The sequence below is a fragment of the Citrus sinensis genome, chromosome 1 (assembly GCF_022201045.2).
Source record: "Citrus sinensis cultivar Valencia sweet orange chromosome 1, DVS_A1.0, whole genome shotgun sequence".
Lineage (NCBI taxonomy): Eukaryota > Viridiplantae > Streptophyta > Magnoliopsida > Sapindales > Rutaceae > Citrus > Citrus sinensis.
In genome coordinates, this window is record NC_068556.1 from 13479050 (window position 1) to 13605013 (window position 125964).

General features: G+C 34.1%; 2 protein-coding genes and 1 non-coding gene across 15 annotated transcripts; all 3 read left to right on the forward strand.

Annotated features, from left to right (window-relative positions):
• The first annotated feature begins 15590 nt into the window (after window positions 1-15590).
• On the forward strand, window positions 15591-15694 carry LOC127903834 (small nucleolar RNA R71). The gene has a single exon (XR_008056711.1). It is a non-coding gene; the product is annotated as a small nucleolar RNA R71 (small nucleolar RNA).
• A 10891-nt stretch (window positions 15695-26585) lies between these two features.
• Window positions 26586-84515, forward strand: LOC102621925 (uncharacterized). Of its 12 annotated transcripts, none has more exons than XM_052437566.1 (42): window positions 26588-26803; window positions 27640-27715; window positions 29850-29930; window positions 30011-30091; window positions 33339-33415; window positions 33521-33575; window positions 33692-33740; window positions 42387-42524; window positions 44950-45028; window positions 46522-46600; window positions 46719-46765; window positions 46990-47184; window positions 48298-48373; window positions 49289-49369; window positions 49442-49522; window positions 54028-54104; window positions 54184-54238; window positions 54326-54374; window positions 54466-54603; window positions 62706-62787; window positions 62890-62968; window positions 64257-64303; window positions 64697-64908; window positions 65126-65213; window positions 65349-65468; window positions 65567-65685; window positions 65796-65868; window positions 65974-66093; window positions 67415-67483; window positions 67591-67761; window positions 72195-72242; window positions 72442-72583; window positions 72864-72961; window positions 73453-73597; window positions 73680-73768; window positions 73841-73951; window positions 81816-81890; window positions 82478-82543; window positions 82688-82876; window positions 82963-83073; window positions 83805-83885; window positions 84073-84515. In XM_052437566.1, the coding sequence occupies exons 1-42, from the start codon at window positions 26708-26710 to the stop codon at window positions 84250-84252; spliced, it is 4125 nt and encodes a 1374-aa protein (XP_052293526.1). In that variant the 5' UTR covers window positions 26588-26707; the 3' UTR covers window positions 84253-84515. The 12 variants fall into 12 exon arrangements, 10 of the variants coding, with proteins under 10 accessions (XP_052293564.1, XP_052293526.1, XP_052293527.1 ...); XM_052437567.1 differs by having other exon boundaries at window positions 65349-65436; window positions 65567-65594; XM_052437577.1 differs by having other exon boundaries at window positions 26773-26803; window positions 27640-27740.
• Window positions 84516-120366: 35851 nt separating this feature from the next.
• LOC102626660 (uncharacterized) lies at window positions 120367-123180 on the forward strand. 2 transcript variants are annotated; one of them, XM_006490724.3, is made up of 5 exons: window positions 120367-120619; window positions 120738-120787; window positions 121017-121143; window positions 122212-122316; window positions 122432-123180. In XM_006490724.3, the coding sequence occupies exons 1-5, from the start codon at window positions 120505-120507 to the stop codon at window positions 123055-123057; spliced, it is 1023 nt and encodes a 340-aa protein (XP_006490787.1). In that variant the 5' UTR covers window positions 120367-120504; the 3' UTR covers window positions 123058-123180. The 2 variants fall into 2 exon arrangements, with proteins under 2 accessions (XP_006490787.1, XP_024948189.1); XM_025092421.2 differs by lacking the exon at window positions 122212-122316.
• The last annotated feature ends 2784 nt before the right edge of the window (window positions 123181-125964 follow it).

Genomic DNA, 125964 nt, shown 5'->3' on the forward strand with positions numbered 1-125964 from the left:
CCTTGCAGCAAACTAATCTACAAGATTACAAGCTGGCTAGAGATAGGGAAAGAAGGCAAACCAGAGCACCAGACAGACTTGGTTATGCTGACTTAATTGCTTTTTCATTAGTAAGTGCTGATGAAATAGCAATTGAGGAACCATGAAGCTACTCTAAAGCCATTAGTGGTAAGGATTGTGATAAGTGGCTTGCAGCCATGCAAGAAAAGATGGATTCCCTACAGAGAAATACAACCTGGACACTTGTGTCAAATCCAGGAAATAGGAAGCTGATCAGTTGTAAATGGATCTTTAAGAAGAAGGAAGGTATTCTAGAGGTTGAGCCCTCTAGGTACAAAGCAAGACTTGTGGCTAGGGGGTATACACAGAGGGAGGGCATAGATTTCACTGAAATTTTCTCCCCTGTGGTCAAACACAGCTCTATAAGAATCATCTTAGCTATGGTAGCTTTGCTGGCTATGGAGCTGGAGCAAATGGATGTTAAGACAGCCTTCCTCCATGGAAATCTTAAAAGAACAGCTACTGATGAAGCAACCTGAAGGTTTTGAACACAAGGGGAAGGAAGACCATGTTTGTTTACTGCATAAGCCATTATATGGACTCAATCAATCACCTAGACAGTGGTATAGGAGATTTGATGAGTTCATGTTAAATAATGGCTATCAAAGAAGCAAGTTTGATAATTGTGTTTATTATGGTGGCTTAGATGAAGGTAGAGCTATATACTTGCTTCTTTATGTAGATGATATGCTGATTGTAAGCAAACAAAAATCTGAAGTAGAAAAGCTAAAGAATCTGCTGAAAGGTGAGTTTGAAATGAAGGATCTGGGGAGTGCAAAAAGGATTCTTGGAATAGAGATATTCAGAAATAGGGCTGCTGGAACTTTATTTCTAAGTCAAGAAAAATATATTAAGAAGGTTTTAGAAAAGTTTGATATGCATAATAGTAAACCTGTTCTGCCACCTTTTGGTTCTCAGTTTAAGTTGTCAGCTGCTCAACTCACTGAAGCTGAAAGGGCTCAAATGGATGGGATACCATATGCTCAGGCTGTGGGAAGCCTAATGTATGCAATGGTCTGCACCAGACCATATATAGCCTTTGCAGTAAGTGTGGTTAGTAGGTTTCTGAGTTATTCTAATAAAACTCATTGGGGTGTTGTTAAGTGGATTATGAGGTATCTCAGGGGCTCTTCTACATGTGGTCTGCTGTATGGGAAGTCAAGAAGTGGTGTAAGTGAAATCGTGGGGTATGTAGACTCTGATTTTGCTGGTGATTTAGACAAAAGAAAGTCCATTTCAGGGTACATGTTTATGTTGAACATGTGCATAGTAAGCTGGAAAGCAACCTTGCAGCCAATCGTAGCTTTGTCATCAATTGAGGCTGAATTTGTTGCAGCCACAGAGGCAGTAAAGGAAGCTATGTGGCTTAAGGGGATACTCAATGAACTTTGGATGGATCATAAAACAGTTGAAGTTTTCTGTGCTAATCAAAGTGCTCTGCAGTTAATTAAGAATCCAGTCTTCCATGAGAGGACTAAGCATATAGACGTAAAGCTGCAGTTCATTAGAGAGGAAGCTGCCAAATGAACTGTATCAATGTCTAAAATTTATACTGATATGAATCCAGCAGATGCACTTACCAAAGTGCTTCCCACTGCAAAGTTTGAGTTCTCTGTGAACTTAATGGGTGTCTTGCCCAACTCAAACTAAATTCAAGAGTGAATTACAGGTTGTTGAAGGTTTTTTCGATGTTGCTTTGATGATTGTTCAAACTGAATCTGATCTGCAAGGTAGAGATTGTAAAGAATTGAGTTGTGAATTTAGGGACTAAATTGTAAACGAAAGAGAGTTACTAGGCCATAGTGCAGATAGCATTCAATGTGGGGTTTTATTTGCAAATACTTTGCTGACATGGCAAAGTCTGCTATGGTCGTTGGGAGTGATTCTGGAAAATTGCCAGAAATCTCAGTATAAAAAAGGCTGACGAACTGCCTCTGGTGTGTGTGTAATTACTCTTTGTCTTCTCATCCAATTTCTGATTGGAAGCTTGTAATCTCCTTTTGGATGTATGATTGTTTGTAATCAGTTTGAGTAATAAGAGCGTGTGAGTTTTTCCTTCAAACAGTGTCGTTTTGGTTAAAGCTCGTTAACTGGTTAATTTTCTTTCTTTGTTTTTTGATCCATTTGACTCGAATCTTTTCTGGTAATTGGTTCACAAAATTAACATTATGGATAATCTTCTCGAAATAATGCTAGCTATCCATTTTGTTATTAACACCATCATATCTTTGGCCTCATAAATTTTTAATCATAAGATTATAATAAGTAAGGACATTAGATATTTCCTTTTTAAAGTTATGATGCATTAATTTCTTTCACATTCACCAAAAAATCTATTACAATCAACATATCTCAAAATAATAGCCATTTGTTCTTTTTAAACTTCATCTTATGCTTCATCAACAAGAATACAAAGTTTTATATCTCCAATTTCTTCATGAATCTTTTGCCACTCTTTGTTGGCAATATTGTTTAATCTTTTTGAATATCAGATGAAGTGTATTTTGATTGCCTGAATTTTCCAACAAAATTTTAGCAATATCTTTATTTATCCTTGTCGAATGCTTTATTATTTCAATAAAATTTCTAGGACCAGAAGATTACTCATCATGACCTCTAAAACCACATGTTTCCTTTACAAGCCATTTAATAGCTTCTATTAAGGTATAAAGTCGCAATCTATTTTGCAAAATCTATTGTGATGGTTGTATATTAATGATTTTAGCTATATATTGAGCTGGATTCTTTAAACCGCCTTAATTTAGTATAACCTTAGTATGGTGTGTTAAACACCTTCATGATGCAAAAAAGAACAGCTCTCTCCATTTTTAATCCTCTTCTAACTCATTAACCTTTCAGTTATAAACTTGAGATATTTTTTCCTTTTTTAATAAAAAAGAAATCAAGCAAAATAATATATGCATCAACCCAAGGAAATCATGCATACAAATTGTCTTGAAATCAACGAAATTGTTGCCCATCAAATGAAAGTGAAAACACTTCTAACTTCATTTTCTATGGACCCATGTTGATATGCATTCTCCGAACATCATCTTGTTGATTAATGGGGTATGTCCAAATTGGTTTATGTAACTTTGGATCACGTTCTAATGAACCAATGTTGTCACTTTGAGGTTCAACGCTTTAAGACTTAGATGCGGGTTGCTCATCTAGTTTAGGATCATCAACATAATATGGAATCTCACTTGATACTGACCACTATCATTTTTTTCCTTAAAAAATGCAAGAAGAGTTTCTCTAAGCTTTAATGGTTGATTGTTTGACATTAACAACTGAAAAATAAAGAAGGAAAAACATAAAAGAAGTTAAAAAAGAAATCACATATTTACTAACAAAAGTCATACAACCCTTAGTCTGTCATTATAACACATTGACATTATTCAAGAACCAAACAATAAGTATAACTAAGAAATTATCATCATATATAATTTATTGGATTGAATCTATGATCTATCTCTATCAATAATCATTTTCAAATGATCCATCTCTAATCTATCAATGCTCAATTTAAAAATTAAACGCTAAAATTCAATGGTTGAATTATCTTCATTTGATCTAATAGTAATTTAATCTTACACAATGAAATAAGAACAAGAATTAAGCATACAAACATTAGTCTTTACTACCTTACAATTAATAAATATATTGTAAATGATTGAGTAATAAATAAATTTATAATCTATACTTATTAAGAAGAAGACAAAGAACTGAAAAAGCTAAGAAAGAAAGTTTGGAATCTTAAATGAAGTAAATGCTCCATTTTTTTTTATAATTTATATGATGGCAAAATTGTAAATTAGTAGAAATTTACTTTATAAATTTTATATAATGGCATTTTTATAAATTTCCCAAACTTTTAGATGAACTTTAGCCTGCCATAATCAACAAGTAGTCTCGCTATTACCATGATTAGACATTGTAAGGATAAAACAAAAGATAGAATTGATTAGGGGTGGGTGTTCAGATCGGGTTAACCGAACCGAACCGAACCCGAAATTTGGGTTAGCCGAATGGGTTGAAAAGCTCAATCCGATTGGTTTAAATTTTGGTTCGGGGAAATTTATACCCAATCGGGTTGAGCTTTTAAAATAATAAAAAAAAATCTCTTTCACACTCACAAAACCAATTTCTGAATCCCTAATCACAGCAGCACCGACGGCAGGCAGTCACAACTGTTCACCTCAGCACATGCTCGCAGTCGTAGTCGCAGCCCACAACCGTTCACCTCACGCTCGCGACTGACTCACTCCCACACGTCCACACAATAAGCCACACTCCCATACATCGACATTACCGCCGCTCGCAGCCCATAGCTGTTCACTTCGTGTTGTTCGCTTCTAAACTAGCTGTTGTGTCTTGACTCACTTCCATCTCTGGCTAGCTTCCAATCCATATGATCCATCAATTCATCAACATCAAGGTCAGTAATTATTTGATCTTAAGTTCTCTTGCATGCTAATTTCATAATAGAATTCTACCAATTGCCAAATTTTTAAGCTCTCAATCAACTATCAAAGCAATTAGTCAATAAGCTCTCAATCAACTATCAAAGCAATCAGTCAATCACCATTGAGTTGTAAATAATGCCATATTGTAAGTAGTTTTTAGTAAATGTGAATAACCCTAGGCATGCCTATACAGTTCAATTGAAACTATTTTTTTTACATTATTATTATTATTATTAGCAAATCAGTCATAATTATGCTATTTGTTTTAGTATTTATAGGTTTGTGTGATGAACAGAATAGTTAATTTCGACATTAATTAGTTCGCATGCAAACAACAATTAACTTAATTGGTTAATTTAACTCAATGCCTTTAATAAACAAGTGACACATATCTAATATAACTAAAAAACATTATTCTTTATGTTAGTTTAAGTTTTCTAATTTTGTGTCAAGTAACTTAATTGGATTTATAATTTCAGATGTCTAAACACAAATGGTTCATGAGTTCGTGACAACATCCAATCCACTAAATCTAATGAAGTTAATGATATGTCACCAGCGACTATTGAAGCCCAATCATGATAAAAGGAAGAGGTCATCGAGGACAACATCGAAACCAGCTAAGCCAAGAAAAGTGATGGCTCCAAGATCAAAGATGTGGAAGGATTTCACTAGACTGCCAGAAGATTATAATCAGTGCAAGTGCAACTATTGTGGCCAAGAATATTCATGTAAAACTACTGAGAGGATTAGCAGTTATTCAAATCACTTGAAAAGATGCTTTGAATATGAATGTTATCTACAAAATCAAGCAGCTTTAACTAAAAAACCTATTGGTGTTAGGAATAAAGAGGTTGGTCAAGTTGTTGTTGGGGGATTTAATCAGGAGGCTGTTAGAAAGGCAATTACTAAAATGATTATTCTTAATAAGTTGCCATTTTCGCATGTGGAGAATTCTGGATTCAGACATTTTTGCTGTGTTGCATATCCTTAGTTTGTTGTCCTATCTCGTAGAACCATTACTAAGGATATCCTTGATAACCATTTTTATAGTGTTTCATGTCCTTGGTTCATTGTCCCATCTCATAGAACCATTGTTGTGCAGATTTTATTCAACTCGCAAGTGCACGAATCTAGTGTAATATAGATCAATGGTGACGAGTGTCGATCCCACGAGGAGGTGGATTTTAATTGTGTGTAGAATTAATTTTGTAAATGAGTGATTGGATTTGTGGTGGAAATGATATTGAATGTGTTAAAACTTAAATTAAAATGGCGAGAATAAATTCTAAAATTGGAATTGAAATGGTGAGAATAAATTGAAGAGAATTCTATTGAAATGAAGCACTTGGGTATCCGGATCCGTATCAACATGCATCATGGGCTAAATAATCATTATTAATGCCAATTAAATCATGAGGGGGAATCCACACCTCATGAACCACGCTCTAATCAATATGGTGCTAATGGCTTATCGTGCCAAATAATAATAACCTTGTACTAGGGGGCCGGTGAAACCAAGGCGGTACTAGACAAGATTAATATTATTTGTCGATGAGAAGTCAAAACATCCACAAAAATTAGAGGGGAAGAGAAAGTAAATTTACCAAATAAAGCCCATGACACGTGTTGAGACTTCACCTTCAACCCAAGCTTGAAAGAAAATTAGTCACTCATAATTGAACTAGGGGCAAAATGGAAATTTATTAAAATTCAAAGAAAATACAAGATGGAGAGGGAATTACAGAAAATGGATGCTAAAAATGGATTCAGAGATATCAAATTAGGCGGGAGAGGCCTCCTTTTTATAGATACATGGAGTAAATCATGGCTATCGGATTAAAAACAGTTTGGACGCTCAGGATTGCGCTACGTTATCAGTCAACAGTACGCGGTTTGTCCACGCGGGTGAACAGTAACACGGTTTGACCCGGCTTTGAACAGTAACGCGGTTTGGTTGAAAATAATCCTGTATAATGCATGTACCGTACGCGTAAATTTTGGTCCACTAATATGCTGCCACGTCACCATCAACAGTTCATAAGAATTTTAGACCAATAGGATCATGACACCTCATTAGTCAATGCCACATCATCGGTCAATGCCACGTCATCGATCCGTCTATGTGAACAGTGTCGTGAACAGTAACGTAGACAGTACCGTACATGTGAACAGTGCCATTTTTCCTTTTATGCTCCTCCGAAGGTTTTCGACTGTCCTGAGTTCAAAAGTGATGTCCGTTTTGTCATTTGATCTCTCGTTTATTGTGAAATGACTATGATGCCCCTAAAATACACAAAATACTTAATTAAAATAAAACACACATAATTAAATTACAAGAACCTGAAATACATAAAAGTAAGGGTTGTTAGTAAGACTTGAAATGTAAAATGACGATTTTCTCCTTTATAAATATACATTTTCTAACACTCAAACACAATTTTTTTTTTTAACAATCTTGTTTATTCAATCAGACTAATGATAGCAATCAAATAAAAGTATAAGCATTATCTCCAATCTAAAGCAACATCACACCCACATCAACCATCCACATGAATCAGCCTAGTAGATTGTCATAGCTACTTTCAAGAATGATATGTCAAACCCCAAAACCTCACTGGAAGTAGTGACACTCGCACAAATAAATTAAACCTAATAAAAATAGTCACTCCAATGAATGGTACTTGAGAGAGAAACTAATAAAGAAGTGATATCACATGCTCTCACCAAGATGAAAGAAAGATGCCCTCAACTTAGAAATAATATGATCTCAAGTCAAACAAAAATGCTAGTCAACCCATTTTATTTATTTATTTATTTTTATTATTATGCACCACTACATCTTTTTAGCCCATATAACTAGCTTCTACTTCAAACTATAGTTCCCTAAAATCAAGAAGGACTTTTATTAGGACGTAACGTAAGCTAGGGACATGGCTAACAAAAAAGGAAAATAGGGAAAACAAAGTGTATGTTTGAGAAAAATGCAGAGAATTTTTTTTTTAAAGTTGCAAGGTGGATTTCACCTATTATTGTTATTTTTATTCTTTTGAAACAACAACCTTTGTTTTGTTTTGTTTTGTTTTTTTTGCATAACTTCACTGAATAAAATAATTATTTACATTTTCTCAAACATAAATAGGTGATGGAACTTATAAGACATTGGGTAATACTCCAAATCGGAGTGGGTCAAGATGATAAGTTGACAAAGAAAAGGTTTTTGTTTTTTTTTTAAAGGCTCAAAAGGGTTAACTATGGATATTTAATAAAATGGATGGCTAGAAAGGCTCAAACAGATCAAAGATGGCCTTTCCATCGTCTTTTAAGGCTCTAAATAATCATCCATATCTACTAGTTAGATGGACCTCCCAATGTAGCAACACACATTTTTTTTCTTTTTCTTCTTTTTTTTTTATTTTACAATTTTTTTTTAGGGTTAACTCAAAAGAAATCTAGAGATCGTATATAAAATAATAAACTGCTAAGCTGTATAAAGAATGGGCAAAGGGTTACTCTCCCAGAAAAATGATAGGCTCAAAAACTCACTTGGCACTTATTTATGACATATTCATTCCTTCAAGCAACTCATATTTGTCTCCGACATTAACATGTAAAGTAGCAAATATAGCGTAATATCACTTAAGACCAAAGATAATACAAATACTAAAATTTGAAATTAATCATGTCATCCAATGTTAAAACAAATAACACAATTTTTTTTAACAACATTCTACCCCCAACCTATTCTAAACATGAAAGAAAAATATGCATGTAGAAATGTGAAAATGATGTAGAAAAATTAATTAGAAAAAGAAATATTTTTTTTTAACTAAGAAGATGCGTTTCTAGAGGCACTACACTCCGTATTCAGCCATCTTCGACTCAAATATTTGAATATATTTATAAAGGTGAAATTAAAAAGAAGAAGAAAAATGAACATCAAAACTTAATAAATAAAAAGAAAATGTCTAAATTTTTTTTTGAATTTTTTGTTTGTTTTTTTTTTCAAACGATGAAGATGCGTTTCTAGAGTAACTACACTCCATATTCAGCCATCTTCAACACAAAAAGTAAGCTACAGTTAGTTTCTACAACAAAAAAATTAGTAAAAACTTAACCAAAATTCCACAATTGTCGACTATTCCCTCCCCCCAACCAGAATGAAACATTGTCCTCAATGTTTGAAAGGAAAGAAGTAGAGTTTAGAAGACATCACTTGGGTGGTGTAACACAGAAGAAAATATTTACAAGCGGAGAGTTAAATCTAATTTGTACTTCTTACTGCGGCTACTGTTACCATCATTATTTGGATGCTCCAACACAAAGGTCCAGAGGTCTGGCTCCGGTCTATAAGCTTGTAATAGATCAAGTAGCTCATTAGCAGTATGAGTACAAAGAAAGAGTTTTTTCGCATTAGAGGGAATAAAATAGTTTTTTATTGCATGGTTAAGAAATGCGATAAAGCCATCATAAAAGTTATTGACATTTAACAAACCGATGGGTTTCTGGTGGATGTGCAGATGGGCCCAATATGCTATTGTGATAAGTGCCTCTAGTGTTGCAAGATCTCCTGGAAGGAAAATAAAAGCATCAACATGATGAAGCATTTCAGTTATTCTTTCTTGTATACCTGAGACGACTAACTCTTCTCCAGTTGATGAGTTAGACGAACTGCCCAATGGTTTTAGGACTCTTGGGATGATGCCTAACACTTGACTTCCTCTGACAAAAGCTGCTTCAGAGACTATTTTTGATAACCCTCGGTTACCTCCTCCATACACCAAGTGTAATTTTCTCTCTGCTATACTTCAAACAAGATCGATGGTTGCCTCAATGAACTCTTTATGTTTGCCATAGGTAAATCCAGAAAGCACACAAATGTTCTTGAATTGTCTATTTGGAATAGCTGGCATTGTGATACTTCTCAAAAAAATAATTTGAGTGCTTGACAAAAAAATTCACATTTAAGAGTCTTGGTGACAGTGGGTCGCAGTTGTGTATGAGGCAACATGTCAGTGTCAAATAACGCGTAAAGCACGTGGCTCGCTAGTAAAAAAGGAAACAGTAAAAAGGAAAAAGCAAACAGTAATAAAATTATTAAAGACAATAATGCACACAATAAAACAATAGTGAAATAAAATAACAGTAAAGTGAAAGGATATTTACAGGTAGTTGCGACTGTGGCTCACATCTTCCTCTGGTTTTACGTCCAGAAACGGCTTGAACGCCCTCTATGGGTCGAGGATAGGCTTCCTATCCAGTTTTCTTATAAACTGGCAAATAGGGTCGTTTATAGTCAGATTCCAAAGACTATATCGTGCATGCTCTTTCTGGAATAATGGCCATAACTAGAGAATCGCTCCTTGCACATATCCACTGGGATGCGTTTCAAGAGACAAAAGGATATCATCCAATGACTCCTTATTCAAGCCATCCCTAATGAATTGAATCTTATCTTCCCTATTATCAGACACCATTCCTAAAGAACATGGATTTTTATCGCAACTCATTTTGGCACACTTATGACAAGCAACAGAAATTCTTCGAGCTCGTCGTTTTCTTGCATAATTTCCTTTACCACAACCAGGCATGTATGCAATAAATTTTGTAGGTAACTTACCTGCTGATCGTACTTTAGCCTCGATTAACCAACGGATGTCAGCAGGTATGTTATTCCTCATGAGTAATCGCATGCGTTCAGAACGAGCTTTATAGATCGTAAAGAGGGAATTTTGAGGAAGTGAAGGGAATCGCTTGTGAAGCTTCGCTAGAGTCTCGTTTCTGTCCATACCTTCGCTTCAGAATATCAGTTATTATGGGAAACTGAAGTAACCGACTTGATTGTCACGGAGTACCGTTATCCGCCACTTCACCGGGATAACAAACTAAAGCACACAAACAGAAAAAAATTAAAACACACAAAGAAAATTAAAATCATCCTCTTATTGAATTTACCTCAAGCTCCAACTGGATGTCGTAAACACTTCTCTCAATGTCTTTGAGTTGGCTTTCTAAACCCTCAACATAGGCTACTAACTCTGGTGGTTGTAGAGCCCAAATACGATGTGTTTTACAAAATTGAATCTGCCTTATGAGATGAGTTTTGACACGTTGAAGTGGTTTAAGAATGTTCAGGAGGAACGGTCTAAGTATGATACTCATGATTAAAAATGATAAGAGAAAACTTAATAGTTAAACAAACACACTTATGCAAAAATAATTTCAATTAGCAAAAGAATAATATAAAGAAAGAAAAAGAAAAAAAATATCAAATCACTGAAAAGAAAAAAAGGAAAAAAATCAATTCAAATCTGATGGGTCACTCAAATTTATTTCAGTGTCTTCTTCATGTGGTTGGTACTCTAGATATGGCTTTAATCTTTGACCATTAACCTTAAACGTGACACCGTTTTTTGGGTCCCTAATTTCAATTGCCCCATGTGGAAAAATAGTATGTACAATAAATGGACCAGACCAACGAGAGCGTGACTTACCTGGGAATAGGTGCAAGCGAGAATTGAATAAAAGCACTTTCTGACCTGGAGTGAAAGATTTTCTCATAATTTACTTGTCATGGAAGACTTTCATTCGTTGCTTGTAAATCTTGGCATTTTCATATGTGTCATTGCGAATTTCTTCAAGTTCTGCATGTCAAAGTTGAATTTCTTGATGGCCCAATACGCACGATGCTCGAGTTCCACAGGTACGTGGTAAGCTTTTCCATACACTAACTTGTAGGGTGACATCCCAATCGGGGTCTTGAAAGCCGTTCTATATACCCATAATGCATCATCAAGTCTTAATGACCAATCTTTTCTGTCTGGCCTCACCGTCTTTTCTAATATGTGGTTTATTTATCGATTGGAGATCTCAACTTGGCCACTGGTTTGTGGATGATATGGGGTTGCCACTTTGTGATTGATTGAATACTTTCTCAAAAGAGCTTTGAATACTTTGTTACAAAAGTAGGCACCACCATCACTGATTATTGCTCGAGGGAATCCAAAGCGTGAAACAATGTTGCTTTTCAAAAATCCTATCATCACTTTGTGATCATTGGTTCTGCATAGAATTGCTTCTACCCATTTCGATACGTAGTCAATAGCAACCAATATGTATTGATGGCCAAAAGAAGGGGGAAAGGGTCCCATGAAGTCGATACCCCATACATAAAAAATCTCAACCACTAAAATTGGATTTAGTGGCATCATGTTCCTTCGTGTAATGCTCCCCATTCGTTGACACCTATCACATGAAGAACAAAAAGTGTAAGCATCTCGAAATATAGTTGGCCAATAAAAACCACATTGTAAAACTTTAGTTACTGTTTTCTTAACACTGAAATGGCCTCCACAAGCTTGTTCATGGCAGAATGAAAGAATATTCTGAATTTCATTTTCTGGGACACATTGTCTAACAATTTGGTCTGCACAATACTTGAACAAATACGGGTCATCCCAAAAGAAATTCTTTATCTCTGCAAAGAATTTAGCCTTATCTTGCTTGGTCCAATGCTCTGGAAGTTTACCTGTAACAAGATAATTAACTATATCAGCATACCAATGTAATACTTCCACACTCATTAATTGTTCATCTGAAAATAACTCATTCAATATTAATGGCTCTGTAATTGTGTCAAAATGGAGACGAGAGAGGTGGTCCGCCACAATATTTTCTGTCCCTTTCTTATCTTTGAATTCCAAGTCAAATTCCTGCAAAAGTAACACCCAACGAATTAATCTAGCTTTTGCATCTTTCTTTGTGAGAAGATATTTAAAAGCAGCATGATCTGTGAACACGATTATTTTACAACCAATGAGATAAGATCGAAATTTCTCTAATGCAAACACTACTGCTAGCATTTCTTTTTCAGTAGTTGAATAGTTCAACTGTGCATCATTCAATGTCATACTAGCATAGTAAATAACGTGGGAAATTCGATCAACTCTTTGTCCTAATACTGCTCCTACTGCATAATCAGATGCATCACACATGAACTCAAATGGTAAGCTCCAATTTGGGGGCTGAATGATGGGTGATGATGTCAACAACTGCTTTAACTTTTCAAATGCCACAAGACATGAATCATCAAAGACAAAAGGTATATCCTTAGCAAGTAAATTACATAAGGGTCTAGAAACTTTGCTAAAATCTTTAATTAAACATCTATAGAAACCAGCATGCCCAAGGAAAGATCTTACTTCTCTAACTATTTTGGGTGGAGGAAGATTAGAAATGAGATCCACCTTGGCTTTGTCAACCTCAATACATTTGCTCGAAATGATGTGACCAAGAACAATACCTTATTTTACCATAAAATGACATTTCTCCCAATTTAAGACCAAGTTCTTCTCGATATATCTCTGCAGAACTAGTGTTAGATGATGTAAATATTGATCAAACGAATCACTAAAGACAGAAAAGTCATCCATAAAGACTTCAAGGAATCGTTCAACCATATCAGAAAAAATGCTTAACATGCATCGTTGAAATGTAGCAGGTGCATTACATAATCCAAATGGCATTATCCTATATGCAAATGTGCCAAAAGGGTAAGTGAAAGTGGTCTTCTGTTGATCTTTTGGTGCTATGGGGATCTGATTGTATCCTGGTAGCCATTTAGAAAGCAATAAAATTCATGGCCTGCTAATCTATCAAGCATTTGATCAATAAATGGTAAAGGAAAATGGTATTTACGTGTGACAGAATTCAATTTTCTATAATCAATGCATACACACCATCTTATAGTTACTCTAGTGGGTATCAATTCATTGTCAGCATTGGTAACTACTGTGACTCCTGACTTTTTGGGGACGACTTGCACGTGACTGACCTATAAACTATCAGAAATGGGGTAAATGATACATGCATCTAATAGCTTAAGGACTTCAGTTCTAACAACTTCTTTCATATTAAGATTTAACCGACGTTGCATTTCCCTAGTAGATTTAGCATTTTCATTAAGATGAATGTAACGCATGCAGTCTACTGAATTTATACCTTTTATGTTTACTATGGTCCATCCTAATGCTCCTTTGTGCTCTTTTAAAACATCCAACAACTTACTTTTTTGTTCGTCATTTAGGGATGATGAGATGATTACCGGTAGAGTACTTTCTTCTCCCAAAAATGCATATTCCAATGTGTTGGGGAATGGTTTGAGCTCGAGTTTTGGTGGTGATTCTGATGATGGGATGAGTTTCTTCTCTGATGGTGATAGTTGTTCAACTCTTGACTTTCATTTATTAGTGTCCATGGATGGTGCTGAGTCAAGTAGGGCGTTGACCTCATCGACTGATCTGTCAATATCAAAATCCAAACCAAAGTGAGTTAAACATATTTATAAAGGATCATCACTAAGGTTTGAAAGAAAAGTGTCATCAACTATTGTTTCTATTAAATCCACATCAACAATTCCATCATCTGCATTGTGAGGTTGTTTGGCAATATTGAAGATGTTCAGCTCCATAGTCATGTTGCCGAAGGACAACTGCATATTTTCAGTCCTGCATTGAATGTGAGCATCCGCAGTTGCCAAGAAAGGTCGGCCTAGAATAATGGGGATGTGCTTTCTTGAATCCTGTATTGGTTGAGTGTCAATTACAATGAAATCAACAGGAAAATAAAACTTGTCTACCTGGATAAGCACGTCCTCCGCAATACCACGAGGTATTTTCGTGGACCGATCTGCAAGCTGTAACACCACTGGAGTTGGGTGTAATTTTTCAAGTCCAAGTTTCAAAAATACTGAGTAAGGCAACAGATTTATACTAGCTCCTAAATCCAACAAAGCATTTTAAATTGTATGGTTCCCTATGCTACATGAGATAGTGGGGGAGCCTGGGTCTTTGCATTTTAGACAAATTTTATGTTGGAGTATAGAACTAACGTTTTCTGTTAAAAATGCATTCTTTTGAACATGAATGTTTCTCTTTTTAGTACAAAGGTCTTTAAGAAATTTGGCATAAGATGGAACTTGTTTAATAGCATCAAGTAAAAGGATGTTAACACTTACCTGTTTGAAGATTTCAAGAATCTCACCTGTGGATTTTCCCTTTTTTCCTTTAGCTAACCTCTGAGGAAATGGAGCTTTGGGAACGTATTCTCGTGGGGCGGTTTCTTCTTTCTCATGCGGTGATGAGTCCTCAACATTTACAGGTACAATTTGATTTTCTTTTGTCAAAGGCATCTCCACTTTATTGTCGACTTCTTTTCCTTTTCGCAAGGTCATGACTGTTTTGACCTCTCCATGCTGCTGTGGTGAACTAGTACTTGCTTCATGTACTCCTTTAGGATTAGGCACTAGTTGACTTGGAAACTTGCCTTTCTCAACAGTCATTGCCAAGGTCTGAAATGAAGAAGCAAGTTGTCCTACCATCTTCTCGAGGCTTGAAACTGATTGAGCTTGTGAATTGAAGCTTGCTCTCAACTCATTTCGTAGTTCATCAATGGTGCGGTTCTGTTGCTCAATCGTGGAGTGAGTAACATTCTTGAAATTCTGGAATGCATCCGGGTCTAGGTTGAGAGTGGTTCTGGTTCTGATTGTATGGTGTGAATGGTGGCTGAGAGGCTTGAGGAATTTGAGGAATTGGTGGACCTGGAGCTGCTGGTCCATTCTGTTGGAATCCTTGAGACCATGAAAAATTGGGGTGGTCTCTCCATCCAGGGTTATATGTGTTGGAGTATGGGTTGTAATTCGATGGTTTTCTCATTACACATATGGCATTGGCTTGATCTGAGTATGAGTCATGGTCATGTGGTTCTGTTGATTTAGCAGTCGATAACGATGCTATTTGTCGAGCAAGACTTTCAACCATCTCCTTGACTTATTTGATTCCTGAAGTTGACTCTCCAATGTGAACCTCATTCACTCCTTTAATTCTTCTAGTATTCCTGAGTGATCGACTCCGTTGTTGGGAATTATCCACTTGTCGTTGGAAGAATTCTCAAATTTCTGATGCACTTTTTGACATTAGCTCTCCTCCACTTGTTGCCATTAGCCATTCTTGCACATTTGGTAGTAATCCCTCCAAAAAGTATTAGCATTGGTGCCATTTCTCGTACCCATGATGTGGACACTTCAAGAGTAGCCCATTGAATCGCTCCCATGTTTCGAAAAATTGCTCGTCTTCTCTCTGTGTAAACTCTGAAATTTCCCTGCGAATAGCATTGGTTTTATGCATTGGGAAATATTTATTCAAAAATTTAGTTACGATTTGTTCCCATGATGCAATGCTATTAGTAGGCAATGTATTAAGCCATGAACGAGCTCTATCCTTTAAAGAAAATGGGAAAAGTCTAAGTTTTACATCATCGTCTGAAAAATTCTCATATTTAAATGTTTGACAAATAGCATGAAAATCATTCAGATGATTATATGAGTCCTCATTTTCTAAGCCATAGAATGTGGGGAGACAATTTAGCACACTAGGTTTTAGTTCAAAGCTCCTAGCAGCTACAATTGGGTATCTTATACATGATGTGCTCAAATTAGCTAAATTACTAAAATAGTCCTTAAATGGCCTCTCCTGTGGTGCTTGTAAATCCATTCAAAATTTATTTTTAACGTGCTTGTGTGTGCGAAGTGTTTTTTCTAGTTCAAGGTCTATAGGTTCAAGATTAGGTAATAATGACCTACGACCATGCATGCAAAATAAATAAAATAAAAACAAAGATGGGAACAAAACAAATAAAAATAAAGAAGAGAGAGAAATTACGATACTAACCTTATTGTGCTATTACAACCTTACTATAAAAACACACTAAAAAATACGTGAAAATAAATTAACTAAAAATAAATTAATAAAATAAACAAAAAAAATTTACAAAGAAAATAAATTGAAAATTAAATTACAGAATTTTAAAGAAGAGAAAAAGAAAAGAAATACTAACCTTTAAATGTAGATTCACCTCTTTTTTTCTTTTTTTTAAAAAAAAGACAAGAAAACAATTAAATGGAATTATTCACAAAAATTAATTCTATGAATTAAAATTACTTACCTCCCCGGCAACGGCGCCAAAAACTTATTGTGCAAATTTTATTGAACTCGCAAGTGCACGAATCTATTGTAATATAGATCAATGGTGACGAGTGTCGATCCCACGAGAAGGTGGATTTTAATTGTGTGTAGAATTAATTTTGTAAATAGGTGATTGGATTTATGGTGGAAATGATTTGGAATATGCTAAAACTTAAATTAAAATGGCGAGAATAAATTCTAAAATTGGAATTGAAATGACGAGAATAAATTGAAGAGAATTCTATTGAAATGAAGCACTTGGGTATCCGGATCCGTATCAACATGCATCATGGGCTAAATAATCCTTATTAATGCCAATTAAATCATGAGGGGGGAATCCGCACCTCATGAACCACGTTCTAATCAATATGGTGCTAATGGCTTATCGTGCCAAATAATAATAACCTTGTACTAGGGGGCCGGTGAAACCAAGGCGGTACTAAACAAGATTAGTATTATTTGTTGACGAGAAGTCAAAACATCCACAAAAATTAGAAGGGAAGAGAAAGTAAATTTACCAAATAAAGCCCATGACACATGTTGAGACTTCACCTTTAACCCAAGCTTGAAAGAAAATTAGCCACTCATAATTAAATTAGGGGCAAAATGGGAATTTATTAAAATACGTAGAAAATACAAGATGAAAATGGAATTACAGAAAATGGATCCGAAAAATGAATTCAGAGATATCAAATTAGGGGGGAGAGGCCCCCTTTTTATAGATACATGGAGTAAATCATGGCCATCGGATTAAAAACAGTTTGGACGCTCAGGATTACGCTACGTCATCAGTTAACAGTACGCGGTTTGACCACGCGGGTGAACAGTAACACGGTTTGACCCGGCTTTGAACAGTGACGCGGTTTGGTTGAAAATAATCCTGTGTAATGCATGTACCGTATGCGTAAATTTTGGTCCACTAATATGCTGCTAAGTCACCATCAACAGTTCATAAGAATTTTAGACCAATAGGATCATGACACCTTATTAGTCAATGCCACATCATCAGTCAATGCCACATCATCGATCCGTCTATGTGAACAGTGTCGTGAACAGTAACGTAGACAGTACCGTACATGTGAATAGTGTCATTTTTCCTTTTATGCTCCTCCTAAGGTTTCGACCGTCCTGAGTTTAAAAGTGATGTCCGTTTTGCCGTTTGATCTCTCGTTTATTGTGAAATGACTATGATGCCCCTAAAATACACAAAATACTTAATTAAAATAAAACATACATAATTAAATTACAAGAACCTTAAATACATAAAAGTAAGGGTTGTTAGTAAGACTTGAAATGTAAAATAACGATTTTCTCCTTTATAAATATACATTTTCTAATACTCAACAACCATCACTAAGGATATCCTTGACATTTTTTTAGCTGAAAATGCTTTGTTGAAGAGTTTATTGTGTGATAAGAAGCAAAAAGTCTCTCACACTACTGATATTTGGACTTCCATCATGACGACTAGTCATATCATGATAACAACTCACTTTATTAATAAAGATTGGCAGTTACACAAAAGGGTCATCAGTTTTAACATAGTTTCTGATCATAAGGGGGAGACGATTGGTAAGCAGCTCGAGAAATGTTTGCTTGATTTGGGTATAAAGAGGGTGTTCACAATCACCGTGGACAATGCAAGTGCAAATAAGGTTGCAATTGTTGCAATTAGTTATATGAAGAATAAATTGAAGACTTGGCGAGATGATGCATTGGTGTTGAATGGTTACTATATGCATGTACGTTGTTGAGTGCATATTATGAATTTTATTGTTAATGAGGGGTTGAAAAAATTAGACAACAGTATTGTTAGTATCCATACTTATAAAAAAAAAATGTATCCGTAATGCTGTGAAGTATGTGAAATCATCCAATGTGAGATTGAAAGCATTTCAAATTTATGTGGAGTAAGAAAAGATTATAAGGCAGAATAGTCAGCCTTCTAGAGGGAGTGTAGTTTTAGATTGTCCAACTAGGTGGAATTACACATATACCATGTTGATGATAGTATTGAAGTTTAGATTGACATTTGCTCGAATGGCAAGGAGGATAAGCTCTATGATGCGTATTTTTGTAAAACAGAAAGTATGAAGAAAAAGATAGGACCACTAGGAAGTTATGATTGAGATAATGCTCATCAGATAATTAAGGTTTTGAGGATTATTTATAATGCCACACTAGTATTTTCTTCTTCTTTGAGGGTGACATCCAGTGTTTGGCACAACGAGATATGTAAAGTAAAAAAAGCCTTGAATATAATGGCGGAAAACTTTGATATGCAAGTTAGTATGATGGTAAGTAGTATAAAGGAGAAATTTGAGTAGTATTGGGAGGGGCCCTCGAAGATAAACAAGTTGTTGATTGTTATTTCTGTATTAGATCTACAGAGGAAAATGAATTTTGCAACACTTTAGTTTGAGACTATATATGGCAAAGATAATGCAAAATGTGCTGAGATGAAAAACATGGTGAAAGATCTGTTAAACAAGCTTTTTGAAGCATACAATGCTCAACACTCAAAACCAAGTGCTAGTGCAAGTGCAAGTGCTAGTAGTGGGCTGACTTTTATGGATAAAGAAGATGAGGCATTTGAGGACCTTTTCTCCAAATACACCGAGATGGTTGCTATCTCTAGAAATCACGTAGAATTGTCAAATGAGTTAAATCTTTACTTGATGGAGTCAGTTGAATATCAAGCACTTAATGCATTGGGTGCTCCGCTTGATATTTTGCTATGGTGGAAGGTTAATAGTTTGAAATACCCAATTTTGTAGCAAATAGCAAGATATGTGCTTGTCATTCCAATATCTACCGTTGCATCTGAGTTTACCTTTAGCACGGGAGGTCGTATTTTAGATGAACATAAGAGTTCTATGACTCCTGATATGGTGCAAGCTTTGATACTAATGCAAAATTGGCTGCAGTCTTCACTTTTTGTGGATTCAACAACAAACTTTCAAGTGTTAGTTGAGGAAAACGAGTTCATGGATGTTCTTACAGAAGGTATAAATGTTATTATGTTAATAATTACTTATTTATTTTTAAGACTTGTGTTGATTTATGAAACTCTACATGAAAATAAAAGATTTTATTTACTTAAAATCGCTCTTAAAGTAAACAAGGCGACCATCTAAGTGTTCTAATATCAAAATTTTTTATTGCAACATTAGGTATGTAGCTATGCATATTTATTTAGATCAAGCATAATAATCAATTATACAATTAATGCATAGTCATATTGCAAAAATACTAGTAGAATTGAGAATACACATTATTAAGGCATATTGAGTTATTCTACTAAATATCAATTATTTTTTTTTATCTTTTTGGAGAATAGACTAATTTGCTTCATTTTCTGTCCGTTATTGCTTGATTCAATTTGGGATGGTTAATTATTGCTAATCTGGACGTGTTGTCTTGGGTGTTGATGCCTTGATAGTGTTGGAGATGGATTATTAAGGTTGTTCGTCATGTGGAGATGTGTTAATAGAGATTAAATTATTAATCATGATTGCCATTTTGTTTTTTAGATTTGTAATTTTAGTTGACTACCATGTTTTATGTCTTGTTAACTTTAAAAAGACCCGTTGAAATATTGTTAAGGATGCTTGGTAGTTGATATTTGTTGTTAAGAATGTTTGAATTTGAGATTTTTGGATTTTAGGTGGTTGCTGGCAAAAATTTTGCATTGAATTGTTTAAACTCGAAATGACCCGAACTGAAATTTTAACCCAAATTACCAACCAATCCAATCCGAATTATTAACCTGAACCAAACCAAACCGCGTTTTCAACCCGATTGGGTTCAATTCTCCAACTCAATTGGGTTGTAACCCAAATTAAAACCCGAACAATCCAAATCGAAATCCGATTTGCCTACCCCTAAATTGATAGTAATGGGTCCCAACTAAGACCCACCATTTAATACCAAAACTTATCCCACATTCTTATGGGGATAAGTTATGATAAGTTTAAGTAATTTAATTTAATAATTAAATTATTATTTAAACATTTAACTATTTTTGTTTGAACCAATTTAGGGCAAATTTGGCAATATTGTATATTTTAAAATAGTAGTAGTTGGTTCATTGGTTGTGATATAGAAATAATCAGTTGTTGAGAAAGTTAGTTAAATTTTTATAATGTGAAGAGAACTAATTAAAGTTTTTTTAATATATTGTTTTTAAAATACTATGAATTTTAAAAATAGTCTTATGTATTTAGTAAATTTTATTATTAAACTACTGTAAAAATACAAATAACTAAAATAGAAATAATGTTGAATAAATTTATTTAAACATTTATAAAAATGCATATTATATTTTTTATTCTGTATATAATAATTGATAACTAAAATAGATAATATTATTTTTATTTTTATCTCAATATAATTGGTAATAATAATTCAATATAATTTTTATTGTTATTTCCTAATTGAATAAAGATAATTTTAGTTTTTTATAATATATGTGAGAGTATATCTGGAATTTTAGTAAGTATAAAATTAATTTTAAAAATTAGATTTTAAAATGTTATTCCTTACTTGTTTTTTAAAATCTATTGTAGAAGGGTGATTTTACTAAAAGTGATATTAAAAAATAGAAAAATTATCAGTCGTCTATCTTAATGGTGTGTTTACTTATTGAGAATGAGAATGAGAATTAGAAAATGAGAATCAACAAATAAGAATGAATGATGTGTTTATTTGATTAAATAAGAGGTGAAATGAGAATCAAAGTGATGGACCCCACCTAAAATTTGGAATGATTACTAGAGTTCCCATTCCCATGGGAGGAGATGGGAATGAGATTCTTATTTCCTAAAGTGGCTATATTACCCTCTCTTAAATTTTGAAATTCTTATTTTATCGTTCCTTCTATTATTATTATTATGATAATAATTTTTTTTACTATTGATATTAATTATAATTATTAATCACTGTAAATAATACTTATTATTATTGCTACTGCTAACAACAACAACAATAATAATAAATATTATTATTGTAATAGTTTTATTATTAATATTAATTATAATGATTAACAATTATAATAGTATTCTATAATAATAATAATAATAATAATAATTATTGTTACTAATTTTACAACAACAACAACAATAATAATAATTGTTATTGTGGTTGTTATTATTATTATTAGGAATAATTATAAGTCTTAATAATAATAATAATAATAACAATAAGATTAATAATTACTATTATTAATATAATGATTATAAACAATTATTATTATTTAATTATAATAATAATGACAATAAGATTAATAATTACTATTATTAATATAATGATTATAAACAGTTATTATTATTATTATTATTATTAACAATAATAATAATTATTATGACAATAATAATTATTATTATGACAATAATAAACTAAGGTCAGTTTAGTAATTTAAAACTATTTATTTCGATTCTAAGATAAAGTAAACACATTAATGTCAATATAATTCATTCCAATTCCGATTCTCATAGCTAAAGTAAACAATTTATTCTGATTCTCATTTCTCATTCCGATTCCAACCCATTGTGATTCCACTCCATTTCGATTCCAGCCCATTCCGATTGCTGATTAATAAACACACCATAAGTTTATCCACTTATCAAAAATACTATAAAATTTTAAATTATTCAATTTTTCACCTTAAGTTTGCAATCTATATCAATCCTATACTAAAATATTTATTGATGACATCATAAGAGTAATTTAGACATTTAACATAATAAATGAAAATAAAATAATAGTTTTAAATATAAAAATTTGAACTATTTTATAACCAATATTTAATTAAATAAATTTAAAACTCTAATTTTTATTTTATATTATTTAAAAAAACCAATATAATTAATATTTTAAGGAAAATGAGAAAAAAAAAAAACGAAATCAATTCCTACTTTTTTCTTCTTCATTAATTCTTTGTCCTTTTTTTCTAACTCTTCTATTTCATCACTTCTTCATTAATTTTGAAATTATGTTATCAAATATTATTCAGAAATTCTCAACCTCTTTTAGATAATACTAATACATTGAAATCTCAAAATCATATATCTAATTCCAAATACCCCATATAAAAGCCATCATTTTTGCCGATTGAGACCACCATTGGTATTAAAAGATTTCAGTTGTCGAGTCCAGGCCTATATTACGTTGACGCCTGTAACTAACCCTTCATCATTGGAGTTGGCAAAATTTAATATAATCCGATAACCCAACATGAACATAATGCAAATAAATAGATATGAGTTATCAAATTTGACACAATTATTAAATGGGCTAGGACCAGGTCGATACAATTTTTTTTTGTTTGTGTTGGACTAGGGTAAAAAACTTTGATCCATTTGCCCATTAAGGACAGAATTTATTTTCTATTCGAAATCAATTTATAGGTTATTGTTATTGAAGTTCAAATATTAGACATAATTCGCTCTTTTTCTTCTTCTTTTTTTTTTTTGGGTAGGGTAAGAAGGATGGACATATACATGGTGTTTCATTTATAAGATTCTATATAAATTTAGAACTTCAATAGCGTAAAATATTGGTGGACATATGTAATTTATTATATCAACACACACACACACACACACACACACATATAATGGAGTGCAAAAGTTTAATGGAAATCTTGTTAAATACATAGACGTTAGTCGGATTATTGGGTACCCTATTTATTTTTGGTGTCGCGTTGAATCTCAATATTTTGACATGATTAGTAAATGGGCTGCGTTTAGGTCAGTCTAAATTTGAAAATTCGCGAACACAACTTGGTGACTCATTTTGCTAGCTCTATTCATTGCTATTGCGTGTAATAACATAAATCCCAAGGATATGCATGCAACAACCCCAAATCTCATACCACTGTGTGTAGCACCCTAAAACCTAATGTTGTAGCAAACTAGCAACCAGTTGAGCTTTGAACAGCCACAAGTTATTTTATCTTCTTCACAAGCCTAAACCTACAACAACCCTTCCTCAGGGGGGGCTCAACCCTTTAAGAGGCCTTAAACAAATTATTTTAATTAGACCTTCTTAAACAAAATACATGTACTAAGTTTATTAAAAAAATTAATCATTTAAGACTAATTCTTCCATATTTCTAATATATAAAATTATTAATTATATTTTTAAGTTATCTTTCTGAAATGATAACATAATATAGCTCTCTTAAATAAATTTTTGTCAATTAATTTTGAAAAAGTTCTTTTTACAAAATTATTATCAGTAATATTATAAACAACTTCCCATGAGCAAAGCACACAATTATTTTAGAGAAATAAAATAACACCTAATGAACACATATTTTTCAAAAAGAAATAAAGCAACTAAATAAAAAAAAACTCTAAAAGGAGAATATAAGGAAAAAACCTAAAAATTTGAGATGAAATCATAAATTAACTTTGATGGTTTTAGATTTTAAGCTTTAACCAATTACCAGGAAAAGAAGAACAACCAAACAATTGATTTTTTTCTAAAAAAGCTTATTACCAGTATTAAGCATACAATTATTATAGAAATTAAAAACAACAATCGATTAACATGATAACATTTTCATAAAGAAGTAAGGCAATTAAATAGCAAAACTAATTAAGAATAGAGTAAAAGGATAAAATCTGAAAATTTGATATGAAATCACAAATTAAGTTTCCTGATTTGGGGCTTTAACCAGTGATCAATGGATGTGGAAAGTATAAAAATAAACCGATAATTATTTTTTCTAGTAATGCATTTATTGTGTCATTATTTTAGGAGAAAATGTTGTTAACGGAAAAATTCACAAATGTAGGTTTTTTTTTTTAAATAGAGGTTTAAAAGGAATGAACAATGTTTCAATTGAAATTTATTAATTTAACATTACATAGAGACTTTAAAACTGTTAATTCTAAGAGACTTTGTAATAATTTTGACAATTTATTTGGAGAAAGTTATAAAGCAATAATAAAATAAAAATTAATAAACACATAATCATGATTGAGTTAGAACAAATTAGGAATTTATATCTTTTTAAATATAAAATAATAGATTTAAAATAAATATATGACCTTACTTTATAGTAAGGTTTTAAGCAACCGTCTAAATTGTTTAAGGGAAAAGCCACTCCTGGTCACTTCTCCAAAACCAATTTTGCTTTCAGTAATGGAGATAACAACAAAAGAGAATGTGGGTTTTAAAGACCAATTTTGCTTGTAACCACAAAATCTGCTTAGGTTTAAAGGTTAGATTTTCATATTTCCGAAATTAGGATTATGATTAGGGTTGGAAAATTACGTTAGAGATCAAAATCATTGTTGAAATTGATTTTGAAACAATGAGTTTGTTGGGTTTTGATACTTTCTTTTTGTTTTCTTTTCTTAAATTTTATTTTATTCTTTATGGTCCAAAATAAAAAAAAGCCCTCAAATTCAAGGGTAATATTATTATTTTATTCAGGTTCTGTTAAATATCCTAACAATGCTAACGTTTTGGTGAGTGGTTGATACAAATTATAAAATTAGGGTGGAGAATCAAACAAATTGAAAATTTTGTAGTATTTTTTATGACATGGTAAATTTAGGATGACTGATAATTTTTTCTAAAAAAATTTATCAAATACCAAAATTAAGTTTTGACTTTTCAAAATAAATTTTGAAAATTCTAAAAGCAATATGTTTCTATTGATTAATTTAATGACTAAATAATAGTTAATAATAATAAAAAAATAAAATTTATAATTTAGTGCATCTTTTACTACACGAAATAAAAGACGACAAAATAATAAAAATATAATCGAATTTAATCCATTCAGCTTAAATCCATTCCAAAGCTATTCTAATACAATCTTAACATAACAAACTTACTAAAAGATAATATAGTAAAATTTTTATAAAATAATATTATTAGGATGATAAAAAAATTTAGTTTAGTGAATTTTTTTTATCAATTAATGAATAATTTATTAATTAATTGGTAAATGAGTATTTGTTAATTTAAGCAAAATCTAATATTTTAATTACTTGTACAATTGGGGCGTGGCATCCAGCTGGTTAGCAGCTAAGCCCAACAACCGACAAACAAAAAGCAGAAAGAATAATAGCGTTAGAAAAATGACAGAGAGATTGGAGTTATCCTCGTCATTGCCACGTACACAGAAAGCTATGTAATGGTTTTATCTTTTAAGAAAAATGCTTGGTGTAAAGACTACTCAATGTAATTTTGTAATTTTAAAATTGAATTGGTAGGACTCCTCAGGTTCTGACCCTACTTGCAGCACTTCCAATTAAGGACCCCACGAACCTGAATTTGACAATTTGTAATTTTGCATTATATCCGAAAACTTTAAACGTAAGTTTTAACTTTTGAAAATAGAAAATAAATATATTGTTGAAGAAAATGACAAAAATGTAGAAATATTTTTGAAGGCGAATAATTATTAAATTTGTTAATGCAGTACTGTAATTACAAATTGGCAAATTTATTGTTGAAAATGGAAAAAGGAGCAAGTGTTATGGTAATAATAAAATGCAACATATTATGAATAATAATTTGCCACGACTGAAACATGGAGGTAAAAACAGCAAAATTAAAGACGTGTTAATAATAATATCAACAAAATAATAATAAGATAAAAAACATTATTATTATTATACCCAAAAAAATCAATTTCCCTCACAATAATTTTTTTTCTTTTTATATAGATTATAATATTTATATTTTTATATATTAATTAAATTAAATATGTAGAATTTATCATTTTTCTTTAAACAAGAAAATTAACAAGATCACCTATTTTATTTTTAAAATTAAAATAATCAAACTAATTAAATAATAAAAATAATTATTCATTACTTAATTTTAATTTTATGAAAATTAATTCAATAATAATTATTTAAAATATTTTTACCTAAAGTATTTTACTTTTTTTTTTCAAAATAATTTTAAAAATAATACTAATCACATTTTTAAATTTTAAAAATAATATTTTTATTCTCATTTTTGTTTCATAAAAACAATACCGAACAGAGCCGTTAAAGGTAAGCAATACCGAACAGGGCCGTTCAGATAAACATTGGCTGTGAGCGTAGCTTTGTAAAGTTGTTAATTGATAAATATCAATAACAGAAAATCTGAAACACTTCGTGCAGCAATTTCACTTTCAATTCGAAAATGGCGTCTAAAGTTGGGTTCGTGGGATTGGATGAGTACAGCGTGGACATGGCCGCTTCGCTTATTCGCTCTGGATACAAAGTCCAAGCGTTTGAGGTTTCATTTCTATTTCTCTGTTTCTGAATTAATCTCTTCGATCCTTAATTTTCAGTTGCTGCGATAAGAAAAGAAAAAAATTCTTTCTATCTTTTTAAAAAAAATTGTTGATGAATGATGAATCCACGTGTTATGTATGTGTGATGGATGTATACATTCTTGGACTCATTGGCTTTGCTTGTAATGTATTGAAGTGAAAAAGGTTGGGAGGATTGTTGATTGCATATTAGTCTAGACTAGAATCTTCTGGACTTTTTTAACTTTCTATTTTGATCAATGTTTCAAGAAATGCACCAGTTATATGAGTGTGTCTACAGGTCAGATATTGGTGGCTGTGCTTTTTGAAATTCTGATTCTTTTGTTCAGTGCATAGAGTTCACTTTTAGTTTTTGGGGAAAACTTTGAAAAAGATATTTCAACAATTACCAGAAGACGCTGTTTATTTAGTTTGTGGGAAATTGAATTTTAATTGCATTATTTGATGTTCTCTAATCTTATATCAAGTATTAGAGTCTCTTGATGCCAAGTTCTAACTCCATCCTATGGCCGAGGTCCTGGGTTAGAGCTTCAATGGGGGTGTAACAAATTCGAGTTGCTTAATAAGTATTCTCCTTCGTCATATTCTTCTTTCCGTCGATATCACGCCTCCAAACTTGAAAAAGGTCTTAGGTCAATTTTATGTTGATTGCTATTCTTCTCAAACAACTTTGTACGTGAATGTATATCCATAATTTACTACTTTTATCTGTATAACCTCTTCATGGTATGATTCATGAGACCAAGAGAATTTGTTTAAAGTGTTAATTTCATATTTAAATGCTCTTTTCCATATGCAGATATCCGATCCCTTGGTAGATAAATTTTTTATGCTAGGGGGAATCAGAAGTGCAAGCCCTATGGATGCAGGGAAAGGTATTCTCCATCTTGCTCTAATCTGGTCAGATTCTTTTCTTTTCTTTTAACTTCTGTTTTTGTGTTTTCAATACTATAATCTAGTCCTGAACCCATTTCTTTGGGTGCATAGTTACCAAATTGGTCTAATTCCCGATGAAGGTATGGAATGAGGCCATTAAGGACCTAGATGTGCTTGTGGGAATCTTGATGTGTAAAGAATCATATTTAAAACATTAATTTACCCAACGAATAAGTTTCTTGGTACTCAACTAAGACTAAAAAGAAAAAATGTTAAATCACTATGATCAGTGAATGGAAAAATGGCTAGAAGGAAGAGAGATCCCTTTCTTTTCTTGAGAGAAAAATTTAAAGGAAATCACAGTTATATTCACACAAAATTGCTCGTAGGATGATAATAGTTAATATTATTAATTCGGTCCTTGCTTAATGTTGCAAAGAAGATATAGCCAAAAGGAAAAGGGCAATACTGAAGATAGATAACGATAGATCCCATCAACGAATTTTTAGTGATTTGACTCTTAGATGATCATTGATGAAGTTAAGTTTTGAAATGTTATTAAAAGGGAAAAGTGAATATTTAATATTAATTTTGAGGTTTTGAAATGGTTTTCCCTGTTACTGCTTTCACTAGTTGGCTTTATTCTTGTGACTTTTCTTTTAAGTTTTTGTTTGCTGTTTCGGCTTCATTGTCATTTTAAGGGGTAAGGCTTGTTATATCCCTTCTGGTTGGGCGAATCGGTCTTTTCTTTAATAAATTTTTCTCGCATTGTCAAGATTACTCAAAAAAAAATAAAAAATCAATACCTGAGGTTGAGGTTATGTCTATAGTACAAGATGGCATATTTTGGAAGTAATATGATGATTTAGAACAATAACTATATGTGGCTTCATATGTAAGAGTTGAAATCCTGCCTTTACTGGGGATTATGTGTAAAGGAAAGTGTATTTCATTTCATGATTTAAATTTAATAACATTTCTTTCAATCAAATTTATAATATGAATGCTTAACTTTTACAAATATCAACGGTGGTAATATTCATATAGCTATGAAGAAGAAAGAAGTCAAAACTAATAACTCCACTCCACTTTTATCTTCCATCCAAAAATTAAATTTCTTTTTGCACGTCTTTTTTCACCTCTATTAGATAACTAATTTTTTTTTTTTGATTCCCTTATTAACTTTTTATCGTAACAAAATTTCAACTAATTATAACATCTCAAGCCCTCTTATCCTGCTTAGTGTTTCTCTACCAGTTCTATTAACTTTAAACTGGTGGAAGGAGAGTGTCAGACATGCATTTGTGGTGGTCTAATATTGGATTGAGAAGAAAAATTTTGGCAAGGAGTTAAGGAGGCTTCCACAAATTGGAAAGTGGATATGTTTAGTTTGATTTTGATGACAAATATGTGTTGGTTAGAGAAAAGATTATGATCTATTTCAAAAATTTGAATTTTGAGGGAATTATGGATATTTAGTTCTATTGGAGTACGGTTTTGGGTGAAACCGAAGGAAAATGAATTTCTCTCTGTTGTTCTATGTTTATGGCTGGTATGAAACAGTATAATTTCTCACAGCTAAGTCATGAACAGATCACAATTATTTTGTATTTCTAGAGTCATAATGTGAAAATAGGTAGAGAAAAAGTTTATGGAATAATTCTCTTTTTTTCATATCTTCATGAGACTGTACACAGTCTTAATATAGGGATACAAGAGACTAAGTAAGGAAAGAAAAAATTAAAGCAGAATATTACACACTGATTTCTAGGAAGCAATAACTCTAAATTTACACCATATATACACCTAAATATATAAGGAAAACCAAATCAATTTGATTTGGTCAACCTTTCAACACATAAAATGATATATTTATATCCTTCATGGTTAAGCTTAGAGAGTGCACAAATCATATGATAAATGAAAAAGAAACTACCTGTTTAGAGAAAAAAGAAACTACTTGTTTTCACCTATGATCAGGCCAACCTTGTGATTCACTAATGAAATGAACGCTTGTTTATTTGTTCATTTGCTTATTTGTGTTTTATATTTATACTCTTTTTTGTGCAGAAGTCGTACCTTAATAAATTTCAGAATGTTTTGTGATTCTCTTGTTTGTGATTTCATGTGCAGATGTTTCAGCTTTAGTTGTGGTAATCTCTCATGTAGATCAAATTGATGACATATTCTTTGGTCACGAGGGTGTACTTAAAGGTCTAGACTAAGCTTCTTCACTATATTGCCAATATAGATGTTCGTGACTTAACATTTTTTTAACTTTTACGGATCTGCAGGATTACAAAAAGGCGCAGTCATAATTCTTCAATCAACTATCTTGCCATCGCATATGCAAAAACTAGAGAAGACTTTCACAGGCAATTTAACGTTTTATATTTTGGAACGCATGTTTCTAATTTCATCCTCTATTGACTGCTTTACTTATTTATTTTTGGTAAAAAATGAATTTTTTATTGATAAGAAAGTAAATATAAGTGGACAGGAAATTCACTGGGGATATCTAAAAATAAACTATTTTATCCGTGTAATGACAGATGGACATTGACTAAATACAAATATAAGAGTCTAAAATAGCCTAGTGACAAGAAAGCACAAGAAAACCCCCGAAAGCTAATATCACTGCATTGACTGCACTAAATCCCTGTGAAAAAAAAATAACTTAAAACTCTTTCCCATTTAAGAACCATGAAGAGAAAGAATTCTTGAAAATTCTTTGTTATAGAGGCCAACAAGGATGCCAGAAATACATACATATATATATATACATACATATATATATATATATATATATATATATATATATATACATACATACATATATATATATATATATATATATATATGTATGTATGTATGTATGTACATTATATATATTTATACATGTATGTATGTATGTATATTATATATTTTAATCCCATTAACGATTAGAACCCTCTTTTGTATTGTCTTAAAAAGCATGATCATTTATTTACTTTCTGATTGCCCAAAAAAGTGCAATGATAATGCTCTTTCATAAAATCTTAGCTCCCTTTGCTTTTTCTTTTCCAAATGCATAAATGTTTTCCTCATCATGGAACTACAACATGGCGGAACCACCTTGATTTGTGATCCCTTGCGTAAATTAGCTATCATTTGGAAGCCATGACTCAATGAAGAAATGGCATTCATTTTGGAAGCCATGACTCGATGAAGAAAAAGATTATTGGAGTTGTCTTCACTTTTTTTGCGCATAACACACCAAAGCAAAATATTTTTGCATTTTCTATTGCTTAATCACAATGAAGGTACCATCAATCCACAATGAAAGATAGGATTTGCAATAATAATTGCCTGACTGTTCAAGCCTCCAACTTCTTTAGTCATCTAAATTGGGAGTTGAGAAAGGATATTAAAGTTGGTGTAGCCTTGTATTAGAGTGTTTGGGTATACCTTTGTATATCGTGAAAAGCTTTACCTTTTTGCTTACTTAGTGAACAACTAGTCCAATCTCTGTTTTGATTTTTCATTATTAATATATTCTTGAGTTTCCTTTAAAAAAAAAAAATCCAACTTATTTTCTTTTATCACATCTTTTTGGTAACCCCATTGTCTATGAAATCTGTCAGCTTGATGAGGAGTATGAGAAGAGAAGAAGACGACAAAGAAGTATCAATAACCTTTTATCTTCTCAAAATCACCTTACCATTTACCCATGATGAGATTACTGTGATTGGTGAAGGTTGGATATTCGTTAGAAATAGGTTTCCGACAATTTCTAAGGGACCCATGTTGGACCAATTTGGAATCCTGAGCACAAGAATGCAGACAATACTTCTAGAACTGTAAAGTTACTGTATTTCATTAATTGTGTGATTTTAGCATGAAATGGGGTACTTTTGTTAACTGTTAAAATTTGCATTATTAATCTTTATAATAATCCATCTACTACCATTTTAGTTTGACTTAATATTCCTTCTGTGCCAAAATACGTGTATAAATGGGAAATTCACTGATAACAAAAAAATAATGCAGCAATCCATCGTGGGCTTTTTCCTATTAGAATTACATGTATTGCCATGTAAAGGGTATTTTATTGTTAGCGAGAATAAACATATACTGTAATTACAAGTCAGTAGTTAGGTTAATGGTTATTGATCTAGATTTTAATAATGATTGGGTGTCTACTAGTGATTTAACGAAGATATTTAGAGTACACAAAATAAGATTTTATTTTTAAATCATTTGTCAAAATTTTACTTCATCAATCATATAAAGGATGTATAGCCTGAACTCCACAACTAAAAAGTATAACCATATTCATAGGTGTTATGTACAACCGTATTTAATTGTATATAAATTTTAATTGTCTTATGAAATTAACAAAGTGTTCACATTGTTCTGACTTTTTCTTATTTAATTTCCCTATAAATATTTCTTGGTATGCAAGCCTGCATATTTCCACAAGTTGAAACAGCACATTCTTGAAAGAATCTTGGCTTTTCTCCTTCTTCTTAAAGAAAAGTGCTCTCCATTTACAAAGAATCAATAGAGCACGAAATGGGCTAGATATTTTCTTTCCCAAATGTGAAGCAATGTTTATGCCTGCATATTTCCTACAAGTTGAAACTGCACATTCTTGGAAGAGTCTTGGCTTTTCTCCTTCTTAAAGAAAAGTGTTCTTCATTTACAAAGCATCAATAGAGCATGAAATGGGCCAGATATTTTATTTCCCAAATGTGAGGAATTGTTTATGCCTGCATATTTCCTGCAAGTTGAAACTGCGCAATCTTGAAAGAGTCTTGGCTTTTCTCCTTCTTCTTAAATAAAATTGTTCTCCATTTATAAAGAATCAATAGAACATGAACTGGGTCAGATATCTTTGCATGTTTTCTTTCCCAAATGTGAAGCAACATCCTGATGGAGAAACAAATGATCAGAAGTCTCTTCACTTTTTCTACACATCATGCGCCATGAAGGGTGGAGACACATAGTTGGATATTTTTTTTGTATCACTTATCTGGTTTTAATTGTCTTTTGAGCCAAAGCCAAAAGAAAAATAATAAAGGGGGCCTTTAGCTTTTCAAATCATTTTAAAGTAAAATAAAGGAATACGTATAATTTAGCCTTTTGAATATGCTTAAAACAAGCTTCTCAAAAAAGTGAAGTTTAAATTCTCCTAATAGACGTAAATTCTATTTTTATATTCTCTAAAAGCTTTTCTTTGGTTGAAACTGCATGACACAGCAACATAGTATATTGAAAGAGCTTTAAAGATTAGAATAATCTCTTTAACTGGTAGAGAAGCTATAGCAAGTAGCAACTAATAAGTTGCAAGGTGTTAGAAGTTAGTATTTGTATTTTCCCACAAATTGTGCTTATGAGAATAGAAATATGGATTTCACACTTTTGCAGCATTTCCTATTTTCTCTGTTCTGGTTTCTATCATTTAATAAAATGTGAAGGGTTATTTGAAAACCCAGTTCATCATGACTTGTTCATGTACACAATGAAAATTACTGTAGCAACCAATCATTAGTTTATATTCTAATGTTTTCTGTCCTTCTGGTAGATAAAAATATGGCACAAATGATTCTACTGACATCATCTTTTTTATTTATCTTGCAGAGAATGATGAGACAGCTTGTGTGGTTGATGCATATGTCTCTAGGGGAATGTCTGAGGTTTTCAATGGAAAATTTATGGTAATGGAATATACAAAATATGATATTTTCCTCTTGGATATAAATTTGTAATACTTCTTGTCATCTGCTTGTGTTTGGATGGATATTTTATACTTCTGTGTTCAGATTACAACCTCAGGAAGGTCAAATGCCATTGAGAGGGCGAGACCCTTTCTCTCTGGTAAATCCGTTTCTGCCATTTTTATTTATTTTCTATGAGGATCTGTTTTTCTGGATTTATAAATTTCAATTAATCTATGTTTCATCTAAGTCGAGGTTTTTGTATTTTGCTAACAGCAATGTGCAAAACATTATACATTTTTGAGGGTGAACTTGGTGCTGGCAGGTATGCCATTCTTTTCAGTCTAGTAAACTATTTATTTATTTATTTTTGGGTTATGGATGCAGCTGTTAGATTTTATTTTCTCAATGAAGTTCCTTTATTTATCCAATTGCTATGTCAGGCTAAGCAGATTTTCATTAAAAAGCCAGACACATGCTTGACATGCAAATTTAATATCGCTGCTGTTGATTGTGCATTACTTCAAAATAACAGATCTATTCAGATATAAAAGTATAATTGTAAATATTTAGAGTCTGAAAATACTATTTTTCTTATTTCATTCATTCTACAAGTTACACTTAAATAGAATGTAGAAAACAAACTCCTAATCGATATCCCCTAATTGTAGGATACTTATCTAAACTTGAATTTAAAAAAATGATTATCTAAAATTTTATTCCGATAAGACTTTAAAACTAAACTAATTATCTAAAACTTTATTCTAATAAAACTTTCAAACTAACTGAAAAATCCTAACTTCTTGACACTCCCTCTCAAGTTGGTGCGTAGATGTCAATCATTCCCAACTTGCTGACAGGATGTCTAAAGTTAGTTTTGAGGAGTCCCTTGGTTAGGATATTTGCTGTTTGTTGTTTTGTTGGAACAAACAATAGGCAGATAATCTTATTCTCAAGTTTCTCCTTTATGAAGTGACGGTCAATTTCAACATGCTTGGTCCTATCATGTTGCACTGGGTTATGTGCAATGCTGATTGCTGCTTTGTTGTCGCAGTATAACCTCATAAGTAGAACTATAGGTCTTCTCAAATCCTCTAGAACTTGTTTCAGCCACAATACTTCACAAAGCCCATGTGCCATAGCTCTAAATTCAGCTTCAGCAGTACTTCGTGCAACCACATTTTGTTTCTTACTCCTCCAAGTCACTAAATTACCCCATACAAAAGTGCAATAGCCAGTAGTAGACTTCCTGTCTGTAACTGAACCTGCCCAATCAGCATCAGTGTATACCTCAATATCTCTATTCTCTGTTTTTCTAAACAAAAGTCCCTTTCCTAGAGTACTTTTTAGATATCTGAGAATTCTGTAAACAGCTTCAAGATGTTCTTCTCGAGGATGATGCATGAAGCGACTTACTATACTGACTGCAAAAGCGATGTCTGGTCTAGTATGAGCCAAGTAAATAAGTTTTCCCACCAAATTCTGATATCGTCGTGCATCCACTAAGGCTTTTTCTCCTTCACCTAGTTTTAGATTGTACTCCACAGGTGTATCAATTGGCTTGCAGCCACTCATTCCAGTTTCCTTCAATAAATCAAGGATGTATTTCCTTTGTGAGACAACTATACCTTTCTTGGAACGAGCAACTTCCATTCCAAGAAAGTATTTCAAGGCACCTAAGTCCTTGATTTTAAAATCAGTGGCTAGGCTTTGCTTCAATCTGTCCATTTCAACTAAATCATCTCCAGTAAGAATAATGTCATCCACATACACTATAAGCACAGTGATTTTACCTTTAGCTGAAACTCTAGTGAACATTGTGTGATCAGCCTGACTTTGTTTGTAACCTTGTCTATTCACAGCTGTAGTAAATTTCTCAAACCAAGCCCTAAGCGATTGTTTGAGACCATATAAGGACTTTTGCAACTTGCACACATTTGACCTAAATTTTTCAGAGAAACCAGGAGGAGGATCCATGTATACTTCCTCTTTTAAATCCCCGTTGAGAAATGCATTCTTCACATCCAATTGTTGTAATGGCCAATTTAGGTTTGTAGCAATAGACAAGAGAACTCGTACAATGTTTAACTTTGCTACTAGTGCAAATGTCTCTGAATAGTCAATCCCATAGGTTTGAGTAAACCCCTTTGCCACTAGGCGAGCCTTGTATCTCTCAAGTGATCCATCTGAATTGTATTTGACAGTAAATACCCACTTGCAGCCAACTGTTGACTTCCCTTTAGGCAAATTGACCACCTTCCAAGTCTGATTCTTCTCAAGAGCATTCATCTCTTCAAGGACAGCTGCCTTCCATTCAGGTACACTTAGAGCATCCTGTACATTCTTTGGAATTTCTACACTAGAAAGTTGTGAGGTAAATACGTAGAAAAGAGGTGATAGGTTGTGATACGAAACAAAGTTAGACAATGGGTATTTGGCACAACTTCTAGTACCTTTCCTAAGAGCAATAGGTATGTCCAGATCACTAAGAACCTGAGAATTTGAATTGAACTCACAAGAATTATTAGAATTAGAATTACCTGAGGAAGAAGAAGTATGATTTGACCTTGGATTGGAATCATGGCCTTGCTGCAAAGTAGGGTTCTCTCTTCTTTGATTAGTACTCTTTCTTGAGTAAACAATAAACTCAGATTGTTTATTACCCTGTCTTGCATACAAATCTGGTTCTAATGGCACATTGGAGGGCTGTCCAGGTTGATTAGCATTTACATTATCAGATTTAGTGAGGTTTTCTTGTGGTTCGGGTGCATTAGGTTCTAATATGGGATCAAGAATGGTAGAACCAGGCATAGCAGTGTTTGGAACTTGTACAACAGTATTAGGTTCAGGTATGGCAGCCTCGAGACTTTTTTCTGGACAGAGTGAGTCTAGCACAGAAGAAATAGAAGGGGTTTCTAGGTGAATAGTGTTAAAGATAGAATCTTCACTCCTATTCTCCCCCTGAAGATGATTATCTACATAATATCTTCGTTTTTCAAAAAATGTAACATGGTAACTGTAGAAAATATGGAAAGATTAGATTAGTTGACATTCCTGATTTCTAGGATTAGTTGTCTAATTTGTCTGATTTGTACAGCTATTACTAATTTGTATATTTCCAGAAATTAGGAAGTTAAATTAGGAATGTGTAGTCCTATAAATTAACCCTATTGTAGTAATAGAAAGCAGATCTGAAAAATAAGAAAAGATATTTATTCTTCTCCTCTTTTAACATGGTATCAGAGCTATGGCAGAATTAAGCCTGGCTTAACTCCCATACGGATCTGTTCATTGTCTTGTTGTAATGGCACAAAACACCATGCCTGGGGTTACATTAACTGGTGATACCAATTCCATTGCTACATCTACTAGAATTGGCGTAGGGGAGTTTCTTCTGTCGGGATCTGGAAACTTGAACGGAAGTGAGAGTTTTCCCATGCAATTAACCAGTCACAAATTGAACGGTAAGAACTATCTAGAATGGGCGCAATCCATTAAGTTGGTGGTCGATGGCAAGGGTAGACTTGGCTACATCACCGGTGAGACGAAGGAGCCGGAAAAAACTGATCCAACATGGAAGACTTGGAAGTCAGAAAATTCCCTAGTTATGTCCTGGTTGATCAATTCCATGGAGGTTTCTATTGGGAGGACGTATTTGTTTCTTCCCACCGCAAAGGATGTATGGGATGCAGTCCGAGAAACGTACTCTGATCTAAAAAATTCATCACAGATTTTTGAATTGAAAACAAGACTATGGCAGACTAGGCAAGGTGATCGTGCTGTTTCTGAGTATTACAACGAGATGAAGGCCTTATGGCAAGAACTTGATCTCTGCTATGAAGATGATTGGGCCTGTATGACAGATAGTGTTCGTTATTTAAAACGAATTGAAGATGATCGTGTTTATGAATTTTTGGCAGGCTTGAATAAGAGCCTTGATGAAGTGAGAGGCCGGATTCTTGGCAGAATTCCTTTGCCATCAATCCGGGAAGTATTTTCAGAAGTACGACGAGAGGAAGGTCGACGCAAAGTGATGTTAGGAGAAAAAACTGTATTTGCTCCAGAAATTTCAGCCCTCATGACAGGGACTAATCACAATAATTCCCCATACTAGGCACGACAGAACAAGAAAGGAGAAAAGGTGTGGTGTCATCACTGCCACAAACCACGTCACACTAGGGAGACTTGCCGGGATTTACATGGAAAACCTCCTAATTGGAAGCCACGAAATTTTAGTCAGTCAAACCGTGACTCAAAGGCCTTCCACTCAGCCACTGAGGAGAATGGAAACACTGCAACTATAGCTACGACACCTTCATTCAGTAAGGAACAATTAGAACAACTGTATAAACTTTTTCAGTCCACACAAGTGACTAATCCAGTATCTTCTTCTTGTTCCTTAGCCCAAAAAGGTACTTATCAATCTGTTGTCTTTAATGTGTCCACTATTCCGCTTTGTCTATGGATAATAGTTTCAGGTGCCACCGATCATATGACTGGATGCTCTAAAATATTTTCTTTCTATAGTCCTTGTGCAGGCAATCAAAAAATTAAGATTGCTGATGGCTCACTCTCGGCAATTGCTGGGAAAGGGTCAATTGTTATCTCTAATACTCTCATTCTTCATAATGTCCTTCATGTTCCCAATCTCTCTTGTAATCTTTTGTCTGTAAGTAAAATAACTCGTGATTTAAAGTGCTGTGCTAAATTTCTTCCAAATTGTTGTGAATTTCAGGAACTGGATACGGGGAGGATGATTGGCAATGCTAGAGAGTATGGCGGTCTCTATTACTTTGATGATGGGAACTCTATGTGTTAGCAACAGAAAATTTCGAATCTCGGAGCATGCTTTAGTTCTACTGATGATAACATAATGTTATGGCACCGTAGGTTAGGCCATCCTAGCTTTTTATATTTAAAACATTTGTTTCCAAACTTATTTTGTAATAAACTTTTATTGTCATTTCAATGCGATATTTGTCAGTTAGCTAAACATCATCATGCATCTTTTCCTATTCAACCATATAAAGCATCCAAGCCTTTTACCCTTATTCATAGTGATGTGTGGGGTCCCTTTAGGACATTCACCAATTTTGGAAAAAGATGGTTTATAACATTTATTGATGACCATACACGCCTAAGTTGGGTCTATCTACTCAAAGAAAAATCTGAAGCAGAACATGTTTTAAAAAACTTTTATAATATGGTTGAAACACAATTTCAAACAAAAATTCAAGTTTTTCAAAGTGACAATGGGAAGGAATACTTTAATCAAATATTGGGGTCATTTTTCTTAGAAAAAGGAATTGTTCATCACAGCTCTTGTAATGACACTCCTCAACAAAACGGAATAGCAGAACGAAAAAATAAGCACCTATTAGAAGTAGCTAGGTCTTTAATGTTCACCACTAAAGTTCCTAAATACTTATGGGGGGAAGCAATTCTTACTGCTACATATCTTATTAATAGGATGCCATCAAGAGTTTTGAACTTTCAGCCACCATTGACCGTTTTTAAAAAATTCTTTCCAATGACACGTTTGACTTTAGATTTACCTTTAAAGGTCTTTGGATGTGTTGCCTTTGTACATATACACAATCATAATAGGGATAAACTAGATCCAAGGGCTGTAAAGTGTGTTTTTCTGGGCTATTCGCCTACTCAAAAAGGGTATAAATGTTTTGATCCTAACAAACAAAAATATTTTGTCACGATGGATGTTACCTTCTTTGAGTCTCAAAGTTTTTTTAATCCTCCTCTTCAGGGGGGGAAAGGAAATGAAGACTCGGTGTTTGAGCTTGACATGAATACTAATGGTGAGACAAATATTGAAACTGAAATTTTTAATCCTAATACCTTGAATAAGGAGGATAGGAGGATTACCTTAGTACCTGAACATAAAATTGACACTACGATAATAGACGAGGCACGCTTCAATGATGAGAGATTGTTTGGGAAAACTTACACTAGGGAGAAACGGATTCAAAGTAAGAAAGATGCAGTGATACTTCCTCAACGCCATGAATCTGATCCAATTCCAGATCCGAAAAACATTGATTCTGAAAATCCAGGTACAATCTCTAAATTTATAGAGTCTGAATCCTTATCTATCCCACAAGTACATTCTGACCCTCTAGATCTTCCCATTGCTCTTAGGAAAAGAATTAGGTCATGTACTCAACATCCCCTTTCCAATTGTCAAGTGTGGATATACCTAAGTCTATACAGGAAGCGCTAAAGGTTCCTGAATGGAAGAAGGCTGTTCGTGAAGAAATGGAGGCTCTAGAAAAAAACAGAACGTGGGAGATGGTTTATTTGCCTAAAGGAAAATTGATTGTTGGTTGTAAGTGGATTTTCACTGTGAAATACAACTCAGATGGATCCTTGAAACGCTATAAAGCAAGGTTAGTAGCAAAAGGATTCACACAAACCTACGGAGTTGATTATCAAGAGACATTTGCTCCCGTAGCCAAACTAAATACCATTCGAATACTACTCTCTGTAGCTGTTAATTTGGAGTGGCCATTGTTTCAATTGGATGTTAAAAATGCGTTTCTCAATGAAGAATTGGAAGAGGAAGTATATATGGGTGCGCCCCCTGGTTTTGAAGACAAGTTTGGAGGAAAGGTATGTAAATTGAAGAAATCCCTTTATGGACTGAAGCGGTCTCCTCGTGCTTGGTTCAAGAGATTTACCAGGTTTGTTAGAAAAGAAGGATATGGTCAAGGACAATCTGATCATACAATGTTCGTGAAACACACAGATGGTGGAAAGATGGCTATCTTGATTGTATACGTAGATGACATAATACTTACTGGAAGCGATGGTGATGAGATGAGTAGGCTGAAGAAGCACCTGGCATCGGAATTTGAAATTAAGGATTTGGGTCTTACGCTATTTCTTGGGTATGGAAGTTGCAAGATCTAGAATAGGAATTTCTGTGTCACAAAGAAAGTATGTTTTGGACTTGCTAGAGGAGACAGGAATGAGTGGTTGCAGACCAAGTGATATGCCCGTGGATCTTAATCAGAAGTTAGGAGAGGTTTTCGATGGAGTTCCAGTTGATAAAGGTAGATATCAACGTCTTGTAGGAAAACTCATTTATTTATCTCACACAAGACCTGATATTGCCTTTGTCGTTAGTGCTGTAAGTCAATATAGGCACTCACCCTGTGTGGAACATTTGGAGGCAGTTCACAAGATTCTCAGGTACTTAAAGAGTACACCTGGAAGAGGGTTATTATTTAAGAAGAGTGATCAAATGAGTGTAGAAGTCTTCACAGATGCAGACTGGGCAGGCTCAATTTCAGATAGAAGATCAACATCTGGTTACTGTACGTTCTTATAGGGAAATTTAATTACTTGGCGAAGCAAAAAACAAAACGTGGTTGCCAGGAGTAGTACTGAAGCTGAGTTTAGGGCCATGGCAAATGGAGTTTGCTAGGTGTTATGGATTAAAAGAGTCCTTGGAGAACTGAAATTAGATATTGAAGCACCTATGAGACTGTTCTGTGACAATAAATCAGCAATAAGCATTGCAAATAATCCTGTTCAGCATGATCGTACAAAGCACATTGAGATTGATAGGCATTTTATTAAAGAAAAGCTGGAAAATGGAGTTATATGTATGCCGTTCATCCCTTCAGAGCAACAAACAGCAGATGTTCTTACCAAGGGACACTTCAGGCCAAAGTTTGAATCTTTCATTGACAAGTTGGGCATGATTAATATCTATGCACCAACTTGAGGGGTGGTGTAGAAAATATGGAAAGATTAGATTAGTTGACATTCCTGATTTCTAGGATTAGTTGTCTAATTTGTCTGATTTGTACAGCTATTACTAATTTGTATATTTCCAGAAATTAGGAATGTGTAGTCCTATAAATTAACCCTATTGTAGTAACAGAAAGCAGATCTGAAAAATAAGAAAAGATATTTATTCTTCTCCTTTGTTAACAGTAACAAACATTTTTTTTAAAATAGGATCAAAACATTTATAACCCTTTTGTGTTGGAGAATATCCAACAAAAATGCATTTTCTAGCCTTTGGAGCAAGTTTGCCCCGATTCTGGTTGTGAATATGGACAAAAGCAACACAACCGAATATTTTGGGTGGAAGTGTGACTGAAATTCGTGAGGTAGAGAAACATTGATTAAAGAAATCAGATGGAGTTTGAAATTGTAGAACTTTTGAAGGCATTCGATTTATCAAATAGGCAGCGGTGAGTACAGCTTCCCCCCACAAATACATAGGAACTTGAGTTGTAAAAAGTAAGGATCTAGCAACTTCAATGAGATGCTTATTTTTGCGTTCAGCAATTCCATTTTGTTGGGGGGTATCCGTACATGAACTTTAATGAAACATGCCATTCTTTTCAGTCTAGTAAACTATTTATTTATTTATTTTTGGGTTATGGATGCAGCTGTTAGATTTTATTTTCTCAATGAAGTTCCTTTATTTATCCAATTGCTATGTCAGGCTAAGCAGATTTTCATTAAAAAGCCAGACACATGCTTGACATGCAAATTTAATATCGCTGCTGTTGATTGTGCATTACTTCAAAATAACAGATCTATTCAGATATAAAAGTATAATTGTAAATATTTAGAGTCTGAAAATACTATTTTTCTTATTTCATTCATTCTACAAGTTACACTTAAATAGAATGTAGAAAACAAACTCCTAATCGATATCCCCTAATTGTAGGATACTTATCTAAACTTGAATTTAAAAAAATGATTATCTAAAACTTTATTCTGATAAAACTTTAACACTAAACTAATTATCTAAAATTTATTCTGATAAGACTTTCAAACTAACTGAAAAATCCTAACTTCTTGACAATAATAAATACTTGTCTTGCTAACTTTGATGCATGTGTTTCTCAAAATGAAAGTTATTCACAAACTTCATAATGTTCCTTTTGGTATTTTCAGAATTTGGTTGATTCTAATTCCCTTCCCATTGCAGCAAAATCAAAATGGTCAATGATCTGCTCGAGGGCGTTCATCTTATTGCTTCTGTAGAGGCTATTTCTCTTGGAGTTCAATTTGGGATTCATCCATGGGTTCTCTATGATATCATTTCAAATGCTGCTGGAAATTCATGGTTTGTTGCTACCTGTCTCATTTTTCTATCCGTTTCTCCCTGATGACAGTTTCATGATGTTCAAAGTTCAAACAGAAATACAAAAGCAGAGAAAAAAATTTAGCAACTATAGATGCTCTTAATTCAGTAGCTGGTTCAGTAGTTGGATGATGTTTAGTTAATCTTTTGTCTTATTGTTGATAGTACAACAACTTGGAAACTGTTTCAAGGGTTTCGGGCGTTATTGTGGTTGACAAAATTAGAGTTCGGGGTATCATGATAATTTTAAAAATTGACATTGACGTAAATGTTTTAGTTGTCAAGTCGTCTTGGAGTTCTACTGATAGGACAAGAAACCAAAATGAAAGCTTGAAAATTATTAATTTTTCCTTTATCTCCCTCTCTCTTTTTATTAATATGTTAAGAAATGGAAAAAAAAACAAAATATAGTTTGAACTTCAGAGGGTTTTCAGAAAAGCCATTAGAAAGAAGCTGATCTAACTGTCCACCCATCTTCCACAGAAGACGATGAGAATAGAAAATGCACATCAGAAACTAGCTCTCTGATCACACTACATGCATCCCTACTATGATGACGGAAAACTGGTCTCTGAAACGCTAAAAAATGGAAAACATACTGAAATCTAATTATATCATGTAAAACTTGAACTTCCCTCTTTACTTTTAAAATTTTTTCTATTGCTGTCCAAAGAATAGCCTCAACAAGCTAGCTCTATATCTCTCTAGCTTGCCTACCTTAATTGGAAGCACAAATGATTGTCTATGAGAAATGATATGCAAGAAGTCAGAATCACCCATGCAACACGGAAACTGAGAAGAGTTTATCCCATAATTGCAAAACAATGTGATTATGAAGAAAGAGATTGTCAATACATTCTTTAAGGTTTTAATAACTGTAGTCAACCAATTTTACAGTCATTAGGAAGGAAGAAAAAGAAAAAAAGATAAGAAAAGAGAAGGTTTGTTAAAATTGAACCTTGACGCCACAAGAGATTTACAATTAATTAAACGTAGGCACACATAATTGGCAATTCAGGAAGTTTCTGGCCTCTACATAAGGAAAAGTAATTGATTGGTTAAACTTTGAATGATCTCTTGCCCTTCTTGCTCTTTGAGTTGAGGGAAAAATAAAAAGGGTAACAGAGAGAAGGTTTGTTAGAACTGAACCTTAATGCTGCATTAGATTTAATAAAATTAGACAACATATAGACAGTAATTCTGAAAAATAGTAGAACTAATCTAGCAAATTGTAATAACTCTATTTTTTTTATTTTGACAACTAATTAACTACCAAAATATGTTGCCATGCACTTGAAGGTATGTATGGATTACACTTTAAATTGCTAGATGGTGATTAGGAGAATGCATATGTGATTATGAAGAAAGAGATTGTCAATACATTCTTTAAGGTTTTAATAACTGTAGTCAACCAATTTTACAGTCATTAGGAAGGAAGAAAAAGAAAAAAAGATAAGAAAAGAGAAGGTTTGTTAAAATTGAACCTTGACGCCACAAGAGATTTACAATTAATTAAACGTAGGCACACATAATTGGCAATTCAGGAAGTTTCTGGCCTCTACATAAGGAAAAGTAATTGATTGGTTAAACTTTGAATGATCTCTTGCCCTTCTTGCTCTTTGAGTTGAGGGAAAAATAAAAAGGGTAACAGAGAGAAGGTTTGTTAGAACTGAACCTTAATGCTGCATTAGATTTAATAAAATTAGACAACATATAGACAGTAATTCTGAAAAATAGTAGAACTAATCTAGCAAATTGTAATAACTCTATTTTTTTTATTTTGACAACTAATTAACTACCAAAATATGTTGCCATGCACTTGAAGGTATGTATGGATTACACTTTAAATTGCTAGATGGTGATTAGGAGAATGCATGGCATCAATAATTAAGATTGTCTAATGACAGTTTGAGCTGTATATGTCCTAATATTATATTGTGCTTCTATCCTTCATTTTTTAACTGATTTATTCTTTCCTGATCAACATCTAATTTCTGTGATTTGTTACTGCTTTCTCATATGTTCGATTGCATAACTTTGTGGAGTATAAATGACCTGACAAGTTATTAGTTTACCTCTCTAAATGTAGGACAGGTTGTGAAGGTGACAAAGTTTGAGTCACAGTCTATGGCTGATCTGGCCCCATTAATCGTTAATTTAAGCTCAACAGTGACTAGCGATTGAATTGGTTCTTATTTTACTTTGTATTCTGTACACAATAATTAATTGATATAATGATCTAAGCTATCAGCTGAATCTTTTGTTTTTCACATTTTTTAAATGGTTTATGTGCGCTTGTTTCCCGCTGGCAAACTATTATGACTGCTTCTACAAGCACTTATGTTTTCTGCCTTTGCGTTTGCTGAAAATTTGTTTCTGAGTTTGGGAAGTGATGTTCATGCTGCAGGATTTTCAAGAATTATATTCCCAATCTGTTGAGGGGTGATGCCAAACTTCATTTCCTTAATGCGTTCATTCAGAATTTGGTAAGAAGAGATTCTTACTTTTGTTGGATGTGGTTACTTCTTAGGGATGCACTTTTTTGTATCTGTATTTAGCATTATTTTGAAGAGTTTGCTAGGAAAATTTACTGTTGCACTAATGTTTTAGAAGCTCATGTATTTCCTATAGTATTATTCTGTAACTATTTTGAGCCAAAGATTTTATGGATTACTTAATCTAAAGTTTATGTGGCAATTTTGATCCTGGATAATTCATGTAGTTTTGGCAAGAAACCAGAGTGTTGTATATTTTTTAGGAACTACACCTCTCGACTGAACCTACAAAAAGCTGATAGACTTTAGCTTAATCCTCTATGAGCTAGTTTTTGGAATGTAAATTCATTGACACTTATATACATAAATTCTCTATGCTTTTTCAATCTTATAAAATTTCACATGGTTTTGCTCTACAACCAAATTGTTCCAAATACTTCGAAGGATTTAATTCCCATGCAATGTCTAGTTTGATAAAGTTGATATACTCCTGTGTAACCTTCTGTCAAGCTAGTTTCTGGAAACCAAATTCAATGAAATCTTATGTGGCATATGTTTTTTCATGATTATTTTGATCCTTTAAAATTTCTTGTGGTGTAGTATGCTCAGTGCCTGACTAAAATCAGTGTTTGGTGTTTGGATGATTAGCATTTGTGTGGTGTGTTACTGAATTATTGGTTATTTGACAAGGGTAACTAGAACTAGTTTCACCAAGGGTCAGGTGTTTGAATCACGAAAATGCCCCATTTTATTAATTAATTATAACATCGAGTTACCAGGGCCCGTTTTCTATTCTAAGTGACAACCTGGCTAATTATATTCAGTCATGCATGTTAGGAAGTGTATTAGATTTTAAATAAGTTTTTTATGATCTTTGCTATCGTGTTAAGCTTTTAGCATTCATGGTGTTATTAACATGGTAAATTACCTGAAAGGCTTGTGAAAAATTATGAAATTTCTATGGTTAGCAGGAGATCTCTTTTTTCTTAATTTCTCTTCAGGTTGGTTCAAGTTCCATTCAGAAACTTTTATAAAGCTATCCAAAACACATTAACAAGTATAAAAAAAGAGGTTAATGTATATTTTGTTTTCCTGAATATGATGGGGAGACGACATTTGTTTAACATAAATTTTATTTTATTTTTTATTTTAAATCAGCTCTCCACTCTCTTCAGTTTTCAAAGGTAAAGCACATGTTGACGCCATGTTTTTAGAAATTCTGAAGAAACTAATAATTGAAAGTTGTTAGTCATCTCTTTATTAAGTTTAGATGGTTTTGGGGGTTATAATATCTCATATGAGTATTTTTTAATGTACTTCAATTTTTTCTTTTAATATCTTAAATTTCATAAGTTTATGTTGCAAGGAAAAACAATATTTTACTTTTTTATTATGTACTATGATTTAATTATTAGACTTTTTGACTGCTTTCATAATGTTTATATTTTCATTAAATGAGACTAATTGGAACTTTCAAATTCAAGGGCATTGCTTTGGACATGGCCAAGACGCTTGCTTTTCCCCTCCCGCTCTTGGCAGTTGCTCATCAACAACTAATTCTTGGTAGCAATAGTAATCCATTATTTAATTTGAATAAAAAAATCAGATTTAATAATTGTGTTGTTGGTAGAAGCAACCTGGTTTGTTCTTACCTGTTCTTTTAATAAATTTCCAATTTCAGGATTGTCTCATGCTCATGCCAATGATGATAATCCCCCACTGGTCAAGGTTATTTCTCTATTTTGTTTTTCCTTTTTTTCTTTATATGTATTGTTACTTTGCTTTTAGGTAAGATTCAATGGAATATGGGCTATGGTTGTGTGTTTTTTTTAAAAATAGAAATCTCACATCCCCCAAAATATGGAAAAACAAAAGCAAATTGAAAAGCGGGAAAAAAATAATCCCTTTTGGTTTAGTCATGGTGATATATTCACTGAACTATCATGGTACAGGTTTGGGAAAATGTACTGGGAGTGAATATCACAGATGCAGCCAATTTAGAAGCCTACAAACCAGAGGAACTTGCAAAACAAATTACTGCCAAGTCCAATTCAGTTACTCGAGTTGGTTTCATTGGTCTTGGAGCAATGGGATTTGGCATGGCAACGCATCTGCTGAGATCAAATTTCACTGTTATTGGTTATGATGTAATCGCTCACTTTTGTCTTTATTAATACTGCCAATTCCTTGCGATGTTTTATATAGTAGTAGTTTTCTGTCCTGGTTTTACTTGCTGAGATTGAATTTCTGTGTTTTCTGTGCTGAAATTGTCAATTCTTTGGTTAAACAGTTTGATGTAAAAATTTGTATCTCTGGCGTGGGTCAGTTTCTTCATTGGTGCTATGGGTACTATATCAAAATAAAATAGCACATTTCATCTTTTTATTGTCCTTGAAATCGCATTATATATCTCCAAAGATGGCAAATGGAAGGGGGGAAGGGGGGTGGGGTGTTCCGCAGATGATCTGATCATAGTGGATAGTAAATTTATAGACATTTATTGGTTGCGTTTCAAAAGGATTTGGTTGCTATCTTTAGTGTGATTAGCCTTTCAATTAATGAAGAAAGAAGACTTAGTAAACTGAGAGTACATAAGTTTTTCTTTGAGAGGTGTGAAGTTTTTAGTAATAATGTCTTTATAAGTTGCGATCAGATAGTCTCTTGACATTGTCAATGTGCTGTCTGCATTTTCACATGTGGATTAGTGGGTGAACTGCACTGTCATTGTTCCTCTGGCAAATATGATTCTGTCCTCCTTCGACCTTCCAGTTGGCTTGGAAACCTGTTCATGCATGTGAAATTTAAGTTTTGATCGTGCTCTGTCAATTTGTTTCGAAAATGTTGTTGGCTCACTTGATCATCAAAATTTCAGTCATAAAAAATGACCCTCCTCGTGACCATCCTTTTGATGGCCTGAAACCATGTTGGTGTGAGTATGCAGCCACAGGATCAGAATTGTTCAATTTTGTGTACTGGTTTGGCCTCTTCACCTAATATCTTGAGCTCTGGGGTTGTTTCCACTGTATGGGCCATATTTGATTAAATCTTCTGTTTGGCTTTCTTTTGAAGGTTGGTGCTAACTAATATTCAGTATGTGTGTTGGTTGTGTATGCTATTATGGGTTTATATAGTTGGATCTCTCCTACCACTCCAAGAGATGCAAGAACACGTCCATTTATGTATGCATATTGTTTGAGATGTTAAGTAAATGATTATTGCCATCGAAGATAAATATATTTTCATCTTTACATGGATGACAGGTATATAGACCAACTCTTACTAAATTTCAAAATGTTGGGGGCTTGATTGCAAACTCTCCAGCAGAAGCAGCTAAAGGTAAATGTAGGCCATGTTTAAAGGCCTGCTAATCTAAGTTCATATGTTAGTAAATAAATATAAATAAATGATTGATGTGCTGTGTGATTGCACTTTGCAATTATGTTTCTTATATAAGAGACCTCACCCCAACAGCTTATTTCGGTTCATCTGTTTATTGATAGTTTTAGAAATATTGGGAATTCATATTTTATTAACTTTAAATTTTGGCACCACTTGGATGAGACAGTTCTATAAGTTCAATCTACTTGAATTTAGTAAGCATGATCGATATATGAAGCATGAAAATTTTCCGAACTGATCATTCTACACAGAGTTATTGATTGTTGTATTTGTTATCAACTTGTACAACTGATATTTGAGATTGAGGTGCTCTGGCTTTGAAACCAACCGGTGATGTGGGACGAATTCACTTCATGTTCTGTATAATTGACTTGTAAGTTTAGATCCCCTGTAAAAGTTGGTGTTTACTAGACACTTTAATTGCCATGCTTTCAAAGTTAAATAGAAGCACAGCAGTCCCAAACATATCCTAAATTTGTTGTGACTTACCGGTATAGCAATGTGGGGTTAAATAATATTGGTAATATTTTTTTTATTATTATCATAAATATTACTGTTGTGCTTGCAAAAACATCTACAGGTAATGGGAATTCTTGAGCACTTCATCTTGGTCCCTCTGACCAGTTATATACTTATGACAACTGCAAGAGGAACATATAGATTTGTTGATATGTGGTTTGAGAATATACTCTGCATGATTTCTTCAGAAAATCCCATAATGTATTTAAATATTTTGCATCATTATTGGACAGTTGAACATTAATTGTTTGAATCTGATCATTATGTTCCACTTCAGAGAGTTTATTTACAGACCAAGCACATATTCCTTTTTGACACCTTTTTCCGTTTCAGATGTTGGTGTGCTGGTAATCATGGTCACTAATGAAGCTCAAGCTGAGTCTGTTTTATATGGAGATCTTGGTGCAGTTTCAGGTAATTGAAGCTTGTCAATTTATTGTCCGTGTATATTCAGTTTCATTAACAGTGATTTATTGTTTCTTATAGCTCTTTCATCTGGAGCTTCAATAATCCTTTCATCCACTGTCTCTCCTGGATTCGTGAGCCAATTAGAACGGCGTTTGCAATGTATGTCCTTTATTTGACATAATTATCAAAAAACTGTTATTATTATTATTATTATTATCTTTTATTTATATTCAAAATCTTGCTTCTGTGCATATATCAATGTTTTATTATTCAAATTGCAGTCCTCACACCTAAAGTTACCTTCTCTAAAAGAGTTTTAAGTTACATTGAGCGCCAAAGCTTTATAGGTTATTCATGATAATTTCATCAACAATCTTTATGGAGCAAGATGCCATGTTTTTGGTTTCTTGTTGCATATGCTCTTGTGCTAGATTTGATTCTTGAGAAATATCCAAACAAATTGATTGCTTATCACTTGTGGGTCTATTTGTTACAAAGATCCTAGAAAAACCTAGAAAGAATTTCTTAAGTCATCTCAAGCCTATGCAGTGCCTATCATTCATAGGCGCCATCTCTGGTGTATGTCTTACAAGAGCAAGGTGGTAGGAAGGTGAACTGATTGTGATCTTTAACCTTTTACCTTTTTCTTTATTCGGCCTAATTGGGAGTTAGTTTTAGGGATATAGGCGTATATCCTGTTCATTTATGTACATGGTTGGGTGGCCTTTTGGGGTTCAAATCATACGTTTGAGGATTGATACCATATTGTAAGCTTTAATTGCTCTTTTGTTGATTCCTTGTCCACTGCTTAAGTGTAATACTTCTGTTATATATCAATATAATGGACATAATTTTTTATAAAATAAATTCCATATTCCATCTTATCATGCCCCAATGTATTCTTATCATCCTTTGGTTTCCTTATATGGTACATTGTCTTATTTTATCATAGTTAGTAAGAATCTAAATGTTATGTCACCCCTCCTTATTTAATCTTTTGCAACAATTTTTAAGAATTTGTCACCTGAGGAGCGTGCTATGTGCAAAAGAATCCTCAAGAGGAACCATTTGGATGTGTGGAAGAAAGCTGAAGCTAACTCTTATCCAATCTATTCTCTCCCGCCTCCCTACTTATTTTGTGGGAACTGGGGGGTGTAGGTGGGGGTGTTTTTGTTTTGGGGTTTTTTTTTTTTTCGGGGGTTGGGGGGGGGGTGTTAAAAAAAGGTTGTCGCCTTTAGAAGTTAATTCTCTTGGGCATTGTGTTATGAAAAGAAAGCAATGGGTGCAAAAAAATGGTTGGGATGTTGCTATAATAGTTAGGGGGAGCAGTGAATGCCCTTTGGTGTTTATTTCAAAGGGGCAAATAAATTATTTTAATCAATATTATGTTGATGGTCGGTAATGGGCCGATAATTAGACTTTGGGAGGATTGTTCGATAAGGGAGGTTACTCTTTCTGATCTTCTTCTTTGATTATACAGACTCTCTCTAGGTCATAATTGTTCTATAGCTCGCATGTTAACTATTTTGCTCTACGACAGAGTTAGGATATAAGATCTTTAGGAATTTGAATGATAGAGAAACTTAGTGTGTTGAGATGCTTGGGTTTCTACAAGAGGTTTCTCTCTGTGATCTCATAGAGGATAAGAGAGTTTGGATTCGAAACAAATCAAGGTGTTTCTGAGCTAAGTCTTACTTTCTTAATCTCATTGATAAACTCAATGCCTTATCCTTTTTACCATCCTACCTGATTTGGAGAGCTAAAATCCCCACCAAAGTGAAGATAATGTATGGTTTGTCGCTCATAGAAATCAACACCTATGACATGGTTTAGAGAAAAAGACCCAATATGGCTATGTCTCTAGATTGGTGTGTTTTATGTAAAAGCTTATCACAGAATGTGATAATTTGTTTCTGTTGTTTACCCAGTAGCCCCTGCGTTTTGTTATTCCCTCTTATTGGAAAGATTTTTGGCCTTAAAATGAAGAGGAAAAGTAGTAGTATTTTGCGACTGTGCAGGCTTGGTAATTTTTTGGGTCTTGTAAAATGTAAAGAACCCGAGAATCTCTGATAACAATGTTGGGGAAGATCCTTTGCTTATATGGGAATAAGTGAAGTTCTGGGCTTCTGTTACTGCAGAACTCAAAGATCTCTCTTTCTTCTTTACTTCGCTTAATTGGGAGGCAGTTGTATCCTGAAAGGGTCTGTATACATGAGTTGTGTTGTTTTTGGGGGATTTTTCTCCATGTGGAGATTTGAGTAGATTGTTACAGTTTTTTTCTTCATGTTTGGGACTTCTCGTCCCTTTTTTTTATTGGCATTTGTAGTTGATAAACTCTTATTTATCTCTGTCATAGTTTGATAGGACTTAGGGCTAAATTAGGGTTGATTTTTATTGATTAAATCAAAAGAAAGAACAATCCTGACCTACAATTCGAGAGGTAGGTCAATCTCTTATAAACTCCTAATTACTCCTAACTCTAGACAAAACTCAACATAAACCCTAAATGACTTCTTAATCTCTTATTTATACTTGAACCCTAATTAATAATAAAATTACTAAATTGCCTGCTGCCCCTTCTTCCTCAGCTTCTTCCCCGCCTTCCTCCTCATCACACACTGTCAGGACTTGTAGTGATTTGTCCTTACGTTGATGTCGCGGAGAAAATTTCTCATCGCATCGAAAACACAACCCCTTCGTCCTTTTGTCCTGAATCTCCGTCTCTGTGAGGCGTTTGAAAGTCACCCCCGGTCATGCCCCACTAACCTGATCCCTTTGGGAATCTCTTTTTAATCCCATTATTTGCGTTTTCTGTCTTCCCGATGGTGTGCTTTGGAACTCTCGCTGAAACCCCAAGGTCTAGGTTTTTTGTCCTACCAAAGGTGTGCTGTTTTGGTATGAAAAACTGACTGAATTGCTCCTATTAACCTATTCTGCCGTGTTCTTATCCGCAATCATCTGTGCCAACTCCATTGTCTCCCCCAATCCTCTCGGCCTTAGCAAGCGTAGCGAGGCTCGAATTTCTGGCTTCAGCCTCTTCATAAAATTCCCTTCCAATACCGCCTCTAGGATTCCCCCTAGCTGCCCGATAGCAACTCAAACTTCTCTTTATACTCCATAACCGTTCTCTCCTGGGTCAGGGCTAAAAACTCTTCATGCAAATCTCCCTCTTGAGTGGCCCGCAACCTCTCCAACAGCCAGTCCTTAAATTCACCCCACGACTTCAATGGTTGTCGTTGTTCCCGCCATTGAAACCACGCAAGAGTCTTTCCCTCCAAACATAACGCCGTTGCCGTCAGTTTTTCCCTTTCTGAGAGTCCATTGATGGCGAAATAGCGCTCTACCATATACACCCATCCGTAGGCATCCTCGCCTTCGAAAATGGGCATTTTCAGTTTCCTTATCCTAGAATTTGCTCCAAATTAAGTCAGCCCCACCCAATTTCACGCCATCGAAGATCTCCAACCTCCCGAATCTACTCTAGTTTCTGCAAATCCCGAAGACCCAGCCCAAAATTCTCCTTGCCCAGCCCCATATTAGGCTGAAATTCCTTGCCCAGTTGCATTCTGGTCATAACCGCTCCCTCTCTCGCTGATAACCCCTCCTCCTAGCCATCCGCCCCCAAATTCGACCTGTCCAGACCCCAAACCGGCCTGCCCCGGCCCACAGTAGCCTTGCCCAGCCTGCCTTGGCCAAAAATGGCCTTGCCCAGCCCAAAATTCGGATTGCCCAGGCCATGCATCAACCCCAAACGCCGCCGAGTCGCCAAGCCCGGCCACCCACAACTCCCGCGCGGCCCATTCCGGTGCCGCAATGACAATTCCCAACCCTAAATTGCCGCCTCCAGCCGCGTAACCCTCAGATCCACCGCTCTCAGCCGCAACCCAGCCTCCTTCGCCATGCCCAACGCCAGGAAAGGCTCACTTAGGCCGTAATTCCCTTGGGCCGACCTCCCCACCACCAAATCTGCCGTGAATTGATGCCCCTAACTGTGTGAGACTGGTAGTTTTCGGCCCTCCGCCCTCTGTGCCGTTGCCGAGCACGAGTTCTGTGTCACCAGATCATTCTCCCGCCACGCTGCCTTGGCCTGTTGATATTGCCGGTGGTGGGTTGAGGTGGAGTTTCGTCAATTTGAGCAACATGGCTTCAAGGGATGAAAATTGTTGTTGAACGTTATTAAATCGCTCGTCAATGGTGGGCCTTGAGCGGTCCAATCTCCGCTTTCAGTTTTTCTTCAAGTGCGTCCACTTTCTTTGCTGCCATTGTCCTAGGATTCTTGCCCTGATACCATTTTGATAGGAGTTAGGGCTAAGTTAGGGCTGATTTTTATTGATTAAATCAAACGAAGGAACAATCTTGACCTATAATTCGAGAGGTAGGTCAATCTCTCCCAAACTCCTAATTACTCCTAACACTAGACAAAATTCAACATAAATCCTAAATGACTCCTTAATCTCTTATTTATACTTGAATCCTAATTAATAATAAAATTACTAAACTGCCCCTGCCCCTTTATATTTCCGCTTAACACAAATTTTCATTGGTCTAAACATAGTTTAATATATTATCTGTCATTTTTTCTGTAATTCTTGAGTTCTATAATATTTTCCTTTAGTTTACTTTCATGTTTCTGGCTAATGTTCGCTTGTCTACAATTGCAATAGTTGAAGGGAAGGATTTGAAATTGGTAGATGCTCCTGTTTCTGGTGGTGTTAAAAGGGCATCCATGGGAGAACTGACGGTGCGCAAAGACCTTTCCTTTAAGGAAAATTAATTTTGTTGACTAAAATGTAGTTTTTATTATATATTTTGTTTATTAGATAATGGCTGCTGGCACGGAAGAATCGCTTAAAAGTACGGGTTCAGTCCTCTCAGGTGAGGAGCATGCAGTATAAAATCTATTCTTGCTGGAAAGAAATCTAAATTTCCATGGGCTGATCCTTGGTGGTTTACCATTAACAGCATTAAGTGAGAAGCTTTATGTCATTAAAGGGGGCTGTGGTGCTGGAAGGTATATCTCAATTGCATTATCATTTAATTAGAATATTTGGTCTGCTGGGAATGATTTTCATTTTACATTTTTCTTGTGTAATATTCTCTAGTGGCGTAAAGATGGCTAATCAGTTGCTTGCTGGAGTCCATATTGCATCAGCTGCCGAGGCCATGGCTTTTGGAGCTCGATTAGGTCTGAATACCAGAGTTTTGTTCAACATCATCACCGACAGTGGAGGAAGTTCTTGGTATGTGTCATACACAAATAATTAAACTGAGGGAAATTATCAGCCATCCACCCAAAAATTGCCATGTTATAAAAAATGCTACAAAAGTTTGAATTTGTTCAATTTCCACCCATTATTTGCAATTTGTATCAGTTGCCACCAAAAAGATAGAATTACCCTTACAAAATAACCACCACTATAATTGTGTTTGCTTTTGTTTTGTCTTTTTGTAAGGGTAATTATGTCGTTTTAGTGAATGGTTGATACAATTTTTGTACATTGGGTGCAAAATTAAACAAATTCAAATTTCTGTAATATTTTTAATATTCTAATATTTCATTGATTCTTGAGAATACCGGAATAAAGGAGGTTTGCTGGTAGTTGGGGGCCAGATTTGTAATACCAAGTGTTTAGCTCTAATACCAAACTGATGCAGTAGAAATTTATTGTTCTAATTAGGGGTGGGCAAATTGGGTTTCGATTCGGGTTGTTCGGATTTCGGGTTGGATAAGGTTGAAAATGCAGGTCAAGATTTCGGTGTGGATTCTAATTCGGGTTACAACCTATTCCAAAATTTAATTCATATCCCACCCAGGCAACGCCTAAAATTCCAAAATCAAACACCAGCCCAACTCCAGATGCAAAAATGAAAACAAAAATGACACCAAATGACCACATATATAATACATTAATACCCATCACCATTAACACTCAATACAACAACAATTACAATGTTAAGAAACCGAATCAGGGACAAGTACAAAAACTCGTTACACAAAAGAAGATTGAACAGTTTCAGTGCCAGTAATGTCTCTTACCCATGCCCAAAAGAAGATTGATTTACAAACAACCATTCATACACCATTTGGAACTGCATACATAAACTTGTGCAGCTGATGACCGTGAATGAAGCCGGAGGCAGTGACGGCAGCAGTTGGAGCAGACGCAAACGACTCAAGATCGGCTCAAGGCGACAGTAGCTTGAAGTCTTGAATGCGGAACCAAATCGACTCAAGGGAGGGGGAAGGGCTAGAAGCTGCAAGCCTGCAATGCCGGTGCTCTGAACGGAATCAACAGCAGCAGTGGCACATGGGTATGTCGTGTGTGAGTGTCTATGCTCACTACTACGTGCTGGGTGTTCTGTTATGGAGCGCAAATGTGAAAGCGCAAAGAAGAGGAATTAGGGATTTGAGGGAAAGGAAGCAACGTTGGTGTGTGTGTGTGTATAGGCTAACCCGATCGGGTTTTGATTTCGGTTCGGGTTGAAATAAAAACCGATCAGGTTGCATTTTTCAACCCGTTCAGATTTCGTAAGCTAACCCGAACCGAATGCCCACCCCTAGTTCTAATATTCCATGATTCTTGAGAATACCGAAATAAAAAAAGGGTCTGAACTCACGTTAATTCAAAAGAATACCTGTGAATCTAGGGGGTTAAGATAAAATTCCGCAGAATGCCGAGAATTGACTAAACTCAAAAACTCACACAGAGCTTTGAAAATTGAAAATATTACTGAATTCAAGTATGCCTTCTAAGGTTAAAAGATAGGGCTATTTATACTTCTAGTAATTATCCTAAACCATAAAGAAAAAGGAAAACAAAGTCCTACACTATTTAAGAAAAAGAACAATAAACTTTACAATAAAGGAAACTGATTTAACTAGAAAAGGGATTCCTAATCTGCATCAGTTCTTCGTCATCAAAAAACAATTAGTAATGTAACAAAATATAGGAAGGAAACAGTAAACACTGCACTTTTGTATCAACTTTATTAATCAAATTACAGGATTATATATAGGCTTGAAGCTAACATAGACTAGGAGTCTTATCTTAGCAAAGTCCTTTATTCTAGGGATAAAAACAAAAAAATAAGTAGATAGAACATATCATGTAAAACAACCACCAGATAAGGATAACTCTATTTTTTTCAAATTCTGCCACACTCCCCCTCAAGCTGGACAAAAAACATTGAACATTCCCAGCTTGTCTACCAACTTTTCAAACACTGGTTTGACTAATCCTTTAGTAAGAAGATCTGCAGTTTGTTGAGATGTAGGCACATATGTCATAGAAATTACTCCTTCTTCTATCTTCTCCTTGATGAAATGCCGGTCAACCTCAACATGCTTAGTTCTATCATGATGTACTGGATTATGAGAAATATCTATGGCTGCCTTATTGTCACAATAAAGTTTCATAGGTTGAATATCTGCGATTTTTAGCTCCCCTAATAATAGTTTCAGCCATAACAACTCACAGATACCTTGAGCTACTGCTCTGAACTCTGCTTCAGCACTACTTCTTGCCACAACTGACTGTTTTTTACTTCTCCAAGTTACTAAGTTCCCCCATACAAATGTGCAATAGCCCGACGTAGATCTTCTATCCTTAATTGAACCAGCCCAATCAGCGTCTGTGAAGGCTTCAACACTTCTTGCCTCATTCTTTTTGAAGAGAAGACCTTTTCCTGGAGTTCCTTTAAGATATCTCAGGATTCGATAAACAGCTTCCATATGTTCCTCGCATGGAGCATGCATGAATTGACTTACAACACTAACCGCAAAAGCAATATCAGGTCTAGTGTGGGAAAGATAGATGAGTTTCCCAACAAGTCGCTGATATCTCCCTCTCTCAACAGGAATACTGTCCTTCAAGTCTCCTAATTTCAAATTTGCATCCATTGGTGTGTCTACAGGCTTACAACCTATCATTCCTGTTTCTTTCAAAAGGTCTATAACATATTTCCTTTGAGAAACAGATATGCCTGTGTTATTTCTTGCCACTTCCATGCCTAGAAAGTATCTTAGGGATCCAAGGTCCTTTATGTCAAATTCTGTTGCAAGAATTTTCTTCAATCTCTTTATTTCAACAATATCATTCCCAGTCAATATTATATCATCAACATAAACAATAAGAACAGTAATCTTACCATCCTTATGTCTATAAAATAACGTGTGGTCTGTCTGAGCTTGTTTGTATTCTTGCTGTCGTATAGCCCTAGAGAATCTGTCAAACCAAGCTCTAGGTGACTGTTTCAGTCCATAGAGTGATTTTTTCAATCTACACACTAGTCCTCTTCCTTCCTTATCAAATCCAGGTGGCAACTCCATGTAAACCTCCTCTGCTAAGTCTCCGTTAAGAAAAGCATTCTTAACATCTAATTGTTGAAGTGGCCAATCCAAGTTTGCAGCCAAGGATAATAGAACTCGAATTGTATTTAATTTAGCGACTGGAGCAAATGTTTCCTGGTAATCAATCCCATATGTTTGAGTGAATCCCTTTGCTACTAGTCGTGCCTTATACCTCTCTATTGATCCATCAGACCTATACTTGACAGTAAAAACCCATTTACAACCCACTGGAACCTTTCCTTCTGGTTTTTGTACCAGCTCCCATGTTCCCATCTGTTCTAGAGCACTCATCTCCTCTATAACAGCCTGTCTCCACTTCGAGTCTTCTAACGCTTCTTGAATATTCTTTGGAATTTGTACACCTGAAAGATTAGTAACAAATGCTCGAAGAGAAGGTGACAGTCGGTCATAGGTCACATAATTAGAAATAGGATATTGAGCACAAGATCTAATCCCCTTTCTTAAGGCTATAGGAACATCAAGATCAGCAATTTCAGGTTTAAGAACAGTATTTTGAGGCTGTATACCTTCATTCAGTTCGGTCTCTTGACAGTGCTGTCGGTGAACAGATTCCTCAACTCTTTGCGGATTATTCCGTCGTGAATAAACACGTAGCTCTTGTTGTTGCTGTGTTTCTCCCCCTGTCTTGAAATTTTCATCATCAGTAGACTTCATTGGCTGAGATGAATTTTGAGTTGTTTCTGATGAAGACAAATCTGATTGAGACTGACACGGCTGAACAGCAGTGAGTTTAGGTGGAGATAACAATTCTGAAGACTGGGGAAAAATTGGAGATGGTAAGGACGCTTCCCAAAAATTCCCTTCATTAGAACTCTCCCCCTGAAGGGAATTCTGGGCATAGAAAGGGTGAGTTTCAAAAAAGGTAACATCCATAGAAATGAAATATTTGTGCTGTTCAGGAGAATAACACCGATAACCTTTTTGAGTGGCTGAGTAACCTAAAAAAATACACTTATGAGCTCTAGGATCTAGCTTTGTTTGAGCCAAACTATGGATATGGACAAAGGAAGTACAACCAAAGACTTTAAGTGGCAGATCCGTACATACTCGAGTGTGTGGATAATATTGGAGAAACATGTTAAGTGGAGTTTGGTAATTAAGAACCTTAGAAGGCATGCGATTAATTAAGTACGATGCCGTAAGAATAGCATCTCCCCAGAATTGTTTAGGTACATTGGTAGTGAACATAAGAGACCGTGCTACTTCAAGTAGATGACGATTTTTTCTTTCGGAGACACCGTTTTGTTGTGGAGTATAAACACAAGAACTTTGGTGTATAATCCCATGGTGTGAAAGAAATTGACTAAGAGAAGTGTTAAAAAATTCTCTACCATTATCAGTACGTAAAATCTGGATTTTGGCTTGGAATTGTGTTTGGATCATGGAGTGAAAATTTTTAAAGGTTTGTGCTGCGTCAGATTTATCCTTTAATAGATACACCCAACAGATTCGTGTGTGATCATCAATAAAAGTAAGAAACCATTTTATACCCGTAAGGTTTGAGACACGAGAAGGTCCCCATATGTCACTATGAATCATTGCAAAAGGTCTGGAAGGTTTGTATGATTGAGAAGGAAAATAGGAACGCTGATGTTTAGCCAATTGACATACTTCACAATGAATCATAAGAGAATCTTTATTACGAAATAATTCAGGAAACAAATTTCTTAAATATGGAAAACTAGGATGACCTAACCTACGATGCCACAACATTATTTGTTGTTCCCTAGACATAGAAAGAGATCCACAGTCAGCAGTATGAGCTTGTTTATTCACGTTGAAATCCTCAAAATAGTAAAGTCCCCCATGTTCCCTAGCACTGCCAATCCTCCTCCCCGAAATTAGGTCCTGAAATTCACAAGAGGAGTGCGAAAAATGAGCAACACAATTAAGATCTTTAGTGATTTTGCTGACAGAGAGTAGATTGCAAGATAATTTAGGAACATGGAGAACTGATTTGAGAATTATGCTAGGAGTAATCTTTATAGTGCCCATCCCTGCAACAACTGAAAGTGAACCATCAGCTATCCTTACTTTAAAATGATCTGGACTAGGAGCATAAGAAGAGAAAAAATGAATGCAGCCTGTCATGTGATCTGTGGCGCCAGAATCAATGATCCAGGGATCTGGAACCTTGGCAGAAGCATGAAAAACTGTTGGGATCTGGAAAATACCTTTTTGGGCCAGCAAAGAGGACGAAGGAATAGGAGTTAAAAGTTTTTGAAGCTGTTCAAGTTGTTCTTTGGTAAATGATGGAATCACACTGCTTACACCTTCCTTTGGAACACTTTGATCAGTGTCAGTTGCAGATTGAAATCCTTTTGGACTTCGCTTATTGCCTCTATTGTCTTTCCAATTTGTTGGTTTACCATGTAGCCTCCAACAACGCTCTTTGGTGTGATTCGGTTTGTGGCAATGATCACACCACAGCTGGCCACCTTTGTTGGAATTATTAGATCCCTGAACAGCCAAAGCAGACGTTTCAGGTGCTGTAAGTGATTTTGGTTCCCCAAGCATGACCCGTTTACGACTCTCTTCTCGTCTGACTTCAGCAAAGATTTCTCGGATGGAAGGTAATGGTTTAGTGCCAAGTATACGACCACGAACATCATCAAGCTCCTTATTAAGACCAGCCAAAAAGTCATAAATTCGATCTTTATCCACCAGTTTTTTGTATCGAGCACCATCATCAATACAACTCCATTCACACTCATTGAATAGATCTAATTCCTGCCAAAGATTCTTCAGAGAGTTAAAATAATGGGTTACATCCATATCACCTTGTTTCAAGTTCCGAGCCATATTCCTCAATTCAAACAGCTGTGATGAATTTTCCAAATCCGAGTAAGTTTCTTTGACAGCTTCCCACAGTTCAGCAGCTGTTTGGTAAAATAAATATGTCTGCCCGATGTTTGGTTCCATTGAGTTAACCAGCCATGCCATAACAATAGAATTTTCAGCATCCCATGTTTGAAATGCAGGATCATTTTCATCTGGCCTTTGCTTTTGGCCAAGGAGATAGCCAAGTTTTCCACGCCCTCGAATTACCATTTGAACAGAACGAGACCATGGGAGAAAGTTCTTTCCGTTGAGTTTGTGGGATGTAATTTGAAGTGATGTATTTTCAGTAATTGCAGTGTGAACAATTGTAGGAGTTGACAGAGAAGGAATCTGAGATGTTTCAGCAGATTCGGAAGAGTCAATACTCCTACTTGTGCCAGTCATGGCTGTTTTTACCATGGTTTCCTTCAACTAATACCTATCTCTGATACCATGTAACAAAATATAGGAAGGAAACAGTAAACACTGCACTTTTGTATCAACTTTATTAATCAAATTACAGGATTATATATAGGCTTGAAGCTAACATAGACTAGGAGTCTTATCTTAGCAAAGTCCTTTATTCTAGGGATAAAAACAAAAAAATAAGTAGATAGAACATATCATGTAAAACAACCACCAGATAAGGATAACTCTATTTTTTTCAAATTCTGCCACAAGTAAAAATATGGAAAACTCTAGATCTGTCAGCTAATGTCATTGGATACTGGTCCATTGAAATTGTATTATATTTTGCATGGGCTCCAACAGGACAATTTCTGGCTATCTCTCTGATGCCATATGGTATAGATGAATTTGTCATGTTCAAGTTTATACAAAGAAACTTTAAAGACTTGATAAAACTGAAATTAATAAACCTTATGATTATATTAAATACTAGATTGGATTTTTTTAAACTAAAAACATATTTTTATATTTATTATTTTGAAATGATATCTCAAATGTATTTGTTATAGATTTTTAATTTGGAAACATATTATGTCAACACAGGTCAATACTAAGGATCCTCATGATGCAACTCAATTTTTTTTTTTTTTTTGGATCCTATTATAATTTTTTAAAATTGTTTCAGGATCATGAACCAAACCATTACAAAGATTTTCTATAGTATTATTGTATGCTTTTTTATAAGCTTAAGTTTATTTATTTATTTATTTTTTTGAGCCATTGGTTACTTAATATGATATCAAAGTCGAAATATTGTGTTTGAATTCTCCATGTGCACAAGCTAGAATCTTTAGCTGTATATGTTTTTTTTTTTTTTTTTTTTTTTGGGGCATACTCTATCTATGTGTCACCCACGTCAAATTAGGGGGATGCACTAGAGATTAAATGCTATTATTGGCACATATGACATTCATAGGATCGGGGAGGCTTTTTGTGCACTGGTGCTAGCCATCTTTTATTGAATTCAGGTGCTCAATCTTTACTTAACATACGAAACTGCTTGTACAAAAGCATGCTGGGGTTGCATGTGCCACCTTAGTAGTGATCATAGAAGCACTTGGGTATGTATGCTATTAAACAAAAAGTTATGTGCTAATATTTTACTCAAGTCCTTGAAAGTTTACTAGAATAGTAGCAATTAAAATTCAGTAAATGTATGTGCATTCTGTGATTTATTGACGGTGCCATAACCGAAATTTTCATCTGCTATCCCAATGCTGGATTCATGATGGAGTCCTGATTAGGTGTGCGCAGTCATGCACTATAATCAGAATTCTTCATAATTAAAGCATTTTAATGTTCATTATCTCTTCATAAGATTTCAACCTCTCTCTTGTGCTATACATGTGCAAACACAGAGCAAAGCATAATTGTACCCTCTGCATACCATAGATGGAGCTTTCATGTATAGTAATTGTAACTATGCATGGTCAGATGGTGCTAGTGTCACCGTAGTTCTTGTATATATGTGTATAGTTGTACAATTCTGTAGCTTGTGGTTACCATGATTTACAAATTAATAATTCAACTTCCCCTCAATAAAACGAGCTTCAAGCAGCCCTCATTTTGTTTTTTATATTTTTATTACTGTTCTTTTTTGCTTAAAAAAAATAAAACAAAATAAACTACCATGGGTATTCCAACTTTATAAATTAGTCCTTACCAAATTTACTTCTTTTGCAGGATGTTTGAGAATCGTGTTCCACATATGTTGGACAATGACTATACACCATATTCTGCCCTTGATATCTTTGTGAAGGATATGGTTAGCTAGATCACTGGCTCCCCCAATTTGTTGAATGTATAAATACTATTTCAATACTAATAGGTAGCTGCTGTCTTTCTTAACCTCGTTAAATTTCAACAGGGTATTATTGCCCGTGAATGTTTGTCACAAAGAGTTCCACTGCATATTTCTACCATTGCGCATCAACTGTTCCTTGCAGGTGCAGTGTATTCTGTTTCTGTTGTACTCATGTTTGACATTTTATGCTTCACTGAATTGACTTGCCATATAAATGTTATGTCTCTATTGTACTCATGTTTGACATTTTAATGCTATACTGAGTGGACTTGCTATATAAATGCTATATGCTTTTCAATTTTTTATTTATTTCTAATAAGAATCGGTGTAAACAGTCTAGAAATGAAGTGTTCTTTACTTGGTGCTGGCATTCAACTCTATATTAGTGGGAGTTAAATCTTTTCATGGTGAATCCATTGATATTTACTATAAGTAGAAATGAAGCTAATTAAGTGAAAAAAAAAAGTTATTATTTATTAGCTTTAATTTTAAGATGTAATGTGTTACTAAGGGGAGATTGAGGGAATATCAGACTGCTGCTTGCCTCTTTCCGTATTTTCCTTTGAGTTTACTGTCTTTTAGGTATCATCTATTAATCTCGTTTGACCAAGATTTTCATCTTCCTTTTTAGCTTAATCTAGTGAGCAACTGGAAGGCTGCTCCTTGATTATGCATTTCCGAACTAAGTTCCTGTGTCTAATAAAGTATTTTGGGAAACACTGGCCTGCTACATTGAAAAGAAGTGTATATGAGTCATGTTCCAATTTGTGTATGCAATAAGGAAAGTTTCTTGGAGTTTTCTGACATGTGGCTTAAAGTCTTCCAAAGAATGGTGGCAATTTGGGTTAGCATGTCATGTCAATTTAGGGCCAACATGGCTTTGAGCCGTTTATTAATTGTATTAAAAATTCCAAACACTAACCTGACACGATTATTAAATTTATCATAATGATGCATCGCATTTAACATACTTTTAATATATCCTAAAATTACACCCGCTTAACATGTTTTAAAAATTTTCTCTAAAATATTTTGTTGCCTACTCAAACACTCATCAACTTTTGTCCAAATACAAGCAGAACTTTGACAATTATAACATGGTTCTATTGGGGAAAAAAAAATCTACAAGATATGGTTAATTGAATATTTAATTATGTCATAACTGGGTTGACATGTTCGGAATTCTAAATCTGAACCAAACACAATTAAACAGGTGAAACAGATTTGACACGATTGATAATCGCATTCGGTTGAGGTGTTCTGTCACAAATTACCACCATTATTGAAAACCAGCAATACATCTTTAAAGTGAAATTGCATATAGGCAGGGAAGTCCTTTCCTATTCAGTATTTGTTGTATATGATGTTCTATCTGTAGCATTTGTGCTAGTTAATTGCCATTAAATTCTCATATCGTTACCATTGAGCAGGCTCCGCTGCTGGCTGGGGTCGTCAAGATGATGCTGCTGTGGTTAAGGTATGTCTTTAATGCCAGGTCATGATCTAAGGCTTATTCTTCAAATTAGGAAAACAAATTGTTTATGACCTTTTGTTCTCAATGGAAAAAGGGAAATTTGTTCATGACATTTTATATGGAGTCATCCACAATTAGTTTGAGTGTGAATATTGATTTTTGCAGTGTTGATAATTATCACACACATGGTTATGTTCATTCAAATCAAATCTGACAGAAGAGGAAGCTTCTGCTTAATGAGAGTGAACTAGATTTGGTTAATGTTTAAAATGCTAAATCCTGATAGTTTCCCTTTAGCTGTAGTTTGTAGGCTGATCCAACACGAATTGTTTCTGAATTAGAATAAATACATAAAAGAAACAGGAAGGATTTACTACTTTTTGTTAATTTCTACAGGTCTATGAAACACTATCTGGTGTTAAAGTTGAAGGAAGGTTACCCGTTCTTAAGAAAGAAGCTGTCTTGCAATCTCTTCCATCTGAGTGGCCTCTGGATCCCATTGATGATATAAAAGGACTGATTAAAAAGAATGCAAAAACCCTGATTGTTCTAGATGATGATCCAACAGGGACCCAAACTGTTCACGGTATTGAAGTTTTAACAGAATGGTGAGTCTTTTGCTCTTTTAAGTTTGTCCTTTTGTTTTGCTGATTGGTAGCTTGACTTTGTTGGAATTTATGGCTAGAATTTATATTGCATATTGTAACATTTTAGATTTTACTCTATTCGGTAACTAGAAACCAGGTAGAACATAAGATCTTTCCCAGCATTGGATCTTTCTAAAAGGTTCTGTTTAAATTTTTCTACTTGGATTATTTTCTGCAGGAGTGTTGCGTCACTTGTTGAGCAGTTTAGAAAAAAGCCTTTATGTTTTTTCATTTTGACTAACTCCAGAGCACTAAGCTCTGAAAAGGTAACGTGCTTTCTTTGTAGGTGGATTTTTTTTTTTTTAAATCCCTCCTGCTCATTTCTCATTGTCATAGTAATTTTTCTTCGTGCCAACTTTTTTCAGACTTGTGTTTCTGACTGGAGGATTAACATTTTACAGGCCAGTTCATTAATTACAGATATCTGCAGAAACTTACGTACAGCATCTAATTCAGTTGAGAATACTGAATATACAGTAGTTTTAAGAGGTGATTCAACATTACGTGGTCATTTTCCAGAGGCAAGGATTGTTATAACTAATATGACCATATAGAGGCAGTAGTATTGCAAGTTGAACTTTTAATTGCATCATGACACTCTGCTGTCATATTTCTATAGGAAGCAGATGCTGCTGTTTCAGTACTAGGTGAGATGGACGCATGGATAATTTGCCCCTTTTTTCTTCAAGGAGGCCGTTATACTATTGAGGATATACACTATGTTGGAGATCTTGATCAGTACAATTTACTTCCTTTTCTGTTCCTCATTTCGTAAGACGCACACATACTCAGAGAGTCAGAGATCGGATTTGCTGAAGTTGACATGGTTTAAATGATGTTGCTTGTAGGCTTGTTCCTGCTGGAGACACAGAATTTGCTAAAGATGCTTCTTTTGGCTTCAAGTCTTCAAACCTCCGAGAGGTACAGATAATTATATTTTCTACTTGAAAAGCACACCATTTTAAAAATAGCTGAAGTGATTTGAGGTTTGATTATCTTTTCACAATTATCTGTATCTAAATTCAGTGGGTAGAGGAGAAAACATCCGGACGCATCCCAGCCAGCAGTGTTGCTTCTATTTCCATCCAACTTCTGAGGAAAGGAGGACCAGATGCTGTGTGTGAGCGTCTTTGCAGTCTGCAGAAGGTAAAGGGTATTTATGGATGTGTCCTACTTTATGTGGATGTGTTGGTTCTTAATGCGGATGAAAATTAATGAGTTATAATGGTAATCATGGCTTCAAAACCTGGACCAACCTGGCCAGTCGAACTGGAATATCCGTGAACTGGCCTAGGCAATGCTTCAGTGAGGTATTCATCCAGTATGTAGTTAAACAACGTTGTTGGAAAATTATCAAAACAACTAAAAATAAAATAACGTATTGGGAATTTTTTGTAACTTGAAAACCACCCACAGATTTATAAATGATTCATCGCACTTAAGAAAATGAGAAAATTAGGATTCAATCTGAACGCTTACATGCTACTACTAGGTCTCAATTGCATTTCGTTTTTTTTTTTTTTTTGGAGAAATGTTTGTACAATGTCTAATTTCAATAAGAAAAGCATTTAGTACCTACAGGTGTAAAAAGAGGATGGAAGGAAAGAAGCTAAAGTTTTATGAACTGTACATCTTCAAAGACATTTTCTAACAATGCAGTGATGCTATTCAAAATTGTTTCTTCGCTAGACTAAGTTCTGCTTAACTTGGAATTGAGTTGGTTCTAATTGTTATGCACTAAATGCATGCTGGAAAAAATTACCTACTTAGTGTGTTGTTATCTCTAGTGTCTCCCCCCCCCCCCAGGTTGCCTGTGTGCATAGTTTAGCAATATCTATAAGCTCTTAGTGTTATAGAGTATGATGTTTCAATTGTTATTAACTGGATTTGTATAGATTCATTGGACTTGATATAAGGAAATAAATTATTTTTATAATTGGATTGACGAGTCATAATTAAATAATAAATTTTCAAATCGTAATCCGAGTCTTTTGTAAAATGTGGTGAGTGACAGTTTAAAAAAAAAAGTTGAAAATGATGTCTACTTGACAGCCACTAGTTGCTGACTAAACAGAAAGTAGCATGTTTAAATATTTGAATATGGTTGATTTTTCTTACATGTATTATAGAATTATAAATGTGTAGCTGAAAGGCTGCTAACAGAAATGAAAAGGGTAAATTATCTATGAAACAAAGTAAAGAAGTTGCATCATTGATCATTTGTTTTATTGCTTTGCACTGTACAATACGACATCAGGGAAAGCCGTTGTGTGAATTTATCCTGGATGCATGAAGAAAATCTCCAAGGGTTGGGAAATGTATTTTTTTATACATTTTATTTTGTGACACACATGCATTTTGCACTCTTGAAAAGTTAACACATGAAGCTTCTTTATGATATTGTGAGAAATTTAAGGATTTGGACATTGAATAATTCACCACGATTCTAATATATTTTGTGAAGTAGGGATCTACATGCATAGTAAATGCTGCTAGTGAAAGAGACATTGCTGTCTTTGCTGCTGGAATGATCCAGGCAAGATATCCAGCTGCTCTTATACTATTTCTTTTAACCTATACCTGCTTTGGGAAGCCTTGCGGAAAGCATTAATGTTCTTTTCTTATCCTATGATCAATTGACAGGCGGAATTAAAGGGAAAGTCTTTTTTGTGTCGCACTGCTGCTAGCTTTGTTTCTGCCCGCATTGGAATTGTTGCGAAAGCTCCTATTCTGCCAAAGGATCTAGGAAATAAAATAGAAAGTACCGGTGGACTCATAGTTGTGGGGTCTTATGTACCAAAAACAACAAAACAGGTTGACTACTTATTAAGAATTCCATCTTGATGTTGATTCTTCTATGTGATTTGAAAAATTCACAGATTAGAATGAATAATTTCTATGTTTAATTGATGAGAATTACTCCTCTTTAAATAGATTATAGGGGAATAAATCAAATCCCACAAAATCAGAGCTATAACAGCTAGAAATCTAATTCTAAGGAAACAAATCAGTAAACCTATTTAAGGAAATAAATCTTGCCAAATAACATAGATCCTAATATATACAATTCTAATTATGTATAATTCTGATTTCATCCACACTCCCCCTCAAGCTTGGCTATAGATGTTGATGAGACCAAGCTTGCCTTCAAGAAAGTCATGAGTCTGTTCTGAGAGTCCTTTTGTGAGGATATCAGCCAGTTGGTGAGATGTAGGCACATATTCAAGCTTGATAATGTTTCCATCAAGCTTTTCTTTAATAAAATGTCGATCAACCTCCACGTGTTTAGTCCTATCATGATGAACAGGATTGTGAGCTATACTAATTGCTGACTTATTATCACAATAGAGCAGTATAGGTTCTTCAAATCTAATCTTTAATTCCTTCAGCACCCTTCTTATCCAGATAAGCTCACACACTCCATGTGCCATAGCTCTAAACTCGGCTTCTGCACTACTTCTAGCAACCACTGACTGTTTTTTGCTACGCCAAGTCACCAGATTTCCCCATAGCAGCGTGCAATAACCAGATGTTGATTTACGATCATTAATTGATCCAGCCCAATCAGCATCTGTGAATGCTTTCACCTTTCGATCATTGGTCTTTGCAAAAAACAAGCCTTTTCCGGGTGTTCGCTTCAAGTATCTCAGGATTCTATATACTGCATTCAAATGACCTTGACATGGTGAGTGCATATGTTGACTTACTAAACTCACTGCAAAGGCAATATCCGGTCGTGTATGTGAGAGATAGATGAGCTTTCCAACTAGGCGTTGATACTGTCCTTTATCGACCAGCCCTCTTTCAAGCATTTTTCCTTTGTTTCCAAGTTCAACTGGAGTCTTACTCGGCCTGCATCCCAGCATGCCAGTTTCTTCCAACAAATCTAAAGTATATTTTCTTTGAGAGACAGAGATCCCCTTCTTACTCCTTGCAACTTCCATTCCAAGAAAATATCTTAACGCTCCAAGGTCTTTAACTTCAAATTCCTTTGCCATCATCTGCTTGACTCTTTCCACTTCTTTGTTATCATTTCCAGTGACAATGATATCATCAACATACACTATAAGAATAGTAATTTTTTCATTTTCAGCATGCTTAACAAACAACGTGTGATCAGCTTGTCCCTGGACATAGCCAAATTCCTTGATAACTTTGGAGAATCTGTCGAACCAAGCCCGTGGAGACTGCTTCAGACCATAGAGGGACTTATTGAGTTTACAAACAGTGTGACTCCCTAGGTTTTCTTCAAATCCTGGAGGTTGACACATAAAAACTTCCTCTGCAAGCTCACCATTTAGAAAGGCATTTTTTATATCAAGTTGATGTAGAGGCCAATCAGAGTTTACAGCTAAAGATAGAAGAATTCTAATAGTGTTGAGTTTGGCAACAGGAGCAAAGGTCTCAGTGTAGTCAATCCCGTACGTTTGAGTAAAGCCCTTGGCCACTAGACGTGCTTTGTGTCTTTCAATTGAACCATCAGCCTTATACTTGACAGTGAATACCCATTTACAACCCACTGTATTTTTTTCTTGTGGCAACTCTACCAGGCTCCATGTATTGTTCTGTCTAAGGGCGTGCATTTCTTCAAGAACAGCAACTTTCCACTCGGGAATAGATAGGGCCTCTTCAATGGATCTAGGAATAAAAACACTAGACAAACTCGAGGTGAAAGCATGGAGTGAAGGAGATAGATTTGAGTAAGATATGAATTTAGAAATGGGGTGATGAGTGCAAGATCTAACACCTTTTCTTAATGCTATTGGCATATCTAGATCAGGAATAGGACTGAATTTACCTGACTCGTTTGGTGAATGAGACTCTACCATCGGTTCATCCTCATGACTGTGAGTAGGATTCATGATTTCTTTATTTGCTTGAGACTTTTTCTTTCTAGAGTAGACTTGCAATTCTGGTTGTTTAGATATTGAAAGTGTTGAATCTCCTCCTATTTCCAATACTGGTGAAATTGGATCAATTACAGGAGGACTGATTTTAGTTGACTCAGGAATAGAGACGGTTGTATCCAACTTAACATCAAGTAAGGGCAGGTCATGGATATCCCAAGAACAGCAAGCTTCATCCCATTTCTCCCCCTGAAGCGAAGTTGGAGAAAAATATGGTGTATTTTCAAAGAATGTGACATCACAAGAAATATATGTTTTTTTAGTTTTTGGACAGTAACACCGATATCCTTTTTGGGTTGGAGAATAACCAATGAAAACAGTTTTGATGGCTCGAGGGTCAAGTTTACTTCTATTATGGTCATGAATATGGACAAATGCTGTGCAACCAAAAATTCTTAATGGAAGTGTATTAGACTTAGAGACATGTGGGTAGGTTTTTGAAAGAACAGACAAAGGGGTTTCAAAATTGATAGGACGACTTGGCATACGATTTATGAGGTAGGTAGCAGTGAGGATAGCATCCCCCCACAAGTACTTTGGGATATGCATGGTAAACATGAGAGCCCAAGCTACCTCTAACAAATGACGATTTTTTCTTTCCGATACTCCATTTTGTTGTGGAGTATCAACACAAGAGCTTTGATGTTGAATTCCATTTTCTAACAAATAATCACTAAGAATGGAATTGAAATATTCTTTTCCGTTGTCAGTTCTTAGAACACGAATTTGGCTTTGAAATTGAGTTTGAATCATTTTGTGAAAAACTTTGAATATGTGACTGGCTTCAGATTTGTTATGTAGGAGATAAACCCATGTAACCCGTGTGTGATCGTCTATAAATGTAAGAAACCATCTTTTCCCATGGCAAGTTGTAATTTTTGAAGGTCCCCATATGTCACTGTGGATCAAAGAGAATGGAGTGGAAGGAATGTAAACCTTTGGAGAAAAAGACATGCGAGTATGTTTAGCTAATTGACAAATTTCACACTCAAAAGAAACAGTATTTTTATTATCAAACAAAGACGGAAATAGACGTTTTAGATATAAAAAACTAGGATGGCCAAACCTATGATGCCATAACATTATTTCATTAGTACTAGAAACAGATGTAGAAGCAACACCAGACAAAAAAATTTGTTGACTCTTTGGGTGATCATCATTAAAGTAATAAAGACCATCATGAATCCTAGCACTGCCAATCGTCTTCCCCGATGATAGGTCCTGAAATTGACAAGAAGAAGACAAGAAATTAGCAACGCAATGATTGTCACGTGTGATTTTGCTGACAGAGATCAGGTTGCATTTTAGGGCAGGGACATGGAAGACAGATTTGAGGATTAAATTTGGAGATAGTTTTATGTCACCAATTCCAACTACTAGTGTAAAAGATCCATCAGCAATTTTAACAGTGATATGTTTAGAACAAGGGACATAAGAGTGAAAACAATTAGAGCTACCTGTCATATGATCAGAGGCCCCGGAATCAATTATCCAAGGGTCTGTAGATTGAATCATAGATTGGGAATTTATGACAGAGTAGAGTTTACCAGATTTGGCAACAGAACATGATCCACTGGTGGAGTTTGCATAGTTGGGTGGATGGGTCTGAGAGGCATTGACAGAAGATGAATTGAGGAGTTTGCATAGTTGGTCAATTTGTTCCTTGCTGAACGGAATAGATGCACCAGAGTGGTCTTGATTGGATTGGGTATAGTGTGCACGTCCTTCATTTTTTTTTCGAGGCTGCCAATTTGCTGGTTTCCCGTGAATCTCCCAACACTTGTCCCGAGTATGTCCAGGTCGATTACAATGATCACACCATGGTCGCTTGTTCGAACGATGATCAGGATGTTGCTGTCCATTTGAGTGAGTTTTAGTAGTCATTAAGGCAGATACTTTTGGTGCGGCTGTAATATGAAGAGATGCATCGCTTCCGGAAAGAGAAGCAATTGGGATGGAACTAGGCTCAGCCATAGATTGGCTAGATGTTGAAGATCTGGTATTGTCACCAGATGAGATGTCGACTTCTTTTCCAGCCATAAGAGACAATTAGTCCTTAGGCTCTGATACCATGAAAAATTCACAGATTAGAATGAATAATTTCTATGTTTAATTGATGAGAATTACTCCTCTTTAAATAGATTACAGGGGAATAAATCAAATCCCACAAAATCAGAGCTATAACAGCTAGAAATCTAATTCTAAGGAAACAAATCAGTAAACCTATTTAAGGAAATAAATCTTGCCAAATAACATAGATCCTAATATATACAATTCTAATTATGTATAATTCTGATTTCATCCACATGATTCATGAATGATTTTTTTAACACTCCACAGGTTGAAGAACTTATATCACAGAGTGGTCGTTTCATAAGAAGCGTTGAGGTACCCGGCATGAAATGTCTCTGTTTTATTCTGTGCTTTTACTGAAAGAATATCGAAACAATCTATCAGCTATATATATATCCTAGGTATCAGCTTGTATTCAGTTGCTTATTGTAGCCAGCCAACTACAGTTGAGCCACTTTTCGTGCCTATTATTGTTAGCACAAGGGAACTCATCTCTAACCTTTCTTATGAATAGGTTTCTGTCGATAAAGTTGCCATGAAGTCATTAGAAGAAAGGCAGGAGGAAATTATTAGAGCAGCTGAGATGGTAGATGTTTTCCTTCAGGCTCGGAAAGATACTCTATTAATCACAAGCCGAGTACTCATAACTGGAAAAAGTTAGTTTTCCTCAAAAATAATCTCAAGTGTTTATTGTTTATTGATTGCTACATGTTCATCTAATTGTACCTTGAGTATATTTACATGTGAAATATATTACTACAAATGGAATCCAGATTTAGAGGCATTTGGTATGTCAGTTATCTTTAGTATCATAAAAGACATATAATATCATTTGTTGTTTCCTGGATAGAAAAGAGCTTTTCCTTTCCTTCTTCAAGTGGCAAAGATAACTTTTTATTTTATCCAATGACATGTTATTTTTTTCATTTTTGGCAGCTCCTTCTGAGAGTTTAGAAATCAATTTGAAGGTGAGCTCTGCGATGGTGGAAATAGTTAGGCGGATAACCACAAGACCTCGTTACATTCTTGCAAAGGTATACTAAATTCTTAACTAACTGAGCAGCCCTTTGGTATGATTGAACCAGCAGCTGGCTAACTTATTGAATGCCATCTGCTTTTATTTTCGAATTCAAGACCACAGAAAATTTGTTAGATTATTTTATACGTAATTATATTAGATGATTCTTTAAAACTTTTATCTAATATAATAATCTAACAATTATATTAGATGATTCACAATAATTAACAAGGTTTATTAAAGCTAATGTTTGAAACCTTTCAGGCATCACATTTTAAATAGTGATTTACAAAAATGAAGGCATTTGTCACTTATTTTGACTAGTTTTGCATATTTGACATATAATATGTCAATCAAAATACCTTAGGAGAAAGCCCTCGGAAATTCTCTATTCATATCCCTGACTTTCAGCCCCTTTTGAGATCTGAAGATAAATTTTCTCTATTCATAAATTTTCTCACAACCCTGTTGATGATTTTATGTATACACTTACTGCGGTTGTTTTAGGGTGGAATAACCTCTTCTGACATTGCTACAAAAGCTTTGGAAGCAAAACGTGCCAAAGTTGTTGGACAAGCTCTAGCTGGTGTTCCCTTGTGGGAGCTTGGTCCTGAAAGTAGACATCCAGGAGTTCCATATGTTGTGTTTCCTGGTAAATTTGAGTTCTATTTCAATTCTTTCTGCATGCTGTTTAGATTATGAATTTAGATCTTAAATTTAGAAATTTGCTTTAGGTAATGTTGGTGACAATAATGCAGTCGCAAATGTAGTGAGGTCCTGGGCTCGCCCAGTCAGAATTTCATCAACTAAGGAGCTTCTTCTTGTAAGGATCATTCTCAAAGATTTTACTATTAAATATATCCTCAGATACTGACAATTGTTATTCCATATAAAGAATGCAGAAAAAGGTGAATATGCTGTTGGAGCATTCAATGTCTATAACATGGAAGGAGTCGAAGCAGTTGTTGCTGCTGCTGAGGAAGAACGTAGCCCTGCCATTTTACAGGTTAGAAGCACTTGTTTCAAAGTTCAGTATGCAATTTGGCATGACCAAATACTGACATTTAGTTACGCATAACTATCATTAGAGCTGTGAATTGGACAGTTTCACCCTAAATGTTTAAAATGTTAAATGTTTAGATTACCCTTGTAACATCATCAATTATGAACGACAGTTAACGGTTTGGCAGAGGTTTATACAAATTACAAACTTAGGCTGGAAAATTAAATAAATTAAAATTTTTGTTGTATTTTTTATAACAGGGTAAACTTAAGGTAGATAACTGAGAATTTTCCAAAAGCTTTCCAAATTCGTACTTCATGCCATGCTCTATTTTTATTCAGTCACCTCAACATTACCCATTATTGAGTTACAATTCATAATGTGGGATGCCGAACTTTGAGCCCTCTTTTTTCTTTTAATTTATCAATTAAAATTTGATCTGCAGATGGGACAAGTCTCCCAAAAAAACTTTCCCCATTCTTTCTTTGAGATATGCTTGATTTTTGTTAAGTCAGTTCATCACTGCCCATTGCAAAACAATCCTTCAAAGTGGTTGTTATATATACATTTATATATACATGTATAGACACACACACACATATATTATTAAGGTTAACTTTATTTTTTGATATTTTTTAACTGTTATTTAATTGCTTGTGCTTTCAGGCTAGTTTGCGTGCCAACTATTGGCTATCATGCCTAGAATGTGTGTCCAACATAAATTATTTGAATTTCAGCCCTTGTCTGTCTGACCTTTTTTTATTACCTATAATTTGTGGTAAACTACTGATAGCCATTTCCAGCACACCTGTGGTTTGTGAAATAAGCAACTTATATAGTCTTGCACTACGCAAATGGAATGCAAATCGTAAACAATCCCAAAAGATAAATCTACCTACAATGAGGCTTCAAGGAGATGCTTTGTGACCCTTCATCTAAACTTTAGATACTTCTAATGGATCCGCTGACCAAAATTATGTCTAATTTCTGAAGGGTGGTCACCAAAGTAAAATGAATAATGGTAATTGAAAAATTATCTTTATGGAATATGAATACTGCCTATAGCATTCATATAGAATACGTCAGGTTTCAATCACAAATATTTGTTTTTCAAAAGACTGTTTTTTGGAATATGGAGGTGAAGAAGAATCTCCTGTGAGTAAACTTGTTATCTAAATAATGGTGGGTGACATATAGATTTTTATTGTTAATATGTGTAAACAGAGGAGAAGAATAAAATCTTTTCTTATTTTTTAAGTACCTATAACAGCAAGTACAATAGGTTTAATTTATAGAACTACACATTCCTGATTTAACTTCCTAAGTTTTGGAAATATACAAATTAGTAATAGGTGTACAAATCAGACAAATTAGACAACTAGTCCTAGAAATCAGGAAGGTCAACTAATCTAATCTTTCCATATTTTCTGCACCCTCCCCTCAAGTTGGTGCATAGATATTAATCATGCCCAACTTTTCAATGAAAGATTCAAACTTTGGTCTGAAGTGTCCCTTGGTAAGAACATCTGCTGTTTGTTGCTCTGAAGGGATGAACGGCAACAAATAACTCCATTCTCCAGCTTTTCTTTCATAAAATGCCTATCAATCTCAATGTGCTTCGTACGATCATGCTGAACTGGATTATTTGCAATGCTTATTGCTGATTTATTATCACAGAACAATCTCATAGGTGCTTCAATATCTAATTTCAGTTCTCCAAGGACTCTTTTAATCCATAACACCTCGCAAACCCCATTTGCCATGGCCCTAAACCCAGCTTCAATACTACTCTTGGCAACCACGTTTTGTTTTTTGCTTCGCCAAGTAATTAAATTTCCCCATAAAAATGTACAGTAACCAGATGTTGATCACTCTTCTTAAATACTACTCCTGCCCAGTCTGCATCTGTGAAGACTTCTACACTCCTTTGATCACTCTTCTTAAATAACAACCCTCTTGTAGGTGTGCTCTTTAAATACCTGAGAATCTTCTCTTTAAATACCTAAGAATCTTGTGAACTGCCTCCAAATATTCCACATAAGGTGAGTGCATATATTGGCTTATAGCACTAACGGCAAAGGCAATATCATGTCTTGTGTGAGATAAATAAATGAGTTTCCCTACAAGACATTGATATCTACCTTTATCAACTGGAACTCCATCGGAAACCTCTCCTAACTTCTTATTAGAATCCATCGGAAACCTCTCCTAACTTCTTATTAGAATCCACGGGCGTATCACTTGGTTTGCAACCACTCATTCTTGCCTCCTCTAGCAAGTCCAGAACATACTTTCTTTGTGTCACAAAAATTCCCATTCTAGATCTTGCAACTTCCATACCCAGGAAATAGCGTAAGGGACCCAAATCCTTAATTTCAAATTCCAATGCCAGGTGCTTCTTAAGCCTACTCATCTCATCACCATCGCTCCCAATAAGTATGATGTCGTCTACCTATACAATCAGGACAGCCATCTTTCCACCATGTGTGTGTTTCACGAACATTGCATGATCAGATTGTCCTTGACTATATCCTTCTTTTCTAACAAAGCTAGTAAATCTCTCGAACCAAGCACGAGGAGACTGCTTCAGTCCATAAAGGGATTTCTTCAATGTACACACCTTTCCTCCAAACTTGTCTTCAAAGCCGGGGGCTCACCCATATATACTTCCTCTTCCAATTCTCCATTGAGAAATGCATTTTTAACATCTAGTTGAAACAACGGCCACTTCAAATTAACAGCTACAGAGAGTAGTATTCGAATGGTATTTGGTTTGGCTACGTGAGCAAATGTCTCTTGATAATCAACTCCATAGGTTTGTGTGAATCCTTTTGCTACTAACCTTTCTTTATAGTGTTCCAAGGATCCATCTGAGTTGTATTTCACAGTGAAAATCCACTTGCAACCAACAATCAATTTTCCTTTAGGCAAATAAACCATCTCCCACGTTCCATTTTTTTTCTAGAGCCTCCATTTCTTCAAGAACAGCCTTCTTCCATTTAGGAACCTTTAGCGCTTCCTGTATAAACTTAGGTATATCCACACTTGACAATTGTGAGACAAAAGTATGATAAGATGATAACAGGTTCTTATAAGACACAAAATTGGAAAGGGGGTGTTGAGTACATGATCTAATTCCTTTCCTAAGAGCAATGGGAAGATCTAAAGGGTCAGAATGTACTTGTGGGATAGATAAAGACTCAAGACTTTATAAATTTAGAGATTGTACCTAGATTTTTAGAATCAATGTTTTTTGGATCTGGAATTAGATTAGATTCATGGCGTTGAGGAAGTATAGTTGCATCTTTCTTACTTTGAATCCGTTTCTCCCTAACGTAAGTTTTCCCGAATAATCTCTCATCATTGAAGCGTGTCTTGTCTATTATCCTAGTGTCAGTTTTATGTTCAGGCACTAAGGTAGTCCTCCTATCCTCCTTATTCAAGGTATTAGGATTTAAAATTGCAGTTTCAATATTTGCCTTACCATTAGTACTCATGTCAAGCTCAAACACCGAGTCTTGATTTCCTTCCCCCCCCCCCCCCCCTGAAGAGGAGGATTAAAAAAACTTTGAGACAAAAAAAATGTAACATCCATCGTGACAAAATATTTTTGTTTGTTAGGATCAAAACATTTATACCCTTTTTTAGTAGGAGAATAGCCCATAAAAACACATTTTACAACCCGTAGATCTAGCTTATCCCTATTATGATTGTGTATACAAAGGCAACACATCCAAAGACCTTTCAAGGTAAATCTGAAGTCAAATGTGTCATTGGAAAGAATTTTTTTAAAACTGTCAATGGTGTCTGAAAGTTCAAAACTCTTGATGGCATCCTATTAATAAGATATGTAGCAGTAAGAATTGCTTCCCGTATTTAGGAACTTTAAAGGTGAACATTAAAGACCTAGCTACTTCTAGGAGGTGCTTATTTTTTCGCTTTGCTATCCCGTTTTGTTGAGGAGTGTTAATGCAAGAGCTGTGATGAACAATTCCTTTTTCTAAGAAAAATGACCCCAATATTTGATTAAAGTATTCCTTCCCATTGTCACTTCAAAACACTTGAATTTTTGTTTGAAATTGTGTTTCAACCTTACTATAAAAGTTTTTAAAAACATGTTCTGCTTCAGATTTTTTGTTTGAGTAGATAGACCCAACTTAGGTGTGTATGATCATCAATAAATGTTATAAACCATCTTTTTCCAAAATTGGTTAATGTCCTAGATGGACCCCACACATCATTATGAATAAGGATAAAAGGCTTGGATGCTTTATATGGTTGAATAGGAAAAGATGCACGATGGTGTTTAGCTAATTGACAAATATCGCATTGAAAAGACAATAGAAGTTTATTACAAAACAAGTTTGGAAACAAATACTTTAAATATAAAAAGCTAGGATGGCCTAACCTATGGTGCTATAACATTATTTTATCATCAGTAGAACTAAAGCATACTCCGAGATTTGAAATTTTCTGTTGTTGACACATAGAGTACCCATCATCAAAGTAATTGAGACTGCCATACTCTCTAGCATTGCCAATCATCCTCCCCGTATCCAGTTCCTGAAATTCACAACAATTTGGAAGAAATTTAGCACAACACTTTAAATCACAAGTTATTTTACTTACAGATAAAGATTACAAGAGAGATTTGGAACATGAAGGACATCGTGAAGAACGAGAGTATGAGAGATAACAATTGACCCTTTCCCAGAAATTACCGAGAGGGAGCCATCAGCAATCTTCATTTTTTTATTGCCTGCACAAGGACTATAGAAAGAAAACAATTTAGAGCATCCAGTCATATGATCGGTGGCACCTGAATCTATTATCCATGGACAAAGAGGAATAGTGGAGACATTAAAGACAGCAGATTGAAGATAATTACCTTTCTGGGCTAAGGAACAAGAAGAAGATACTGGATTAGTCACTTGTGCGGACTGAAAAAGTTTATACAGTTGTTCTAACTGTTCCTTACTGAATGAAGGTGTCGTAGCTGTAGTTGTAGTGTTTCCATTCTCCTCAGTGGCTGAGTGGAAGGCCTTTGAGTCACGGTTTGATTGACTAAAATTGCGTGGCTTCCAATCTATCGTGCCTGGGATAAGGAATTATTGTGATTAGTCCCTGTCATTAAGGCTGAAACTTCTGGAGCAGATACGGTTTTTTCTCCTAACATCACTTTGCATCGACCTTCCTCTCGTTGTACTTCTGAAAATACTTCCCAGATTGACGGCAAAGGAATTCTGCGAAGAATCCGCCCTCACACTTCATCAAGGCTCTTATTCAAACCTGCCAAAAATTCATAAACAGGATCATCTTCAATTCATTTTAAATAACGAACACTATCTGTCATACAGGCCTAATCATCTTCATAGCAGAGATCAAGCTCCTGCCATAAGGCCTTCATCTCGTTGTAATACTCAAAAACAGCACGATCACCTTGCCTAGTCTGCCATAGTCTTCTTTTCAATTCGAAAATCTGTGATGAATTTTTTGGATCAGAATACGTTTCTCGGACCGCATCCCATACATCCTTTGCGGTGGGAAGAAACAAATACGTCTTCCCAATTGAAACCTCCATGGAATTGATCAACCAAGACATAACTAGGGAATTTTCCGACTCCCAAGTCTTCCATGTTGGATAAGTTTTTTCCGGCTCCTTCGTCTCACCGGTGATGTAGCCAAGTCTAATAGTTTTTTTCAGCTCCTTCGTCTCACCGGTGATGTAGCCAAGTCTAACCTTGCCATCGACCACCAACTTAATGGATTGCGCCCATTCTAGATAGTTCTTACTGTTCAATTTGTGACCGGTTAATTGCATGGGAAAACTCTCACTTCTGTTCAAGTTTCAAGATCCCAATGGTAGAAACTCCCTTGTGCCAATTCCAATAGATATAGCAGTGGAATTGGTATCACCAATTATTGTAACCCCAGGCATGGTGTTTTGCACCATTACAACAAGACAATGAACATATCTGCATGGACTCAAGTCAGGCTTAATTCTGCCGTAGCTCTGATACCGTCTAAACAGAGGAGAATAATAAAATCTTTTCTTATTTTTTAAGTACCTATAACAGCCAGTACAATAGGGTTAATTTATAGGACTACACATTCCTAATTTAACTTCCTAATTTTTGGAAATATACAAATTAGTAATAGCTGTCTATACAAAGGTCAACAAATGAGACAACTAATCCTAGAAATCAAGAAGGTCAAATAATATAATCTTTCCATATTTTCTGCAATATGCATAACCAAATCTCTACTATAAATGAACGGAATGCTCAAGTTTCAACCCCCAATATTTTCCTTTTCCGGCCAACTTTTAAAATCACATGAATCATATGGATAATATAGTGAACTTAAAATATGGGAGTTCGGGTACTATGTAACACCCTAGGCAAATCCCACATTGACAAAGCACGAAAGAGATGCTTGGTTTATAAGAGGTGACTCACACCTTAATTGGTAAGATGTATTTTGGGATGTATGGGTTGCAAAGCCCAATAAAAAAACAGTGACGGGCTTTCAGCTGTTTTCTTTCGTAACCTTGGTAGTACTTTGCTAATCCTTTAATTAAGATCATCTTGTTTCTCCCTCTTATAATCCACATTCATCTAAATCTGAAAAGTCTCTCTTTTTCCACCCTTTGGTCTCGGTTAGCAGTTTATTCACATCAACAGAAAATGATTGGATGCAATAAGCACTATAATATTTGCAAAATGATTTCTACAGTAATTGCTCCTGCTTCCCCTGGTTGGAAGATATGTTTGAAGTTTTCTTTCAATTTATGTAGCATTTCCTTCCTCATTCTCTTGTCCAAAATGAATAAAAAGATGTATTAGCATCAACGTACCTGTAATGGATCCTTCATTACAAAATGAATATGAATATAGGTAGAACTTGATTACATATTAAAAGTTATTAAAGGATTGATCAAACTTCTGTTTTGTTTAACATGTAAAAGACAAATTCTATGCTTTCAAAATAAAGAAAAGGAGACAAATTCTATGTCTACAAAATGTTATATTAAAGTTCCATAATGTAGATTGACGACTTCATTACAGTTTCAGATGTTTATTAAGTACTCTGGACATTTCTAATCAAGGGGCATGGTTGACTACCCATGTATAAACTGAGGGCATAGCTAAAATAATCAGCAAACATCTGTTCTTTACCAGCATGATTACTACCCAATATAAAACTTATCTCAACCTTATAGATTTTGGTGTTTGGATTCGAAAACCATGCAACTCTATCCACAGTTATCTCTTAAGCTGTTCTAGTGCATTCAAATGTATGCGAAAGTATCTCTATACATGTTCTTAGTTGTTCCGTTAAAAGATTAGGAGTCATTATAGCATTTTGATTTATTTATTAATTTATGTCAATGAGGATCTTTTGATTCCACAGTTATCTCTTAAGCTGTTCTAGTGCATTCAAATGTATGCGAAAGTATCTCTATACATGTTCTTAGTTGTTCCGTTAAAAGATTAGGAGTCATTATAGCATTTTGATTTATTTATTAATTTATGTCAATGAGGATCTTTTGATTCTACCATAATCTTTCTGTCTTTGGATGCAAGACCCAATCTGGAAGTGCTTTATGATTTTCTGAAAAGTAGAGTGATGCAATTCTGTGATAAAATGGTTCTTCTCAGGAGAATTACTTCCACTTGTTCCCAAAAACAAAGGGATAATTGATTTTCAAACTTATATATTACTCTGTAGGTGAATCGATATTTCTTTTGTTTCTATCCTACATTTTGCCGTGTGCATTTCAGTTCAGAAAATTGATTAATCACATTCAGTTTTATTGGAATCTTAATTTCAGAAAAGTTGCAAATTATGTATTGTCTTCTTCCAGATTCATCCTAGTGCCTTAAAGGAAGGAGGACTCCCATTGGTTGCATGCTGTGTCTCAGCTGCTGAACATTCCAGTGTAAGTGGCATTTCATATGTTATCAGAAATTAGGATTTAGAACAATATTTAAATGAGCATAAGCATAGACTATGAATTTGGTAGTAATGTGAGTTATGTTATGCCAATTTGGCAATAATTGCAATTAGACTGATCTGAATATATCAAGCCAACACAGTTATCAGCTAATATTCAAGGCATTAGATTCTGATCTTCAATTGTATTAAATTATTTTGCAGCTAGCCACCTTTTTTTTGGTTTTGGGTTGGGGGGGGGGGGGGGGGGGGTTGAATAAAAAACTTGATGCATGGAAGCTTCATTAAGTTTTTGGTAGGATGGATCTTTTTGAACTTACAATAATCGTGATTGGGAGCTTACTATGTTTTGAACCATGTGGAAAATTTTACATGGGCATTTGTCTTTCTCACTTTGCTGTCTCATTAATTGTAGGTGACATTGCCCACCCAGGGAAAAATGACTTAATTTTAAATCTGATATATTGTTGTATAGATTTTCTTAAACCTTTTGTAAGATAAATGTTAATATGAACGAACTTGTTTTCTTACTGCTTTTACATATTTGGTAAAGGAGTTAATATAACTGCACAGGTTCCCATCACTGTTCACTTTGACCATGGAACTTCAAAGCTAGAACTTATGGAAGCCATTGTTTTGGTGAGTTAGAGTTAGCTTCTTTTTTTTTTTTTTTTTTTTTTAATCGTGTCATCTTGTGAGATCCATTTTCAGCTACAAAATGGTTAGCAGCATACTAGTTCTTATATAATGGAATGGTACTCATTTATGATAGTCAAATCCCAGGGATTTGATTCACTCATGGTAGATGGTTCACATCTTCCCTTCAAGGATAATATCTCACACACAAAGTACATATCTTTCTTGGCCCACTCAAAAGGTATGCTTGTGGAAGCTGAACTAGGAAGATTGTCTGGAACAGAGGATGGTTTGACTGTTGAAGATTATGAAGCAAAGCTGACTGATGTTAATCAGGTTATGTTGCACTCTAATTTGTCAAGAAATATTTTCCCAATACTTTTCATTGCCAGTATCATCACAATGAATATCACTATTTTCAGGCTGAAGAGTTCATTGATGAGACTGACATAGATGCTTTGGCTGTGTGCATCGGAAACGTACATGGAAAATACCCTTCAAGTGGCCCCAATCTTAAACTTGATTTGCTGAAGGTAAGTACACACGGGTCGTACATTTTCTGCTTCAACATAAGGCACTAAGATTGAGATCTCGCCAATAATGTTTATCCTTTAAAGGCAGACACTGTTTCATCTCGAACATTAAGGCACAATTCATTCTGTGTTGGTTTTATTGCATGTTTCACTGTTCAAAACTCTAAATACATTCAATGTGGGTGATAAATTATTAACTTACAACTAAATCATTGCACTGGTTCCATGCCAAACTGACTTCCCACATAAATGTTTTTGGAAATTTATTTTATTGAATGAGAAGTCCTGCACTGCAGCATGTAAACCTCTACAAAATTCATAGCTTCTCTCATAGTTTACATTCCTTACCTTCTTCAACAATCTAGTTGATGGATAAAGGCACTTGGAAAAGCAGAAATCACTTGGAAAAGCAGAAATTCTTATTCTTCCAATTTCAATAGCATGCAAGAATATTATGTGCATTCATTTCTTTGGAAACTAGATGTAGATGGATATCATCATTCAGTCAACCCTAGCTTTATCCTAATCATCTTGGTTTCTTCAACAATCTAGTTGATGGATAAAGGCACTTGGAAAAGCAGAAATCACTTGGAAAAGCAGAAATTCTTATTCTTCCAATTTCAATAGCATGCAAGAATATTATGTGCATTCATTTCTTTGGAAACTAGATGTAGATGGATATCATCATTCAGTCAACCCTAGCTTTATCCTAATCATCTTGGTTTATTTAGGACCTGCATGCCTTGAGCTCAAAGAAAGGTGTTTTACTGGTGCTTCATGGAGCTTCTGGGTTGTCTGCGGAACTAATAAAGGTAAATCTATTCATCTTGAGATTATTGTTGTTGGTTTTTAAAGAAAATGAATGCCTGCGTGTATTGTATGCATTTTTCTTTTCTTTTTATTTTCTGGGGCACTCAATTAAAAACATAAATTATAAATTGGCATTGTTATATTTATTCAAGGATTACATGATCAATCTTATTGAATTGACATGAATAGGGATGTATTGAGAGAGGAGTGAGAAAATTCAATGTAAATACAGAGGTGCGGAAGGCTTACATGGACTCACTCAGCAGGCCCAAGAGTGATCTGATCCATCTTATGGCATCTGCAAAAGAAGCCATGAAAGCTGTTGTTGCTGAAAAGATGCGTCTGTTTGGTTCTTCTGGGAAAGCATGAAGATTCGTGCATATGATGAGAAATAAGGATACAAAAACAAACCCAAGTATGTAATGCTTCTTGTTTCCGAGAATAATGTAAAATGAACTTTTCCGTTTCATTCTCTTGCGCTTACCTCAAAAAAAAAAAAAAAAAGGAAAAAAAATTTAAAAAAAAGGAGGCAATTTCATTGTTGAATAATGCACATTCAATATGTTGGGATTTCATTGTTTCTTTCATTACGCTGGAATTGCAATTTTATAACCAGATTTGCATATTGGAGATGATGCATGTTCATTTGTTGGGAATTCATTTCTTTTGCTCGCTTGATCTTATTGATAATGTATAACCAACCTCACCTTAATACCTCATACATATCAAACAAAACTAAAGTAAGCATGTAAATTAAGTGGGAAGAGCAGGATAGAATTATTGTTCGAAGTGGAGTACAAGTTACAAGTTAGAAGCTACATGCATGCAATTAATTCTAACGAAGCAACTTGTTATAGTTTTCAGCATTGACTCGAGTCCAATTCTTGTTACATTCAGAATTTTTTCCTGCAGCGTCCTGCAGTTTTTCCTTGAGACGAATGAATATGAAAGGCAATACAAGCAATGGGTTCGTCATTGTGCAATTTGTCCATTACCACTAGGCCTTCCTTACCATAAATTCGTTCGATATACCTTAAATTCGACGCACTTAAATGTGATTCAACTTTGAAAGAATTTTTCTACAAACTGATTCCCTTGTCATTGATTCCTTTCAACCTCTCAACGTTCTCAAAAGCTGAACTGAAAGAGTTGTCAAACTGGGAAGTGTTCATCTCCGCATTCATTTTTTCAGGCTTCTTGGTACGGATTAATTTGAAGACGCTGCTGTTTGAATGGAGCTGGATGCACACAAACCCATTGATTATTCAAAATTTGGTCTCAAAAGCTGAACTGAAAGAGTTGTCAAACTGGAAGTGTTCATCTCCGCATTCATTTTTTGGGCTTCTTGGTACGGATTAATTTGAAGACGCTGCCGTTTGAATGGAGCTGGAGGCACACAAACTCATTCATTACTCAAAACTCGGGGAGCAAGTTTTGAGTTATGGCCATGGCTGACCATGACGATCGGATTTTCTTTACTCTTGTGATGCGAATCCCACAATAAAACTTTGAAACCCACACTTAATTTGAAGTTTTAATTTCCCAAGAAAGTTCTAAATTGATTTAAGATAAACAAAATCTTGACCCAATGCTTAAGAAAACATAAACCAAAGGTATAGAGCATGATATTGACGCCACACTCAAAATATAGACGAGAATGTGAACCATAAGTCTAGATTTGGAACGCCACAAGAGTGCAAATTCTTAATAAGTTCACTAGTTCTCAAAAGAACCAAAGAAGAATAATTCTTTCAAATTCAAATAACATTAATCTCCAATTGTCTTACATAGTAAGGTTACTAAGTTTAAATAGGTTAAAAGAAACCTAAGATCCTCAAAATACAAATAAAAACATTGAAACAACCCTCCAAGCATAGGTTTGTCAAATGGTGCTTCAAAAGTCTTCACCAACCTACCATTATTAATGCTAATTATTGACAAACTTAATGCTAGTCTACCATAATTAATGCTATCATTGACAAACTTAATGCTAGCTTACAATAATTAATGCTATCATTGACAAACATAATACTAGCGCACCATCATCAATAGTAGACTTACCTAACACATTGACAAACTTGAAACAAAACAAATAAATGAAGTTGAATAAGCAAAGGAGTCGTTGGAATTTCCCCTGAACAAGCTGTAATAAATTGGTCATAACTCCTTTTAGAGAACTCGAAATCCAGCTCTGTAAATTGCATTGAAAAGTTAACTTAATTATCTTTCCAATGATATATAGGTTGCACATTAGTTCTACCTCAATCAATACTAGTTTTATTCCGAATTTGCTCTTTCTGTATTGGATCCAAATTGTGTATTTGACTGCCCAATAGCTTGAATAATGCCAACAATGCCTTGTCGTTTCTCCAAGCCCAATTCATGATGTCTTGCATCTTTTTGGCTCTAGCCCTTGTAATTGAGCCTCCATGAATGTGCAAAGGATCACTTGAAGCTTTAATGGTATTCCCTTGATGGTTCTCATCATCTTGGGTGCAATGACAAGTCTACAACTGGGAGTAACATAGACAACTTGAGGAGATTCTTTACTACCACTCTTGGTGTCTTTCTTGCTTGCTTCATTGCTTGTGAACTTTTTTCCTTACAGTCGATTGAACATCTTTTACCACACACCGATTTATCGCAGCGAAATTCAGCAAGAATCTCCCCGATATCACCGTTATCACAGTAATGAATAAGCTTTAAGAATTTATAATACTCTGAACTTATTAACTTAATTCTTATGATCTATTCATAAACCATTTGCATTTGCTTGTTAACAGGACTTGGCTGTACCATTTGCAGTCAGTATGTACAAAAAGACAACAGTTTATTGTATAATTGAGGCAACTACTGTATACATAGAAAATCCTTGTTTGCAAAGCAAAATATTCCTACATAAGGATTCCTAAATCCTATAGGAAATAGGAATTTGATTGCATGCAATTACACCTTGCAGACTGTACGGAAATCAGTAGAATTTATGCTAATTTACAATTACACCGCATTTGTATTTGCTTATTAGCAGGGGAGACAGCCCAAGTGTTTTAAAGTGCACATATCAAACCTTAATTTAGGGACGTGAGACTCAGTAGGAGTCGTTACATAAAAAAAACAACAATATATTTGAGGACTACTGCACATATAGGAAATCCTTCTTGCAAAGGTTTCCTCAATCCTTTAGCAAATAGGAATTTGATTCCATGATGCAATTATTCTTGTAAACTTTACATAGAAATCACCCAATTTTCATGCCAATTTACAATATAGCCCAAATGTTTATTTCGCTTATTATTTTAACAAATTAAAAGCAAATTTACAAAGAACTTTTTAAGACTTGGGAGGAAGTCTTAAAGTTTGAAATCTGAATCTTGATTGACCATTTTTTAGTAGGCTTTATTGTTGGCATTTGATATAGCTCTTAGTGACCCTTGTTGTAGTAAGTTCCCCTAGATGTAGTGGGTGCCTCTAATGATGACTTTGTCGAAATCTTTTCAAGCTTTTTCCACGTGACATTGAATTTTTGTTGGTCATTTTTTGCTAGGGATTTCTTAATCTCGTGCAGGGCTTACAGGGTTATAATACACTTAGCTATTACAAGCTTTTTCCATGTGCCTCTTATGAAATTTCAACTTCAGTGGATTGATTTACAGAGACTAATAGAAACAGTTGTTGAAGATCCCCGTCCACAGATGTGGCTTTATATTTCATTTTGATAACAAGTTTTTCCTTATGGTGTGTTAGTGAACATGGAATTAGTAGAGTTATGGCTGACTATTAATGCTCTTTTACTTGTATGCTAAATGAATGGTTGAACAAATAAACAAGCTCAGTCGAGCAATGACACAACTGAAAGACTGTAGACATCAATGGTGAGCCATAACTCTGCTAATTCCAATTTTTTAAGTCAGAATCAGTTTATAGTTAAAATAACAGTGTGTTAGTAAACTGATAAAAGATTTGAATATTTGTTACTTTTAGGGGCTTGCTTAATGTCATAAAATGAATATTTGGTTCACACATACAAAAAATTCACAAATAAATCATAGAAATTAAGTGGGAATAAATGAATTCAATACTATAATAGAATTCATCAAAGGGATAAACTGTAGCAACAACAATTTATTAACATGCTGCTATATATGAGCTAGTTTCATATTTCTTTCCTCCGCTTATTGTGAAAAAGAAAGGGAAAATAAGCTAATGAATATATCATATTCCTTTCAGGGAGCCGAACCTCCAAAATTCATGTCTGTGTTTTCCAAGACTACAGCCATGTGCCAACAAAATTGCTAACAAACTAACTTGGACTCCAACTTATCCAACAACTAGCTTGACTTATTCAAATAATAAAAGAAGAAAATAATTAATAAAAGAAAAAATAGGGAAATTTACAAATAAATCCTTAAAACTTTGGCAATTTTTAAATTTGACCCACCCAATTTTTTTCTATCATAACTAGCCAAACACCCTATTTTTGGACTAAATTATTCTCATCACTTTCAATAAATTTACAAACGTATGCCACTTGAGAAATTCCACCACAACTAAATGCTCTCAACCATCAACAAGCTAACAAACCTTCAACACTCTCAACAAACTTCATCACTCTCAACAAACTTCATCACTCTCAACAAATCAACAAATTTCATCAAATAAGCACTGCATAACGGAAGATATAATCATCAATTAGAGAGATTCTTAAGGTTAGTGTATACTCTTACACAATATAAACTTTTAAGGTTAGTGTATACTCTTACACAATATAAACTTTTAATATATTGATTTTAGCAACTAAGTTCGAAATTAAAGTGGGTTTTGCTGCAAATGTTATTATTTTTCATTCATAAGCAATGTGATTTGTTAAAAGTACTTAATTTGAGTTGAGAAATCAAGAGAAATTATTGAAAACAAAAAAAAAACTCGAGCAAAAAAAAAAAGCCCATAACAAGTGAGACATGAAGTGGGACAGGTGCCTATCTCACATAGACCCACTGCGTTTATGTGCGACAGGCACCTGTCCCACTGCCCGTCGTCCATAACTTCATAAGACAGGCACCTGTCCCACTTGGTCAACATGCTAGTCTCACCAATTTATGTGTGACAAGCAGTGGGACAAGTGCCTGTCGCACATAAACTCATTATGTTTATGTGAGACGGGCACCTGTCCCACTGCCTATCTCATTAACTTAGCATGTCTTACTAAATTTCATATATTTTTCGAAAGTTTTAACTTGGGCTACATTTGTCCATTTTGTGCATGTAATAAATCGTTTCGAAGCTTGCGACGAGGCAAATCAAATCCAAAATTGTACACTTCATTTTATCACATGGTTAAACCAAAAATTTACCTGAACTTAAGTGCAATATGCACCTATTGCACCTAAGCGCATAATCACAGTATGTGCGATATCCATATAAATGTGGTGCATATTCACTTTACCATATTTTGTTCCGTGTAATCTTATTTCTTTATTTTTTTTAATGATTTTTAGGTTTAATGGATCTAGTTATGCTTTAATTGTGTTACGACGATTGATGGAAGATATTGGCAGATGGCCATATGAAGTATGTGAATGCCAAGAATACAGTTTTTTTAGTTAAAAGAGATTGTATGTTTAATCAATTTCTGGCAAAAGTGTATGAGGTTTTACAGATAAAGCCTAACGCATATAGTATGACGATAAAGACAATTTTGAGGTCTAGTAACACAATCTATCATGCATGTTCACTACCTATGGACATATTTAACGATAAAATGGCCAAGGTTGTGTTGCACATGGCCTCTGATGTAGTCAATTATGGATGCATCTCTATATTTTTCATCACATCTCCTCGAGTTCCGGCCCAAGATCCTGAGCCACTTGTAGAAACTGAAACTTCATTTAGAGTAAACGACTCTGTCTCTGATATTGAGGAAGATGTGTTACCACAGCAGATTTTGTTGCAGCAACATTACTCTCTATTCCACGAAAACAATGACACCATTGATGAGAACGACATAACGTTAGCGAATGTTGAAAAAGAGGTGTTACTTCTAAGGACATCGTTAGGGCAACATTACTCTCCACTCCACAATAATGATTTCCACAGTAATGATGGTCCTGTTGATGACACCAACAACACAAAAGTTGATAATGCTTATTTGGAGTCGTTCAATAGTATGCAAGGCATGAACTCCAATAGCGAAGTTGATAGTGGGGGCATTGGTCATTCTGATATTCCTATCAATGATGAGGATGAGTATTAATATGATATTCCTATTAATAGCAGAGACAACCGTCTTATTCCTCCAATGGCTCATTCAAGGAAGAGGACATCAATTTATCCATTCGTGAGTCTTGCTCTAATTTTACCTTCAGATTTGGTTGCTCTAGACTTAGTTAGAAGCTATAATTCTACTGGTATTGGTGTGGGTAAGTTGTTCGCTAAGAAGAATGAGTTAATATTGGAATTGCACAAAGTTGCCTTGCGGGATAAGTTTGATTTCAAAATTACATGGTCCACAATGACACGCTTTGAAGCCCACTATTCTTCGAAATCATGTAAATTGCGTATTCGAGCAACAAAAGGTTCGAATGAGCAGAATGTTCCTCGGGTAGTGAGAATAGTTGACAATGTTCACACTTGTTCTAATGAGATATTGATTGGCGGTCTCCGTCAAGTAAAGAGTCAAGTTGTTGGTCATCTTATCGCGGATAAATTTATCCAGGATAAACGGATATACACTCTGAATGACATTAGAGCAGATATGCAGTAAGAATACGGTGTGCAGTTAACATATCAGTAGGCATATCGAGCCAAAGAAGTTGGTCTTGAAATAGTACGAGGGAACCCTGTAGAGTCATACAACTTACTTTCCAAATACTCTCACGTTTTGACCAAAACGAATAAGGGTACAGTCACTCACCTCGAGCGGGGTGGAAATGATAATTTCTTATACTATTTTGTAGCACTTGGATTTTCCATCAAAGGTTTCATGTAGTACATCAGCCCTATGATTGTTGTCGATGGCACTCATCTAAAGGAGTTATATTGTGGAAGAATGTTCATAGCAACATGTTTGGATGGTAATAATCAATTGTATCCGTTAGCCATTGGGGTCATGGATTCAGAAAATAATGATGCTTGGGAATGGTTTGTGACGAAGTTACACGGAGTGATTGGTGATAGCTAAGAGTTAGTAATTATCTTTGATCGATGTACTGCAATCAAGAGAGCCGTTCCGAAAGCATTTCGCACTGCTGCTCATGGCGTTTGTTTTTACCATGTCAAAGGTAACATTAAGTCAAATTCAAGATGTTCAAAGCTCTTTGGGATGAATTTGAGCCAGTCTTTATTAATGCAGCAAAAGCATATGGACACGAAGAATTTAAAAAACAACTTGAAGGCCCCTAAGCGGATTTATATTCACACTCATTCTTTCATTAGTTTCGCAGTTCATTATTTTAAGTGTAGGTAGAGGCCTAACGTCACTAACTCTCTAGAAATGAGGAATCAAGTAAGGACTGCTAAAGACATACAACGATCTGTACAGACGTCCAAACTTACTTACGCCAGGAGGTGCCTCCGTGAAGATCTGTACATTGTCACCACTTATGTCCCCATAGAGACTATACAACGACATGGGTGTGATCATCATGATTGCTAGCATCAGTGTTCGGACCATAGCCAGCATCAGTCTTCAGACCATAGTCATCTGGGTTTTGTTGATTTGAGGAGATGAATATATTAAACTAATGTCGGATTTGAAACTAAAAGAACATAACTGAAGCATGTGAAACTTGCTCATCATGTACAAGCGTCCAAACGGAGAATCACTGTATGCGCACTTAGAAGAACCCTCACTAAACGAAGCCATAAACCTCATGACAGCTTCTCTATACTTTTGTGTGTCTCTGCGTTCTGCCTGAAGGTTCAACCTTAGTTCATGAATGAAACACTATATTCTATTCATCCGTTGAGCGAGATAATCATTGCGGAACTCTGTCCTTGACTATTATCATGAAATAAGAAAGTAATGAGAAAGTTCTGAAATAAATTATATATGATGAAAGAAAATGAGCATTTAAGTCAGGAAGTAACCCCTGGATCATGCGTGTCATCAGAATCGTGTGCGGCTTCGTTATGGTCGTCGGCAGCAAACTCATCCTCAACGGGACTCTACTGCACTTATGTGGGGCTCGTGGTGTCATGATCCACTTCTTTTGTCCTTCTAATGGATGGCGCGTTAATTGAAGACTCGTGCTGCACTAAGTACAATAGAAAATGAGTTAATACCACAACAACAAGTTTTGATTATCTTTTCAATGATGCAGTAAAAGATACTTACATTACGGGCCCAACTTGGTATATATGGCACATAATCCTCCATACTCTTCCAATAATTTGAGGCTCTCTCCATTGCATTTGATTCAATGGTTTGTAAAATATTTTCCTACCGTAAAAAATATCAAATTTTCAGTTGGTATAATCATATAGTATTTAGTAACTATATACACACATCCATATAAATTACTTACAAGATGCGAGCTGTCATTAAGATATGAATAGACTTCACCAAAGCTTATATTCAAAGAAGTCACGGGCTTCCACTGCACGATCTGAAGATTCTTTCTCTTAATTTTCACGACCCACTGTAACGGTAGTCCTCTGATCACTTTAAAAATTCATGCCTTCAACAAGAAAATATATCAAGTCATAAAATGTTTCATTGAATATTCATTATAACAAAACTAAGATATCAAAAAAAAAAAAAAAGGATACACACATGCACTGCAAACATAAAGCCATAAACATTGTATTTTTCAAGGTCATACGTGGGATTTTTTGCGCGTTCCTTCTTAAATTTATTGGCTTTACTGTTCAATGCATTGTCAAGGCTTTCATATATCGTTTCCCACGACAAACGACCCCACGGACGACTTCGAAAGTGATCTATGTCATCAACCTCGTTAAGCAAATTGAAATTGATTTGACAATGTCTTTTCTTTCGTTCAGTACTCTGTCAAGAAAGTAAAACAGGGCGATCTTTAGCGTATTGTTTTCATCCATAGGTTTGAAGTCTAAGTCTATAAATTTTTGCTCGAATTGGCCAAGATTTATCTTGCGAAACAAACCGCCAAAATACTTCTTAAGTAACCTATGCATAGTTTTATACTTTTTCAGCACGACATCTTTGCAATAGCAAAGACCCATTACTAGACACCACTCTCCAACCGATAGCCATATCAAATTGTCGTCAACTTTAAATCATAACTGATCTTTTTCTTTTCTTTTACCATGGGACACTTGTCGAAGCAATATATTATAGACAATTACGCCACTGAACGGATAGCTTTGGCACTCGAGGAAATGCCCAAATATGTCATCCTGAAAAGTTTCAACTACCGCTTTATTAATTTTTCTAGGATAGCATTTAAAACTGCATCTAATTTGCGCATACTTGTGATACGTCGGGAAAAGTGATCGCCATAAGGTATCTTCATCATTCCCGGTTCTTTCGTCAGTCTGGGTGGATTATGTATTGTTATTTTTTATTTTCCCATTTATCTGAAATTAGTTACAAAATAAATTACAATGGAAATAAATTCTTAACAACATAAAAAAAAATTGTCGATTGGTCTAACAGGGTGACTGTCACACCAAGAGACAAACTGCCTCTTGGAGCGACGGGGTGCTGTCGCACCCACGCGATGTCGCATGCATCTCGTGTGATGCGTACGATAGGTGTGCCAGCATCTCACCTTTGCCCGATGAGCGCTCGCTACGTCCTACGCATCCATTAGCCTAACCCATCACCAAATTTTCATGTCATCACACTTGTTATATGTCAAAGATTGCACACAACTCAACTAATCCCCCATCATACTTTTATTATACAAAAACTAAATATAAATTATCTTAGAGGAATTTCATCAAACACTTAATATGTGATATTTATAACTCATCATTTCAACTACATATTTTTTCATTATATCACTCCAACAACCTATAATCATCTAAAATTCCAATCAAATACACTCAAATCATTAGAAAATGTTGAAGTTTGCTCACTTAGGGTTTGGACTCTTTTCAACTTCTTGGATTCGTTTCTGGTTCAATTTCTTGGATTCTTTCAATTTTTAATTCACGGTTGCCGTTTCTGTTGCTGTTACTATCACCATTGCCATCGCTGGTCGCCGTTTTCCGTTCAACGCAATAAATTTGTAAAGTAGCTAAAGAGAGTTTAGCGTGTGGAAATGGGGAAGGTTGTTTAGGGCAAAATTTTGTTTTTTGGGTAGTAGTCATAGAAAAAAATTGAGTGGATTAAATTAAAAAATTGTAAAAATTCTAGGGCTATTTTTGAAAATTTCCCCAAAAAATAAGACATGTAACACATGCTACAAATATTAATTAACGAAATGACTTGTGATCATTTTCGGCATTGACTCGGGCCCATTTGTTGTCATAATCAGAAGCTTTTCCTGTAATGTCTTGTGGTTTTCCCTTAAGAAATTTGAATATGGCAGGCAATACAAACAATGGGTCATTGTGCAATTTGTCCAACGCCACTAGGCCTTGCTTACCATGAATTCGTTCAATACACCTTAAATTCGGAGCACTTAAATATTGTTCAACTTTGAAAGAATTTTTCTCTAAATTGATACCCTTTGTCATTTATTCCTTTACACAACTCGCCAATATTCTCAAAATTTAATTTGAAAGAGTTGAATAACATTTCAATGTCGAAGTGTACTTTACATTGATTTAGGGCTTCTTGGTACTTACTAATTTGAACACGGTGCTGTCTGAATGGAGTTGAAGGCATACAAACCCATTTATTATTCAAAACTTGGGCAACAAGTTATGATTCATGGTCATGGTTAGCCATGACAATCGGATTACTCTCGGGAGCAACAACAAGACTATAACTAGGAGTGACATAAACGCTTTGAGGAGAGTCTTTACTGGAGTACAAATGTTCTAGTCTCTTTCTTGCTTACTTTATTACTTGTGAACTTTTTTCCTTATTGTCGATTGAATGTCTTTTACCGTACACCGATTTGTTAGACTCAAATTGCATGAAACCCACCAATTTTATCATAATGAAATTCAATAAGAAACTCCCCAACATCACCATCTTCACAGTAATGAACAAGTTTCAAAAATATGTAACACTCTTCGCAAAACTAGTTGTGTTTGCCGATTAGCAAGACTCAGCAGTGGTATTTGCAGTCAATATGTACAAAAAGACAACAGTTTACTGTACAATTGAGGCAACTACTGTGTACATATAAAATCTTTTCAATGCAAAGCAAAGGATTCCTAAATCCTATAGGAAATAGGAACTTGATTCCATGTAATTAGAACTTGCAAACTTTACGGAAGTCACCAAAAGTTATGCTAATTTATAATTACAGCCCAACAAAATATTCATTTCTCTTAGTATTTTAAACTTAAAAGCATATTTTCAGAGCAAACTACCCTAAATTGTGTTAAAATTGAGGTGGTATTTATTTTTTTATCTGAATAAACCTAAATCAATTTGAATTATAAATAAAGATAAATGTCTGAATCTGAATAATTTTTTTTTTTTGTATCTCAGATAATAAGCATAAAGTTGTTTATTCCTTCCAACTTAAAAATTTTGGGAATCAATGTTTTTACATTTGTGCCCTTATAAATTTTAAATTTTAAATAAATATTAAATAACTCAATGAATGTAAAAAAGATAGTATTTTTTTCATAACATAAATCATGTTTAAATGACTTCGCCCTAAATATTTTAAATTTGAATATATTAATCAATTTTATTGTAGTTTATGATATATTATATGAAAAATATTCATAAAAATTATAAAGATAAATAATATTAATTTGAAGAATATAAAAAGTAAAAATAATAATAATCTACTGCTGTTATAGTTATAGAGATGAATAATAACGCTAATTAGTAACTTTTATTTAGTTAAGGATGAATCTAAATTAATTAAATAGGGATATTTTGGAGAATATTTTTTAATAATGTCATATAAATTTTTTTTAGTTTAAGCAAAAAGCTAAAACAATTGATTTAATAGCTTAGTAGCCGAAAATTATCATTAGATTGAAAAAATAAACATACTTAATTACTCAACTGATTGAACATAAGGTAGCATTTTTTTTTTTCCTAAAACCTAAATGACATTTTTTTTTACAATATTTGAATATAAGTGTAAAGTTATTTTTTTAAGAAGACATTTGAAATATGATATTTTGACATATATAACCTCATAAATAATACTTGTTAATGTTTAGCCATTTTTTTATTTGAATTTGGTTGAAGTCTAAATAAGTTGCTTTTAAAAAAAAATGTGAAATATAATATTTTCACATATATAACCTCATAAAATATTAACAATACTTTGTATAAATTTGTTAAACACATGACAAGATATAAATAACTTATTTGATTAATTAAAAAAATTCGATATGTGTACCTTAACAAAGCATGAAAAAAATATATCTAATATGTGTATTTTTTTATATTTGATACCTATAATGTGTTTTAGTATATTATACCGTATTTTTCTTGTTAATTACTTAAGTCATCCAATAATTGTTTAATTACTTGAATTAGAATTAAAGTATTAAATAATATTAAAAAACTATTAGAAAAATTTAAATTATAAATAGAAAAGAAATGGACCTATTGTAGAACACAACCATCTAAAATTTGATTATATTTAAAATTCTCATTCACAATACCAAAAAAACAATTGATAGCTGAATATGCACATAACAAAGAAAATGGATAAATAATAAAATAATAAAAGGATAATTTGTATGGTAGGAAACAAATATACGTAATAGGGGTATTAATGAGAAAAAATATTCAAGTTTCATTTAGATGTTTTACGGTTTAGATAAAAATCAAAATATTTAACTTTTTCCATTTATATCTAAATAGATTAAAATCAAATATAAGCTATAGAAAATAAACAAACTAATATCGCTAAATTACATAAATCTCACAAAGATAAGTGAGACCCTCTACCCAATTAGGTTCTTTTGCCAAGGATCAATCTAATTTAGATTCAAACAACTATTAAATAAAGACCTTTATCCTTTATCTACAACGATAAGAAAAATCTAGGGTTGGCACCACACTTAATAAAGGAGAAAGATTGTGAGTGATAAGTTTAAAAAAAAAAAAACCTTACAAGATGAAATTTTGATGAGTTCTGAATGTTCTTTGAAAAACCAAAGAAAAAAGCTCTCGCTATTATTATAAATTCATATTAAAATTTTCAATAGCATTACATGCGTTTATATAATTGAATTTTACTAATGTAAAAAGGTTTTCCTAATTGGTTAATATTACCTAAGGTAAAAAGAAAATAAAAGATCTTATTTCCAAAACGTATTAGGAAATAAAGATTGTGCCTGATTTTCTTCTTAATTTGATAAAGCTTGTTTTTTCTTTATGCAAGTTACTCTATATTAGATTTAAAAGCTTGAATAGCATTGAAAAAGCATTGACTATCCTGAATACTCTATTAGGGCAGATTAATGTCTTAAATAAGGCATGAATATGAGATGTGCTCAATTAATCTATTTAATACTTCCTTCATTTTCTTGGTTCTTACCTTTGTTATTAAACCTCCATGGATGCTCAACGGTTCTTGTGAAGATTTTACAAATTGGTTCTCATCATTCCTCCTCTTTTGAAAAGGATTTGTTCTTAAATCTTCACTTACATCAAAAGGAGATAAATCAGCCAACATCAAAGCTTGCACTTACATTATACTCGGTTGAAAGATCCAACTTATAAGTGTTATCATTGATCCTTTCAATCACTTGAAATGGTCTATCTCCCCTTGGATGTAGTTTTGAACACCTTTAAACAGGTACTTATTTCTTACTCGTATGCAACCAAACCCAATCTCTTAGTTCAATTACAACTTTGTTGTGCCTTTTGTTAGCTTGGTTAGCATATTGTTCAATTCTCTTCTTAATGTTTTGCCCTGCCTTTTACATGGATGTGCCTAATAAAGTCATCTTTCTTCTTTCTGTCTAAATTAATTCCCTCATCTAAGGTAAAAATGTTAAATCCAAAGGAGTTAATGGATTAAAACCATTCACAATTTCAAAAGGTGAAAATTAGTTGCTAAATTTACACTCCCAATATATACAAATTCTACATGTGGCAAACATTCTTTCTATACTTTCAAATTCTTTTGTATTATAGCACGCAACAAATTTAATAAAGCCCTATTAACTACTTCATTTTGTCCATCAATTTATAGATGACAAGTAGTAGAAAACAAAAATTTGGTTCCTAACTTACCCTATAAAGTTTTCTAAAATAAATTTAAGAACTTTTCATCCCTATTTGAAAAGATACTTTTAAACATGCCATGCAATCTCACAATCTCTTTGAAAAATAAATCAGTAATATGTGATGCATTATTAGTTTTATGATATAGAAATATAGTGTTTCATTTAAACAAACCTAGCAATGACCACATGGATGGAATCTATACCCTTTTTTGACATAGGTAAATCTAAAACAAAATCTATAGATATGCTAGTCTAGGATTCACTAGGTATAAGCAAAGGAGTATACAAACCATAAGGTTTAACTTTAAACTTAGCTCGTCTACAAGTAAACACTTCTCACAAATCCTTTCTATACCATATTTCATATGAGCCCCCAAAAGAAATGTTCATGTTAAACACCTAAAGTTTAGATATACCAAAATGCCCTATCAAACCACCCCCATGAGCTTCTCTAACAAGCAAGTTACTAATGAAAAGCACACATAACTTATTTTCTCGAAATAAAAAACCATTATACCCAAAGAATTTGCCAAATACCACTTTCTCAAATGCATTGAATACATTACTAAAATCAAAATCACCAATATAAAAGTCTTTAATGCATTCAAAACCTAATATTTTTGCATCTAAGGTAAAAAAGTAAGGCATACCTTTGAGATAATGCATTAGCCACAATGTTTTCCTTACCTTGTTTATACCTGATCACATAAAAATGTTAACTTAAATAAAATCCTTAATTGATTTTGATGATAACAAACATGATTAAGATTGATTAATCTTTTAAAAGCTCAACATATTTTTCATCTATTTTGACAAGTTTCATAAAGTATGTTTATAAAGATTTGGAGACAAAACAGTCATCTTGCAAAATAGTTCACTGCAGCAGTTTTTGTGGAAAACGGCTAACCGACAGTTGTGATAAACGGCTCGCCGATATCAACCAGAACTGAAGTATAGCCTCTGGACCTAAACGGCGATCCGACAGGTTTGATAAACGGCTCACCGATATCAACCAGTAGCCTCTGGACCAAAATAGTGATCCGACAAATTTGATAAACGGCTCGCCGATAGCAAACAGAAGTGAAGTGTAGCCTCTGGACATAAACGGCGATCCGACATCTAGTTAACGGCGATCCGACAATTTAAAAAATCAGCCCAACGGTCATATTGACCAGTCAAATGGCGATCCGATATCTATCTAACGGCGATCCGACAGTGTGCAGACAGTCTATAACGGCTAGTTTTCAGCTGCAGCTATAAATAAGCTCATTCAAATTCAAACAAAAATTGATCACAACACGACCTTTGAGCAAATATTCGAGAATACAATCTTCATAAAGCTTAAAACACTTTCTTGCTTCATCTATTCACATAATAAGCATCATTGTGTAATCTTATATATTGTGAGAGGTAAAACAAATTGGTAATATTTTACTTTGAGTGATTATAAGTGTTAGGATACACTTGGGTTAAGAGATTGGGGATAATCTCTTGTTGTAAAGGTTTATTGACACCTTAGAAGTCAAGTGTAAGCATTTGAAGCCTTAGCGGCTTGCTTAGTGGAATCCTCAAGCCCGGAAAGCTTGGAGGTGTGGACGTAGGCGAGGTTGGCCGAACCACGTAAAAATCTTTGTATTTGAATCCCTCTTCCCTTATCTTTTTATATTGTGATCAACTTAATTGATATTGCTTTGAATTTGGATTATATTTGCATTAAGTTTTTCTTTATAAATTGAATAATTTTTAGAATCCCAATTCACCCCCTTCTTGGGTTGCATACTTGTATTTCAATTGGTATCAGAGCCTTGTTCTCTTGTTAAGACTTAATCGTCTAGAGTAAAAGATCCATGGCAACCCTAAATGACTCAACCTTTAGAGAATGGCAATCCACAACTAGACCACCATTTTTCGATGGTAATGACTATGCTTATTGGAAAACTAGAATGAGAATCTATTTGCAAGCTTTAGATTATGAAATTTGGGAAGTTGTTTGTGATGGTCAATTCATGCCTACGTTTAAAGATGAAGTAGGAGATGATATTCCTAAACGATCGAGTCAATGGAGTGAGTTAGAAAAGAGAAAGATGTCTCTAAACTCCAAGGCTATGAATGCTTTGTTTTGTGCCCTTGATAAGAAAGAATTCCATAGAGTGTCTAGTTGTGAAAGTGCACAAGAGATATGGAACAAACTTGAAGTTGTCTATGAAGGGACAAATCAAGTAAAAGAGTCTAAAATCAGTAGATACACTCGTCAATATGAGTTGTTCCAAATGGAACAAAATAAAAATGTGTATTTTATGCATACTAGATTCACGGACATAGTGAACACCCTAGATGCCTTAGGAAAAACCTTCTCAAATAGTGAAAAAGTTAAGAAAATCATTATGTCTCTTCCAAAAGAATGGAGACCTAAAAGAACCGCCATTGAAGAGGCCAAAGATTTAAATACTTTACCTCTTGATGATTTAATTGGTTCTCTTATTTCATATAAAGAGGATTTAGCTGCAGAAAAAAGACATGAGGAGAAGAAGAAAAGCATTGCTCTCAAAGCTTCAAAATATGAGAGTGATGGGGAAAGTGAACCGGATGATGAAGAGCTAGCCATGCTAGCAAAGAGGTTCAGAAAATTCTTCAAGAAAATCGGAGAGCGAAGAAATTTCAGAAACTTCAAGAACCATAGGGAGAAGAAGGAGGCAATCACATGCTATGAATGCAATAAGCCTGGACATATAAGATCGGAGTGCCCACTTATCAACAAACTCAAGAAGAAAGCAATGGTTGCAACTTGGGATGATAGTGAAGAAGAATCAAGTGATGAAGAAGGATCGCAAGAAGTATCAAACCTAGCACTCATGGCAATAGGAGGGGATGATGATCTAAATGAGGTAAGTGATCCCACCTATGATGAATTGTATGATGCTTTTAAGATTTGCATAATGAGTTGATGAAGATTGGTAAAACGAATGTATGTCTTAAAAAGAAAATGGCAAAGCTTAAAAATGAAAATGAATCTCTAAATGCAAGAATTGTATGCTTAGAAGTAGGGAACAAAACATTGCATGATGAAATTGTTTTATCAAATGAGAAACCTAGCATCTTACATGAGCATTTAGAATCACACATAAATGAGTTGAAAAATGAGAACGAAATACTCAAGAAGAAGAGTAATGAATTGAATGAAATTGTTTTGAAATTTACAAATGGGCAAAAGATGTTGGATAATATGCTTAACTCACAAAAATGTGTTTTTGATAAAGGAGGACTTGGATATAAGCCTAACTTGAAGCAAAAGTATTATAAGAATTATTTTTTTAACGCTACCTCCACAAATGATCATAAGATTGTATGTCATTATTGTAATCAAAATGGTCACATCAAATATAGATGTCCTGTAAAAAGGAATGCATATTATGGTGTCAAATGCATTTAGGTTCCAAAAGGAACCGTTGCTAACTCTCAAGGACCCAAAAAGCTTTGGGTACCTAAAACTTGAGACTTTTTCGTGTAGGGCTTGAAGAAGAAGAAAAATAAATGGTACTTGGACAGTGGTTGTTCAAGGCACATGACTAGAAACTATGCATGGTTCTCAAGCTTCACCAAAATTGAAAATGGTGGAGATGTATCTTTTGGAGACAACTCAAAAGGAAAAATTCTTGGAATTGAAAATGTTGGTAAAGTCTCTTCAACTCTAATTGAGAATGTATGTTTGGTTGAGAACTTGAAACACAACTTAATTAGCATTAGTCAATTATGTGACAAAGGTTATAAAGTTATCTTTGATAAATTTAGTTGTGTTATTGAGAACTCATGTGATGGCAAAACCTTATTTGTTGGAAATAGATGTGGTAATGTTTATATCATTGACATAGAATGTGCATCTACTCTTGATAAATATTTTTCGGCATTGCATGATGATTATTGGTTATGGCATAGAAGGTTAGGACATGCAAGTATGGATTTGATTTCAAAATTTTCGAAAGATGATTTAGTTAAAGGTCTTCCGAAAATTGGTTTTCAAAAGGATAAGATTTGTGAAGCTTGTCAATTTGGAAAACAAATTAAAACTTCTTTTAAGAATAAAAACCATATTTCTACTTCAAAATCACTTGAACTTCTTCACATAGATCTTTTTGGGCCATCTAGATATGCAAGTCTAAATGGCAAATATTATGCATTTGTGATAGTGGATGATTTTTCTAGATATACATGGGTATTATTCTTAGCCAATAAGGATGATGCTCTTGATGCTTTTAAAGTGCTTTGTAAGAAATTACAAAATGAAAAAGGGCATGGTATTGTATGCATTAGGAGTGATCATGGAGGAGAATTTGAAAATCATGTATTTGAGAGTTTTTGCAATAATCTAGGCATTGAGCATCAATTTTCAACACCTAGAACTCCACAACAAAATGGAGTTGTTGAGAGAAAGAATATGTCTATTCAAGAAATGGCTAGGACCATGTTAAATGAAAATGCATTACTAAAATATTTTTGGGCCGAAGCCGTCAACACTGCTTGTTATGTTTTAAATTGGGTGTTGATTAGACCTAATCTTAATAAAACTCCATATGAGCTTTGGAAAGATAGAAAACCCAACATTGGCTATTTTAAAGTTTTTGGATGCAAATGTTTTGTTTTGAACACAAAAGATAATCTTGGTAAATTTGATCCAAAATCTGATGTTGGTATTTTTCTTAGTTATTCAAATTCAAGCAAAGCTTATAGAGTCTATAACAAAAGAACTTTAATTGTGGAGGAATCTATGCATGTCACATTTGATGAGTCTAACCCCTCCTCTACGGAGAAAGTCGTTGTTGATGATGATGCAGAAGAAGAACAACAAGAAGAAGAAGCATCAAATGACAATCAAGAAGATGCACCACATGGAATTCAAGAGGAACATTATGAAGAACCAAACGAGGAGCAAAATGAAGGTACTTCTCAAACACTCCCCAAGGAGTGGAGGTATGTCTCTTCTCACCCTAAAGATGTAATTTTAGGAGATCCCTCACGAGGTATTACAACTAGATCATCACTTAGAAATACTTGTGAGCATAATGCATTCATCTCTCAAATTGAACCAAAATCCTTTGAAGATACAGAAAATGATGAATCTTGGATTATGGCAATGGAAGAGGAGTTAAATCAATTTGAAAGAAACAATGTGTGGGAATTAGTTCCTAAACCAGAACATCAATCTGTAATAGGTACTAAATGGGTGTTTAGAAATAAGATGAATGAATCCGGTGTGGTTGTAAGAAATAAAGTTAGATTGGTGGCTCAAGGTTACAACCAAGAAGAAGGAATTGATTTTGATGAAACCTTCGCACCTGTAGCAAGGTTAGAATCCATTAGGATGTTGTTAGCATATGCATGTCATAAGGATTTTATTTTGTATCAAATGGATGTCAAGAGTGCTTTCTTAAATGGTTATATTTTGGAGGAAGTTTATGTGAAACAACCTCCTGGTTTTGAAAATGAAAAATTTCCAAATCATGTTTATAAGTTGCTCAAAGCCTTGTATGGTTTAAAACAAGCACCTAGAGTATGGTATGATAGACTTAAAAATTTTTTGCTAGAAAATGATTTTTCTATGGGTAAAGCGGATACTACTCTATTTGTTAAGCATAAGAACCAAGACATACTTATTGTTCAAATTTATGTTGATGATATTATTTTTGGTTCTACTAATGAGTTGTTGTGTAAAGAATTTTCATCGTGTATGAGCAAAGAATTTGAGATGAGTATGATGGGAGAGTTGAAATACTTCCTTGGACTTCAAATCAAACAAAACGAGGAAGGAATTTTCATAAATCAAGCCAAGTATGTAAAGGATCTACTCAAACGATTCGGCATTGATGATTCAAAGACCAAGAATACACCAATGAGCACAACAACCAAGCTGGACAAAGATGAAAAAGGTAAAGGAGTGGATATCAAAACGTATCAAGGTATGATCGGATCTCTACTTTATTTGACTGCAAGTAGACCCGATATCATGTTTAGTGTATGTTTGTGTGCAAGATTTCAGTCATGTCCCAAGGAATCACATTTGCTCGCTGTTAAAAGAATTTTCCGTTATTTGAGTGGAACCATAGATATTGGCCTTTGGTATCCTAGGGGAACTCATATAGATTAACATGTTTTTCGGATGCAGACTTTGCCGGTTATAAAGTGGATAGGAAGAGCACTAGTGGAACTTGCTATATTCTAGGACACTCTCTTGTTTCATGGTTTAGCAAGAAACAAAATTCTGTTGCACTTTCAACTACCGAGGCTGAATATATAGCTGCCGAAAGTTTTTGTGCTCAAGCACTTTGGATGAAACAAACACTTAGAGATTATGGCATTAATCTTGAACAAATTCCTATTAAGTGTGATAACACTAGTGCTATAAACCTTTCAAAAAATCCCATTCAACACTCTCGAACCAAAAATATAGAAATAAGACATCATTTCTTGAGAGATCATATTCAAAAGAGAGATATTGCATTAGAGTTTATTTCTATGGAAAACCAACTTGCCGATATTTTTACAAAACCTCTTTGCGAAGAACAATTTTCCAAAATTCGACATGAACTTGGGATGATGAAATTTTCACATTAACATCTTCATTCATGCTATTGAGTCTATTAACATTGATTGATCTATGACTTGATGCTTTAATTTCTATGGAATGCTCAATCATAATATACATGTGATGTGTATGTATATTTGAAAATATATGAATTAATTGTTACAATACATATATATGTTCATGAATTATGCATTTAACTGGCACTCAAATCATTTTGGATCAATAAAATGATCTTGAAATGTATTAATAAGTAGCCAAATATCAAAATACATGTGCGAAATCATAAGTTGTAGAAAACGGATTGCCGTTATTTCAATAAACGGCTAACCGTTTTGGGCAGAAACAATGGAACGTTTTCTGGAAGCTATCGGTTCGCCGATAACTAACTATCGGCTCGCCGTCCTGATACAAAATTTTGAGGGGACTCCCTGGACCCTATCGGCTCACCGTTTTGGTTAATTTGTTTGGAGGGCTCTCTGGACTCTGTCGGCTCGCCATTTTCTTTATAACGGCTCGCCGTTATCACGCGTTAATTGAACAGTCCTTTGTCTTCCCCCTCATTTCGGCTTCTCTTTCTCTCTCTCTCTCTATTCAGCCCGCGACTGCACCAGTTCTCTACTCTCAAATCCATCACTTTTCTCGACATTTTTCATCAAATTGAAGCATTACAAACCATTTTTATCTTCTCTAGACCCTTTTAACCGACTCAAATCTTTCTCTTTCATCTAAAATTGAAAAATCTTCTTTTTAAAACCCTAGAACCAGCCAAGCCTTCCTTGCTCAAATTAACCCAAATCTCTTCCTTTTTCCAATCACATTTTCACCCACAATCACTATCTTATCTCTCAAACTTCATTTCCACAAATTTTTTTTCTCTCCCAACACATCCATGGCGGAACGACCACAAAGGCGTGCTCGAACCAAGCACACTGCTCCACACCGTTCTAGTCCACCCAGGTCTCCTCCTCAACACTTTGAGAGTCTTCATTTTTCCGATGCTACCTCTGCTCAGCGTTTTCGTGAGAAGTTCATGGGTAAACCCGTAACTCCCTCTTTTTCTCTTAACATTTCGGAGTTCTCGGATATTACTGTTTGTGGTCACTCAATTACTCAAATGCTTAGTCATTGGAAGCAAGCTTTAAGTATTGATGAACCTATTTATGAAAATATAGTTCGAGTCTTTTATTCTAACATAGAATTCTCCTCTACTAGTCGTGACGAGCTTCATACATTTGTAGGAGGAATTCGCATTGAACTTGATGAACCCGAATTATGTAGTATTCTAGGAATCGCTTATGGAGGGTTAGATCTGTACACCGCTAGGAAAGAATTATCTTTTAGTAATTTTCGTCATGTGGATGGTGTACGGAACATTTGTCGTCGTCGGGATCTTTCCGATGACATCTGCTCTTTGCCCTTTAGGTCTCAACTCCTCCCTTTTTAGATTCGAATACTTCACATTATTCTCCAACACATGGTCACTCCTAGACAGGGTCACACTAATGAGGTCACTAGGCTTGATATTGGCCTATTAGATTCTCTTATCCGTCGACGCCATGTGAGCCTATCCTACACTATTATGTGCCATATGTTGTCCACCCCTAAAGTCTCCAATCGATCCCTTCCTTATGGCAACATCATTACTAGGATCCTGAACCACTTTCATGTTCCTATTGTCGAGCCTGTTTTTCTCGAGACTCGTAAGCTCGGACGAGAAATTATTTCTGCCATCGGATTCTTTAAGAAGCATGGGAAATGGGAGAAGACCACGTCCTCTAAAAACAAAGTCACACTGATTGCACCCGAGGATGATCGCATGCTGAATGATGTCTACTCTGAGAATGAGCTACCTGATTTCTGTCTTGGGGCTAGACAACGTGTTCCTCGCTGAGCAGCAGCACCAGCAGCCCCTGCTTCACCAGCAGCCGCTGCATCTCAGGATGACGAGCCTACCGAGACTGCCGTCCCTCCTGCAGCATCAGCTGTTCCTGAGGATCGCTTCCAGCAGCTTCTCAACCGAGTGGATGCTTTGTCCCAGCAGCAGCAGCAGCTTCGATCTGATTTTGCAACCTTTCGGGAGCAAATTTCAAATCAGTAAATGGAGTTAATTGCAGGACAACGTCGAATTCTTGGCTACTTTGGATATGACCCCGGCAGCTCATCTTCACAGCCCCCATCTTAGATTTCTCTGCCCCTCTGATATTCGCACAGACAACTTTCATTTCATTTGCCATATGTGTATGATATCATTTGTGTTCTGTGTGTTATGTGTTTTGTGATTATGCTTTTGATAATACATGTTGGACATATGCAATTAATTTCTGTTTAGGTTGTTTTTGGTATTATATTGATTATATTGCTCATTCTGGAAGTGTGAATCTGTTGGTATGGAGGTTGGATGATATGGTGGCATGCTTATATGGGAGTGTTTTTTGTTTTAACTCTATGTATTCTTAAGGATATACTCATATTTCAGGGGAAATTCTGCCAAAAATTTTTTTTTCCAATCATAAGTCCTTCCTCGCGCCTAATTTTTTTTTTATAATGAAGGGGGAGAGATAATTGGCATACTCTTTTTTTTTGTTGTCATGTTTAAAACTTTGTTTGATATTAAAAGTTAAATGAATTTTTTTTTAAGAGGAGTTAACAAGTCTTTCAAAATCTCATTTAGGGGGAGCACATATTTAGGGGGAGCAAAACTACACAAGTATTTTTTTTTTGAAAAGTTTGTCATCATCAAAAAGGAGGAGATTGTTAACTTAAATAAAATCCTTAATTGATTTTGATGATAACAAACATGATTAAGATTGATTAATCTTTTAAAAGCTCAACATATTTTTCATCTATTTTGACAAGTTTCATAAAGTATTTTTATAAAGATTTGGAGACAAAACAGTCATCTTGCAAAATAGTTCACTGCAGCAGTTTTTGTGGAAAACGGCTAACCGACAGTTGTGATAAACGGCTCGCCGATATCAACCAGAACTGAAGTATAGCCTCTGGACCTAAACGGCGATCCGACAGGTTTGATAAACGGCTCACCGATATCAACCAGTAGCCTCTGGACCAAAACAGTGATCCGACAAATTTGATAAACGGCTCGCCGATAGCAAACAGAAGTGAAGTGTAGCCTCTGGACATAAACGGCGATCCGACAATTTAAAAAATCAGTCCAACGGTCATATTGACCAGTCAAACGGCGATCTGATATCTATTTAACGGCGATCCGACAATGTGCAGACAGTCTATAACGGCTAGTTTTCAGCTGCAGCTATAAATAAGCTCATTCAAATTCAAACAAAAATTGATCACAACACGACCTTTGAGCAAATATTCAAGAATACAATCTTCATAAAGCTTAAAACACTTTCTTGCTTCATCTATTCACATATTAAGCATCATTGTGTAATCTTATATATTCTGAGAGGTAAAACAAATTTGTAATCTTTTACTTTGAGTGATTATAAGTGTTGGGATACACTTGGGTTAAGAGATTGGGGATAATCTCTTGTTGTAAAGGTTTATTGACACCTTGGAAGTCAAGTGTAAGCATTTGAAGCCTTGGCGGCTTGCTTAGTGGAATCCTCAAGTCCGGAAAGCTTGGAGCCATGGACGTAGGCGAGGTTGGCCGAACCACGTAAAAATCTTTGTGTTTGAATCCCTCTTCCCTTATCTTTTTATATTGTGATCAACTTAATTGATATTGCTTTGAATTTGGATTATATTTGCATTAAGTTTTTCTTTATAAATTGAATAATTTTTAGAATCTCAATTCACCCCCCTCTTGGGTTGCATACTTGTATTTCAAAAAAAACGTTTCAATAAACTCCACTCACTTGGCATGGCATTTATCTAGCTTATGTTGACCTTTTAAATGCTTCAAAACTCGTGATTCGTATAAATCATAAACTTTTCTGGCCAAAGATAGTGCTGTTAAGTTTCCAAAACCCAATTAATAAATGCAGTTCATTGTCGCATGTAGAGTAATTTAAGGCTGCCCTACTTAACTTTTCATAAATTATGTCAATGGAATGTCCTTTTGCATTAGAGCATTTTCAATATTTTTAGCAAAGTTAGGTAAAGCAAATAGAGGTGCATTAGCTAATTTCTTTTTAATCAAATTAAATGTCTTTTCTTGTTCTTCCCCTCACTTAAAATCCACATTCCTTTTTATTATTTCAGTCAAAGGTGCTGCTAAGTTACTGAAATCCTTTATAAATCTCTTATGAAAGCTAGCCAATCCATGAAAACTTCTAACATTACCCACACTTGTAGGTTTTGGCCAATCTTGAATTGCCTTATTGATGAGAATGAGGACAAAACTATCACAAGAATGTGGGATGAGATATATTCAGATCCTATTCAAGTTCCCATCAGACTTGTCACAAGAGCTCGAGTAAAGAAATCAAAGAAGCACTCAATGAGTTTATTCAAGCAACTTGGGCTCAATCAAATTTGTGGAGGGTTGTTGAAGGAATCGCACATAATAAATGCATGATTCAGGCTCTTGAATTTTCCAAATAATCACTTACATGAAATAGGAAGTTGCCTTGCATATTCTGATAGGAAAACATATTATTTTTCTTTTTTGAATATTTTTCCGTTTAGAAAATATACTACTTTCCCTTTTGGATACTTTCCTGTTTCTTGAGGAGGCTAGTGGAAAAACAAATCAGTTATTTCACTTTTAATTGCTGAGTTTCCATTTTAATTGACACAAGGCATTTAAGCCGATTAGGATTCTAATTTGATTTAGATTCTTTCCTATTCGCTTAGATTATGATTCTGATTTAATTTAGATCCTTTTCTTATTTACTTTAGATTAAGATTCTGATTGTGGCGTCCTCATATATCAAGATTCGTGCTTTCATTGAGTATCAGGCCGCGGTTCCATTTGATTTTAGGTTTAGATTTGATCTTGTAGATTACATTGATTAAGGTCGTATCAGCTTTTGGCGGGGGTCGTATCACCTTTTGGCGGGGTTCGTATCATTTACCTTTTCTTTATATACCTCAATTCCCTTAGTACTAATAATAATAAAATCAAGAAATATAAGCTTATCTGTACAAAAGGTACACTTTTTAAAGTTAGCAAACAAATTTTCTTTTCTTAAACATATAAAAAAAATTTAAATTTTCTACATATAAATTTGAGTTTTTGCTATAAATCAGAGTAACTTCAAAGTATCCAACCATAAATTTACCAATAAAAGCACGCAACACGTGATTCAATAATCTCATAACAGTACTAGGTCCATTGGTTAATCCGAATAGTATAATTAACCACTCGTATAAGCCATATTTTGTTTTAAATTCAATTTTCCATTCATCATTTTCTCTTATCCTAATTTGATGATATCCATTTTAAGATCAATTTTGGTAAAAACACAAGAACCTTATAATTTATCAAGCATGTCATCTAATTTAAGAATGAGATGTCTCTACTTGATAATGATATTATTGATGACACAACAACCAACACAAATTCTCTATAACCCATCCTTTTTAGGCACAAGCAACACTAGAATTACAAACGAACCTGTGCTTTCACACTCATATCCTTTTACTGTAAGTTCACTCACTTGCCTCTAAATTTCCCTTATTGGTAGTAAACCATTAGGTATCTATTCAAAAGATACATCTTTAAATTACTGTAAAAGAGAAACAATAACACTAGGCGAAGAAGGATTAAGTTCACTAGTACTTAAACAGACCTCTTTGTAAAAGCACAATCATAGGTTGTTTTAAAATTAAAGCTCTTCTAACAACACTCTCTTTTGCAAATAAATTTACTTGTTTTTTGTCTTTTTATTTCCTTTCTAACTGGAACTCATTCCTTTTTCGCTATCTTCTTCTCTCTTTTGAGTTTCAGCCTCTCTTGATTTTCAACTCTCATTTTCCTTTTTTAGGTTATTCTCTTTCTTTAATCTCACTTGATCATCATACACTGGCCTTGGGGGTAAGAATGCAACAATAATAGTGTTTTCATTAAGTATAAAGGAGTATCTATTGGTATAACTATCATGAATAACACATCTATCAAACTACCATGGCTACCCCAAAAGAATATGCCCCGCAAACATTAGCACTATATCACATATAACCTCATCTCTATACTTTCCAATTGAGAATAAAAAAGCACTTGTTTGATATTAACTTCTCCACAATCATTTGGCCATTATAGCTTATATGATCTACATTGTTTCAAAGTTTTCAAATTTAATTTTTCAACTAAACTAGTGCTATCCACAATAGTACAACTCCATCTATCAATAATCATGCTACATATTTTATTATTAACATGGCATTAAGCATAAAAGATGTTTTCACATTGTACCTTATCATCTTCTTTGATTTGCACACTTAAAGCTCTTCTTGCAACCAAAAGCTCTTCATCAACCAGATATTCAACTCCACTTACATCCTCTGAAAGTAGCATGGACTCATCATCAAATTCACCTTCAGTCTTAATGTCTAAGTCGTCTTCAAAACCATCATTCTTTTGTTTGGGCATTGAGATGCAATATAACCTATTTACAAACACTTAAAACATTTGACATCTCTATTTCTACTAAGTTAGGAATCAAATCTACCTTCATATGGTGCATCTCCATTCTCATTATCTTTGGAGATTTCAGCTTTAGGCTTCAAATTAGGATTTTTATCCTTTTAATTCTAATTTGGTTTTCATATTAAAGAAGACCCCAAATTCTACTCAATTCATGTGGAACCATTCCTTTTTAATTATTGTTCCACTTTTATGCCCTTATGCACCATGTCATCTAATCAACATAATGTTATAATTCACCATGTTTGTAATATCAGCGTTCAAACTAACCAAGAGCCTGGCTATAATAGCTTCTTTATCCTCCTCCACGTTGACTCAGATCATGGCTATTTACATCTCCATGTGGTAGTCTTTAATGACTTTAGACACTTGAGTAAGGCTTTATAACTTTTGAAATAAGTTTCGATAGTAGTGACTTGGAATAAATCTCTTTTTCATAATAGCCTTCATCTTTTCCCATGTCTCAACAACCCTATCACGATTTCATCTCCTATTTAAAACAAGTTAATCCCACTAAACAATAGCATATTCAATGGCGACAAGCTTTACCTTTTTCAATTTAAAGGAGTTATGGCAATCAAATACTAATTCCACCTTCTTTTCTAATCTTTAACTTAATATTTCCCATATTTTTATCAATCTTATCTTCATATCTAACCTCTTCATCAATGGCGACAAGCTTTACCTTTTTCAATTTAGAGGAGTTATGGCAATCAAATACTAATTCCACCTTCTTTTCACATTTTAAATAAGCTTTAGGATCAATTTTTGCTTTGAAAAGATAGAATCTTTAACTTAATATTTCTCATATTGTTATCAATCTTATCTTCATATCTAACCTCTTTATTTCCATTCCCCTACCCAAATTTGCTTAAATTAATATGAGGAGCATAAAATAAGGGCCTCTTTATTTATAAACATAAGAACCAATAGTATAAGAAATCTAGGCTTGACCCTATACTTAAGAAAGAAGAGAAAATTATGAGTGATAAATCAAGAAAGAACATCATAAGATGAAATCTTGATAAGTTCTGAAGGTGACACAACTCAAAAGTGTTTAATTTACTCCCAAGTATAAGAGTGCCTAGTTATATTATACCTCAGTGAGTCGGAGGTCGATCTACAGAAAAAAGATTTAAATTATTTATTTTAGTTTATATAAAAAAATTAAAAATAAAATTTAAATATATGCAACTTAATTTAAGCAAAAGTATAAATTTAAATTAGCTAGGGTTATGGATCACCTCTTAGTAATAAATATAATTTAATAAATTCTTTTCATTTTTATTTTATTGCCCAAATAATTAATTGTATAAATTACAATTATTTTCCCAATAATTTTATTATGAATTAAATATTTAGTGTGCCAAAATTTAACTTGTCTACAATAAGTCAAAATACCATTTTACCATACTCTATACTAAGATATTAAGAATTCATTGTGCCAAACCCCATGTTTGTCTACAATAAATCAAAATTTCAAAATATAAAATATGGATAAAATTAGATGGAAAATAATTTAATTTATATAATTAAAAATAAAATTTGATTAAATCATACTTTTTTACTAAGAGTTCCACTTTCCCCTAAGGGCCCTAACTATTAATATTTAGCTAAATATATTTGAAATAAATGGAATTATTAAAATTAAAAAAAATGTAATTAAAAAAGCATTTGAAAATTGAAAATAAAACTAATTTTATTTATTAAAAATATATTACAAAGAGAGATGAGAAGAAGAATTTAAGGGAAAATAAGAGAAGGAAAGGTGTGGAGAGGTGTGTCCCCCCCCCCCCCTATTTATACTAATACATGATTAATTCACACCACACAAATAAATAAAGCTAATTATATCTTACCCATACATTTGTCCCATTAATAAAATATAAACCTAACTTAATCCACTCAAGCACACCCAACACATTTGACTAAAAAATTATCACACCAACATGGTAAAAACTTATAATTACACAATTATCGCATTTACCGTGGTAAAAACTTATAAATTTACAAAAAAAGTCGCGGATCCTCCTTGACAATGACCAAATTTCTCGGACTTCTAGAATCCAAATTTGATATCCATACATTTGTTTGGAGCCTCAAATTGAGTAAAATTATTATTTTTACCTAATAAACACACAAAAATACACAAAATCAAATATTTAGAAAAACAATTAGAAATTCATAATATGTTACATAATTACAAATGTAAATTATATTATAAGCACAAAATATCATTTTTACCCCGTAATAAACATACAATTTTTAATACTAATAAGAAGGTTTTGAAGAATAAAAAAGAAAGCCCTCACTATTATTATAAACTCAAATCTAAAACTACTAATAGGGTTACATGGGTTTATATAATTGAATTTTACTAATAGAATAAGGTTTTCCTTATTGTAAAATATAGCCTTAAGTAAAAAAAAAAATCTTGTTTCTAACACAAATTATGAAACAAGTAAAAAGGAAATAAAAGATCCTAAAGTTAAAAAAAAAAAAAAAAACATCTTGGCTCTGGAACAGATTAGGAAACAAAGATTGTGTCAGATATTTCTTCTTAATTTGATAAGGCTTTGTTTATTCTTCACGCAAGTCAATCTAAATCAGATTCAGAATCTTGAATAACATTGACAAAGCATTAACTATCTTGAATACTTAATCCGGGCAGAATAACATCTTAAATAAGGCATGAATTTGAGATGTGCTCAATTAATCCATTTAATTCTTTCTACATTTTCTTGATTCTTGCCTTTGTCATTGGACTTGCGTAGATGCTCAATGGATCTTGTGAAGCTTTAGCAACTTAGTTCTCATTACTAAATATCTAAAAATAATTAAAATTCAAACTTAAGATTGAAAACAAACGACCCCTAAGTTATTAAAAAAATAAAAAAGGCCCTTTTCCTCCATACTATTCATACTAGGGATGGTAAAATCTGAGTCCGGGTCCGGGTCTAGGTCTGGCCTTTCCAATTCCAAACTCGGATGACAATTTTATACATCGGATTCAGATTTATACCCAATTTTTTGAACCCTGGGTCAAGGCTGGTTAAACCCAAAAATGTTTGAGTAATCAAAATCTAAGTTTAAAACCTAGATAACTGAAGGCTATGAAAAAAAAAAAAAAAAAACTTGTTTAGAGTTATAAAAATTCCAAAAAGAATTCAATTTGCATATTTTCAATTCAAGGCTCACAAAACTAGAACATATTTTACATATTGGACAAAAATCAATGAATTGAAGGATCATAAATTCTTAACCGCCAAGACAACCTGAACATACGTGAATTAAAATAAATCATGCTTTAGAGATAAAAGTTGATCCATGTATGCTAATATAATCTCAAGCCACTACTAATTCCCAAGAAGCATGTATGTTGATGATTTAGTGAAAATGAATGACGACACGATGAAGATGATGGATCATGAACGACAACGCAACGAATTGATGAAGACGAACAGGGATGGCATGAATTGATGATGATGATGATGACAAATTGAAAATGATGAATTTGGGCTTTGTGGGATGAAAATTGAAAAAAAAAGGTGAGGGGAGAGGAGAAATGGCAGTTTTAGTATGTTTAGGGCCTTTAGGGTTTCTTTTCTTTTTTTTTTCTTTGATACATAAAATTAATAACTAAGAATTAATTATTTAGTAAATTTTAAAATAAAGATATTCGAGACCAGGTTCCAGATATCTAAGTTAATGTGAACCTGGCGTCAGACCTAGATATGTTGGGTTTAAAAAATTATTATCGGATTCACATTATTTTGATCTTCGAGCCAAGTTCAAGTGGGCATGATCATCTGGGTTCATTCAAATCTAGACTGCGTCCAAGTTATTTTGCAATTCCTAATTCATACATAAGACAACCCATGCCATGCTCACAAACAATTTGTTACACTTTAACTATTTATCATTTACTTGAAACATGATTTTATAACTTAAAATCAAATAGAGTAGCAGTAGATTCAATATGTCGTATGTGTGGCCATCTATAGCAAATTCAAAGGTATAGAAGTTGATTTTAGTGTAGCAATACTTCAAGTTTCGGCATATTCTAAGATACTCTATAATCATACTATAAAAGTATTAGTTGAATTTACTCTTTGGTTGGAGGATTATCCAAGTCTTTTAGATTGTTATCTTTAATTTATCCTCTGAAATATAATACCTGTTTTATTTATGGAAAAAAAGGCACACCCAAAACATATAAGTTATTATTGCTCCTTTACAAATTAGAGCTAGAAGTTCTAAATATTAATTTTTGTATCAAAACTTTAAGTTCCAATTTCTATTATATAGAATCAATAATTATAATTTTTAAAAGATCTCATACATATAAACCTGAAGTTTTATATATTTGCGTATGAAAATTTTCTACTTTAGATTTTTATTATACAACTTCTTTTTGTCTGTTTAAAATTTCAAAATGCTTAATGGGCCTCGAAGGGACCACCAAGAGAAACCAAACATCCCCATAGGTTGAATGGAGAAATATAATGTTTCTATGCCATATTTTACAAGTGAGCTTGAAGCTAAGGTATGAAAGAAAAATTTTACTCATAATAAGTATAACTTGTTGACCAATGGGCCTTTGGTCCAGTGGGAGAGCCCTTGCACTTAGAATAATGAGTGCAAGGGTTCGAGCCTCCATAAAAGTATTTATGGGGCTTATTTACAATCCTTCCTTAATTATCACATAATTGAGTGGAGCCAGTCTATTCCTCACGAAATGTGAGTAGAGTAGACAGCTCTCGAATATTTGAGAGGGTTTGAAGAATTTGGGCAGCGCTTCAGAGGAGTACATGCCACGATGAAGGTCCCAATTGTAGAATCTGTGTGTAAATATTAATTGTAATACCTACAGTCTTGTATAAACAGTATTCAAAAAAAAAAAAAAGTATAACTTGTTGAAGTTTTATAGTGAAAAGTATAAGTAGAGAAGTTGTTACAAAATAATTATGGATCATGTTAAAAATATATTGTTAGGTATAAATTATATCATCTTTATCTTCTAAACTTTTATTATTTAACAAATAATTGTTGTTAGTATGTATTTTATTTAATAAGAATAATAAGTGTAATGAGTTAATTTTGACCCAAAAAAAATGGGAATAAATTGTAAACATATATGCTCCATTTTTGTAGAGTTGTGTACTCCCTATTGGTTAGAAGACTCAATTGTAAGCTTGAGCTTAAGGTCTGAGGTTCAAAACTAGACCAGGTTAGGATTAATTAATTTTTCTTTAGTTTGCCACATCATCAACATGGCACCTCAACACTATATCACCAGATGGCGTGCCATGCACGAGGATGACATCACTAATGATGTCATCACAACTGGCATAACCCAAGCCCATTCCAACATGCCAGTGGCAACAAAGTGACAACAACATTTAAAATATGTTTGGAATTGAAATTAGACAATTGTACATTTTAAGTTACAATATTTAAGTGTTTAGTAAATATTGTAATTTAAAAATTATATTGATATGATTTTTTACTTGTATGATGAAAAATTTATTATATATTTAATAATTTTATCAAAATTATTATTTAAAATTTATATTTACTACATATTATTAATTTTTATTTTATAATTACAGATTTTTTTTCCACATCAACTATAACTTAAAAGTTACAACAACTCAATCCCAAACAATACCTTAATAGCCCGACACAATCATTTCCCTTGTAATTTCCATGCTTGAAGCTAGGGGTGGGCATCAAATCCGATTTGGATAGATCTAATACAATCTGATCCGAACAAATCCGGATTAGATTTGGATTTGCTTTCAAATTCTATTCGGATGTGATTTGTGCAATCCAATCAGATTTGATTCAAATAAGATCGGATTTAGATCAATCCAAATAATTCGATCGAATATTCACTGTTGCTTGAGAAAAATAGAAATTAAATCACCTAAACCTAATTCGTAAATCACAATTTACAAACAAGTAAATTACAACCCAACGGCGTGACCACAAACAAACCACTGAAAGATCCACAACCACACCACACTTACGGGCTAAATCCGAATGAAATTGAATAAAACCCAGATGCCGACGACATAAACCGATGAAACCCAGTCATGTCTTGATCACGTCCAACTGCCACAACGCCGAATGTTCATGGTAATCCACTAATCCCGATGCATGACACTTTGATGCTTGAATCATGAACTTGAAATTACTTTAGTTTCCTTTGCTTGTCTACAGCTGAAGAGCTTTGATGGTTACATTTGTGTTTCATTTACCGAAAATTTCTTGATTGGGCTTAAAAAATGAGTTGAGTTTTATTGAACATGCTTGCCCTTTTTTTTTTAATTAGCCAAAATGACTGAGTTAGCGTGTGAAGGCTATTCAAAGGCTAGGACTTTGTGGAACAACTCAAACAACATCTGCAGATAGTGTTTAACAAGGATGCATAAATATCCTCGTACTTATATTTGTAGCAATAATTATAGATTTCATTCAATTTTTATGGAAATTACTAAAAAGAATTTGAATCTAAAATGTAATTTGAACCAGAAATTCAAACTCAATCCGATCCAAACCGAATCCAAACTAAACCAAAATATTCATTCGATCCGAATTCAATTTGATTTAATTTGGATCAAATCAAATCGGATTTGAATTTTAGATTAGAATCAGATGGATTTTTTCTCAATTCAAATTATTCGAAATCTGATCGGATTCGGAATCTGAAGTTGCCCACCCTTACCCGAAGCCAAGTTGAAAAAGTCAATTTGAAAGCATACTCTTTGCCATAGTTTTTTAGTGACCAAATTATTGATCAATTGTTCTCCAAGATCCATGTAATTGCTCAAGCTTCAACTATCAAATTTGAAGATAAGAACGAAGAACAAGTTGCTATACCAATAAAGATCAAGATCATGCCAATTAATGCCAACCAATTTAAGTTGTAAAGCTAGTGCTCAATATTTATATTTCTCGTCCTCCAGCCTTTATAAATGGAGATAACACATTCATTTGAGATCCGTGGTGCAGAGAATTAAGAGTGAGAAATTGGAGAGAGAAGTTGTAGCAATAGGTAATTTTTGTAAGTTCTCTGTTGTTTTTATAATATTTAATTATGAACTAATTTTCTTTTTCTAAGGATAGGATAAAGCCCTTTTAATAAAATAAATTCTAATTTTTATTTAATAATTGGTATTTACGAAATTAGTTTGAGACATGAGAGATACAAAACTGAAAGTGAAATATGCAACAACAGAAACCTAAAATGATTAGAGATGACCAATGAGGTGGGCGGCATGTTGTACAGCATGAGCATGACACATTTTGGTAGGGCATGCGGCTCAACACGGCACGCACGCAGCCTAGGTTGAACTAAGAACTTTAGGCACGTAGGCCTTAAAAGCACGACACAATTAGAGATAGGCTAAAGCATAGCACGTGAAAATGCCTGCAATAAGGACGTTTCATCTTTTAATGAAAGTAAACTTAAAATTTTATTATTTTACACATAACTTGAATTGAATCTATGTAAGTCTAAGTTAACCATCAAGTTAACCCCCAAGAAAAACTTATTACTATTGCTGTTGTTAAGTATTAAAACAAAAAAATCTAATAATGTAAGTCTAACTTGATAATTAGTATTATATTCTCTTATTATTATTAGTTTATTATTATTGAATATGGAGTCGAGTTTTAAGTTTTTAATTTTATTAAATATGACTAAATGCACATGAACCCAAAAACGTATATAGGCTTGAAAAAAAAAAGAAAAAAGCTTCTTGTCATTTTTTTCTTAGGCATGGTACAACACAACCAACGTCACGACACGCATGCACATGACACATGTTATGGGCCGAACCTAAGCAAAAAAAGGAAAAGGCACGACATGGCACAACACGAAACACATGGTGGACACATTATGATACAAACAAGAGTTTGCATGGGCCTTTCTTGGCGGGCCGGTCTAGTGCCTATCTCTAAATATGACTATGCTGTAACATGCAAAATAATATTTTATATATGTGACAAAAGATGTTATATGAAACATAAGCGTCAAACATGAAATGATTGAAAAAAAATGAAAATTTTTTACCCACTTAACATATGAAACACAGTGTTTTAAACTCCAAACTTCATAGATACAACATGTGATGTGAATATGAGACATGAAATATGCAAAACTAAAAGTGAAATATGCAACAATAGACATCCAATATGATTATGATGTAATAATTTTTGGCGTCATTTATAATATGAATATCAAACTCAAAGATGCAATATATGATGTAAACATAAAACATAAAATTTACTTATGAAATAATAACATAAAGTATGCAAAACTAAAAGTTAAATATGCAAAGTTAGACATAAAAAAAAGAGTACTATGTGAACATGCAACTTTATACATGTGGTAGATGATGTATTACATGAAACATGATCATTAAACATGAAATGGGTAAGAAAATAAAAATTTATGGTGCTATTTCTAACATGAAACACTAAATTTCAACCAAGTAATATGTGACGTAAATATGAAACATGAAATTTATATGTGAATTAATAACATAAAATATAAAAAAAAAACTAAAGTTAAATATGTAATGTTAGATATTAAATATGAGTATTGTATGTGTTAAATATGAAACATTTAACAATAAACATGTAACTGTTAGTGTTATATAAACATGTTAGTATTATTTATGAAATGTAAATGTCAAACATGAATCAAGAGAGAAAAAAATTTCAGGGTATTCAAAATAGTAAAATTAGACAAAAATTAGTATATATGAAAATTTTAATGTCAAATATGAGACATAACATATTAAATATAAACAAATTTTTGCCCTATATTAAATAAACTTTTATTTTTTTCTCTTTTATTTTCATAAAATAATATTTTTCTTTCATATTATATTTATTTATTTTTCCTTATTATTAATAGTATTTAAAAAAATCTAATTAATAGATTATTTTATTTTAATTATTTTAATTATTTAAATTTAAAGAATTAATTAAATAGAGCACCCGGCTAAAGAAACCCGTTGCTCAAATATTTGGCCGACAGATGGCAGCAGCATCATGCCGGCAGCCTCCCGTAATTTGTAGTGACACTCACATCCCTATCTATTCTCTCCAGTCGCATATAAAATTCTATTAGTACTCAAATTTCACAACAAAGAGAAAAATGGCTGATCATACATTAAAACCAGAAGTGTTTGAACTGAACAATGGAAGCATGCAAGTCAAAATTACCAATTATGGAGCCATTATCACCTCACTTTCTGTACCTGACAAACATGGTATGTGATGTGAGTCCTTTTCTTTTTTTTCCCCTTTTGGTTATTTTACTCTGAATCTGATCACTCTTTCTTTTAATTTACTGATGATTTGATTGGATTTGTTGATTGATTTTACAAGGAAATTGGGCTGACGTTGTTCTTGGATTCGACTCTGTCGAACCATACGTGGTGAGTCCTATTTGATTTTTGGATTAACCATGGTTCTGGGTTTACTCATTGGCTTTTTCGCTGTAAATAATGTGACCCATTTTGTAATAGGACTTTCATTAGCATTATATCAGTACCTTGTTCTTGTGTGTATGTTAAATATGCCATTTTGTGCAAGTTGTTAGCTTAATGAAATCTTGGTATTGTACATTTGACTATGGTTGTGGTGATGTCTGTAATGTATTATCAGAAAGGTGCTGCACCTTTTTTTGGCTGCATTGTGGGTAGGGTTGCTAACAGAATTAAAGATGGGAAGTTTTCTCTCGACGGGGTTGAATACACTTTGCCCATCAACAAGCCACCAAACAGTCTCCATGGTATGAAATTCTCAATTTCTTCGCCCATTTGTTAGTTTCCCTTCTATATTATTGTTTAAAAATCATTTCTTTGTTCATGTATCTTCTCTTAAGTAGCCGAGTTATCTCACTGGTTTATTGTCTTAACAAAACCCAAATTAAAAAAAAAATTACAAATATGAATGGAATTTTTTTTTAATTTTTAAAGCTTAATTCACATGATATAATCAAGATCTGTGCTTAGGCTACTGTTGTTTATTGGTTACAAACCTTTTTTACATGTCAGCTATGTTGTAATAAAATTCTGAATTTTATTAGTGATTTGAAAAAATCAACATTAAAAAGAAGGCAGCATCATCCTATTTAGCCGATTACCTGCTCTGATATGTTTATCAGATGAAAAATTGTATTGTAAATATCAATATAACCTTTTATTTTTCTGGAAAAGAATTAAAATTGTAAAGACACAGGGTTGGGAAATATTACTTTAGTCTCTGTTGGAACCCTGCTACCTGTTAATCATGGCTTGAAAAATTTATGTTGAAGTTCAAGGCTGTTCCATATTGCTTTGGGCATCAACATGGTGGCAGTAGTTATTGGATGCCATGCGCCAGGGTACAAGTTTGCTTCTCAATGTAGCTAAGAATAATCTTTCTAAACGCCTTAAACAATGCATCCTGTTTTTGCTTTTTCCGAGTAATATCAAATTTTTAACATGATATATATGTCCTTTTTTGTTACCAGTGACATGCATTTATACAAATATATTTTTCGATTAATGGTTTTGCTTTATAGACTTTGGTAATCAGTACGAAGATTATCTTAGAAAACATGTACAATAGTTTGAACATCTTAGGGAGGTGGATATTTTGACTGTTTGTCTTGCATAGAGATCAAAGTAGCTGTTGCTAATTAGTATGGCAAAGCAAGATGCAGTATTCTGCTCTTTTATTCTTGGTGCTGAGCACATTTTTTCTCCTCTATTAAACTGTAACAAGCAACCGAACATTTGGAAATTAATTTCCATGATATATATCATTTTGATCTTTCTTCGTCTTCTTCTTTTTCTCCCCCCCCCCCCCCCCCAAGGTGGGTTCAAGGGTTTTGATAAAGTTGTCTGGGAGGTAGCAGAATATAAGAAAGGTGAAAACCCTTCCATTACTTTCAAGTATCGCAGCCGTGATGGCGAGGAAGGTTCTCTCTCTCTCTCTCTTACCTCCCATAGTTACGGGCAATCAAACTTTTGTATTTCTGATTTTTCTCCTCTCATTTGTTTTTCTGTTATTAAATTTTTTCTCCCTGGTAATAGGTTACCCAGGGGATGTTTCTGTGATGGCAACCTACACACTAACATCAAGCACGACAATGAGGCTTGACATGGAAGCAGTTCCAGAAAACAAGCCGACCCCAATCAGTTTAGCTCAACACACGTACTGGAACTTAGCAGGCCATCATTCAGGGAACATACTTGACCACTCAATTCAAATATGGGGATCACACATTACTCCTGTAGATCAGAACACGGTCCCAACTGGAGAAATTATGCCAGTCAAGGGCACCCCTTTTGATTTCACCACTGAGAAAAAGATTGGTGCATCAATCAATGAAGTACCTGGTTTAGGGTATGATCACAACTATGTTCTTGATTGTGGAGAAGAGAAATCAGGTCTGAAACATGCTGCAAAACTGAAGGAACCATCAACCTCAAGGGTCCTTAATTTATGGACCAATGCCCCAGGCATGCAGTTTTACACTGGTAACTATGTTAACGGAGTTGTTGGAAAGGGGGGTGCAGTTTATGGAAAGCACTCAGGTGTCTGCTTGGAGACGCAGGGGTTTCCTAACGCCATAAATCAACCTAACTTCCCTTCTGTTGTGGTTCGACCCGGTGAGAGCTACCAACATACTATGTTGTTTGAGTTTTCAGTTGAGTGAACTATTAGTCTCTTGAAGAGTAGTTCTTGGAATAAGGTTATTGTTCATGGGTTTGCATACCATGGCGAGTACTGATGTTTGGATGTTGGCTAAATCTCTTAATAAAATAATATTATAAGACAATTGTATGAATAGAAGATCATTTTGGATTTTCTCTGAAATTCACTATGGTATCTTGGCATTTAAATTTTAAACAGTCTTATTGATGATAGTAGGGACAGGTGGTTACCTCTGGTAACAAAAAATCTATATCTAAGCATTGAGCCTTTTTAAATTGGTCTTTGAACTTCTTGGAATGTCTTGGACATAACCTTTTAAAAACCCATAATATTTTCTGTCAAATTTGACATGGATGGTGCTTTTTTATTTCTTGATCACCAAAACACAGAAAGATAAATATTGTGAAAGCATTTTTCTGGTCCCAAATTATTGTCTTAGTAGAAAACCAGTGAATGTATCTGTCTTGATTACTAGTGGCATCTTAAAAATAGTATTTCTACACTTGGTTTGCTTGCTTGGGGTTATTCTATTTGTGAATAAAAGATTTGGAGTTAAGTGAAGCAAGATGTATCACATTAATGGAGCTTTTGCTACATTTCGAAGCCAACATAAAATTTAAAGGTTATGGATGGTAAAAAAAAAAAAAAGTTAGATTAGTTTGTACCTACAGGCTGCAATCAAAACACAAATTCATACAACTGGGTTCTAAAAGCAGAATAAACTAAGTATGCAATGATGAAAAAAAAACACAGACTTGAGAAGTTAATAGGACTATGGCTAAGGTTTTATTCATTAATGTATAATTTATAATATCATAGTTATTTACTAATTTATTACCTCATTTAAAATGACAGTTAAGAAATCAACCCATCGAAGTTGAAATTTCATGTAAGTGTATTAGAGCCTGTCGGTTCTGCGTGAGATCAAGAAATCCCTAGCAAAAAATGTCAACAAAAATTCAATGTTACATGGAAAAAGCTTCAAAGATTTCAACAAAGTCAACGTGCTACAGTCAATGGAACTTCCAGTAATGAGGGTTACCAAGAGCTACAGAAAATGCTAGCAAAGGGTCAATCAAGATTCAGATTTCAAGCTTTAGACTTCCTTCCAAGTCTTCAAAAATTCTTGTAAAATTCGCTTTTAATTTGTTAAAATAGTAAGGGTCTATTTGAGATTTCTTTTGAGAAATTTGAAAGTGATTTTAAAAATAAAAATGCTAATCTTAATGTTTAGTAAAAAAATTAAAATCACTTTTGTCAAAATCAGTCATTACTACAGCTGATTTTGAAAAGTAGGAAATGAGTAGATTTTAAATTTTGATTTTGAAAATTAATTTTATTCTTTAATATAATTCTATAAATATTCTAAAAATCAATTTTATTCTTTAATATAATTCCATAAATATTCTTAAAATTATCATCTAAACCTAAAATTATCCTTATTCAAATTGGAAATAAAATCAATAATTTAATCATTTTTATTATAATTCATCAATATAAATTTATTGATATCAATTTGTTGGTCAAATTATTATTAAATTTGTTTAACTATATTATAAATTTAATTATCAATTGTTTTAACATAAAAAATAAAATTAATATATTATAAATTTTATTTTTAGTTAAAATTATGATAATACACAATTAAAATTATTATAATTATTATAATACACAATTAAAAATCTTGTATGCACATGTTTTTATATGTATAAGTAAATTTTATTCTACATTATGTACATTTTAATCATTTACTTTTTTTCAACAATTTAACAGTAAGATTTATCAAACGTTCATAACTGCTTTCAAAACTCACAGCACTTCTAAAAAAAAAATTTATCAAACACTTAACTGATTCTTTTTACAGATGATTATTTATACTGCACAGTTAACAATAATTATTTTAAAAATTACAGTATTAAAAAATTGGCCAGAGAAATAAATATTTGCGGGGCTATATTATAAATTAGCATAAATTTTGGGTGATTTACGTGTAAAGTTTTCTAAGTGTAATTGCAATCAAATTCCTATTTCCTACAGGATTTAGGAAGCCTTTGCTTTGCAAAGAAGGATTCTCTAGGTATGTCAGTAGTTGCCTCAATTATACAATAAACTGTTGTCTTCTTGTACATACTGACTGCAAATGGCACTGCCGAGTCTTTCTAACAGACAAATGCAAATGGTTTATAGGCCCTCAGTGTTTGTGAGAAAATGAGAGTTAACAGTTCAGAGTATTATAAATTTTTAAAGCTTGTTCGCTACTGCGCCGACGGTGATATTGGGGAGTTTCTTGCTGAATTTCACTATGATAAAAATTGGTGGGTTTCATGCTCAATCTCAATCTGAGTCTAACAAATCGGTGTGCTGTAAAAGATGTTCAATCGACAGCAAGAAAATAGTTCACAAGTAATGCAGCAAGCAAGAACGAGACCAAGAAAGGAAAATATGTACTCCGGTAAAGACTCTGAGCAAGTCGTTTATGTTACTCTCAGTTATAGACTTGTCGTTATACCCAAGAGTAAAGAAAATCCGACCGTCATGGCCAGCCACGGCCATAGATCAAAATTTGCTGCTCAAGTTTTGAATAATGAATGGGTTTGCGTGCCTCCAGCTCCATTTAAACAGCACCGTCTTCAAATTAATCAGTACCAAGAAGTCCTAAATAAATGCGAAGAAGAACAGTTCGAGTTTGACAAGTTATTCAAATCTTTCAGATCAGTTTCTAAGAATGTTGACAAGTTGTTGAAAGGAATCAGTGACAAGGGTGTCAGTTTGGAGAAAAAATCTTTAAAAAGTTGAACTACAATTAAGTGCCTCGAATTTGAAGTGTATTGAACGAACTTATGGTAAGGAAGGCCTAGTGGCATTGGACAAATTGCACAGAGGACCCACTGTTTGTATTGCCTATCAC

Coding starts and splice junctions, on each gene's coding strand:
- LOC102621925 (XM_052437566.1), top strand. CDS start 26,708: ATGGCGTCTAAAGTTGGGTTCGTGGGATTGGATGAGTACAGCGTGGAC. Junction 29,931..30,010: donor TCACGAGGGTGTACTTAAAG/GTCTAGACTAAG, acceptor ACGGATCTGCAG/GATTACAAAAAGGCGCAGTC. Junction 67,762..72,194: donor TACCAAAAACAACAAAACAG/GTTGACTACTTA, acceptor AACACTCCACAG/GTTGAAGAACTTATATCACA.
- LOC102626660 (XM_006490724.3), top strand. CDS start 120,505: ATGGCTGATCATACATTAAAACCAGAAGTGTTTGAACTGAACAATGGA. Junction 120,788..121,016: donor ACTCTGTCGAACCATACGTG/GTGAGTCCTATT, acceptor ATGTATTATCAG/AAAGGTGCTGCACCTTTTTT. Junction 121,144..122,211: donor GCCACCAAACAGTCTCCATG/GTATGAAATTCT, acceptor CCCCCCCCCAAG/GTGGGTTCAAGGGTTTTGAT.